At 44.6% G+C, this 105,207-nt stretch overlaps 1 protein-coding gene across 1 annotated transcript; it reads left to right on the forward strand.

The window, feature by feature from the left end:
* The first annotated feature begins 3,975 nt into the window (after window positions 1–3,975).
* On the forward strand, window positions 3,976–80,329 carry LOC132817317 (indian hedgehog protein-like). Its single transcript, XM_060827727.1, has 3 exons — window positions 3,976–4,284; window positions 70,804–71,065; window positions 79,668–80,329. The coding sequence occupies exons 1-3, from the start codon at window positions 3,976–3,978 to the stop codon at window positions 80,327–80,329; spliced, it is 1,233 nt and encodes a 410-aa protein (XP_060683710.1).
* The last annotated feature ends 24,878 nt before the right edge of the window (window positions 80,330–105,207 follow it).

The following is a 105,207-nucleotide window of genomic DNA, read 5'->3' on the forward strand; positions in this document are numbered from 1 at the left end:
CTTCTCTCAAAGGGTTTTTTGAATTCACTACCCCAGAGTGTGATGGATGCTGGGATATTGAGTAAATTTAAGGAAGAGGTAGACAGGTTTTTAATTAGTAATGGGTCGAAGGTTTATAGAGAGCGAGTGGAACTTGGAGTTGAGGCCACGATGAGATCAGCCAGGAATGGTGGAACATGCAGAGGAGCTGAATGGTCTACTCTTGCTGCTAGCTCTTATGTTCTAGAAACCAGAGACAATTAAAGGGAAAATTAATAGGGACATTTCAAAATTCTGAAGGATTTGTTAGAGTGAATAAGGAGAAACTATTTCCATTAGTAAATGAGCTGTTAAGCAGAGAACAAAGATTCAAGAAATTTGGCAATAGAATTAGAGGTGAGTTGAGGAAAAAGTTTTTCTGGGGTAATGAGGTTTTATGATCTGGAATCACTCTTGGAAGCCGTTTCAAGTCTAATTCATTCAAATTAAATGTTTGGAAAGGGGAAAAAGTGCAGGGCTGCAGGAGAGAGAGAGTGTAAGCGAATGGGACTAATTAGATGGCACTTGCAGAAGATGCAGGTACCTTGCTGACTGGGACATACTGTTTCTTCAATGTCACTGTTCAGGGACTCCGTCTCTAACAGCATTGTGCTGAACCAAGAATTGCTACAGTTCAAGAGTGCTGCAGCCCATCACTTTCTCCAGGGCAACAAGTGATACACAATGAATGCTGGACTAATAGCTACCTGCACATCCCACCTATGAATTTTAACAAAAGGCAGCTCGGGCAAGACAGAGTGAATGATTCCCACCTGCGTTTAAAGTTTCCACAAATCTGAAAAGAACTATTTGGGGAAATGAGCATCTTCTGATCATTTGCTTTTGGAGATTATCCTCCAAATTTAATAGTGTTCCAGCACCCAACCAATCAGAGAGACTTTATGTTAGATCCAACCAATCAGATAGCTCGATCTGTAACGTTCAACCAATCAGAGAGGTCTCCAAATCGGACCCAACCAATCAGCAATTCGTCCAGTTGCCCTCAACCAAACAAACGTCTTCCAACAATACCCCAAGTGCAGAATGTTAAGAGTTGTGCTGTCACTCTCTATGAGTCTCAAACAGAGAATTAGGTTATTGGGATATTTAGACAAATCAATAAGGGTATGCTAAGGATTTTGCAATACACTCCGCAGACGACCTACTTTAGACACTACATATCTCGAATAGACCTTGTGTTTGTAAAAGTCAGCTCTGCTGTCGATGCTCGCTCTAAAACATAGTGAATTAGGACAGTTTTCGAATTCATCAAAATGATAAATCAGCTAAATCGGAACAGACATTCATAACAGCACTGAAAGATGCCATTCCGCCGACTTGGAAGGTAATTTGGTTTATCGCTTGAAAGCAATCGATGAAACAGCTATAATTTCAAAGGATTGGGACCTATCCACCTCCCAGGGTGGGAGATGCGTCAACCATTGGGCATAATCCTGGTCCCCAAATTGAGGGTTTTTTCTGATACCCAGTACTGTGGTGCCCACACTGAGGGACTGTACCTGATAATCCAGTACTGTACAGTTCCTAGACTGAGGGATTGTGTCTAATAGCCCAGTACTGTCCAGTTCAGAGACTGAGGGACTGTGTCTGATAGCCCAGTACTGTCCAGTTCCCAGACTCAGGGATTGTGCCTGATAATCCAGTACTTTACAGTTACCAGACTCAGGGACTGTGTCTGATAGCCCAGTACTGTACCATTCCCAGACTAAGGGAATGTGTCTGATAGCCCAGTACGGTACAGCTCCCAGACTCAGGGATTGTGTCAGGTAGCCAGTATAGTACAATTCCCAGACTGAGGGACTGTGTCTGATAGCCCAGTACTGCACAGTTCCCAGACTGAGCGACTGTATCTGATAGCCCAGTATGGTACAGTTCCCTGACTCAGAGACTGTGTCTGATAGCCCAGTACTGTATAATTCCCTGACTGTGGGACTGCGTCTGATAGCCTGCTATCATACAGTCCGCATTCTTTGGCACCCTGCGTGATACATTCAGTAATCCCCAGTCTGAGGGACCCTACCTCATACCCCCAGTACGGTACAATCCCCGGGGACAATATTTGACAGACCAGTAATGTACAGTCCTCCAGTCCGAGGCGCTCTGGTCTGACACTCCAGTTCCGCACTGTGCTAACACTCAGTGCCTCTCGGTCTTTCTCTCTCTCTCTCCCCCCAGTACTGGACAATATCTGACAGCACAGAAATTCAAGTTCTCACCTCAGCACTAGACAGGCGGAGGACAGAAATGACTGATAGCTCAGCACCGGTCAGGCTGTCTCCGGAATAAAGAGGCTGGAAGCCACAGCCCAGTCTGAAAACAAAAACTATTTGATTCGAAGCGTGTTCACTTTCCCTGGAAAATATATGTGGACACTGACGAATCAAAGCAGAGGAACAGAGCCCGGCAGGATTCTTGCGGGGAGATAAACAAACTGGACATGAGGTATAGGAAACCCGGGACTGATCTGAAAAGCTGGTGGTGATTTGAATTGTAAGGAGTCCGATGCAAGGAGTCACTGACTCTCTCTCTCTCTCCACCTGTGACACAAGGCTCCAGAAGGGGCTGGATCTGGGACAGCGCGGGGGGGCAGGTGTGGTTTTAGCTGGGAGGAGGAGGGAGTGGGAATGTTTGGCTGTTGTGGGATGGATGTGTGAGAGAGGTCTAGTGTCCTTCTCCCCTGTGTGTGTGTCTGTGTGTGTACACGGGGGGAGTGAGTGGTCAGGGGCGCGGTTGGCAGAGGGAGAGGGTGCGGTCTCCGCAGAGTCGGATCTGAGGGAACTCTCAGCGACTGTGACTGGCTGCCGGAGCCATTGAAGAGGTTCAGACCGGAGGTCCCACTCCGACTCTCTCTCTCTCTCTCTCCGCCCGGAGCTCAGGGGAGGGTGGGAAGACTGATCAGCTATAGAGCGCTGTCCCAGAGGGACTCTATCTCTCAAGCTCCCTCACTGATCCCTCTCTCTCTCTCACCTTCCTGCCTCACTTGCTGTTCCTTTTCCGATTACAGTCACTTTCTTGTCCCTTTCTGCTTCTCTGTCACTCTCTCACCTGCTCTGAGATTTTCTCTCTCTCTCTCTCTGTGGATCTTTCACTTGCTGTGTTGGTGAGTGAGCAGACATCACCTCTCTCTGTCAGCCTCTGCCTTTGTCAGGGCTCCCCCTTCTCCAACCACCAGTGCACGTTCCTGAGCCATTCCACCCGCTCAATTTCCACCTCCCCTGGTTCTCCCTCGCTCTCCCCTGTTTCTGTGACCCCTCACTTTCCTCATCTCTTCATCTCTCTATTCTTCTTCCCTCTCCAAATCCTCTTTATTAATCTTCCTCTCTCACCGCTCCTCTAACATCACTCTCTTTCTATCCTTTTAATATCATTCTCCTTTCTATCCCTCTATACCATCCCTTTCTCTTTCTACCCCTCTATTATCCCCCTTTCCACCCCTCTGTATTACCATTCTCTTTTCCACCTGTCTAATATCCCTCTCTCTCTCCGTCTGCGCCAAAAACCCCCTCTTTTTCTCTTGTGTCCCTATCTCTCCATCCTGCACACCCGACCCTTCCTTGGAACCCTTGCCAATCGGAATATTCCCGCTGTCTTATTTCTTTTGCCTGTGTTTCCAGCTCCAACCACGAGGGTAAATCCCTCCCTTGCCCCTCTGCGGGGTTTCCCCCACCCTACCTTTATGCTGTGACAGAGTCAGAGAGAGAGAGAGAGAGCAGGCGGCTGGACCCGCTGCGCTCCCCGGGCAACACGGCTCCCCTGAATGGGGCAGAGTCGGGGCTCCTGCTGCAGGGGGTTAACTGAGGTCCCCTTGCGTTGCTTTTAGGAGGTGTTGCCAATATCATCCCCCCTCCAACCCTGGATCAAGGGGTAGGGGAGTTAGAAGGAGGAGGATTGTAATTGATAGTGCTGATCTGACAGAGAGAGAGAGACCCGTGTACCATGAGAGTTCACTGGAGCGTGTCCTTGGTCCTGGTTAGCGGCTGCTCTCTGCTGCTCTGGCCCGCCGTGATGTCTTGCGGGCCGGGTCGGGGCTACGGGAGCAGGAGGAGACAGAACCGCAAACTCACGCCGCTCTCCTACAAACAATTCATCCCCAGCGTGCCGGAGAAGACGCTGGGAGCCAGCGGCAAGTCCGAGAGCAAGATCACCAGGAACGCGTCCCGTTTCAAGGAGCTCATTCCCAACTACAACCCGGACATCATCTTCAAAGACGAAGAGAAATCCGGTGCGGACAGACTGATGACTCAGGTAAAAGACGGAAACACAGAGAGAGAGAGACAGAGGTCAATATCGGAGGGGCTGCATTTTCAGGATGGGACATCATCTCAGAATAAGAGTTGACACATTTGAAGCAGAGATGAGGAGAATTCCTCCTCTCAGGCGGTAGTGTGGAATTGTTCATCACAGACGGCTGGGCGAATAAATATAGTCAAGGGTGAGGTAGACATTCCTGACCAATAAGGGGATCTAAGGGAAAGTAGAATTGAGGATTATTAGATCAGCCATGATTTGTTGAGTAGGCACTCGTTGGGCTAAATGCTTGGCTCTGCTTGTGCGACTTTATAGAATCAGAACATGCCGTTGGGCCCCTCCAACCCCAGCCTCGTGCTGGCCCTTCAGATCTCTCTACAATCTCCCCTCTCTTTGTCCTTGCAGTTCCCCCCATTCTGAAATCTATTACTGAATGTGTTCCCAGCCCCACCTCCCTCAGAGCCACAATCCCCCCACCCCCTCGCTTCCAGCCCAGCAGAATAAAATCGAGCTGAACAATTTTACAGAAGCCATGCCCGAGCTGGCCAGGTTTTCTCTGGAGCCGTCCGTGAGCAAAAAACACGGAACACACAAAAAAGGGTTCGCACTTTTCCACCGCCTCCTTTCCAACTGAACTGCGGAAATGCTGAACAATTCGGCCCATCGTGTTTCATACTTTCCCTCTGGCCCTTCACACCTCTGTCCCCCGCCTCTCCAGCTCAGCCTTCAGAGAACCTATACACCTCTGGCCACATCTATTGCAAGTGGTTCCACATTCCGGGTGTAAAGAAACTGTTTATTTTGTTTTCAGTTTTAAAAAAAAACAAAATTGTTTTTTTAATATACGGAAAGCACCAATCAGTTCTCCTCGGGGTCATTGTTTTAAGGGGCAGCGGGATTGTTTACCTTATTCCTTACAAATAGCGTTTGTCCTTTGCTCTTTGCCTATCTCTCTGAACTAGGTGAATATTTAGTGATAAGTTAAAGTTCCCCTGCCTCTGCGTTTAAATTAAGAAAGATCTCAGTTATATATAAATCCAATTGCTTTCAGAGTCTCCTAAAGCAGGCCAGTAAAAATGATCCCAATTATTCAATATTTCCACTCCAGAGCGGTGTGTATTTTTTTAAGAAAAAATATTATTTATATAACAGGAGATTTGTTTAAGCGTGCTTTGGGTTATTTCAAAACAAGAACGCGCTGTCTTTATTTTATTTTCCCTGAAGTGAAGCGGAAACGTTGGGTCTGTGTGCTGTTTTTAAAGGCAGGGTTTATTTCCACTCCTCACTCTGATAAATCGACAATAACCTTTGTACAATGAACCAGGAGCCTGTTGTCGGGCCATCGGGCCGGAGTTCAGGGTTAAGAGTTTCAGTTCAGGGCAGGATCAAGGCTGGGGGCGCCAGGGCTGGAGGTCCCTCCTTGGGCCGGAGCATCACATTTTAGAAAGGCGGGGAGGGGCAAAGAAGGGGTTCGGTTTTCTCTCAAAAAATTCAGACATAACCAAGCTTGAAAGTTAAATATGTAAATATGCGTGTCTGTGTGTATGTGTTCAGGGAAATATTTGTGCATGTGCCTGTAAATATGTGTGTCTGTGTGTATGTGTCTATTAGTGTCCGGAAATTGTGAATGCATAGGTGCATTAATGTTTGTGTGTGTGCATTAGTCCTGTTTCTGTGAGTTCGTGTGTCCTGTGAGTGTGTGCATATGTATTAATGTCCTGTTTTTGTGAGTGCATGTTAAAAGTTATTTCTGTGTGCGAGTGCATGTGTACATTAGTCCCTGATTTGTTTGTGTGTATGTGTGTATAAATGTCCTGTCTCTGTGTGAACATGTCTTAGTGCCATATCTCTCTGTGTGTAAATGTTTATGTGCATTCGTGTGTGTGTCTGTTAGTGTATTTGTCTTATTAGTGTGTGTCTATTAGTGTGTGTCTATCAGTGTGTCTATCAGTGTGTGTCCGTTAGTGTGTCTGTTAGTGTGTGTCTGTTAGTGTATCTGTTAGTGTATGTGTCTATCGGTGTGTGTCTGTTAGTGTGTGTCTATTAGTGTGTCTGTTAGTGTGTGTGTCTATCAGTGTGTGTCTGTTAGTATATCTGTTAGTGTGTGTCTATTAGTGTGTCTGTTAGTGTATTTGTCTTATTAGTGTGTCTCTGTTAGTGTGTGTCTATTAGTGTGTGTCTGTTAGTGTGTGTCTGTTAGTGTGTGTGTCTGTTAGTGTATCTGTTAGTGTGTGTCTATCAGTGTGTGTCTGTTAGTGTACTGTTAGTGTGTGTGTCTATTAGTGTGTCTGTTAGTGTATTTGTCTTATTAGTGTGTGTCTATTAGTGTGTGTCTATCAGTGTGTCTATCAGTGTGTGTCCGTTAGTGTGTCTGTTAGTGTGTGTCTGTTAGTGTATCTGTTAGTGTATGTGTCTATCGGTGTGTGTCTGTTAGTGTGTGTCTATTAGTGTGTCTGTTAGTGTGTGTGTCTATCAGTGTGTGTCTGTTAGTATATCTGTTAGTGTGTGTCTATTAGTGTGTCTGTTAGTGTATTTGTCTTATTAGTGTGTCTCTGTTAGTGTGTGTCTATTAATGTGTGTCTGTTAGTGTGTGTCTGTTAGTGTGTGTGTCTGTTAGTGTATCTGTTAGTGTGTGTCTATCAGTGTGTGTCTGTTAGTGTACTGTTAGTGTGTGTGTCTATTAGTGTGTCTGTTAGTGTATTTGTCTTATTAGTGTGTCTCTGTTAGTGTGTCTCTGTTAGTGTGTCTGTTATTGTGTGTGTCTGTTAGCGTGTGTGTCTGTTAGTGTCCTGTTTGTATGAATGTCTCTGTCTATTAATATTGAGTTTGATTGTTACCTCTGAATCTGTGCGAGTAGTTGTTTTTCATGTAGGAAATATTGGTGTACACTGCATAAGGTTGTCCTTCAATAGAAATCATTACTGGCTCCGATTTCATGCAAGGTTATTGTTCATTTCAAGATTTCAGTTACACTTCAGAGTGCTATTATCAATTACACTCTGTAGCTTTCAATCCAATCCTGCACCCTTCAGTTCACCCTGAACAATCCAAGGCACACTCACTGGTGATTAAAAAAGAGAATTCTCTGAATATGAGGATACTGGCTGGGCCAATGTTTATTGCTTATTCCTAATTGCCCCGGAGAAGGGGATGGCGAGCTGCCTTCTTGAACTGCTGCAGGAACAGTGTTGTAAAGCCAAGGAGTTCCAGAATTTTAACCCAATGACAGTGAAGGAACAGTAATATATTTCCAAGTCAGGATGATGTGTGGCTTGGAGGGGAACCTGCAGGTGGTGGTGTTCCTAATCACCTGCTGTCCTTTTCTTTCTAAGTGTTGCATTTCAAGGTTTTGATCCTCCATTAAAAGTTTTCTTGGTGAGTAGCTGCAGTATATACAACAGCACTGGAAGGAGTAGGTGTATAATACTGAAGCATGCACCTATGGATTGTGGGGGTTGCTTAAATCTTATGCAGGACAGCTGGAGGTTTTGTAAATCTGAGTTAACATTGTGTTAACTAATTGATATCATTAGGTATAATAATATCTGCCCATACCCCCTCAACTCACTGATTGTAACTACTAAAGGAAATGTATGTTCATTGATTTCAGATACCCACCCATACCCCTCAAAGCAACATTGTAAACTGATGAAGTACTATCATTCTGATGTTGAGTACTTGTCTATCTCTATTCTCAACATCATTCAGTCAGATTTCAGTCAGCCAGAATTCCCATACCACAGACTTAGAGTCATAGAGCCATAGAGATATACAACATAGAAACAGACCCTTCAGTCCAACTCATCCATGCTGACCAGACATCCTAATTAACCTAGTTCCATTTGCCAGCATTTGTCACAAATCCCTCTGAACTCTTCCTATTTGTGTACCCATCCAGATGCCTTAACGCACAGAATATAGAACATATACCGCATAGAACAGTTCAGCACAGGACCAGACCCTTCAGTCCATGGTGTTATGCAAATTAAACTAATCCCTTCTGCCTGCCCTTGGTCCATATCCCTCTGTACTTTGCATATTCATGTGCTTATCTAAAAGTCTCTTAAACTATTGTATCTGCCTCCACCACCACTGCTGACAGTTCGTTCCGTACATCTACCACTCTCTATGTAAAAAGACATGCCCCTCACATCTCCTTTGAGCTTACTCTCTCATCGTAAATACATGGCCCCTAACATTAGACATTTCAAATGAGCTTTTAAGTGTTGTAATTGTACCAGCCTCCACCACTTCCTCATTCCATGCACACACCACCCTCTGCATGAAAAAGCTGCCCTTAGCTCACTGTAAACCTATGCCCTCTAGTTTTGGACTCCCCCACCCTGGGAAAAAGACCTTGGCTATTTATCCTATCCATGCCCCTGATGATTTTATAAACCTCTGTAAGGTCACCCCTCAGCCTCCGACATTCCAGGGAAAACAGACCCAGCCTATTTAGTCTCTCGCTATAGTTCAAATTCTCCAAACCCAGCAACATCCTTGTAAATCTTTCCTGCACCACTTCACATTTCTAAGCTGATGCTCCCAATGCAGTACTGGGGTCCTGCTGGACATACTGTCTTTTGTACAAAGTGTTTAGCCAGGACCATGTCTGACCTCTCAGGTGGACACAGAGGATTCTGTGAGTGAGGGAGTTATCCCCACAGTCCAGGGCCAATATCTATTCCTCAGACACTGTCTTCATCACACCCACCATTTGTTCAGTCTTTCAGTGCTGGGATTGATGGATACAATTCCCACATTACAACAGAAGCTACACTTTTAAAGTATCCAATTAGCTGCAAAGCACTTTGAGGGGGGAGTCTGTGAAAGTTACTGCATACATACAATTCTTTTCTCATTAGGATGAGTTGCACATTCGGATTAATTTAATGGATTAACAGCTCCAAACAATTATCAGATCGTTGAATTCAAAGCCAGCTTTAATGTAGAAAAGACAGCAGCCCATTTATACACAAGCCATCAGTTCAGATACAGTCGGGTGGTATTCTATTTAAAATTCAGATGGCAATGTGCACTTATATAGCATCCCACCACAGTAAAATATATTCTCAAAACCCTCCGCGCTGTTGTACGCATAAACACCCAGTGACCAAATGGTAAGATTTAAGAAGAGGGACATGGAGGCTCAAAGAGGTTTAAGGAGGGAATTCCAGAGTTTGGAACTGGGAGAGCTGAGGGTGCATCCGCCAATGATATTGCACAGTATAATTTGCTGGAATTTCTGAGGCAGTGTAAATGGCAGTAAGCATGATGGAACTGTCCTTGCCAGGACCTCAGCCTGGCCTAAATCATCGGTTTGCTTTAAAACTTGATTATGACTCTAGCGTGTTTGTTTATTTTTGCAAACGTTATTTCTCCTCTGCCTCTCCCCATCGGCCCAGCCGTGGAGATCTGCAGCAGGATCAATCGATTGAATCACCTTCCGCTTCTCTTTAGCAATGGAAATGTGAAGACTTCAAAGCAACAATGCAGCTTCATTTATGTAGCACCATTCACGATATCCCCAAAACATGTTGGAGCCAATGAAATGTTTTGTTGAAGCAAAATTGATGGACTCAGGAAATGTGGCAACCAAATTAAAAATAAATATACGTGGAGATTTGAAAATGCAAAGAGAAATACGTCAAAGTAAGCAAAATTGCCCATGAGGAATTTATGAAAAGAAGTAGGCCATTGGCCCCCTTGAACCTGCTCCACTATTCAGTAAGATTGTCACTGATTTGACTATTCCATACTCCTGTCTACCCACCATGAAATCAACTCTCTCGCTAATGAGATATCTATCTTCCTCTGTCTTACATATATTTATGATGTGGAGGTGCCGGTGTTGGACTGGGCTGGAGAAGGTCAGAAGTCACACGACACCAGGTTATAGTCCAACAGGTTTATTTGCAATCACAAGTTTTCGGAGCGCTGCCCCTTTGTCAGGTGATGAATGAGCAGTGCTCTGAAAGCTTGTGATTTCAAATAAACCTGTTGGACTATAAACTGGTGTTGTGTGACTTCTAACATAAGATTTGAAAATTGAGATAATTTTGCTCACTCAATCTTGTTTTGACTTTTAGTTTAGAAAGATGTGCTGTGTCGGTGTAGTCTTGAAGGGCCTGTTCCTGTGCAGTACTATTCTTTGTTCTTTGCTCTTTTAACTAAAGCTTTGTAGCCTCCTAATGTCCCCTTCACACATTACTTTTGTGTTCATCTTGGTGTCATTAACAAATTTAGCAATTGTGCCTTTTGTTCCCTGATCCAAGTCATTTGTATAAATTGTTGATATCCCAGCACTGTCCCCTTTGGCACACCACTCATTGCATCTTGCCAGCCATAAAATGACCAGTTTGTGCCTACTGTCTGCTTCCTGTTCCTAGCCAAGTTTCTATCCTGACCATTATGTGACTCCACACACCACAAGTCTTTATTTCTTCCAGTAACCTTTGATGTGGCACCATATCAAATGCCAACTGAAAATCTAAATACAATGCATACACTGGTTTCCCCTTTATCCATAGATCATGTGAAACCTGAAAGGGTTCAGAAAAGACTTACAAGGATGTTGCTAGAGCTGGAGGGTTTAAGCTATAAGGAGAGGCTGATTAGGCTGGGGCTATTTTCCCTGGAGCATCAGAGGCTGAGGGGTGACCTTATAGAGGTTTATAAAATCATTAGGGGTGTGGATAGGGTAAATAGACAATGTCCTTTCCCTGGCATGGGAGAGTTTAGGTATAGGATGAGAGGGAAAAGATATAAAAGGGATATAAGGGGCAACTTATTCATGCAGAGGGTAGTGAGTGTGTAGAATGAGCTGCCAGAGGAAGTGTTGGAGGCTGGTATAATTACAACATTTAAAAGGCATCTGGATGGGTATACGAATGGGAAGAGTTTAGAGGGATATAGGCCAAATGCTGGCAAATGGGACAAGATTAGTTTAGGATTTCTGATCGGCATGGACAAGTTGGATCAGAGGGTCTGTTTGTGATGTACGTCTCTATGACTCTAGAGGGCAAAGATTTAAGGTGAGAGGAGAAAGATTTTAAAAAGACCTGAGGAGTAATGTTTTCACACAGAGAGTGAGGACAAATGCTGGCAAGTGGGATTAGGTCAGACTGGGATGTCTTGCCAGCACGACTGAGTTGGACCGATGGGTCTGGTAAAGTTGCCCCTCTGGTCCCTTTTAAATCCTTCTCCTCGCACCTTAAAAGTATGCCTTCTAGTTTCGAACTCTTCTATCCTGGGGAAAACACCTTTCCCATTCATCTTATCTATGCCCTCCATGATTTTATAAACCTCCATATGGTCACCCCTCAACCTCCTATGGCCCAGCGAAAAAAATTCCCAGACCTCACCTTACAACTCATAATCATCCAGTCCCGTCCAGTCCAGACAGCATCCTGGTAAATCCTTTTTGAACCCTTTTCAATTTGACAATATCCTTCTTGTAATTCTATCAGTACTTCTGATGGGATTTGAGCACATTTTGTCAGAGTATCAATCTGGGCCTGTCAAATTGCTAGCCTGGTGACATTACCTCGACACAACCATTTCCCATTTTATTTAGTTCAGATGAAGGTCTCCCAAATAACAAGGTGACAGTTGTCAGATAATCTATAAACACTGTTGCTGAGGACACAGGGGAGATCTCCCTTCTTCTTGCTGAAATTGGTGCCATGCGAGGTTTCAAATCTGTGCGAGAAGGGCAAGTTTATTTTGATTTATTATTGTATCTAAGTACAGTGAAAAGTTTTGTCTTGCATGCAGTACAGACAGATCATAACATACAAAGTGCACTAGGGCAATAGGACAGGGTAAGGAATACAACGTCACAGCTGCAAAGAAGGTGCACAGAGAGCGAAACCAACATTAAATTTAAAATTTGTGAGATTCATTCAGAAGTCTGATAGCATTGGGAAGACGTGTTCCTGAATTTGTTGGTACATGTGTTTCCTCCCACACTCCAAAGATATGCAGGTCACGTGAATTGGCCATGCTAAATTGCCCTTAGTATTAGCTGCATTAATCTGTGGGAAATGGGTCTGGGTGGGTTTCTTTTCAGAGGGTCAGTGGGGCAAAGGGCCTGTTTTCACACTGTAGGGAATCTAATCTAATCTAAAAGAAGTACCTTCCACCCGAGGTTGGAAGGGCTTATAGCCGGGGTGTGGGGCGATCTTTGATGAGGTTGACTGCCTTCCCAAAGCAATGAGGTGAATAGATGGAGTCAATGGACGGAAGGTTGGCTTGTGTGATGGAGTATGCTTGGGTTCACAGCCCTCTGTAGTTTCTTATGGTCCTGGGCAGAGCAGTTGCCGTACCCAAGCCGTGCTGCATCCGGATAGAATATTTTCTATCTATAAAAATTGGTAAGAGTCCACACTGTAGGGAATCAAATCTGATCTTTACGGACATGCTAAATTTCCTTAGTCCCTCGAGGCAGTAGAGAGATTGTTGTGCTTTATGACCTCGTCTGAAAGGCAGTCTTTCTGACAGTGCAGCACAAGGATCAGCTTAATTTCTGTGCTTAAGGGATACGTTTCTGATAGAGACCAGAGAGCTGACTGGGTTAGAGTGCTGCTGGAAAAGCACAGCAGGTCAGGCAGCATCTGAGGAGCAGGAGAATCAATGTTTCGGGCAAAAGCCTTTCAGGCTGCCTTACCTGTTGTGCTTTTCCAGCACTACTCTAATTTAGACTCTGATCTCCAGCATCTGCAGTCCTCACTCTCGACCAGAGAGCTGGCTGCTGAGCCGGGATTGGCATTGCTTCTCTGCTGTTGCTTCATTTATTTTCCTAAGCTCTGCAGGTGATCCTGTGGAATTCTCTGCCACACCAATTGGTTGAGGACAAAGCATTGAATGTATTTAAGAAAGAGTTAGGTATAGTCCATAGAGCTAGAGGTATCAAAAGATTTGGGAAGAAAGCAGTTACAGGGGACTGAATTGGATGATCAGCCACCGTGGCGGCATGGTGGCACAGTGGTTAGCACTGCTGCCTCACAGCACCAGGGACCTGGGTTCAATTCCTGCCTCAGGCGACTGACTGTGTGGAGTTTGCACATTCTCCCCGTGTCTGCGTGGGTTTCCTCCGGGTGCTCCGGTTTCCTCCCACAGTCCAAAGATGTGCGGGTCAGGTGAATTGGCCATGCTAAATTGCCCGTAGTGTTAGGTAAGGGGTATGGGTGGGTTGCGCTTCGGCAGGTCGGTGTGGACTTGTTGGGCCGAAGGGCCTGTTTCCACACTGTAAGTAATCTAATCTAATCTAGAGTAGGCTTGAAGGGCTGAATGGCCTATTCCTGCTCCTATTTTCTGTATGATAGTTTTAACATGTGCTGGTTTGATATCTGTGAGTTGTAGTACAAAATATGGAGCCTGATAGGCTGAAAACACACTCTTCTCAATTGCTCAGTTTGTACCTATATTGCATGGACCTCTACTGTGCAGATAATTGTCCCCATCTCCATCAAAGTGAAATATCATGGATACTTGAAATGTGAAAAAAATCACAGAGATTACTGGAGAAGGGGAGCTCAGAAGGAGAGTTGCAATAGACTGGAAACACTGACTCTATTTCTCTCTCTACAGATGTTGTCAGAACTGCTGAGTTTCTCCAGCTTTCTCTGTGTTTGATCAGTTTTAATCCATGAGCTTTTTACTGGAGATACTCGTCTCAGCAGAAGTAGTATGAGCGTTCGACCACTGGGAGAAAAATAAAATGTCGCCAGTGACAGAGTGAGATAAATATTGGCTAGGACAGTGGGTAGAACTCAACTATACATTCTTTAGAAAAGCTCAGTAGATCTGGCAGCATCAGTGAAGAGAAATCAGAGTTAACATTTTGGGTCCAGTGACCCTTCCTCAGAACCCTTCATGTTGCCCCCAGACCTGCTGAGCTTTTTCAGCAATTTCTGTTTCTGCTTCTGATTTACAACATCTCCAGTTCTTTTAGCTTTTATACCTTTCTTAGTCTTTGTTCATAGGATAGGCGCTTTGCTCAAGAGGCAAGCATTCTCTAATCGTTCTGGAGACGCTGGTGGTGAGCTGTTACCTTGTATCATTTTAGTCCACGTGGTGTTAAGAAGGGAGTTTATGGATCTTAGCCCAACCACAGTGAAGGAACAGTGATATATTTCCGAGTCAGGATGGTGAGCGACTCGGAGAGGATCTTTTGGGGGGTGGTGTTCCCATGTATCTGCTACCCTCGTCCTTCTAGATGGAAGTGGCTATGCTTTGAAACAGACCATAGAATATTCCAGTTACCAGTGGAACCTTCAACGGTGCAGCCCACCCTCAGTCCTACACCAGAGTGTTTGCTTCAATTTTATGTACTTGTAAATCATAACTTTTGAGCACATTCTTGTGGAGAGGACATCGACCATAATTTCAGTCAAATTGTAAGATTGTGAGTCAAGTAGAAAAGGTTTGAAAGGACATTTCAGAGTTGCTAAAAATTATGAGACTTTTTTTAACAGTAAATGGTAGAAATTATGCTCACTGGCAACAATGTTCATGGATATAAAGTAATTGATTAAAAAAAAAGAGGTAGGATAAAATTGCTGTTACAGCCAATTGTTATTGGCTGGGATGTACTGCCTGAAAATTTCAATTGGAAAATTCAGAAGGGATAAATACTTGGAAGAGTCAAGTCATACAGGGCTATGGGGATAGAATAGGATTGGGAATAACTGGAGGAGAAAGTGAGGTTTGCAGATGCTGGAGATCAGAGCTGAAAATGTGTTGCTGGAAAAGTGCAGCAGGTCAGGCAGCATCCAAGGAACAAGAAATGTTCCTGATGAAGGGCTTGTGCCCGAAACGTCGAATTTCCTGTTCCTTGGATGCTGCCTGACCTGCTGCGCTTTTCCAGCAACACATTTTCAGCTTGGGAATAACTGGGCCTGATTAGATCCCTGATTATAGCCCTCCTGGAACTCTGCGAGCAGATATGGGCACCGCACCTTCAGGAGGATAGATTGGCCTTGGAGGGACTACAATGTAGGTTTACAAGAATGATACCTGGAGACTGGGGGCTCAGTTATGAGGGGAAATTATACCAATTAGGCCTGCTTTCTCTAGGATTTAGAAAGTTAAGGAATATCTGATCGAACACTTCAGGATATTAACAGGAAAAGACAGCGCAGATAAAAATAAACTATTTCCACTGGTTTGAGATTGGTCTAAAATTAATGGCTAGACCATTCAAGAAGGCTGTTGAGAAGCATTTCTACACGCAGTGGTGGTAGACATTTGGGACTCTCTTCTACAAATGATAATGGATGCTGTATCAGTTGTTAATTTTAGATCAGAGATAGACACATTTTAGGTAAGGAAAGGTACTAAAGAATATGAGCCAAAGGGAGGTACACAGAGTTAGGCCACAGATCAGCCCTGATCTCATGGAATAGTGGAACAGATGCAAGGGGCTGAATAGCCTACTCCTGTTTCCAAGTTTCTGGATTCATCTTCCAATGACACTGACACAGGCACAATGGGTTGAATGGCTTTTTTCTGTGCTGTAATATTCAAATGTTTTATGTGGACCTTGAGTTTATGAAGTGGAAGGGACAATTTACAAAAAAACAGCTAGTGCTGTTGACGTACTACATGACAGCAATGCAGAAAATCTCCCTGTTTATTCCCGTCTCAGAAAAGGCCTTCCTTTAGAAAAAAACAAAATAACAAAATTATTATCTTGAACTTTCTACTTTTCCTGCTGATTTTTGTTGCAGTTTTCTTTCACTGTTGAACCGAGCAGCGTCAGAGAGAGATGTCAAGCCATTCCAACAGACACCCTCCCTTGCTTGCAATTTCTATAATCAGACCCCTCCACGTTTCCAAAGAACATGTTTTGTATCACTTGATAGGAAACAGAAACAATCGATGTTCTTCAGCTGTTAAGTTGTTCTCGAAGTCACCCCTTCAAGGCCACACATTTGGACTCGTTTTTCACTGGAGTATTGCAGTGATCAATAGTGGAATTATCAATAGATAAAGGAATTGTGTAATTCAACACTGGATCTCCACCGTGTTGAGTTTTCGGATGACAAGGCTGTTTCTCATTTCACTTGCTTTATTTGAATTGTTAGATCAATAGAAGTAATAATGTTTCTGTTTGAACCTTATTGTGAAATTCTTGTTTGGATAGCAGAGCTTTGGAAGTAGTCTTTGTTTGGTCTGGCAAACTCATAACACCCTTGATAAGCGGTCTAAGTCACTGGAAATTGGTTATATCATTGAGAGGGAATTGGCAAATGAGAGGTTAGCGAACTTCTGAATCTGATTCAGATGAATAGATTGCGGATGTGGATTAATTTGCACACACTTTTCATCAGGTCAGACTTGCAACATTCTGGTCCCCATTCCCCCATGGAATCTGTGCTCTTCCAGCCTCAGTGGCATGGTATCTTTCTGCCAGAATTCCCAACTCCCAAGTGTTGCATTGTGCAGCTCTCTCTACTTTGAACAGATGAACCTTACTTGAGAGTCTACAGCTCCCAATCAATCATATTGACTCTTCCCCCAAGCTGACCATTTGCAGATTAATTGGAGGTATCACTCTGAGACATGCCCACTCCCAAACCCACATCCACCAACATGAGGGTGATTGATTGATTAACTAATTTATTGTCATTTGTACTGAAGTACAGTGAAAAACTTTGTTTATGACCAGTACAGGCAGATCATAGTAAGCAAGGGTGTACAGATCAAAAATTTTAGACAGAGGCTTGCAGATTACATTGCATAGGGTGTGAGCTGGGCAAGCTCAGTCTTAGCAAGGTCAGCATTATTTGAGGGTAGAGAGTCCATTCATCAATCTGATAACATCTGAGAAGAAACTGTTCCTGAACCTGTGTGTGTGTGTGTGTGTGTTTGTTTGTGTGTGTGTGTGTGTCTGTGTGTGTGTGTATACGTGTATGTTCAAGCTTCTGCATCTTCTGCCTAAAGGAAGAGGAGAGCATTACCGGGTGCGATGGTTCTTTGATGATGTTGGCAGCCTTTCTGCAGCCGTGAGCCATGTAAATGAAGTCTGTGGATGGCAGGTTGGTTTTCGTGATGGTTTGGCTGTGTCTACCATCTTCTGTAATTCCTTATGGTCCTGAGCAGAGTAGTTGCTATTCCAGGCCGTTATGCACCCAGACCATATGCTTTCAATGATTCATCTGTAGAAGTGATGAGGGCCACTTTCCTGGTGAAATTAACAGTTCCATGGATTATGAAATAGCCACCCACTTTTTCAGCCCATCCATTTTCTTTTTTTAGCAATGGGCTGTTGAATTTTGATATTTTCAATGGAGTTTCATCTGCAGAAGCTTCTGACAGGAAGCAATTCCAGATTTCTGCTACATATTTACAAAACAATCTCCTAATATTCTATTTATAAGATCTCCATAGTGAAACTCCCTGTCTTACAAAGACTGCATTAGCCTGACTCCTTCTCAGAGAGGTTGGGGGGTTGTGGTTGGGATCTGGCTGACGAGATGTTTTAAGGTGAGTCGCTCAGTTTAAAGGAGAAACGCCCTCTTTCAAATCAGTCAGGGACAATGACAGGTGCATCTGATGCAGCACAGTGGCTCAGTGATTAGCGCTGTTGTCTCATTGTACCAGGGACCCTGGGTTAGATTCCACTCTTGGGGGACTGTGTGGAGTTTGCACATTCTCCCTGTGTCTGCGTGGGTTTCTTCTGGGTGCTCTGGTTTGCTCCCACAGTCCAAAGATGTGCAGGTTAGAGTGGATTGACCATGCTAAATTGGCCGTAGTGTCCAGGGATGTGCAAGCCATGGGAAATGCAGGGTTACAGGGATTATCTTTCGAGGGTCAGTGTAGACTTGATGGACTGAATGGCATGCTTCCACACTGTAAGGATTCTATGCTGGGATTCACTGTTGATAATCATATGGTGTTGAGCTGGTTCCCTCCTCTGTCTTTATATATTTGCAGGGCTACCATTGACAATTAGTTAGGCTTGGGCAACTGCGTCTTTAAAAAAAATAATGTGGTTCAGAGTGCATGTGTCGTATGGTGGTAACATGATGACACTGCAGGGAGAAGCTACATGTATGTATGATTCAGAACTCTTACCTTCCTGTGAGAGGTAATTGGAGGGGATCTCAGTTTGGGATTTCAAAATACTTTTTTCATGGGGTGAGTGTTGCTGGCAGGACTCGTATTTGTTGTCCATCCCTCATTGTCCTTGAACTGATGGCCTTGCTTGGCTCCAACAGAGGATAGTTAAAAGTCAACCACATTGCTGTGAGTCTGGAATCACAGACCAGGGAAGGATGGCAGATTTGCTTCCTGTTATATAAAGGATGTAGTACCTGAAAGGGTTAAGAGTTAACTGACATGACAAGATAAATTCTAATAATAAAATAAAATAACTGCTGCCTGTCAGGATATAAAGGATTGTCCTTGGTAGGAACTGGGAGTGTTGGTTGTTCTTAAGTTCTTAAGAAAATGTGCTACAAGTCCTCTTGTGCTCAAATTGTATGTATAGTCTGGAAGTAACCATTCCTAATATCAATAGCATATTGCTAAAGTAAAACTGTATTTATCCTGAGCCTGATAGTCTCCCAAGAGACAATACATATCTCATGGTTAACATAATTAGTTACGTAGTAAGCTGGACAAACCCATTTACTGTGTACCAAGACTGAGATAACTTTCAATTTAAGACATTGTGTGGCCACATAATATTAGCAGCCCAGTCTAAAACCTGCAAGAAGGATTGATGGCAGTGAATCTATCCAAACAGCCAGAGTGCAAGGTGCAAAAGATTATAACATTTCTTTAGATTAGATTAGATTCTCTACAGTGTGGAAACAGGCCCTTCGGCCCAACAAGTCCACACCGACCCTCCAAAGAGCAACCCACCCACACCCACCTTCCTCTGACTAATGCATCTAATACTATGGGCAATTTAGCATGGCCATTTGACCTAATCTGCACATCTTTGGACTGTGGGAGGAAGCCGGAGCACCTGCAGGAAACCATTTCCTTCAGGAACATTGTTGAATCAGATGGGACATTGCCATCTCTTCAGACTAGATTCTGAATCATTGAAAAGTAAAGGAGAAATGTTTGCATTTCAATAGCAACTTTTTTTTGTTGGTCAACAGAGGATTTAAATATTTTGGTGGGCTGGTAGGAAATGGGGGTTCAGATTACAATCAAATGGTCCATGATCTTATCATTCCTGATGAAGGGCTTATGCCCGAAAAGTCGATTCTCCTGCTTCTTGGATACAGCCTTTTCCAGCACCACACTCTCAACATTAAGTATAGGAGTTGAGATGTCATGTTGCAATTGTACAGGATGTTGCTGAGGCCACTCGTGGAGTCCTGTGTACAGTTCTTGTCGCCCTACTATAAGAAGATTATGATTAAATTGAAAAGATTGCAGAAAAGATTTGTAAGCATGTTACCAGGACTGGAGGGTCTGAGTTATAAGGAAAAGCTGGATCAACTATGTGGATTGGCCATGCTAAATTACTCAGAGTGTTCAGGGATATGCAGGTTAGGCACGTTACAATCGAGACAGTGGTTCTGGAAAAGGACATCAGACCAGGCAGCATCCGAGGAGCTGGGAAATCGATGTTTTGGGCAAGAGCCGTTCATTGGGAACATCGATTTTTCTGCTCCTCGGACGCTGCCTGACCTGCTGGGCTTTTCCAGCACCACACTCTCGACTTCAATCTCCAGCATCTGCAGTCCTCACTTTCACCAGGTTAGGCACGTTAGCCATGGGAAGTGCAGAGTTACGGGGATGGGATGGGTGGTTCTGGGTGGGATGCTTTTCGGTGGATTGGTGCGGACCTGTTGGGCTGAATGGCCTGTTTCCACATTTTAGGGGTCCTGTGGATTCTGTGGAAAGGCTTAGACATTTCTCACTGGAGCATAAGAAGTTGAGTGGTGACCTTATTGAGATTTATAAAATCGTGAGGGACATAGATAAGGTGAAGAGCAAAGATCTTTTCCCTTGGGTTGGGGAAGTCAAAACTTGAGGGCATAACTGTGGGCGGCACGGTGGCACAGTGGTTAGCACTGCTGCCTCACAGCGCCTGAGACCCGGGTTCAATTCCCGTCTCAGGCGACTGACTGTGTGGAGTTTGCACGTTCTCCCCGTGTCTGCGTGGGTTTCCTCCGGGTGCTCCGGTTTCCTCCCACAGTCCAAAGATGTGCAGGTCAGGTGAATTGGCCATGCTAAATTGTCCGTAGTGTTAGGTAAGGGGTAAATGTAAGGGTATGGGTGGGTTGCGCTTCGGCGGGTCGGTGTGGACTTGTTGGGCCGAAGGGCCTGTTTCCACACTGTAAGTAATCTAATCTAATCAAAAAAAACTTTAAGTTGAGAGGAGAAAGATTTAAAGGGGACCTGAGGGCAACATTTTCATACAGAGGGTGGTTTATATGTGGAATGAACTGCCAGAGGAAGGGGTAGATGCAGGTACAGTTACAACATTTAACAGGTATTTGGACAGGCACATGGATAGGAAAGGTTTAGAGGGATATGGGACAAATATAGGCAAATGGGACTAGTTCAGTTTGAGAAACCTGGTCAGCACGGACTGGTCAGACTGAAGGGTCTGTCTATGTGCTGTATGGCACTATGATTCTGTAACAGAACAACCGCCTCCAGATTCTCCTGTTCTTGTGTTTCACTAATGCAGGACATCCAAAGCACTTTACAGTTAATGAAGTACTTTTGGAAGTTTAATCACTGCTGTCTTGTAGATAATTCAGCAGCCAATCTGTTGACAGTATGGTCCATGAACAACAAATGACTAGATAATTGTATGAGTGATTCTGGTTTGAGCTTAAGTATTGGCCAGGACACCGGGATGAGGTTCACTGCTCTACTTTGAAATAGTTGCATGGAATCTTCTACATCCACCTGAGAGAGCAGCATGATATGGAGGTACCAGTGTTGGACTGGGGTGGACAGAGTCAGAAGTCACACGACACCAGGTTATGGTCTAACAGGTTCATCTGAAATTATGAGTTTTCGGAGCGTTGCCCCTTCATCAGGTAAAGGAACAGCACTCTGAAAGTTTGTCATAGACTCATAGAGTCATAGAGATGTACAGCACGGAAACAAACCCTTTGGTCCAACTCATCCATGCCGACCAGATATCCCAACCCAAACTAGCCCCACCTGCCAGCACCCGGCCCATTTCCCTCCAAACCCTTCCTACTCATATACCCACCCAAATGCCTTTCAAATGTTGTAATTATACTAGCCTCCACCATTTCCTTTGGCAGCCTATTCCACACACGCACCATCCTCTGCGTTGTAAGTCCCTTTTATATCTTTTCCCTCTCACCCTTAACCTATGTCCTCTAGTTCTGGACTCTCCCATCCCAAGGAAAAGACCTTGTCTATTTGCCCAATCCATGCCCCTCAAGATTTTATAAACTGTGATTTCAAATAAAACTGTTGACTATAACCTGATGTCATGTGGCTTCAGACATTGAGAGAGCAGCAACTTTGGCACCTTTGTCAATGTTGCACTTCCATATTTTTTATTCACTCATGGTATGTGGGCATCGCTGGCTGGGTCAGCATTTACTGCTCATCACTGGTTGCCCTTGAGAAGGTAGTGGTATGCTTCCTTTTTGAGCCACTGCACCCCATGTTCTCTAAGTAGACCCACAATGTTGTTCCAGGATATTGACCCAAGTGTCAGTGAAAGAACAATGATATATTTCCAAGTGAGGATGTTGAGTTGCTTGGAGGGGAACTTGGAGGGAATGGTGTTCCTATGTATCTGTTGCCCTTATCCTTCTAAGTGGAAGTAGTCATAGGTTTGGAAGGTGCCGTCTAAGGAGCCTTGGTGAATTTCTACAGTGCATCTTGAAGATGGTTTGCACTGCTGCTACTAAGCGTCAATGGTGGAGGAAGTAGATTTGTGTGGATGCGGTGCCAATCAGTTAGGTTGCTTTGTCCTGGATGGTGTCAAGCTTCTTGAATGTTGTTGGAGCTGCCCCCATCCAGGGCAAGTGGGGAGTGTTCCATCACACTCCTGACTGGTGCACTGGGAGTGTCAACCTGAGATGTAACATTGAAGTATCCGGAAAAGAACTGAAATCCACAATTGTCTAACTCAGACAGATTTCCTACAAGTTGGCAAAGACAGTGGACAGGTTCTTAATGAGAGTGACATTGTGTACCAGGCTGCTTCTATTTAATTAACCCATGTTCTACTGAAGCAACGTGTTAAATTATTCCTTTACATCTACTTTCAGGAGACCCTACATTCTCCTTTGAAACTGAGTACATTTTCCACACACCTCTTGCTTGCGGAAGATTCACTAAAGTAGATTCTGTTTTATATCATTGCTTGTTCCCCTGTAGGACGCTGTGTACGAACGCTATCAGGTGGCAGAATTACCAGAAATAAACAAGAATTCACTTTTTAATTCTGCCTTTTTAACCTAGCAAAACATTCAGAGCTTTATTAAATTTGACCACGATCACATAAAAAGAAACAAGTTCAAGTGGCTGAAAATTTGGCCAATGATATTGGTTTTATGGTGTATCTCAAACCATGAGAAAGTGTGGTAGAGAGATAGGGAGATTTAGGGAGGCCTTATTGAAACAGAACTGCACAATAGAACCATTGTTCTTGTGGTTTCCATTTGGCATGGTTAAAAATTCCATAGAGATAAATAACATTTACCCTTGTCCACAGGACATTGACAGGTGGTTAGTGAATTTGAATGTCTTCATCTTAAAATTCTCATCCTCATGTTTGAAGGCCTCATGCACCACTACCAATGGCTCTGACTGAGGATTCTGTCTTCCTATCACTTTGGCCTCTTGATCTTTTCAAAGTTATAACTGTATCTGCATTTCCCACTTCCCCCGGCTGTTCATTTCACATATGAACCATCCTTTGTGTGAAAAAGTTGCCCCTTTTAATTCTTTCTCCCCTAACCTTAAAAATACGCCCTTAGTTTTGAATTTACCCTAGGGAAGAGGTGTTTGCTATTCACCTTATCTATGCCCCTCATGATTTTATAAACCTCTATAAGGTCACCCCTCAACCTCCTCCACTTCAGTGAAAAATTTCCCAGCCTATCCAGCCTCTCTCTATAACTCAAACATTCCATGCCCGGTAACATCCTGGTAAATCTTTTCTGAGCCCTCTCCAATTTAATAATATCTTTTCTATAGTAGGGCAACCGGAACTGTGCATGGTACTCCAGAAGATGCCTCACCAATGTCCTGTACGACCTCAACACGATGCCCCAACTCCTACACCCAGTGGTTTGAACAATGAAGGGAAGCACATGAAATGCCTACTTAACCATCCTGTCTACCTCTGATGCAACTTTCAAAGAATTATATCCTGAACCTGTAAATCTCTCTGTCTGACAACACTACCCAGGGAGCTATCATTAACTGTATAAGTCCTACCCTTGTTTGCATTACCAAAGTGCAATACTTAGTATTTATTCAAATTAAAATCCATCTGCCACTCTGCAGCCCCTTAGCCCAATTGGTCAAGATCCCTTTGTAATCTTAGATAACCTTCTTCACTATCAACTATATCACTAATTCTGGTGTCATCTGCAAACTACTAACCTTGCCTCCTAGATTCTCATCCAAATCGTTTGTATCAAGTATATTCAAGAGTGGACCCAGCACTGTTCCCTGTGGAACACTGCTGTTCACAGTCTGAAAAACAACCTTCCACCACCACCCTCTGTCTCCTACCATCAAACCAATTGAAAAGCTCCCCCTGAATCCCATGTGATCGAACTTAATAATCAGTCTACCATGCGGAACCTTGTCAACGGCTTTACTAAAGTCCATCTCTTTCTTTGTTTCTGTGGCAATCTTTGTCTGATTTATGTAGCTGTGAAACAGCTTGGGATGGTTCACAAAGGTTGCTATGTAAATGCACCTTGTCTGGACATATTCTGAAAGTAGAGAATTGTAAATTAGTTCCCCTCCACGACTTCAGATTATCTCAACATTAATTGGGGTCTATTCTAAGTGTGACAGACTCTAGTATTAAAAGAGAAAGTTCTGGAGAAACTCAGAAATTCTAGCAGCATTTGTGGAGAGGAATTAAACAGTTTTTAATTGGCAATAGGTTGAAGGGTTATGGAGAGATGGCAGGAAAATGGGGGTATGGGGCATATCAGCTATGACTGAATGGTGGAGCATCTCGCTGGGCCGAATGGCCTAATTTTGTTCCGATATCTGACGAAAGGGGAACAGCACTAAAATTCTGAATCCAATATGAAGTTCCAGAAGTTCCAAAATAACCCAAAATATTGCCTCTGCTTCTATTTTACATAAATTTTCTATAAATTTCTGCTTTTATTTCAGATCTCCAGCACTTACAGTGCTCTGGATCCTGGTGTGGGGGCACAAATTTGAACAATTTTCTGGGGGAAGGGGTCAAGGTCCATAGCCCCAAGGCTGAATGGAGGAGGAGAGAGGGCAATATAAGTCAGGAACTAGTGGAAAGGTGAGATTGGGTTTAGTTTCAGAAGTCCTTGTAGACTGCAGGAGATAAGGGATTCCACTGTGCTGGCATTGTGAAAACAAGTGGGTTAAGGGTAGCAGATAAAGCAAAGAGTTACAATTTCGACAGAATAGAGAGCAGCAAGAGGGGTTGGTGAGAGGGGGGAGGGTGGTGGGAAGCCTGTGATGGGTGGTGTTTTTGCAGTTTAAGCAGGAGAGGGAAGTTCAAATAACAATCAATTCAGATTCAGATCGAGGGAGGAAGGCTAGGCCGCCTTATCGCGGGGACTATATTGCAGGCCAAGAGTGAGAGGAGGATGTCTTGTAGGGTGACAGGCCCTTTGCTGGTGTGCAGCCCGAGAGTGTGTGAGAGAGGGAGAGGGTCTCAAGGTGAACCGTCGAGAATATCGCAGAAGGCGCTCTTGGGGGGGGGGGGGGAGGGGTCGAATATCTGCTTTCTCAGACCTCATTGGAAATCTCGTGCTGTTTACAAAGAAAAGGTTGAAGGAAGTGCAAGAGGATGTTGTGTTGATGAAAAGCTTTCTGTGCGAATTTATATATAGAATGGGAGATGGTTGGTGGAAGCTAGAAGCTAGTAATTTCAGCGGGAGTCCTAATGACTTCATGCACCGCAAAAACTAAGCTCACAACCGGCTTTCAAACATCAGCAGGGCCATCAAGATCCAATTACCAGCCTGGGCTCGCTGGCAGATATTTATTATTTTTGATAGAATGCTATGCAGAGTCATAGAATCATACAGTTTTACAGTCCAGAAAGTGGCCATTTGATCCATCATGTCTGTACTGGCTCCTGAAAGAGCTACCCATCCAGTCCCACTCTTCAGTTGACATCTAAATTCACCCCTTTCAAATATATCTCCAGCTCTCTTTTGAAACCTCCCATGGAATTCACCTCCACCACTCTCCCAGGCAGCGCATTCTAAATCAGAACAACTCTCTGAGTAAAGACATTTTTTTTCTTCCTCTTACTCCTAGCTCTTTTGCTGACAATCTTGAAATTGTGACCCTTAGTCACTGACAAACTGACTAGTGGAAACAAAACGTCCTTTTCAAAGTTGTTCATAATTTTGAACGTCTCAATAATATCGTGGGCGGCACGGTGGCACGGTGGTTAGCACTGCTGCCTCACAGCACCAGCGACCCGGGTTCAACTCCCGACTCAGGCGACTGACTGTGTGGAGTTTGCACGTTCTCCCCGTGACTGCGTGGGTTTCCTCCGGGTGTTCCGGTTTCCTCCCACAGTCCAAAGATGTGCGGGTCAGGTGAATTGACCATGCTAAATTGCCCGTAGTGTTAGGTAAGGGGTAAATGTAGGGGTAGGGATATGGGTGGGATGTGCTTCGGCGGGTCGGTGTGGACTTGTTGGGCCGAAGGGCCTGTTTCCATACTGTAAGTAATCTGATCTAATCACCTCTTAATCTTCTCTGCTCGATGGGGAATAGAAGGAGAAAGTGAGGACTGCAGATGCTGGAGATCAGAGCTGAAAATGTGTCGCTGGAAAAGCGCAGCAGGTCAGGCAGCATCCAAGGAACAGGAGATTCGACGTTTCGGGCATAAGCCCTTCTTCAGGAATCCTGAAGAAGGACTTATGCCCGAAACATCGAATCTCAATGGGGAATAGACCCAATCTTTCTATTCTTACCTTGTATGCAAAATCCCTAATTCCTGGCACCATTCTGGTAAATTTCCTTTGCACTCTCTCCAGGACTTTAACATCCTCCTTAAATAAGGTGCCCAGAACTGAACACAATACTCCAAATGTATATCGAATTATTTCCGGAAATATAGCCTCCCACAAGAATTATACTGAGAGTTAGCAATACCAAAGGTGTAGCATAGGTAAATAGATTTTTAAAAAAATGCAAGATGCTAAATATCATTCAATCATTTTTAATCAGGTGTCAACTGTGTTTTAGTGGTTAACACTCCTGAGTCTGAGGGCTCCTGGCATGCAGTGGTAGTGTCCTTACCTCAGAGTTGGGATGACTTGAGTTCAAGGCTCACCTGCTCCAGAGATGTGCAATAAAATCACTGGGTAGGTTGATTAGAAAATATCCTTTCAGTCTGGATGCTGTAGGTTCAAATCCCTCAGCTCTTGCTTCCAATGCCAAAGGGATTGAAACAAAAGCAGAAGTTGCTGGGGAATCTCAGCAGGTCAAGCAGCATCTGTGGAGAGAAAGGAAAATTAATGTTTCAAGTCCACTGTGGTTTTTGTTTGTAATTGGAAGGAATGTTGCCCTGTCTAAAGCAATATTGTTTGATAAGATGCTAAAAAATGGACTCTGTCATTCCTCTGAGGTCACCATTTAAATCAGTACTGGGGAGGCGATGGCCTACTGGTATTTTTGCTAGACGATTAATCTAGAGACCCAAATCATTATCTAGGGACTTTGTTCAAATCCCACCACAACAGATAGTGCAGTTTCAGTTCAATGAAAGCCTGGAATTAAAACTCTGATGAAGATGATGTAATCATTGCTGATTGCCAGGAAAAAAATACGATCACCAACGTCCTTTTGGAAAGAAAGCTGCCACCCTTACCTGGTCTGGCCCACATGTGACTCCAGACCCATAGCAATTTGGTCGACTCTCAACTGTTCTCTGGGCAATAAATGTTGGCCTGGCCCAGCGATGCCCTCCTCCTATGAGTGAATAAAAATAATCCATGCCAAGGTTCTGATGAAGTGGAGGGAAGTTCTTGTGAATGAATTGACTGGTATTTATCCTTGTGTCAACTGTGGCACCTTTCAAGATTTAGCAATAGATACTGTCCCAGGCAATGATGACCACATCCTGAGAAATAATTTTAAAACATACTATACAAATCCAAAGATGTGCAGGTTAGGTGAATTGGCTATGCTAAATGCCCATAGTGTAGGTTATTAGTCAGGGGTAAAGATAGGGTAGGGGAATGGGTTTGGGTGGGTTGTTCTTCGGAAGAACAGTATTGACTTGTTGGGCCATAGGGCCTGTTTCCTTACTGTAGGGATTCTAATTCTAAAAAAAATGGAAGTCTTTTCTCTTTTCAGGTAACACAAAAACAGATGATTTGATTGTCTTGTTGTTTGCTGCATAAATGTTCGTTGCCAGATTTCACAATACCGTACTGTGTACCATATTGGGGCAGAATGGTGGCTCAGTGGTTAGCATTGCTGCCTCGCTGCGCCAGGGACCCAGCTGCGATTCCAGCCTTGGGCGACTGTCTATGTGGAGTTTGCGCATTCTCCCCATGTCTGCGTGGGTTTCCTCCGGGTGCTCCGGTTTCATCCCACAGTCCAAACTTTGGCAGATTATAAGACCATAAGACCATAAGACATAGGAGTGGAAGTAAGGCCATTCAGCCCAAAATTAGATGAATTGGCTATGCTAAATTGCCCATAGTGTAGGTTATTAGGGGTAAATATAGGGTAGGGGAATGTGTCTGGGTGGGTTACTCTTCGGAGGGTCCGTGTGGACTTGTTGGGCCAAAGGGCCTTTTACAGGTTAGTGAGCCTTTGGAAACCAGAATTGGAGATGCCGGTGTTGGACTGGGGTGTACAAAGCTAAAAACCACACAATACCAGGTTATAGTCCAACAGGTTTAATTGGAAGGACTAGTTTTTGGAGCGCTGCTCCTTCATCAGGTGGTTGTGCTGAAGAAGCAATGCTCCAAAAGCTAGTGCTTCCAATTAAACCTGTTGGACTATAAACTGGTGTTGTGTGATTTTTAACTTTGGGAACCAGCTCCTTATAAGATATTGGCAACAGAGTCTTTGAATCATTTTTAAGGCAGAGGCTGATGGATTCTTGTTAAGCAAGTGAGTAAAAGGTTATCAGGGGATAGGTGGGAATGTGGAATAATCAGATCAGCCACAATCTGATCTTCAAGTCTCATATGTTTGTTTTTTTGAATTACCTAGGAGCTTGGGGAGCCTATAGTTAGAGTCGTCGAGTCGTAGAGCTGTATGGCATGGAAACAGACCCTTTGGACCAACTCGAGCATGCTGACCAGATATCCTAAATTAATCCAGTCCCATTTGCCAGCATTTGGTCCACATCCCTCTAAACCCTTCCTGCTCATATACCCACCCAGATGACCAGCTTCCACCACTTCTGGCAGGTGATTCCATACAATCACCACCCTCTGTGTGGAGAAGTGCCCTTACATCCTTTTATATCTTTCCCATCTCACTTTAAACCTATGCCCTCTAGTTTTGGACACTCTATTTACCCTGTCCATGTCCCTCATGATCTTATAAACCCCATTGCTTTCTTCATTATAACACTTCAGCCAATCAGCCTACTTACCAATCAATCAGCACCCTTTTCTCTTGTAGTATACATTATTGCGATCATTTGGAATTTGTCATTCTTGCATTTGTCCTGACGAGTGCGAGAGGAAAGATCCAGCAATGTCAAGAGTCAAAAGTAGCTTTATTTGTCATTTCTACCAGATAAAACTGATATAGTAAAAACAAGACAGTGTTCCTCCAGGACCAAGGGTGCTACATGGACAGCACAAGCTACACAATCGTACACAGAGCAGCAGAAAGTACATATGAAGTGCAAAACACACAAGATAGCACAGTAATTCCTGACACATCAAGACAATAGGCACAGTGGTGGACAAATTATATTGAATGATAATTAATAAACATTGTTCCAACAGCAATTCAAAGTCGTGCAAAGAGTTTCAGATGGAGTAGAATCTGATCATACTGTGATAAGGGGCCTAGTAGCTCAGGGGGAGAAACTGTTGCACAATCTGGCCTTGAGGGACCGAATGCTCCATTATCTTCTGCCAGATGGTAGGAGGGAGAAGAGTTTGAGTGAGGGGTGTGTGCTGTCTTTCACAATGTTCTTAGCCTTTCGGGTGCAGCATGTGGTGTAAATGTCTGTAATGGAGGGAAGCAGGATTCAAGTACTATGTCATGTTAGTACAGCCTCAGGGCTCTCACGTAGAAGAGTGGTTGTTGGCAGGTCTCTGCTCCCTCACTCAGCGATTGTTCTGATGAGTCGGGCGGATAGGGAATGCTGGTAGCACACAGAGTGGAGCAATGGATGGAAATTCTTTAGCAACCTCATGGAGACTAAAATTGGAAAAGAAAATCAGACTCCCCAATTGTGAGCCAGTGTTGGAAGAGAGATCAGAGAAGAGCAGATCTAGAACTGAATTGAGACGGAGCTTTTTCACCCAGAGGGTTGTTAATCCCTATCCAGTGAAGTAGTTGATGCTACTTCAGTAAATGTTCTTAAAGCTAACAGATTTTTTTTGACAATACAGGAATTAAAGGTGATGGTGAGGAGGTGGGTAAGTGGAGCTGAGGCCACGAATTATTGAATGGCAGAGCGGACTCAAAGGGCTAATTGGCCTACTGCTGCTCCTAGTTCTTATGTACTTATGATTCAAAGCACCAGAAAGGAACCCCTCAGAATCAGTGAATGGTCAGACATGGACCACAACCAGGTTTTGTGATTGCCTTCTACTAGAGCAATTCTACTAACCTGCTCCACCCTGCCACACCTCAACCCAGGCTTTTTCCATTAGCCCTGAAATGTGATTCCCCCGTCTGGTTTCTTACTCTTTTACAAAAGCTATGGTGAATCTCAGATAGTGCATTCCACAATCTGACCAACCACTGTGTTAAAAAATACTTCTTTTTCCCTCATTGGCTGTTTTGCCAATCACCCTACAATCCTTGTCATCACATTGTTGTTCATTTAGATCAGGGAGCAATCTGCCTCTTGCTCGCTTTCTCTCTCTACTGTATCCAAACCACGCCATCAAATCTCCCCTGAATTTTAATTTTGCCGAGGAGATCCAGACTACTGTGGGCAGTTTTGGTGATCTTATTTAAAGACGAATAACAGTACATTACAGCCAGTTTAGAAAAGGTTCAGGAAGATGATCCTTGGTATGAAGGGACTGTCATATGGGCAATGATTAAACAAGTTAAGACTCTGCTCACTAGAATTTTGAATAAAGACAGGTGCTCGCATTCAAACGTAATAGGATTCTGATTGGAGTAGACAGAGAGAATACTGAAAGGATGTTTCCTCCTCATTGGGAGAGACTCGGACCAGAGGGCTTAGTCTCAGAATTAAGGGGTGTCAATTTGATGAGGAGGACTTTCTTTTATCCAAGGGCATGTGTCTTTGGAACTCCTTGCCACAAAGAGCTGTGGGGACACAGTCCTCATGTATATTTCAGACTGAGATAGATAGATTCTTGATCAGTCAGGGTATCAAAGGCTACAGGGAAACAGCAGGAATGTGGACATGAGGAGTGTCGGATCATCCATGATCCTAATGAATGGTGGAGAAGGCTCGAGGGGCCAAATGGCCTACTCCTGTTCCTATTTCTTATGATCTTATGGAGATCAGCCCCATATTCTCCAAGCTATCTTCGTAAGATAACATCCCTGCCACCATTCTTCTCAGGATTTTTGAATCCCCTTGCTTAAGCATTCACACCCTTGTGAGATGCAACGGACAGAGAGATAGCAGCTCACACATTTCTGTGATGCTGTATGACCCGTTTGCAGAGTTGTGGCCACATGCTGCTTTAGAGTGAGAGGGAGATCAGGCGTGATTGGCTGTGAATTCATAAGGAATTCACTGACAGGAGACTGACAGGATAGTGTGGATGAAGGAAATGTTACAGCCCAAAGGAATGATAATTAAATGTTTGAAAAATAGTCACAATGTTAGAGAGGTCCACAGCAGAGAAAAAAAAGCCCTTCAGCCCCCATTGAGTTGATCCCCGGTATGAAGCTGGTTAAAAACAAACTACCTAACTACTGCATGCAGTTCTGGTCGCCTTACTATAGAAAGGATATTAATAACCTCGAAGAAGTGCAGAAAAGATTTACCAGGATGATACTGGACTGGAAGGTTTGTGTTGTAAGGAGATATTGGAGACTGAGGAGTGACCTTACAGAGGTTTATAAAATCATGAGAGGCATAGGTGAGGTAGATAGCAGAGAGCTCGTTCCCATGGTAGGGGAGTCTAAAACTAGAGGGAATAAAGTGAGAGGGGAGAGATACAAAAGTGTCCAGAGGGCAATGTTTTCACACAGAGGGTGGTGAGTGTCTGGCTGCCAGAGGTAATGGTGGAAGTGAGTATAATTTTGTCATTTAAGGAACATTTGAATAGGTAAATGGATGGGATAGGCATGGAGTGCTATGGACCAAATGCAGGCAAATGGGACCAGTTGAAATTGTGAAAACTGCGTGGCATGGGCAAGATGGGCTGAAGGGCCTGTTTTTGTGCCGTAGAGTCTAAATGACTCTTAACTATTCTAATCCCATTTCCCAACATTTGGCCTGTAGCCTTGTATTCCTTGGCATCGCAAATGCACATCTAAATACTCCTTAAATGTTCAAAGGCAGTGAAGTCCAGATTTCCACTGCCCTCTGGGTTGGAAAGCTTTCCCCATGTCCCCTCTAAACCTTCTTCCCCTTATCTTGAAAGTACTTGCACCGGCTGGGAGTTGATTACAGGCTGCAGTCTAAGCGAGGGGTTTGGGTGGTTTACCTAAGTATGAGCTACAGCCTGGAATCTAATCGAGACGTCCATCTGTTTTATTTATAGAATAACGGATACCTGTGAGTGAATTACAGGCAGGAATCTAATTGATGGGTTCTGATGGTCTCTGTGGTGCATGGTTCAGTTGGTTACTGAGGGCAGTCTGAAAAGAAATATTTGACGCTGTGTTTTGCTCATGTTTTGCTCTCAGATTTCCATCCCCGTAGTTTTGTGCCTGGTGATTTCCACCTTGCACATTTCCTCACACAAGATCAGGCTAAAGATGTGCTGTCGAACAATGCCGTGACCCCCGTAGGTCCCTCAGCCCTGCTTGGGGATGTGAAAAGTGCCATACAAATGCAAGCCTGGCTTTCTTTTGCAGTGGCTGCAGGCAATCTGCGCAAAGGCCCCAGTGTAAGTGATAGGATTTTACCACGGACCTGCAGAATAACATTTCCAAAGAGCAGTGGGTGGGATGGTTGGTGGGGCAAGAGGTAGGTAGGGCGATAGGGGATTGCGTGTCGGTGGGGAAGGTAGTGAGGGCAGTTGTTACACAGCACAGAAGACAAACCAGACAGGAGGCAGAGAGAGAAATACGGAAATGTTGCCCAAAGATTCATAGTTTGAACAAAGGGACCTCAAAAAAAGTTGTTTGTAAGTCACAGAATCCCAGGATTATTATGGTACAGGTGGAGGCCACACCAGGTCTATTACCCAGTGCCGATCTTCTGCCTTTTACCCAAATCTCTGCACAAATGACCACCTACTGCCCTCTCAAACGCCCTTTACACTGACGGGGCAACATTGACTTGTTCTGAGTATCTCGGTGCTACTCAGTAGTGTCAGCCTGGGTTGCATGTTTCAGACCCAGTGGCAAGAATTCTGCCATCTGAGCCATGGCTGACAATTGGAAAGTGACATCTCGGAGGAACAGCCTGAAGTAGCAACAGCCAACGATGCATTGACTGAACGTGCCATAGAGTAAAGCAACCAGCAAAGTAGCATTCTGGGTGAACAAAACACTGCAGCAGTCGGCTGTTCATTGAGAAAGAGGCACCTTAATTTGATTTCAATGTTGGCAAGAGATCCCATCGTGGTGCTCCTGAATTCCAACACACATTTGCAAGAAACATACCACCCGTGTTAGGAACCCGAATTAAAGATAGTCAGTTTGTGAAAAAAAACCCTTTGTGCTGCTGTTCTGTTTAATCATCAATTTTGTCACCTCAGCCTAAACAAAAACAAATGCGGCATATTTTAGCAAAGACATGCATTTAATGTTGCAAGCGATTAGACTCGGAGACAATACTGATGTCCCAAGGAGACATTGGTGAGAGGGATGTTAACCATTAAGGTACCACAGGCTCATTTACTGATCCAAGTCTCTAGTTCCTTTCCTGGCCAGCCTGGACTGTAATAAAAGCAAGATATTGCAGATGCTGGAATCTTTACTTTTTAATTATGCATTCACAGGCATCAATGGTTGGGCCAGCATTTATTGCCCTTTAGAAGGTGGTGGTTGCTGTTTTCATGAAACACTGCAGTCCATTTGGTGCAGGTGAAAAAACTGAAGATGCTGGAGAAATTTTAGCTGAAAACTGTGTTGCTGGAAAAGCGCAGCAGGTCAGGCAGCATCCAAGGAGCAGGAGAATCGACATTTCGGGCATAAGCCTTTCTTCGGGGCTTATGCCCGAAACATCGACTCTCCTGCTCCTTGGATGCTGCCTGACCTGCTGCGCTTTTCCAGCAACACATTTTTCAGATCTGATCTCCAGTCCTCACTTTCTCCTAGCTGAAGAAACTTTGGCAGTATCTGTGGAGACAGAAACAGATTTTGAATCCAATATGGCTCTGCTTCAGAACTGAAGGGGAGCTTCCCTCTTTTGGAAGCAAGTGATTTTGTTTTATGTTATCCATTTGTGGAACATGTGAATTACTAGCATTTATTGCCAGTTCTAGTTGCTGAACACACGTTCTTATATTTTAAATGGGGGCAAAGCAAGTCTTCGGGGGCTAATTTTAACCAGTTAAACCCCTACTTTATTTTAGAAAGTTATGATACCTCTAACATGATCATGGAAGGAGAAAGGCAATTAAAGAACTTGAAAACATTTTTTTTGTCATAAGTCAGGTACAAAGGTAAGGAGTCAAGATGAGTAATAGAAAATAACAACCTGGTGGGTCAGGAGACAGAACAGTGCAATTGAAGTAGCAATGTGTGTCACAAGAATTTAGGTCAGAAGGCACACAACACCAGGTTCCGAAAGCTTGTGATTTCAAATAACCTGTTGGATTTTAACCTGGTGTCTTGTGACTTCTGACCTTGTCTGCCCCAGTCCAACACCAGCACCTCTACATTATGGCAAATGGTTAAGCACAAGAGCCGAAACTGTAGGAGCCGCCATTCAATAAGATCATGGTAATCCTCAACTCCACTTTCCTGCCTTTTCCCCTTGACTTCCTTCCTGATTAAGAATCCACCTTTCTCAGCTCAAAAGTCAAAGGGTATGGGAAGAAATGGGAAACAGGCCACTGAGTAGGTTTTTTTGGGCTGATTCACGGGATGAGGGCATTGCTGGCCAAGCCAGCATTTATTGCCCGTCCCTAATTGCCCAGACAGTCAGCCGCATTGCTGTGGCTCTGAAGTCACATGTAGTCGGATTGGGTAAGGATGGCAGATTCCTTCCATAAAGGATGATCAGCCATGATTATACAGGATGATAGAACAGATCTGAAGGGCTGTATGGACTACTCCTATTTTCTATATTTTCTAAGTTAACCTATTATTCCTAATCAACCTGTTCAGAGATATTATTACACACCTCTGGAGCAGGTGTGGTTTGAACCCACAGTCTCCTTGTTCAGGGCAAGAGACATTACCACTGTACCACAGAGGGCCCATTATTCTATATTTCCATGTTTATTTATGTGTTTCATGTCAATCTCCACTCATCTTTCTAAACCCCAGGGAATTTAGGCTTGTTCTATAAAAAGGACAATCTTCTCACAACTGAGTGAACCTTCCGTCAGGAACAAGTCTCTGATATCAGTCCTTTGCTGCTCTGTTAAATGGTTCCCTCTGATGATGGTGCTGTTTGACTGCAAAGTTGTAGCGCTGTTCAGACTGTCACAAGGCCTGAGTTTAAAGAACTGACTAACCCAATCAATCTTTGCTCCTGCACCAGACTGACCAACAAACAGAAGACAGAGTTGGGATAAGGGGGAATTTTCAGGATGGCAACCTGTAACTAGAGGAATGCTACAGGGCTCAGTGTGTGTTTGATTCATTTTGTGGGATGTGGGTGTCGCTGGCTGGGCCACCATTTATTGCCCATCCCTAGTTGCCCCTTGAGAAGACGGAGGTGAGCTGCCTTCATGAACAGCTGCAGTCCACCAGCTGTGGGTAGACTCACAATGCCCTTAGGGAGGGATTTCCAGGTCTTTGACCCAGTGACACTGAAGGAACAGGGATATATTTCCAAGTCAGGATGGTTGGAGGGAAACTTGAAGATGGGGGTGTTCCCATGTATCTGTAGGGCTTGTCCATCCAGATGGGTTTGGAAGGTGCTGTCTAAGGACCTTTGGTGAATTTCTGCAGTGCATCTTGCAAATAATGTGTGCTGTTGCTACTGAGTGTCAGTGGTGGAAGGAGTGGATGCTTGTGGATGTGGTGCCAATCAAACAAGCTGCTTTGTCCTGGATGGTTGCAAGTTTCTTGAGTGTTGTTGGGGCTGCACTCATAGAGTCATAGAGTCATAGAGATGTACAGCATGGAAACAGACCCTTCGGTCCAACCCGTCCATGCCGACCAGATATCCCAACCCAATCTAGTCCCACTGCCAGCACCCGGCCCATATCCTCCAAACCCTTTCTATTCATATACCCATCCAAATGCCTCTTAAATGTTGCAATTGTACCAGCCTCCACCACTTCCTCTGGCAGCTCATTCCATACATGTACCACCCTCTGTGTGAAAGCGTTGCCCCTTAGGCCTCTTATATATCTTTCCCCTCTCACCCTAAACCTGTGCCTTCTAGTTCTGGACTTCCCGATCCCAGGGAAAATACTTTGCCTATTCACCCTATCCATCCTCCCCATGATTTTATAAACCTCTATAAGGTCACCCCTCAGCCTCCGACGCGTGAGGGAAATCAGCCCCAGCCTGTTTAGCCTCTCCCTATAGCTCAGATCCTTCAACCCTGGCAACATCCTTGTAAATCTTTTCTGAACCCTTTCGCGTTTCACAACATCTTTCCAACAGGAAGGGGACCGCAATTGACTTCCCAATTCCTGTACTCAATACTCTGACCAATAAAGGAAAGCATACCAAAAGCCTTCTTCACTATCCTATCTACCTGCGACTCCACTTTCAAGGAGCTATGAACCTGCACTTTGTCTCTTTGTTTAGCAACACTCCCTAGGACCTTACCATAAAGTGTATAAGTCCTGCTAAGATTTGCTTTCCCAAAATGCAGCGCCTCGCATTTTTCTGAATTAAATTCCATCTGCCACTTCTCAGCCCAATGGCCCATCTCATCACAATCCTGTTGTAATCTGAGGTAATCCTTTTCACTGTCCACTACACCTCCAATTTTGGTGTCATCTGCAAACTTACTAACTGTACCTCGTGTGCTCGCATCCAAATCATTTATGCAAATGACAAAAAGTAGAGGACCCAGCACTGATCCTTGTGGCACTCCCTGGTCACAGGCCTCCAGTCTGAAAAACAACCCTTCACCACCAGCCTTTGTCTTCTACCTTTGAGCCAGTTCTGTATCCAAATGGCTAGTTCACCCTGTATTCAGTGAGATCTAACCTTGCTAAGCAGTCTCCCATGGGAAACCTTGTCGAACGCCTTACTGAAATCCATATAGATCACATCTACTGCTCTGCCCTCATCAATCCTCTTTGTTATTTCCTCAAAAAACTCAATCAAGTTTGTGAAACATGATTTCCCATGCACAAAACCATGTTGACTATCTCTAATCAGTCCTTGCCTTTCCAAATACATGTACATCCTGTCCCTCAGGATTCCCTGCAACAACTTGCCCACCACCGAGGTCAGGCTCACTGGTCGATAGTTCCCTGGCTTGTCTTTACCACCTTTCTTAAACAGTGGCACCACGTTGGCCAACCTCCAGTCTTCTGGCACCTCACCTGTGACTATCGATGGTACAAATATCTCAGTAAGGGGCCCAGCAACCATTTCTCTAGCTTCCCACTCATGACACTTCTATCACACTCCTAACTTAGAACATAGAACATAGAACATAGAACATTACAGCACAGAACAGGCCCTTCGGCCCACGATGTTGTGCCGAACATCTATCCTAGATTAAGCACCCATCCATGTACCTATCCAATTGCCGCTTAAAGGTCGCCAATGATTCTGACTCTACCACTCCCACGGGCAGTGCATTCCATGCCCCCACCACTCTCTGGGTAAAGAACCCACCCCTGACATCTCCCCTATACCTTCCACCCTTCACCTTAAATTTATGTCCTCTTGTAACACTCTGTTGTACCCGGGGAAAAAGTTTCTGACTGTCTACGCTATCTATTCCTCTGATCATCTTATAAACCTCTATCAAGTCACCCCTCATCCTTCGCCGTTCCAACGAGAAAAGGCCGAGAACTCTCAACCTATACTCGTACGACCTATTCTCCATTCCAGGCAACATCCTGGTAAATCTTCTCTGCACCCTCTCCAAAGCTTCCACATCTTTCCTAAAGTGAGGCGACCAGAACTGCACACAGTACTCCAAATGTGGCCTAACCAAAGTCCTGTACAGCTGCAACATCACTTCACGACTCTTGAATTCAATCCCTCTGCTAATGAACGCTAATACACCATAGGCCTTCTTACAAGCTCTATCCACCTGAGTGGCAACTTTCAAAGATCTATGTACATAGACCCCAAGATCCCTCTGTTCCTCCACCTGACTAAGAACCCTACCGTTAACCCTGTATTCCGCATTCTTATTTGTTCTTCCAAAATGGACAACCTCACACTTGACAGGGTTGAACTCCATCTGCCACTCCTCAGCCCAGCTCTGCATCATATCTAAGTCCCTTTGCAGCCAACAACAGCCCTCCTCACTGTCCACGACTCCACCAATCTTCGTATCATCTGCAAATTTACTGACCCACCCTTCGACTCCCTCATCCAAGTCATTAATAAAAATTACAAACAGCAGAGGACCCAGAACTGATCCCTGCGGAACTCGACTTGTAACTGGGCTCCAGGCTGAATATTTACCATCTACCACCACTCTCTGACTTCGACCGGTTAGCCAGTTTTCTATCCAATTGGCCAAATTTCCCTCTATCCCATCCCTCCTGACTTTCCGCATAAGCCTACCATGGGGAACCTTATCAAATGCTTTACTAAAATCCATGTACACTACATCCACTGCTCTACCCTCATCCACATGCTTGGTCACCTCCTCAAAGAATTCAATAAGACTTGTAAGGCAAGACCTATCCTTCACAAATCCGTGCTGGCTTGTTCCTTGTCGATGGTGGACAGGCTATGGGGAGTCAAGGGGTGCTTTACTCACTGCAATATTTCTAGCTTCTGTCCTGTTTTCGTAGCTATGGTTATTTATATGATGCGTCCCATTGAGTTTTTGGTTGATGCTAATTTCCAGGATGTTGATAGTGGGGGACTCAATAATGGTAACACCATAGAATGTCACGGGTGGGTGGTTAGATTGTCTCTCACTGGTGATGGTCACTGCCTGGTATTTGTCTGGTGTGAATATTACTTGCCATTTGTCAACCTGAGTTTGGATATTATCTAGATCTTGTTGCATTTGAAATGGACTGCTTCAGTATCTGAGGTGTCGTGAAAGGTGCTGAACATTGCGCAACCATCAACAGATATCTGGGTCACAATTAGTTACAACATTCGGTCCTAGGGCTGTTGATGTCAATGACACTGGCTTGCTATTCAAGTGCATTAACAGGGTACACTCTGTAATAGAAACTACATTTATATAACACCTTTCACAACCTCAGATCATTCCCTTTCCAGGCAATTAAGTAATTTTGAAGTATAATTTTAATATTGTAGGAAGCCAGACTCCTGAGACAGTAATGATCATTTCATGTTGATTGAGAGGGGTATATGTCTAAGCATAGCTTTTAGAAACTAGAAATTTGCATTGGAGCAAATTCTTGAAACAGCACATTGAATAGGAAGTATCAGATCGAAAAAGCCTCTAGCAAAGATAAAGTCACCATTGTCTTACCAGACCATAGGGCTTTTTGTGCATTAGAAATAGCTGGTTGTAGTTTTACCTGAAGGTTACCATGCCTCAGGCAAGGGGAGAAGGTGAGAAGGAGAGACCTTCATGGTAATCTCAGGCAGTGCTAGAATTGGCCCCATGTCATTATTGTTACTCCATATTGTAACCCAGCTGTTCAGTAGGGTACATGGAGCCTAAGTGCACACATTACAGTACGCGTATAGATGGAGTATGTGGTACCTGAGGTAGCAAAGGACTTGTATAGCTCACCTTGAAAGATCTTGTGAAAAGCTTTGACCCGAATGGATTTTGTTCCTCGATCAATGTTGTTGGAATGCACTCCACGTCAGTCCTGGCTAAAGTACAAGAGACAGAATAGCCATTCACAGCCTTTATTGGTCCCTCCCTTAAATAGGTTTGTGCTGGCATATACATCAAAAAGCCAAGTGTAAATGACTTCACTATCAGTAACACCATCAAGGAATATTTTTAACACGTCTAATCAGAAAGGTTATATTGTGACGATTGCAGACTTTGTTAATCCTCTTGCAACCACGTCATATTTTTTATGGTTGCCTCTGCTCATACACATTGTTTACCACATATTCCATTTGATTTGATTTATTATTGCCACATGTGGGCGGCACGGTGGCACAGTGGTTAGCACTGCTGCCTCACAGCGCCTGAGACCCGGGTTCAATTCCCGACTCAGGCGACTGACTGTGTGGAGTTTGCACCTTCTCCCCGTGTCTGCGTGGGTTTCCTCCGGGTGCTCCGGTTTCCTCCCACAGTCCAAAGATGTGCGGGTCAGGTGAATTGGCCATACTAAATTGCCCGTAGTGTTAGGTAAGGGGTAAATGTAGGGGTATGGGTGGGTTACGCTTCGGCGGGTCGGTGTGGACTTGTTGGGCCGAAGGGCCTGTTTCCACATTGTAAGTAATCTATGTACTGAGATACAGTGAAAAGTATTGTTTTGCGTGCTATTCAGGAAAATCATACCTTAGAAAGGTACATCAGGATAATAGAACAGAATGCAGCATACAGTGTCACAGCTACAGAGAAGGTGCAGAGAAAGATCAACCCTAATATATGAGAGATCCATTCATTAGTCTGATAACAGCAGGGAAGAAGCTGTTCTTGAATCTGTTGGGACGTGTTTTCAAACTATTGTATCTTCTGCCCGATGGAAGAGGGTGGAGGAGAGTATAACTGGTGTGGGAGGGGTCTTCAATGAAGTTGGCTGCTTTCCCAAGGCAGTGGGAAGTGTAAGCATAGTCAATGAAAGGAAGGCTGGTTTTCATGATGCTCTGTATGGAATGAGCTATCAGAGGAAGTGGGTAGAGGCTGATACATTTACAACATTTAAAAGGCCTCTGGATGGGCCCAGGAGTAGAAGGGTTTAGAGGGATAAATGCTGGCAAATGGGAGTGGATTAATTCAGGATATCTAGTCAGCATGGGCAAGTGGACCAAAGGGTCTGTTTCCGTGCCATACATCTCTGTGACTTTATGACTCTGACCGGAGAAGGTTGACAGGAGGCAATAAGATGTTCAAAATCATGGAGAGCTCTAGGTAGAGTAGGTAAACAAGGTTGTTTCCAGGGATGGGAAGCATGGGAGACTGCGATTGAAGACTGCGCATGGGTGCTGCCAGGGAATGTTCTAGAGGCAGCAGGAGGAGATTGGAGGAAGCAACGCCAGCAGCAATGATAGCATCAGGGCCCAAGTCAGGAAGAGCGAGCAGTGAAGGACCTCCTCCCGGTATCTGCGCAGGGCGTTGAGAACAGGCAGCTGAGATCTCCTGGAGAGTGAGCTAAACAAAGGAGTTTGAGGCCTGAGCAAATACTTATCAAAGATTGTAGAACCTTTAACTTTATTTCTTTATTTTTCTAGCTTATATTAATAAGGACTTTAATGTTAGCTATTACCTTATTTCTTTATTTTTGTACTTATTCTAAGAAGGTCTGTAATGCTTAACTTTTTAACTTTGCTTCTTTTACTACATTGTACCTAAGATTTTTGTACCTGGGTACCTTTGTACCTAAAATGGTACTGTAGACACTTTTCACTGTACTCCTGTACTTCTGTACCAGAGTACATGTGACAATAAAATCAAATCTAAATCTAAAGCATTGACAATAAGAGAGCACAGAGCTAAAATAATTGGTTTTATTACTCCATGAGATGTGTGTGTCACTGGCAAAAATAGAATTTGTTGCTGATCCCTAATTGTTCCTGAACTGAGTGCTTGCTTGGCCATTTCAGAGAATGGTTAAGCAGTGACTGTGTTGGGGAGGTGATATTATTGTCAGACTTAAAATCACACAACACCAGGTTATAGTCCAACAGGTTTAATTGGAAGCACTAGCTTTCCAAGCACTGCTCCTTCATCAGGTGGTTGTGATGAAGGAGCGCCACTCCAAAGCTAGTGCTTCCAATTAAACCTGTTGGACTATAACCTGGTGTTGTGTGATTTTTAGCTTTGTACACCCCAGTCCAACACCGGCATCTCCAAATCATTGTCAGACTATTTATCTAAGTTCGAAGTCACATGATACCAGGTTAGAATTCAACAGATTTATATGAAATCACACACTTTTTGAGCGCTGCCCCTTCACCAGGTGACTTCTGGGATCTCCACATTATAGTTCTTTGTGCAGCTGGGGATGAGTACTGGTCTAGCAAGTGACATCTGCGTCCTGTGAATGGATGGGAATACGAACATTGCTGTGGGTCTGGAGTCACATGTGGACATGGCAAGGATCAGCAGATTTCCTTCCCTAAAAGACACTAGTGAACCAGACGAGTTTTTACAACAGGCAGCGGTAACATGATAGTCACACTCTCGTTTTCAATTTATTCATCGATTTAAATTTACATTTAAATTCCATCAGATACCATGGTGGGCATCGAACCCTGACCCCAGACATTAGCTGGTCTTCTCGATGACTAGTCCAGCAGAAATACCGCTATGAAATGAAAGGTTAGGATTGGGAATGCTTCACCTGAGAATGTGCAAAAGTTAATTGAGACATTTAGGAGGAAATTAGATGATTATCTGTAAAGGAAGAAAGCTCCGTGCTTCAGGAGGAATTTGGAGAGTGAGGTAAATTGTTCCGACAAAAAGTCAGCATGGACATGATGGGCTGAATGGTCTCCTTCTGTGCTGGAACAGTTTTGTCATTCTATGAACAATAGGAGGTGCGGCATTGAGTAACGATTGCCAGTCCGTGACTTCCTCACAATATCTTCACTTTACCTTCCCTGAGTTGAGGCTGCCTTATCTCTTATCACGGTGATCCAAATCAATAGCTTGTCCAACAAAACTACATTGTGAAATGAAACATAAAACTTTGGAAATACACAATCGATGACTCAGCAGAAAGGGTACGTCAACAGTTTGCGCATAGACCATTAGCCTGAACTCAGTTCTGATGAGGAATATCAGTTTGGAACATTAATCTGCCTTTGTATCAGATGTTCCTAGAAAGACAGAAATAGCATGTAGTTATTCCATTTTCACAACCTCAGCTTATTCCAAGTCACTTCCGAGCCAGTGTTAACGATGATCGCTGCAACAAGGCAGTCAGTGTGTGCACAGCAAGGTCCCACAAATACCAGCACATGTTTTGACCAGTTATTTTAGTTATAGGATCAAAATATTGCCCAGGGCCCAAAAGAAACCCACTCCTTCCTTCTTCAAAATATTATGATGTGGACGTGCCCCTAGACATTAGCTGGTCTTCTCGATTACTAGTCCAATGGAAATGCCACTATGAAACAAGAGGTTAGGATCGGGAATGCCTCACCTGAGAATGTGGAAAAGTTAATTGAGACATTTAGGAGGAGATTGGATTATTATCTGTAAAGGAAGAAAACTCCGTGCTTCAGGAGGAAGCTGGAGAGTGAGGTAAATTGGACTGGAGTTGACAAAGTTAGAAGTCGCACAATGCCAGGTTATAGCCCAACAGGTTTATTTAAAATCACAAGCTTTTGAAGTGTTACCTCATCATCGGGTGAAGTGCAGGGAGGTGCACAGGCACAGACTGCGGTAAAACTCACACTATTTGCACCTATCTGTTGGCACACTTAATTACGTGGAATTCCTCTCTCCTCTTCACCTGATGAAGGAGCAGTCCTCCGAAAGCTTGTGATTTTAAAGAAACCTCTTAGACTGTACCTGGTGTCGTGTGACTTCAGATTTCTAAGTATTACTGTGGGAACATTCGTTTCTTTCTCAGAGGGCCTTGGTTTACTATTCTATCTGAGAGATAGCACCTTCAACAATCCAGCACTCCCTCAATGTTGCTGGAGGAATGCTAGCCCTGGCCTAAGTCTCTGGAATGGGAAGACTAGTACTAACTTCAAACTGATGGGGCAGCATTTGATTCTGAATAGACTTATGGAAAATATCAATAAATAGGACAACAATCTGCAGTAGGAAGCAACTTAGCTATGAGCATTCCATCAAAGCACTATCCAACTAAGCACCACCGGTCCACTGAAAGGTCATTTCAAATGCTGTAAATATCAGGAAAGATTTGAAGAAAAAAGTTCCATTGTTTGGTGAGGAATGCTTGGGGACACCCACTCATCATTTTCTTCGCAATAAACAAGTTAGTTACAATGTGCTGCAACATGATTTATACCAGAGACAGGAAACATTTGCTAAGCAGTATTTGAAAAAAAACTGAGGTCTTTATAAGTCTTTATGGATTTGGGGTGACACAGTGGTTGAGTGGTTAGCACTGGTTCCTCACAGCACCAGGGACGCAGGTTCAATTCCAATCTCGGGCAATTGTGTGGAGTTTACACATTCTCCCTGTGTCTGTGTGGGTTTGCTCCGGTTTCCTCCCACAATCCAAAGATGTGCAGATTGGGTGAATTGGCCATGCTAAATTGTCCATAGTGTTCAGGGTTATGTAGGTTAGGTGCATTAGCCAGAGGTCAGTGTGGACTTGTTGGGCCCAAATGGCCTGATTCCACGCTGTGGGGATTCAATGATGGTGATAGAATCACCTTCGAAGTTTCGCCCTTCGAAGATACCCAATATGTGGACTGCAACGGTTCAAGAAGGCAGTGCTCAAGGGGCAACTAGGGATAGGCAATCAATGCTGGCCTAGCCAGAGGCTCCATGTCCCATGAACAAATGGGGAAAAAAAACTCTCTATATGTCAAGGACTTGCATTTAAATAGCACCATTAACACAATAAGATGTCTCAAAGTGCTTCATGGGAGTAATTATCAATTTGACACTGAGGCATGAAAGAAGCTATTAAGGCAGATGATGAGAAACCTGGTAAAAGTGGTAGTTTTAAGAAGTGGCTTAAAGGAGGAGAATTAGACAGATAATGAAGCAGAGCATTGTTAAAGTAAGGCATAATGCTGATGCTGGAGATTAGAGTCAAGAGTGTGGTGTTGGAAAAGCACAGCACAATAGAGAAAAAGACATTTAAACCTGCAAGGGAATCTGAAAATAACTGAAGCTGAGGAATTTACTGAATTTAATGGAGAATATAATGGGATACAATACAGACTGAAATCTCCACATCCATTGGTTGTCACCCTCAGGAATCAAAAACAAAATAAATTACAGATGCAACATTCAAGGGTTTCTTATAAACAAAAATTAAGCCTCTAGACTGAAAATGCCAATCCATCATTTAACACAGGAAGGAAGGCGGGAGAATCCAGGAAACGACTGATCTGTCAGTCAGTTTCATTTTAGATGTATGGAACTTATCCATAGGAAACATTATTGATCAGTGTATTGAGTACAGGAGTTGAGAGGTCACGTTGCAGCTGTACAGGGCATGGTTAGGCCATGTTTGGAATATTGCGTTCAATTCTGGTCTCCTTCCTATTGGAAGGATGTTATGATACATGAAAGGATTCAGAAAAGATTTACAAGGATGTTGCCAGGGTTGGAGGATTTGAGCTATAGAGAGAGGTTGAATTGGCTAGGGCTGTTTTCCCTGCAGTGCTGGAAGCTGAGGGGTGACCTTATAAAAGTTTATAAAATCATGTGAGCATGGATAGGATAAATAAGCAAGGTCTTTTCCCCAGCATGATTTAGGGTGAGAAGGGAAATATATAAAAGGGACCTAAGGGGCATCTTTTCACACAGAGGGTGGTATGTGTATGGAATGAGCTGCCAGAGGAGGTAGTGGAGGCTGGTACAATTGCAGCGTTAAAAGGCATTTGGATGGGTATATGACTAGGAAAGGTTTGGAGGGATATGGGCTGGGTGCTGGCAGGTGGGACTAGATTGGGTTGGGATATCTGGTCGGCATGGACGAGTTGGGCTGAAGGGTCTGTTTCTGTGCTGTACATCTCTATGACTCTATGAGGTCAGACAGCATCTGAGGAGCAGGAAAATTGATGTTTTGGGCAAAAACCCTTCATCAGGAATCAGGATGTGAATATTTTCAAAGATATTACCAGAGCTCCTACCAATGAAGGCACAACTCCTAATGATGGAATGAAGGAAATCTGGGATTTACAAGCAATATAGTTCACATGAGATATAGGGAGAACTAGCCATTCGGATACAAAATTGGCTCAAGGCAAGGAGCAGAGGGTGGTGGTAGAGGGTTACTTTTCAGACTGGAGGCCTGTGACCAGCAGTGTGCCGCAAGGATTGGTGCTGGGTCCACTGCTTTTCATCATTTATATAAATGATTTGGATGTGAATATAGGAGATATGGTTAGTAAATTTGCAGATGACGCCAAAATTGGAGATGTAGTGGACAGCAAAGAAGACTACTTCAGAGTCCAACGGTACCTTGATCAGATGGGCCAATAGACTGAGGAATGGCAAATGGAGTTTAATTTAGATAAATATGAGGTATCACATTTCAGTAGGACAGATCAAGGCAACACTTAAATACTTAATGATAGGTTTTGGGAATGTTGCCGAACGAAGAGAACTTGGAGTGCAGTTTCACAGTTTCTTGAAAGTGGAGTTCCAGGTGGACATTGTAGTGAAGAAGGTGTTTGGTATGCTTGCCTTTATTGGTCAGTGCACTGAGTATAGGAGTTGGGAGGGGGGGTCATGTTGAGGCTGGGACTAGACTTATTTAGTTTATCTGGTCGGCATGGACAAGTTGGATTGTTTTCATGCTGTAGATCTCTATGACTCACTAACTCTAAGCACACATTAAAGGTGTTCAGAGATCTCAGAGCACTGCAGAGATAGAGAGGGCCAAAAGCCACTGATGGCATTTGAAAACGAGGGTGTGAATGTTACGATAAGTAAACTAGAGCCGCAGAAAGAGAGGCGACCAATATTAAATGGTTCCCCAAAGAATCCAATAGAGAATTCAGATGAAACTTTACCAGAGAGTGGTGAAAATGTAGAGCTTGCTCTCACAGAGGGTGGTTGAGGTAAACAGTACAGACACATTTAAGGGGAAATTGGATACACATGAGAGAAAGAGAGATAGGAATTGAGGCTGAAATGAGAAAGAATGGGAAGAGACTCAAACTCAGCATGATTCCTGGCCTGGACTGGTTTGCTTGATGAATAGTTTGTGAAATAACTCCACAGAAGCTGGTATCCCATGACCAAGTCACCCTCTTTATTTACAAAGGCATGGTGCAAAACACTGACCCAGCTAGTTCAGAGCAAGCTCCTAGACTGAACAGAACCCTTGAAGCTAGGCCCCAAACCCTACCGTTCAACCAGTTTACAGGAAAATGAGGACAAACCTCAAATCCCAGTTTCAAATAAGACAGTGACAATGACATTTGTACATGAGACAATCCTGTTACATACAAAAGTGCAGACAATATAGACTCAGCAAGCCCCCATCCCTCCCACCTTCCGGTCACTCTAAGGCAGCCCGTCCCTACACACCTTTCAGTTCTCGGTCCGCCCTGACACACCTTTCGACAGCCCACCCCGGTATCCGCCCGGGGTGACAATGCTGAGGACGGCTACCCACCTTCCTGCTCTCAGTCTGCCCCTACGTAACATTGGGCTCTCACCCACCCCAATGCGCTGTCCGACCAGTGGGTTACCCTGACATACCTACGCTCTGTTTATATCTGTCAGCCAGGGCTCCATGATTGGACCAGATTAACAGCCCCAATTAAGGAACTCATATTCCAGGCGGTCCATCTGGCTGACCTCATTCCAATCACAACATCGTGCATGGTAAGTTCTAAACAATTGTGTAACACTAGCCACAATTTGTTCAGGGCAAGGGAAACCGTAAGAGACTTTGGGCTCTGCCCTCAGCAAGACAAACTGAACACACAATCTGACCCCTCATCATTAGCTCCAGACTATGATAGTTGCATTTGAAAGAAAACTCAATAAGTGTGTTGGTTCCTAATTCTTCAGTGAAGTGCCCATGAACATTGTGGGCAAGGGTACCGAGGGTTACAGGTTAAAGGCAGGAAGGTGGAGTTGAGGATTATCAGATCAACCACGATCTCATTGAATGGTGGAGCAGATTCAATGGGCTGAATGGCTTACATCTGTTCCTACATTTGTTCCTCTATTTTATGGTAATCATCTTAATCTTAATTACTATCCCTCTATGGGGTTTTTTTCTGTACTAGAATTTAATTCGTTTTGTCCAATTGGACACATGCGTAGATTCTGAAGATATTGATTCTGAGTACCTTTTTCCTTTGAATAAGAGTTGATCTTTGTCAAAATGGTTCAAGTGCTCTTCTCTGCCGGCCAGTCTTCGGGTCAAATTCCAGATCGATGTTCCAAGTCCCACTGTAATCCTAATAAATGGCAGTCAGCAGCAAAGGCAAAACTGGGATATCATCACTGCATTCAGCTGAATCTTTCATTCAGCATGAATCTTCCTCTAACTAACAGATAAGCTGATATCTTGTGCAGTTTGATTTTATTACCTACATTGATTTGATTTGATTTGATTTGATTTATTGTAGTCACATGTGCCTAAGTACAGTGAAAAGTTTTGTTTTGCGAGCAGTGCAGGCAGATCATAGCAAACAATGATCATAGAGATCATAGGGTGCTTTGACAGAGTGAGGCATACAAGGTGAATTTTTACAGACTTAGAATTAAGGTTTAAAAGTGTGGAGCGGTTGTAAGAAATGTGAGAATAAGATCTGCTGTAGAGAGCTTGCCAAGAGTCGCCCAGTGTCAGCGCCATCTTGAATCAGACTGCGAGTGAGTTAATAACAGCGCAGCGAGAGGTAAGGGAATATTTGAGACAGCAGAATGCATAGGGGCAATACGTATGGCTCCTTAAATAGTGAGATCAAAGGATTGAGAAAGCAGGTGAGGGAGTTCAGAAATGGAAGCCAGGTTGCAGTGGGTGAAGGCGAACATCAAATCAAGAGTAGAAAGTGAAATTAATAGGTGGAGAGAGCTAGGATTCAGAAACAGAACAAAAAGAGAGAGAAAGGAAAATTAAGCAACAAGTGATGGAACAGAGAACCTAGGCTCCATGTTTAGAAGAACAAGGGCAGCAGGTGTATGGGAACACCATTACTTACAAGTGGATGTTGCTGGCTGGGCAACTATTTGTTGCCATTGAGAAGTAGGTGGTGAGCTGCCTTCTTGAACCACTGCAGTCTGTGTGCTGTGGGTAATCTCATCGTGTTATTTGGGAGAGACTTGCAGGATCTTGACTCAGAGATCGTGAAGGAATGGCGATATATTTCCAAGTCAGGATGGTGAGTAGCTTGGAGTAAAAATGCGGTCGGTGGTGTTCCCATATATCTGCTGCTCTTGTCCTTCTGGATGGAAATGAATGTGGATTTGAAACAGGACTGGTGGAATACTGTAGTCCATCTTGTGGATGGTACACACTGCTGTCACTCAGCAACAGTGATGGAGTGAGTGGATAGTTGTGGATGGGGTGACAATCAAGTGGGCTGCTTTGTCCTGAATAGTGTTAACTTTCTTGAGTGTTGTTGGAGCTGCACCCATCCAGGCAAGTGGGGAGTATTCCATCACACTCCTGACTTGTGCCTTGTAGATGGTGGTCAGGAACTGGGCAGTCAGGAGAAAAGTTATTCGCTACAGTATTCCCAGTCTTTGACCTGTTCATATAACCACAGTATTTATATGGCAAATCCAGTTCAGTTTCTGATCAATGGTAACCTCTTATGGGCAAATGTTACTTACCACATTTTTGCCCAAGCCTGCCTATTGTCCAGGTCTTGCTACATTTAGACATGAACTGCTTCCATGTCTGAGATGCTGAACATTGTGCAATCATCAGCAAACATCCCCACTTCTGACCTTATGCTGGAGGGAAGGTCATTGAGGAAGCAGCTGAAGGTGGTTGTGCCTAGGACACTACCCTGAGGAGCTCCTGCAGAGATGTCCTGGGGCTGAGAAGACTGTCCTTCAGAAACCACAACCATCTTCCAATGTGCCAGATATGACCCAACCACTGGAGAGTTTTCCTCCCTATACCCATTGATTCCAGTTTTGCTAGGGCCTCCTGATGCCACACTCATTCAAAGGCAGCCTTGATGTCAAGGGCCGTCACACTCACCTCACCTCTAGAATTCAGCTCTTTTGTCCATATGTCAACCAATACTTTAATGAAGTCAGGAGCTGAGTGGCCCTGGTGGAACCCAAACTGGGCGTCACTGAGCTGATTATTGCTGAGCAGGTGCTGCTTGATAACACTGTTGATGACACATTCCATCATTTTACTGATGATCGAGAGCTGTCTGATTGGGCGGTAACGGGCTGAGTTGTATTTGTCCTGTTTTTCTGTGGACAGGACATACCTAGTCAATTTTCCACATTGTCGGGTAGATGTCAGTGTTGGAACTTGGTTGGGGGAGCATCAGGTTCTGGAGCACGAGTCTTCAGCTCTTTTGTCAGAATGCTGTCAAGACCTGTGGCTGTTGCAAATCCAGTGTCGCCAACTGTTTCTCAGGATATCACGTGGAGTGATTTGAATTGGCTGAAAAACTGATAGCTGTGATGCTGGGGACCTCCTGAGGTTGTGTATGGCGTTATGTAAATGCAACCTCTTCCCGTGGTATTCCTTCTCCTGGGCAGTGACACCTTTGATCAAATAGGACCAACAGGATGTCAGGGGAACATTCCAGGGTACCCTTCCACACGAGAAATTCTGGATTACAAGCATCTTTCATTCTATGAAACTAATTTTGTTCCAGAAATGCAACATGAAGTCATCCGGCAGAAAACATCTTGTACTTTTCAAATCAAATATTTATAACATTATACATATTTTATAAGAACAGTAAATTACAGGTCAGCACAGGTCCTGCTGTGGATGTTGCAAACTGTAATAGGTTTTTCTCTAAACCCTGACCAGCTTCCATTGGTTTCTACCAGGATGTGTCTGTATTTAAATTCTCAGCAGCGTTAAAGAAGGAGGGAAAATGGGATTAGATTAGGCTGGGATATCTGGTCGGCATGGACGAGTTGGACCGAAGGGTCTGTTTCCGTGCTGTACATCTCTATGACTCTATGACTGCAGATACTAACCGATGAGGAACTGTCAATATATGCTAGCTGATTCTTAGCTCATTGGCTAGGCTCTTCCCTCAACCTAAGGCTCAATAATGGGCTGAATATGTCTTTAAAAATTGCCCCTTTTCTGTCCCAAAGAGGAGTTACTTCCAATGTCCCAACCATCATGTCTTTTCTAACCAACGTCATTGAAAATTATGGGGAGGCAGTGGCTTAGATTTATTATTGCTAGACCAGTAATCCAGGGACCCGCTGAGCTTTTCCAGCAATTTCTGTTTTTGTTTTGGACTTAGATAATGGTCTGGGGACCTGGGTTCCAATCCTGCTACAGCAAATGGTGAATATTGAATTCAATAAAGAGTCTAATGATAATAAAACCATTGCCAGTTGCCATGGGGAGAGAAGAAGACATTTTGATTTGATTTAAGCTTTATTGTCATGTGTACTCAAGTACAAGAGTACAGTGGAACGTGTACAATGTCCTGTCACGTATGGCGCCATTTTAGGTACAAAGGTACCTAGGTACAAAACGTAAATGCAAAGTAGTAAGATAGAGAAACAATGTTAAAAATAAAGCATTAACATTGTTCTTAGTATAAACAGAAAAATAAAGAAATAAAGCTGAAAGTTGCCTTTTAGGGAAGGAAACTGTCATTCTTCCCCAGTCAGGTCTACATGTGACTCCAGACCCACAGTCATGTGGGTAACTCTTATCCACACTCTGGCCGAGCCAGTGACATCCACTTGAATGAATAAAAAAGACAATTATCTGGTTGTCATCATCATATTGATGTGTCTGAGGAAGCTTGCTGTCTCCAAATTGGGTGCACGACTCCCTTATATGGGCTGGCATGGTGGCTCAGTTGTTAGCACCACTACCTTACAGTGCCAGGGACCCAGGTTCAATTCCAACCTCAGGTGACTGCATGTGTGGAGTTTACACATTCTCCCCAATCTGCATGGGTTTCCTCCCATACTCTAAAGACTAGGGAGGATTGGCTATGCTGAATTGCCCCATAATGTCGAGGGATGTGCAGACTAACTGGGTTAACCATGGGTAATGCAAGAGTATAGGGTAGGGGAGTGGGTGTTGGTGGGATTCTCTTCAGAAGTTTGGTGTGGACGTGATGAGCTGAATGGCTTGCTTCCACACTGTAGAGATTCTATGATATTTCAACAGCAATTGACTGTAATACTCTTTGAAATTGTGAAAGGCTATATATAGATACAAATCTAGGGCAGTTGTAGTATTGTCCCTACCTCTGGGTCAGAATGTCTGTGTTCACGCTCCACCTGTATCAGGCTCATATGTGCTGATTCTAAATATTTACAAATGGAAGTCGTTATTGTTGTTAGTTAATAATATGGTTTCAAGGTATGGCTGTTTCTTTCAGCTATAATGAGAATGACGTGGTAAATTCGGAAAAGGACGTTTTGTAAAATCCAGATCTGATGAATGGTATTAATCTCATACAAATCTTAGATCAATACAGAACAACAGGAGGTTATTCATTCCATTGCTCACTTGTCTCATTCCTTGGGTGAGGGTGTTATCTATGTAGGTTGAGCCTGCCCCCATTGGAGTTTAGAAGAATGAGAGACAACATTATTGAAATGTGTGAGACCCCAAGGAGATTTTATTCAGGGTGAACACTGGGAGGATGCTTCCTCCGATGGGTACAATTAGTGCTGGGGGAGGGGGTCACAATTTAAAAAGAAGGGCTATCCATTTTAATGACAGAAATGTTTGAAATTTTGACCCTCAACGAGTTGTCAGACTGTTCACTTCTGCAGTGAGGGTTGGGCCATTGAATTAATTCAAGATGTGGAGGCGCCAGTTTCGGACTGGGGTGGATAAGGTCAGAAATCACACGACACCAGGTTATGGTCCAACACATTTATTTGGAATCACAAGCTTTCGTTGCGCTGCTCCTTAATTCAAGGCTGAGTTGGATTGATTTTCAGTAAACAAAGCCACAAGGTGAGCAGAGGAAAAGAGTTGAGATGAAACACCACCCAGACCAGCCATGATTTTACTGAATGGTCAAACTGCTTGAAGGGTTGAACGACCTAATGCTGTTCTGAAGTCTCTCATATCTCCCCAACTCTTCTGAGAAAAAATTCAGCTGGTCTTAATCCCCAGCCGCGCCTCCATGTGCTTGAAGGGTTTTCTCCATTGAATATGATTTGTTTGGTGAAGCCAACTTGCCAACAGTAATTGCTCCTTGATGTTGTGTGCATGTTCCTTGATGATTACTGTCAAAGACTGCTTAACATAAAATCAATTTTCAAAAAAGTTCTACTTTGTTTAACACTTATTTCTCTAAAGACGTACAGTCAGTTCTTCAGTAACGTGATGGTTGAGTTCTTGTACAACTCCACATTGTAGAAAAAAAACATGCCTTAGAAACAGCACTTTAAGGGTTGGCGATGTAATTGTGTTACAGCCAACAGACAAGTTAATAGATCATGTTCCCAATTCGTCAATCACGTTATGCTGAATTCACATTGATGAAACGTGCGTTACAGCAGAATGGCCTGTGTCCTCTTTCTTTAAAATTGGAACATTGTTATTTGTTGCTCTGAGTTTCTGCATTGATACTCCTGGCTGTCAGCTAGCTCAACCTAATCTAGTTCCCTTTTGAATGCACCCACCATTCTATCAGGCAATGCATTCTAAATCCTACATGTAAATATAGAGAGGATGTTTCCCCCTGTGGGGTAATCTAGGATAAAATCATGAATCGCATGGATAGGATAAATAGACAAAGTCTTTTCCCTGGGGTGGGTGAGTTCAGAATTAGAGGGCGTAGGTTAGGGTGAGAAGGGAAAGATTTGAAAGGGATGTAAGGGACAACTTTTTCACGCAGAGGGGTGGTGCATGTATGGAGAAAGCTGCTAGACGAAGTGATGGAGGCTGGTACAATTACAGCATTTCAAAGGCATCTGGATGGTTATATGACTAGGAAGGGTTTAGAGGGATTTGGGCCAAATGCTGGGAAATGGGACTAGATTAATTTAGGATATCTGGTCGGCATGGGCAAGTTGGACCGAAGGGGCTGTTTCCGTGCTGTACATCTCTATGATCTAGTCATGGTTTTAGGATAAGGGGTAGCAGCTTTAAAACTGTACTGAGGAGGAATTACTCCTCTCAAAGCGTCGTGAAAATGTTGAATTCACTGCCCCAAAGTGAGGTAGATGCCAGGATACAGAATAAATTTGAGGAGATAAACAGAATTTTAAATAGTAATGAATTAAAGTGTTTTAGGGGAGCAGGCAGAAGAGTGGAGTTGAGGTTGAGATAGTGAGATCAGCCATGATCGTATTAAATGGCAGAGCAGACTTAGAGTCATAGAGATGTACAGCACGGAAACAGACCCTTCGGTCCAACCCGTCCATGCCAACCAGATATTCCAACCCAATCTAGTCCCACCTGCCAGCACCCGGTCCATATCCCTCCGAAACCTTCCTATTCATATACCCATCCAAATGTAATTTAAATGTTGCAATTGTATTAGCCTTCACCACTTCCTCTGGCAGCTCATTCCATACACGTACCACCCTCTGCGTGAATAAGTTGCCCCTTAGGTCTCTTTTATATCTTTCTCCACTCACCCTAAACCTATAGCCTCTAGCTCTGGACTCCCCAACCCCAGCAAAGAGACCAATCCTATCCATGCCCCTCATAATTTTGTAAACCTCTATAAGATCACCCCTCAGCCTCTGACACTCCAGCTTAAATCCTCCAACCCTGGCAACATCCTTATAAATCTTTTCTGAACCCTTTTAAGTTTCACAACATCCTTCCGATAGGAAGGAGACCAGATTTGCACGCAATATTCCAACAGTGGCCTAACCAATGTTCTGTACCGCCGCAACATGACCTCCCAACTCCTGTACTCAATAGTCTGACCAATAAAGGAAAGCATACCAAACGTATTACGTCCTTGTGCTAAACACACATTGCATGAAAGTGTGTTGCCTCAGATTCTTTCACCAATATCTTGAGATGCATGTCTTGTCATTGTAGCCCCTTTGCTCACTAGAAGTAAGTTCTCTCTGTATTATTCGTATATATTTGGTCTCAAATGGTCCATGTGTAATGAGTCTCAAAACTGTCACCTGGGAGACAAGCCAAAGTGGAAAACTGCCCATGACTTATCACTAATTTACTTAACCCTGAGAGATGACACAACTTTCCTGGGTTGCGTAAATTGGAAAGATGTTACTCTGATGTGGGAAGGGGGTCATGTTCTGAGGCTGGGTAAGGCACACCGCTGGGGTAGAATTGAGGGACCATTTATGGTGTAAGACCTGGCTTTTTGACATCCTGTACTTGGATTTGGAATTTAATTGACTCCTTCCCTCCCCTAATGACAATAAAGTCTTGCCTTTTTACAGCTCCTTTCATAGGACATCCCAAAATGGTTTGCACCCAATGAAAGCAATTTTTGAAATGTTGCCATTTTTGTCATATAGCCAATTTGCTCACAGTGTGGTCCCACAATAAGAGTCACATGTTGGTAATGGGCATTACAGAGAGATTGCAGCAGCATTAGATGTGTCACACTTAGAAATAAGAGACCCACGAAGAGATCTGATGGAGGATAATCATGAACAGGATAGATAGAGTTGTGTTAAGGACCAGGCTAGACCCCCTCAAAACATTTCAAGAAAGTAGCCCGGACATTAACTTTGCTGGTTGTTTTAAGCAGGTGTATAGTGGATATTCCAGGAGTGATGCAGCTGGCCTAACCACTCAGTTTTAAACAAAACAGAATTTATCTACAAGATTACCAAATGAAATACCAACAGAAGAGAACAGAATACTGAATAACTTAACCTATCCAAAAATCCAACAGATTATCCCAACTTTAATGATGCTGTACCCAATACTCGCAACAATCCCCATGAACACTCCTTGATACAAAAGGTAAAATCAAACACAGGGTCTTACAGGAGAGAGGTCAGAGCGAGGGAGGATCAGCATGGATCTGCTTCTTTGGCTTCAGCAACTTTTTCAACACTACTGCTAAAACCAAACCAAACCAGAGAAAAGCTGAGCTGGGAGAACTGGCCACTCCCCTTTCATTGTACAAGTGTTTTTTAAAAACTTTTGAAAGCCTTTTTTTCTGAGGCAGTACCTGTTAGCTATATTCAAATTGGCCCTAAAATCCTTCAAGCCTAGACCTCCTGGAGTCTCTGGGAACCCTCTGAAAAAAATACCAAGGGCAACATAACTTTGTTAAGAAGCAGCAGCATCACACTAAATAGGGAGAAAGTGTTCCTGCTCATTTAGGAACAAGAACAAGAGGGGCATGGATTTATACTGATCAGAAAAGAAACAAGGGTGAAATGAAGGAGAATCTTTTTCACTCAGTGGGCAGATAGAGTATGGAATGTACTACCTGGGAATGTTGAGGAGTCAGGTTCAATTGAGGCATTCAAGAGGGCAATGGGCAGTTATCTGGATAAAAATAATGTTCAAGGGTATGAAAGGAAAATCTGCAGATTTGGCACTGTGCAACTGTGCCTATTTAATGAACTGGCATAAATACAATGGGCTAACTGGCTTCCTTCTATACCAGAATGAATCTGTAATTCTTGAATGAATTGTTAAATCAAGACTCCCATCTGAATTTCTAATTTAGTGATGTTGATTGAAGGATGAAAAGACTTGTACAATTCATAGTTAAAAATCACACAACACCAGGTTATAGTCCAACAGGTTTAATTGGAAGCACACTAGCTTTCAGAGGGACACTCCTTCATCAGGTGATGGGATCAGGTGACACAATCACCTGATGAAGGAGCGTCACTCCTAAAGCTAGTGTGCTTCCAATTAAACCTGTTGGACTATAACCTGGTGTTGTGTGATTTTTAACTGTGTACACCCCAGTCCAACACCGGCATCTCCAAATCATGTACACTTCATGGTAGGGCTCTGGGTAGTGTTGAAGAACAGAGAGACCTAAAAGTTCAGGTACATAATTCTTTGAAATTTGTATCACAAGTAAACAGGGTGTTTAAGGTGTTTAGCACGCTTGCCTTCATTGCTCAGTCCTTTGATTAGAGAAGTTGGGATGTCATGTTGAGATTGTACAGGACGTTTGTTGAGGCGTCTTCTGGAATACAGTGCGCAGTTCCGGTTGCCCAGTTATAGGAGGGATATTATTAAACTGGAGAGGGCTCAGAAAGGATTTACCAGGATGTTGCCAGGAATGGAGGGTTTGTGATATAAAAATACACTGGAAAGGCTGTGACTTATACAGCTTTATAAAATCATGAGGGGTTTAGATAAGGTGAATGGCAAGGGTCTTTTCCCTAGGTTGGAGGAGTTCAAAATTAGGGGGAGTATCTTTAAGATGACAGGAGAAAGATTTAAAAGTACACGAGAGCAAACATTTTTACACAGAGCGTGGTTAGTGTGTGGAATGAACTGTCAGAGGAAGTGGTGGGCAAGGTACAATTACAATGTTTAAAAGACATTTGGCTAAGTTTATGACTGGGAAAGGTTGGAGGGAAATGGGCCGAGCACTGGCAGGTGGGATTAGTTTAGTCTGGGAATGTGGTCAGCATGGAATGGTTGGACCGAAGGGTCAGTTTCTGTGCTGTATGACTCCATACATCAGGATAATCTCTCTTGGCTGTCCATCTAAGTAGCGCCACAGGACCGTTTACTTCCACCTGAAAGATGCCACATCTGAGAATGAAGTATTCCCACCACAGAGTTTCCCTTTATTTCTGTGCAGAAGCCTCTAGAGTGTACTTGGAATACACATTCTTTTGAGATTGCTATCTTCTAGATAGCAGCTGATGCAAGTATTATGATCCTTTATTTACGAAAATTCATTAAATGATCCTTTAGATTGCTATATTGAGAGCTAAAGATTGAATTTGACTTGCTATTAATAGACATCAGGCAGCATGGTACATTCAAATCCTTCATCAAGTCAATCTTTCAAAAATACCAATGACCATGAATCACTGAAGACAGACGCCACAACTTTGAGAGTGTGGAGACTGCGGTTGTGTTTATATTTTTTCGTGCAAAACCTCTGTGAGTTTCGTTTGTTGAGGTTATCATCAGAATGGAGAAGATTATGACCAGAAATATGAGAGGTTACAGATGGAGATTTGAGTTTTCAGACTCTTATTGATTGGAAAAGTAGTAGCAGAACAGAAGAGCCAGGTTTGGAGATATTGGGTAAGGAAGAGCTTTGAATACAAGAATCTTGACCTGAGCACAATGTGAGGAACACAAAGAGTGGCTAGTGGACCAGTTTTCTGCCAGTCAGCCAGAAAATTCTGGATTCAAGCCATTCTTTAGGACTTTGCACACAGATTCAAACTGAAACTTGGGCGCAGTAAAGAAGGAATGCTGCATTGTCATGGGTGGCATTGATTGGGTTATGCTTTAAACTGAAGCTTTATCTCTTTGTTCATGCACATACAATAAAAGAATAAGGTGTTCTTCCATTATCACATTCCCATCATATGTTAAAAATGTAAGGTTAGTTGCAACAGGTAAAGCAGCAGCCATAGTAATTCGAAGTTTGTGAGAAGATTTGTAGCTCGGGTGCTCGTCGTTGTGGTTCTGTTCGCCGAGCTGGGAGTTTTTGTTGCTCCTGTGAAGCGGGATGCTCCCAAGCACTGAGGATGTCACCTAGAAAGGGGACGAAACGTTTGCAACAAAAACTCCCAGCTCGGCTAACAGAACCACAACAGCCATAATACTATTGAAGAAAGAGAGGGAAAGGGGTGGAAAGAAAAGTTGGAGTTTAGAGAGGTTGGTCAGTTAAAGGATGAGTCTAGGGTTGGTAGTGAGCGATAAGTGTTAGGCTTTTATGCATTTAAATAATACCCTGCTCCTCCATTCCTTCTACCAAAACACGGCCCGGCATCAAATTGTGTTTGACAATGCTCCTGTGAAGTGTCTTGGGATGTTTTATCATGCAAAAGGCTCTATATAAATGCATGCTGTTGTTGATACAGCGTTGGTAGGGGGAAAGGTCAAATATTTGTTGTCCTGCTGATAGTGTCTTGATTTGAGAATGACATCTCAGGGACAAGATCTCTGCTATGTGGACCTGGTAAAAGCCTTTTTATTTAATGTATTTACAGGATGAGGGCACCGCTGGCCAGGCAGCATTTATTGCCCATCTCTAATTGGCCAGAGGGAAGTTATGAGTTAACCACATTGCTGTGGATCTGGCGTCATTTATAGGTCTGATCAGGTGAGGGTGGCAATTTCCTTCCCTAAAGGACATTAGTAAACCAGATGGGTTCCCCACAGTCAGTGACAATGGTTCGTGGTCAACATTAGACTCTCATTTATTGAATTCAAATTCCACTATCTACCATGACTGAATTTCAACCCGAGTTACCTGGGTCTCTGGATTAACACCTAGTGATCATACTATTAGGCATTGCCTGCCACATGATTTTGCTTAACATGGGGTCATTGTGGTGTCATGAAGCCCATTAGGAGATTGGACAGAAATTTCCAGAATCATAAGATGGCTAGACAACATGGTTCGGGAGAAACTGTCTCCATTTCGAAACAGATTGAGAACTAGAGGGCACGGTTTGAAACTGTTTTGCAAAACAAGCAAACACAAAGTGAAAAAGAAACATTTCTCACACAGTAAATGAAGAGTGGGGAGTTGATGACTTGTTGGCATTAACATTAGCTTGTTAATCTAGTGACCAATGAAAGGTTTTGCAATCTTAGCTTCAAATCCCAATTTGAATTCAATTTTTAAATAATCTGGAATTTAGAATTGAATGCAACCATTGTTGTTGTAAAAACCCATCTGGTTCACTAATGCCCATTAGGGAAGGAAACTGCTCTCTTTGCCCAGTCTGGCTGACATGTGACCCCGGACCCACAGTCCTGTGCGGAAAGTAAGGATGATGCCACATCCAATTGAATAAATTAACAAAAATATAGCAGCTAGGTTCTGTACTGGACTGCTGATAGAGATTGACACTCAGTGAATAATAACAATGTCCAAGTTAGGGGAAAAGGCAAGAGTTTGGCAGTAAGTGAAAATACTCAGAGTTGGTGTGGCTCAGTGGTTAGCACCACTGCCTTACAATGCCAGGAATCTGGGTGCAATTTCTGCATTTAGGTAACTCTGTATGGAGTGTGTACGTTCTTTCTTGTGCGTGCATGGGTTTCCTCCGGGTGCTCCGGTTTCCTCCCAAAGCCCAAAGGTGTGCAGGTCAGGTGCTTTGGTCATGCTAAATTGTGTGTAGTGTCTAGGAATGTGCAGGGTAGATGGATAAAATGTAGGGATAGAGTGGACTGTGGGTATAGGTCGGATGCTCTTTGGAGGGGTGGTGCTGACTGAATGGCCTCTTTTCAAATTGTCGGAATTCCATCCTTATGAGCCAAGTGGCTTGCTCTGCCATTAAGGGACTTGGAGGGCTCAACCCCTTGTGCCCTCTGTGCTGGGAAATCCTAGCAGGAGTGAGGATCTCTTGATGCTGCTAGTTCTATAAGCCTCTCTATCATGTCATAGTAGTAACCCACAGAGTGGTCAGACATTAACACAGAGGTGAAGGCGTTCATATAATTCACATCTCTTTCCACCCCCTGCTCTGTCAGCATCGATGGTGCACTGTCAAAGTCTGACTGATTTCTTTGGACACTGTCAACCTACATTCCATTCCCAAATGCGTTGGGCAGATATGACCTCCTTCCTGTTTGCACAGACGCTAGGCTTGTGGAGTTTCAAAGACTGACTGTAATATTTAGATGTTACGTGACCGAGGGTGTGATCTCATATTAAATCACAAGGTGACAACAATAAAACTGAAGTGTGGTGGTTCACATTTTAGGTGGTAAACACAAGGCTATTGAGTTCAATAAGGTGTCAGTGACTCAGTCTGTATTGTTCAAGGTTTAATAGAAGTGTAATAAATTGTGGAACATATTTTTACAACGTTTATTACATCTGTGTTATGTGGAATTACGGTGATAATGGATGCAGGTGTTCAAGTGAGCTCGCAAAGTTGGGAAACGTTTACATGACACAGGCGGATAAATCTGCTACTTGCTTGAGAGCAGACACAAAATCCCATTGTCACTCGCTTACATCCTTATCCAATTCAGTATCACACTGTCAAAGATAAGCACAATAGGAAAGTCAAGAGCACTGTTCCTTCTATCACATCAGTGACTGCATTCCATTGTACACATTCATACATTTTTAGAATGTTGCATCGTCTCTGAAATGGAAGAAAGCTCAGTAGATTTATACCTTCCATCGTATTGCCCCTATCACACTCCCTGCAGGACTAATATGGCTGTTCAGCAGAATATAAATGGAAACGTTGGCTGCTGTCATCAGATCTGGCAGTGTTGGTAGAGAGAGATGCAATTGTTAAGGTTTCAGCTTAGTGACATTTGGTCAGAATTGGAAGAGGGGAGAGATGTCAAAGATCAGGAATGTGATGACAAATTCTCCACTTGTCTGGACAAGTGCAACTCCAATAACACTCAAGAAGCACAACCACAATTTCTAAATAACTTTTAACATAATGAAATATCCCAAGGCATTTCACTGGAGAAACATGTTCCATTGTACAATAGATACTTTCAGAATCAACTGATAATCAATAAAAGGAAGTAACTATGTCACTGAGCAACAGAGGAGATATTAGGTCAGGTGACCACCAGGTTGGAATATGAAATTGGTTCTCCAGGACATTATAAAGGAAAGAAGGGGGCTCAGGTAGAGGCCCAAAAAATTACGACAGACATAGATTGGGTGAATAGTCAGAGGCTTTTTCCCAGGGTAGAAAGGTTAACTACAATCGGCAGCATGGTGGCTCAGTGATTAGCACTGCCACATCACAGCACCAGAGACCCGGGTTCAATTCCAGCCTCGGGTGACTGTCTGTATGGAGTCTGCATATTCTCTCTGTGCCTGAGTGGGTTTTCTCCAGGTGCTTTGGTTTCCTTCCACAATGCAAAGATGTGCAGGTTAGGTGACTTGGTCATGCTAAATTGCCCATAGTGTTCAGGGATGTGTAGGCTATGTACATTAGTCAGGGGTAAACGTAGGGGAATAGGTCTGGGTGAGTTACTCTTCGGAGGGTTGGTGTGAACTTGTTGGCTGAAGGATCTGTTTCCACACTGTAAGGATTCTATGACAAGAGGACACAAGTTCAAGGTGGGGGAGGGGGAGAAGTGTGGGGAAAATGTTTCACATAGAGGGAGGTGGTTCCCTGGAACACACTGCCAGTGGAGGTGGTGGAAGCACTCACATTAGCAATGCTTAAGGCTTATCTTGATAGACACATGTTTGGAAGGTGAACAGAGGGATACAAACTGTGAATGGCCAATAAGTAGCAGGTCTAAATAAGGACTAGGAATAAGCACAGGCTTGTGCAGGCTGAAGGCCTGTTCCTGTGCTGAATTGAGTTGTAATTGTTTAGGAAGAGAGGTAGAGAGATTTAAGGAGGGAATTCTAGGTTTTAAAGCCCTGAATGCTTTTTTTTTAGATTAGACTTACAGTGTGGAAACAGGCCCTTCGGCCCAACAAGTCCACACCGACCCGCCGAAGCGCAACCCACCCATACCCCTACATTTACCCCTTACCTAACACTACGGGCAATTTAGCTTGGCCAATTCACCTGACCCACACATCTTTGGACTGTGGGAGGAAACCGGAGCACCCGGAGGAAACCCATGCAGACACGGGGAGAACGTGCAAACTCCACACAGTCAGTCGCCTGAGTCGGGAATTGAACCCGGGTCTACAGGCGCTGTGAGGCAGCAGTGCTAACCACTGTGCCACCGTGCCGCCCTCAAATGCTGAAGCAAATAAACTCAGGAATAGTTGAGGCCAGAGTTAGGCAAGTACAGAGACTCATAACATTGTAGAGTTCAAGGGGATGACAGAGATTGCCAGAGGTAAAACCATAGTAGCATTTGAAATGAAGGATTGGATAACTTTTTTTAAGAAATCGAAAATGAAACAAAAATACTGCACATGTTGGACATCTGAAATTAAAGCAGAAAGTGTTGGAGAAACTTAGCAGGTCAATGAAGCCATAAAACCACAACGTGTAGGAACAGATAAAGGCCATTCAGCCCATCACGTCTGCTCTACCTTTCAATCAGATGGTGGTTGATCTGATAATCCTCAACTCCACTTCCCTGCCTTTGTGAATTGTCCATGCTAAATTGCCCGTAGTGTTAGGTAAGGGGTATATGTTGGGGTATGGGTGGGTTGCTCTTCGGCGGGTCGGTGTGGACTTGTTGGGCCGAAGGGCCTGTTTCCACACTGTAAGTAATCTAAAAAAAACCCTTGATTTTCCTGACTGATTAAAAATCTCTCAGTCTTAATAGTTTCAAGAGCCCTCTGTTATAAAGAATTCTATGGATTCACTATCTTCTGAGTGAAAAATATGTTCTTCATCTCTGTTCTAACTGGGTGACCCTTTATTCTGAGGTGATGTTCCCTGGTCCTAAACTGTCCCACAACAACCCCACTTGTACTTATCCTGTCAAACCCCATTAGAATCTGATATGTTTCAGTCTGGTCACCTCTCCTTCTTTGAAACTTTAATGAGTACAAGCTCAAGTTACGCAATCCCCTACTCATAAAAAAATCTCTCTGTACAGGGGTCAGCCGAGTGAACATTCTCTGAAATGTCTCCAGAGCTAGTCTATCTTTCCTTAGATGTGGGACCCAAAACTGTTTGCAGTATTCCAGCTGTAGTCTGACTGGTGTCCTATATGATTTTAACAAAGCCTTGCCATTTATATACCCCATTCCCTTTGGAACCTGGTCTGGTAACATCTGTGGAGAGAGAAATAAAGTTAACTTTTCAAGTCTGATACGGCACTTCTTTGGAGTTGAGTTACTGACTCCACTCTGGACACCTTATTATAGGAAGGATAAAAGTGCTGTGAAGAAAGTCCAGGGGAGATTTACAAGACACAAAAAACAGAAATTGCTGGAAAAGCTCAGCAGGTCTGGCAGTGTCTGTGGAGAGAAATCAGAGTGAGCATTTCGGGTCAAGTGACCCTTTCTCAGAATTGATGGTAGGTCGGATTATATGGTTTATATGCAGGAGATAGGGTGGGGAGAGGGGTAAGGAATAAACGATAGAGCCCAAAGAGAGAGAAAAGAACAGTTAGACAAAGGAGTGGATAATGATCTGGCTTGGAGGTTGAATAGCTATTCATGGGTGAAAATGTGTTGCTGGAAAAGCACAGCAAGTCAGGCAGCATCCAAGGAACAGGAGATTCGACGTTTCGGGCATAAGCCCTTCATCATTCCTGACCTGGTGCGCTTTTCCAGCAACACATTTTCAGCTCTGATCTCCAGCATCTGCAGACTTCACTTTCTCCTCGTAGCTATTCATGGGGACTGTTAGTGGCTAATAATGGTGTGTGTGCAATAACAGACAGTGATAACAAGGCCTGGTCTGTGGGAGACGGGGCCTAAAGTTTTTGAACTCAATATTGAGTCCAGAAGGCTGTGGAATTCCCAAGCGGAAAATGAGGTGCTGTACTTCCAGCCTGTGCTGAGCTTCGCTGGAGCACTGCAGCAAACCTGAGACCGGGATGTTGGCCAAGGGAACAGGGTGGGGTGTTAAAGTGACAGGCAACTGGAAGCTCAGGGTCTTTGTGGTGGGCAGAACGTAGGTACTAGATTAGATTAGATTACTTACAGTGTGGAAACAGGCCCTTCGGCCCAACAAGTCCACACCAACCCGCAACCCACCCATACCCCTACATATACCCCTTACCTAACACTACGGGCAATTTAGCATGGCCAATTCACCTGACCCGCACATCTTTGGACTGTGGGAGGAAACCAGAGCACCCGGAGGAAACCCACGCAGACACGGGGAGAACGCGCAAACTCCACACAGTCAGTCGCCTGAGGCGGGAATTGAACCCAGGTCCCTGGCGCTGTGAGGCAGCAGTGCTAACCACCGTGCCACCGTGCCGCCCCGTGCCGTAGGTGTTCTGCGAGCTGTTCCCCCAGCCTACCCTTTGTCTCCCCAGTGTAGAGGATTCCACATTGTGAGCAGCGAATGCCGTAGCGATTTACAAGACTGTTGCCAGGGCTCAGAAGCTGCAACTATGACGAAAGATTGGATAGGCTCGAGTTGTTTTTCTTAGAACACAGGAGGCTAACGGTTGACTTAATTGAGATGGACAAAACAATGAGGGGCCAAGAGAGAGTGGATGTTGGGTGAGGGGGGGAGTTACTAGTTTCTTCTAGCAGAGGGGTCGATTACAAGGAGGCGGGGGGGGCACAGATTTAAGGTGATTGGTAGAAGGGGTAGAGGGCACTTGAGGACAGTCTTTTTCACCCAGAGAGTGTTGGTGCCTGGTTTGGCAATGGAGGAACCCTCAATTATTCAAAACGATCCCTGTGTCCGAATCATGGTTACTTGCAAAACTGGAATGTGGGATTGGAATGGCGGCTCGATTTCTTTTATCTCGGCTGGCACAGACACGATGGGCTGAATGGTCTCTTTCTGCACTGCGATTTTTCTGCAGTCAAATGCCTCAGGAACTCTGCTCAATCCAGGATCTGAACTTTTGATATTCCCTCACCTCCTCCCACCCTGCAAATCCTTGTTTCAAATTTGTGTGACATTTCAAAATCAAAAATCACGACGCTCCAAGCGCTTGTGGTTTAACATAAACCTGTTGGACTACAACCTCGTGTCGTGTGATTTCAGACTTTGTCATTCCCAGTCCAACACGGGGACCTCCACATCAGTGTTACATCTCAGACATTCTTGCTACAATCAAAGGTTCCTGACCTGAAATGTTAACTCTGTTTCTATTTCCCTGCCAGTGCTGCTCAACCCACTGACCATTTCCAACAGTTTCCATTTTGATTTGTGATTTCCAGCACCCACAGTGTATGTGCAGAATGGCCGGAGGCTTCTCTCCCCTCGCTTTGCTCCCATCCTATGGGTCTCCCATAGGTTACCTATTGAAGAAACCTATATCCCAGCATTGACCCTGATCCTCGTCAGGTCTCTGACTGAGTGGTAGCCAGTGATTAAGCACAGCCGGTCAGGCAGCATCCGAGCAATAGGAAAGTCGACATTTCGAGAATAAGCCCTTCATCAGAAATGAGGAGCTGATGCCCGAAATGTCGACTCTCCTGCTCCTCAGATGCTGCCTGACCAGCTGTGCTTTTCCAGCACCACACTTTTCAACTCCGATCTCTAGCATCTGCAGTTCTCACTTCCTCCTGGCAGTCAAAGATTAGTCTGGTACCACAGTAATCAGTGCCTGAACCCCAACGATTGACGATTTTTTTTTAGTGATTTAGAAGGAAAGATACAGAGGCTTTGGAGAGGGTGCAAAGAAGGTTTACCAGGATGCTGCCTGGACTGGAGGGCTTGCCTTATGAAGAAAGGTTGAATAAGCTCGGACTTTTCTCTCTGGAGGGAAGGAGGAAGAGAAGAGACCTGATAGAGGTGTACAAAATAATGAGAGGAACAGATAGAGTCAATAGCCAGAGACTTTTCCCCAGGGCAGGATTGACTGGTACGAGAAGTCATAGTTTGAAGATATTAGGAGGAAGGTATAAAGGAGACATCAGAGGTAGGTTCTTTACACAGAGAGTTGTGAATGCATGGAATGTGTTGCCAGTTGAGGTGGTGGCAGCGAAGTCATTGGGGAAATTTAAGCGACTGCTGGACATACACATGGATAGCAGTGAGTTGAGGGGTGCGTAGGTTAAGTTGCTATATTTTACATTAGGATTAAGTCTTGGCACAACATTATGGGCCTAAGGGCCTATTCTGTGCTGTGCTTTTCTATATTCTATGTTCTAGAAGATGGAACTCAACGTAATATCTCCAACTTTGTAGACGCCATCATTCTGGCTGGGATAATGAGCTATGAGAAGAGAGCAGGGAAGCTTCAATGTGATTTGAACAAGTTGAGTGAGTGGGCAATCCACTTTGATCGGAAACACAGGAAGGGAGATTATGATCTGAATGGTAATAGGTTGAGAAAGGGGAGATGCAATTTGACCTGGGTGTCCTTGGACACCAGTTACTGACAATAAGCACAAAAGGTGCAGCAGGCAGTGAAGAAGGCAAATGGTATGTTGGTCTTCATAGCGAGAGGATTCGAGTACAGGAGCAGGGGTGTCTTGCTACAATTGTACAAGGCCTTAGTGAGACCACACCTGGAGTATTGCGTGCAGATTTGGTCTCCTTATCTGAGGGGGGATGCTCTGGTGATGGAGGGAGTGCACCGAAGGTTTACCAGACTGATCCCTGGGATGGCAGGGCTGGATTGGTTAGGATTATATCCATTGGAGTTTAGATGAATGAGGTGAGATCTCATAGAAACCTCTATAATTCTGACAAGACTGGACAGTGTAAACACAGGACAAGTGCTCCTATTGATTGGAGACAATTATGCACTAAAAATGGCCTAGAATGATCCAATTCTGCTCCCATTTCTTACGGTTTTATGGTCTGATGGAGAAAATAGGCAGAGGGTACTGATTGGATGATTAGCCATGATCATATTGAATGGTGGAACATGCATTGGAGGGCTGAATGGCCTACGCCTGTTCCTATTTTCTATGTGTCCATGTTTAGTTTCTTCGTCCTTCCATCTCTGATCTTTCGAGGCATTTAACTTTACATTTAGCATTTCTTTCAAAGTGTTAAATTACTTTGGTATTGTGTCATTTCCATTTGATTCAATTTGATGCAATCATTTATCAAACTCACAGCCCAGAGCAGACCATCAGCCCCATTAGTCAATGCTGGTGATCCACACAAACTTACTGCCATCTACTCCAACTCACTCATTAATAAATCCTTTCACTTTCACATGCTTCCCTGACTCAACAATTCCCTGCAGTTGTGAGTTCTATGTTCTAATCCCTCTCTGGGTAAAGATACTCCTTTTGAATCCTCAATCAGATTTATTTGTAACACAGGATGGACTCAGTGGTTGTCATCAACCTCCCTGAGGCATTTCTGCTATCCCTTACCCTACGTATAACAACATCAGGCCACGGGTGGAACGGTGACTCAGCCAGAGACCCGGGTTCGATTCCAGCCTTGGGCGACTGTCTGTGTGGAGTTTGCACATTCTCCCGTGGGTATCCTCCGCGTGCTTCGGGTTTACTCCCACAGTCCAAAGATGTGCAGGTTAAGGTGGATTGGCCATGCTAAATTGCCTATCATGTCCAGGGATGTGCAGGCTAGGGGGGTTAGCCATGGGGTGGGATGATTTTTGGAGGTGTGATGTGGACTCAATGGGCCGAATGGCCTGCTTCCACACTGCAAGGATCCTATGAAATAAACACAGCACCCAAATCTTAGTGAACAACCAGCCACTGACTGCCTTGGAGTAAATTATTTCAGAATGTGCCGAATAGATGCATTCCTATAAGGAAGGAAAATCCCAAATGGAGGATCCACGGTTTGTGGTTAATGAAAAAAGTCAGAGATGGTATCAAAAATAAAGAAAAGGCGTGAGACTATATACAAGGATGGGTGACACATCAGAAGAATAGACGAATACAGTCAACAAGCCAAGTTTCTGTTCTTTGCGGCCCTTTGATCAGCTAATCTGTGAGAACTGGAATTATCAGAACAATCTTATGTGGAAAATTAGATTGAGGGTATTCAGGTGGGATGGGCCTAGCTGGCTAAATGCGGTGCTCAGATCATAAGCACATATTTGCTCTTCAAAATGTAACTGCTCTGGTGACCTATTAGCAATGGTAAACTGAAAAGGTATGCGGCTTTATCTGGGAATTGGCACAGCTTGTTCATTACTGCACAATTAAATAACCCATTTGGCAGTACGATCGGAAAGACAGGCTATGGGTGAGTAAGGGAATGCAAGACCCCTTTTCCTGCTAATTGGCGCTTTTGTTTAATTGCTGCTTTCCAGGCACAATGTGACCTTGTCAGGAAAACCGTGTCCCTGGCATGATTCACGTGTGTGCGCCAGGGCGTGTCTGCATTAACCGCTCCCCTCTCTTCCCATCCCTTCCCTGTCACTGTGGTTCCACCTGGTTCCTTCCCAAATATCATTCTTTAGGATCCAGCCCCAAGACTCCCTAGGAGATCCAGTCTTTGTTCAGCCCCAATACCTTTACACATTACACTGTCCGGTCAGGTACTGGCTGAAGTGAACTTCTGCCCAGACTAAATCACAAAAGGCTTCTCTGTGGACCGTGACAGTGCTGCTACCATCAGTGGGGCTGACGTTCAGATAAAACATTAAGCTATAACCTATAGGTTGCATGGCACTACTTTGAAGACAAGCCTAACACTTCTTCCTGCTACCCTGGTTAATATTTATCTCACAATATTGTCTGCTTGTGGGATCTTGCTGTGTGTGCATTGGCTCTTCACATTTCGACAGTTGCTGACACTTCAGAAATTCACTTTGAGATACTCCACAGTTGTGAAACACAAAGAACAAAGAGCAGTACAGCACAGGAACAGGCCCTTCGGCCCACCAGCGCTGAGCTGACACACGATGCCATCCTAAACTAAAAGCCTTTTTCCTCTAACGTGCTCCATACCCCTCCATTCCCTGTCTATTGATATATCTGTCGACATTTATATGGATATCTGAGAACTGTAGCCACTTTTATCTTAAGCAAAAATAGCAGTCTTTGTGTATATTATGTAAAATAATTGCTGGCCATGTGTGTAATTTGTGGAATAGCAGATCCTCTGTGTATTATAGGGAATAGCAGACCCTTGTGTGTAGCACGCCAGCCCTTGTGTATATTATAGAACATTGCCATCCCTGTGTATATTATAGAGTATAGCAAACTCTGTGTATATTATATGAATAGCAGTCCTTGCGTATATTATATAAAATTGCTGTCCCTGTGTAATGTATAGAGAATAGCAATCTCTGTGTATATTACAGAGAATAACAGACCCTCTGTATATTACAGAGAATATCAGTCCCTGTGTATATTATATAGAGTAGCAGTCCCTGGGTGTATATTACAGAGAATATCAGTCCCTGTGTATATTATCGAGAATATCAGTCCCTGTGCATATTATAGAGAATAGCAGCCCCTGTGTTTATTACAGAGAATAGCAGACCCTGTGTATATTACAGAGAATATCAGTCCCTGCGTATATTACAGAGAATAGCAATCCCTGTGTATATTACAGAGAATAGCAAACTCTCTGTATATTACAGAGAAAAGCAGTCCCTAGGTATATTATGGAGAATATCAGTTCCTGTGTAGATTATAGAGAATAGCAGTCCCTGTGTATAGTATAGAGAACAGCAGGCCCTGTGTATATTGTGGTGAATAGCAGTTCCTGTATATATTATAGAGAACAGCAGTCCTTGTGTATATTTTACAGAATAACAGACCCTGTATATATTTCAGAGGTTGGTAGCCCCAGTGGATACTACAGAGAATAGCAGCCTCTGTGTACATTTTTGAGATTGATAGCCCCTATGGACAACACAGAGAAGAGCAGTTCTTGTGTATATTGACCCCGATTTTATTATGGAGAATATCAAACCAGGTGTTTAATACAGTGAGCTGCAATCTTTGTGTTTTGGCGTCACTGTGAATTTGTCACCTGTTAGTGATCATGTCACTGGGACCTGCCCATTGTGTCTCTGATGTATGTGTGTGTGTGTCTCCCTAAAACAGCTACATGTTCACTACTGAGCAGCCTGCCCAGACTGAGTGGGTGCAGGTGGGAGGATGGGTAGTTAGGCGGGGAATGTGGTGGTTGGATATAAGCTATATCGGACCGTGCATTAATAACTCTCGCCTTTGTCCTTTGCAGCGGTGTAAAGACAAGCTGAATGCTCTGGCGATCTCTGTCATGAACCAATGGCCAGGGGTGAGGCTGAGAGTAACAGAAGGCTGGGATGAAGACGGTCACCACTCTGTGGAATCCTTGCATTATGAGGGTCGAGCTGTGGATATCACCACCTCGGATCGAGATCGCTCCAAGTACGGGATGCTAGCCCGTCTGGCAGTGGAAGCAGGATTTGACTGGGTCTATTATGAATCCAAGGCTCATATCCACTGTTCTGTCAAATCAGGTAAAGGCTTTTGCAACAATTTTGTACCTATGTCATCAGGCTTTTAAATATCACAGCCGATAATTTCACTCAGGGTTACAGTGCTTCAAATGGTGGGCAGCACGGTGGCACAGTGGTTAGCACTGCTGCCTCACAGCGCCAGAGACCCGGGTTCAATTCCCGACTCAGGCGACTGACTGTGTGGAGTTTGCACGTTCTCCCCATGTCTGCATGGGTTTCCTCCGGGTGCTCCGGTTATCTCCCACAGTCCAAAGATGTGCAGGTCAGGTGAATTGGCCATGCTAAATTGCCCGTAGTGTTAGGTAAAGGGGTAAATGTAGGGGTATGGGTGGGTTGCACTTCGGCGGGTCGGTGTGGACTTGTTGGGCCGAAGGGCCTGTTTCCACACTGTAAGTAATCTAATCTAAACTAATCAAATAGCCTGGGGTATGAGGCGAGGCAATAGCTTTGTGGTACTATCGCTGAGTAATCCAGGGACTCAGGTAGTGTTCTGGGGACCTGGGTTCAAATCCCATCACAGCAGATGGTGGAATTTGAATCCAATTAAGATCTGGAATTAAGGGTCTAATGATGACCATGAATCCATTCTTGGGGGCAACACCCATCAGGTTCATCAATGCTCCTTAGGGAAGGAAACTGCCATCCTTACCTGGTCTGGTTTACATGTGACTCCAGACCCATAGCAAAAACTTGGGGACAGCATGGTGGCTCAGTGGCTAGCACTGCTGCCTGACAGGTCCAGGGCCCCGGGTTCGATGCCAGCCTCGGGTGATTGTCTGTGTGGAATTTGCACATTCTCTCTGTGTCTGCGGGTGTTTCCTCCCACAGTCCAAAGATGTGCAGGTTAAGGTGAATTGGCCATGTTAAATTGCCTGTAATGTTCAGGGACGTGTAGGTTAGGTGCATTAGACAAGGGTAAATGTGGAGTAACAGGGTGGGGGAATGAGTCTGGGTGGGTAACCCTTTGCAAGGTTGGTGTGGAATTGTTGGGCCGAAGGGCCTGTTTCCACACTTTAGGGATTCTATGACTGTCGGGATTCCAAGTCCAACTGGTCTCATAGCATCTGTGGGGAGAGGAACAGAGTTAACGCTCTGAGTCCGATATGATTCTTGTTCAGAACTCTTGAGTCACACCTTTGGCTTGGAGACAGTGAGACAGGCTAAAGGAGAAACTTAAAAAAAAACAACTGTGGATGCTAGAAATCAGAAACCAAACCAGAAATTGCTGGAAACACCCAACAGGTCTGGCAACAACCGTGGAGAAAAAGCAGAATTAACGTTTCAGGTCCAGTGACTCTTGTTCAGGATTGTTCTTCAGAATGTTCTGAAGGAGTCACCGGACCTCTAAATGTTAACCCTGCTTTCTCTCCACAGATGCTGCTAGACCTACTGAGTGTTTCCAGTGATTTCTGACTTTGTGAAAGGAGAAATTGTTGAAAGTGAGGACTAGCTCAGTCAGGCGGAGTAGGGTGGTGGTGATTGGGGGATCGTTCAGGCATCTTTCCAAGAAGAATGGGAGAGCTCTCAGAAAATCCTGATGGGGAATGGAGGTGTAGAGGGATTGTCCATCCACTGGGAAGAGAAGGTAGCTAAAGCAAGAAAACTAGGAAACTATGGAATTGATGTAAAACATCAGAAGAATCATAAATGTAAGTTGGAAGAGACTAAACAAAGGGGGGACATATAGAGTCAAGATAGAAACAGAGAAAATAGGAACAGGAGCAGGCCATTCGGCCCTTTGAGTCTGCACCACCATTCAATATGATCATGGCTGATCATGCAACCTCAGTTTCCCATTCCTGCTTTTCCTTCATACGCCTTGATCCCAAGGGCCCTGTCCAGCTCTCTTGCATATATGTAATAAACTGGCCCCAACAGCTTCCTGTGGGAGAGAATTCCACAGATTCACAACTCTCTGAGGGAAGACACTCTTCCTCACTTCAGTCCTGAATGGCTTATTCCTTAGTCTTAGACTGTGACCCCCTAGTTCGGGACTGCCCCAACATCGGGAACATCCTTCCCTCATCTAGCTTGTCCAGCCCCATCAGGACTTTGCTATGAGATGGCCCCACACATTCCTCTAAATCCTCTTCGAAAGAAAATCAGAAGAAGTAAGTTTGGTGGAGCAGGAGCTGAAATGACAGGTCCATCAGGGCAGCCCTCTTTGTGGATTTTGGAAAGGACGTATTAGTGGGCTGTGCAGGATTGGAAGAATATGAGGTAGGAAGCTCCGGAGATGCAGTCAGTGATGATCCTAAAGTATTGAGTGGTGAGGAAAAGATCCAGGGGGTGATAGGAGGAAGCATCTTGAGAGTTGCAAGGTCCTGTACGGTCAGCATTGGCTACATTGACAACAACAGCCTGAACTGCTGTGCTCTTCCAGCATCACTAATCCAGAATCTGGTTTCCAGCATCTGCAGTCATTGCTTTTAACTCAACAATAGCTATCCTGCTCTTCCCGGCAGACTGCTACAAAAAAGCCAGGGTTAGCCCTGAGAGAACGGAATGCAGCAGGTTTCGAGGGAGACAGGTAAGAGTGAGTGAGTGGAGTAGAGAAATTAAGCTGGCTGGTGTCACATCAACATTTCTCAATGAGAAACAGATAAGAGGCCAGAGGGAGGAGTCCAGGCCGAGAGGGAGTATCGAAGATGGGTGAAAGGATCTGTGTGGCAAGGACAGAGGGCCTCTCCAAAGGAATGGACATGGAGGTGAAGATGACAGAGGAAGAATTTCATGCCTGAAATTCATTGGGATTGGAGCATAAAGGGATAAAAGAAAGTCCTTTCCCTGGGTCAAACTGTTCAACATCAGAGGGTATAGTGAAGACATGATAAGAGGCAGGTTAAATATAATACTGGAGTCATACGGATGTTCAGGAGAGAATGGATTCAGAGGGACCTGTGAAATGTTGGAGCTCTACGTTACTTCATTCTGACCTATTTCAAGTATGTCCAAACGAGCATGGTTCAGTTGGTAGCATTCTTGCTTCTTGAGTCAGACAATCAAGATGAAACCTCAAAGATTTGAGCAACAACGCAGAACTGAGGCAGTGCTACGCTGTCAGAGGTGTCATACATTAGATCCTGAGACTCTGTAATCTCAGGTGGGAAGAAATGGAAATATTGGAAAAGGAACAATGCTGTTATCCCATGACCTGACGACATATTCATCCTTCAGACAGTATACTGATTATCTGCTCATTCTCATGTTGCTATTTGAGGGAACTTGCCGTCTGGAAATTGGCTGCTGCTGTTTATTTCTATAGAGACTAGACTTCAAAGAAGGAGAGGGTGGCATGGTGGCTCAGTGGTTAGCCCTGCTGCTTCACAGACCCAGGTTCAATTCCAGCCTCAGGCAACTGGCTGTGTGGCGCTTGCATTTTCTCTATGTGTCTGTGTGTGTTTCCTCCGGGTGCTCCAGTTTCCTCACTCAGTCTGAAGGGGGCCGTGCTAAATTGCCTGTAGTGTGCAGGCTAGGTGGGTTGGCTATGGGAAATGCAGGGTGATAGGGTAGGGGGGTTGGGTCTGGGTGGAACGCTCTTTGATGGTTTGGTGTGGACTCGATGGGCCAAATGGTCTGCTTCCATACAATAGGAATTCTATGAAGTATTTCAGGGATGTCCTAGGATTGTAAAAAGAGCAAAATAAACACATTCTTTCTAACTGGGGAGACCAATGCCTGTTAGCTGCTGTTACACAAGGGAGAGCAGGCCAGAGGAAATCACACTTGGAGGTCTGAAAAATCCTGGATACCATATTATAAGTCGGAGAAGGGAAAGGAAATAAGCTGGATAAAGAAACGACGAGGAGGAAAAAAGGAATCGATGAATCAATTGATCAGATCCTGTAGAACAAAGAACTGTGGAAACAAATAAAAATAGAAAATGCTGGAAAAACTCTGCAGGTCTGGCCATATTTTCTAATAAAAGTTTCAGTCCAGTGACCCTTCCAGTGATGGGGCTTGATGGAATAGTATGCAAAGAGGCTCATATTGAGTATAAACAGCAGCATGGATCCTTTGAGTTGAATCAGCTGTTTCTGTGGACATTCTGTGTTTGTTGTTTCATTCACTCCTGGGATGTAGGTGTTGCTGTCTGAGCCAACATTTATTGCCCATCCCCAATTGCCCAGAAGGCATTTAAGAGTCGACCACATTGCTGTGGGTCTGGAGTCACCCGTAGGCCAGGATGGCAGTTTCCTTCCCTAAAGGACATTCCTGAACCCAATGGGTTTTTCTGACAATGGATTCATGGTCATCATCAGACTCTTAATTCCAGATTTTTAAAATTGAATTCAAATTCCATCATCTGCCATGGCAAGTTCTGAACCTGCGTCCACAGAAAAGTACCTGGATCTCTGGAATAACAGCCCAGCGATAATATCACTAGGCCATCGCCTCCCTGCAATGATGTGCAGTGATGCTGCCTATCCCTAGTTGCCCCTTGAGAAGGTGGCAGGAGCTGCCATTTTGAACCGCTGCGGTGTATTTGGTGTGTGCACACCCACAGTGCTGTTAGGGAAGGAGGACTTTGACAAATGTGAAGTATTTCATCCCATACTGCCGATAAGCCTCTCTGATGAGCTGGCAGGTAGAAGCAAGCTCAATTCAAGATACTTTCCCGTTTGTGAATGTAAATCATCGAGGCCTTATATCCAATTTCAGCCATTGCCATGAGTATCAGTATTACACATTCCCTGGCTGGTTCATTTCAATGGGTTAGTTTTGCCAGACCCACCAATGACACAGAAGGAAGTCTTAGAAAATGTTGTCAAGCCTGACTGCATTACCTTGCAGAACAGCAGGGCCTGAAAGTAGGATGGAGAACAAAAGTCAACTCTTCTCCCATATCCATTCAGAATCTGGGGCCTTAAGGTACTAAAGCTGAGAATGAATGGATGTGGAGGAAGTTTCAGCCAGAAGCCATATATGAATTCAAAACAACAGCGTAGGAAGATTACGTTTATTGATTTAAGGAGTGTGTTTTTGGTTCCAAGTATCAGCTTAAAACAATTGATCATTAACTGGGACATATTTATACTGAGTCATTATCAGTTAATGCTACACAGGGCTGCTATTCTCTGTAATATGCACGGGGCTACTCTCTATGCACTGAAACACTGTAACCTATAATGTACACAGGGCTGTTGTTCTCTTCAACATGCAGAGAGCATACTATTCTCTAAAATTGCACAGGGCTGCTATTCTCTATAATATCCACAGAGCTATTATTCACTACAAAGGTATAGGGGTTGCTATTCCCTGTGTGATACACATGGGCACATTCCCTACAACATACTTGAGAGCTGCTATTCTCAGTAAGAGGGGAGCAGCTATTCCCATTAATATGCACTAAGACTTTATTCTGCGTAGTGTATACTGTTATTCTCAAAGTATACAGAGGCAGCTGTTATATATAACAAGCCAGCAGGCTGCTATTCCCTGTAATGTAGACTGAGCATTATTCCTACAGTATACACAGGGACTGATTTTCTCTAAAAATACATACAGTAAGGCACTGTTCCCTATAATATGCACAAGACCTTTATCCTCTATTTCACACTGGGGCACTATTCTTTATAAAGTATGTCAGGACATCATTCCCTATAAGACACAGTAGGACACTAGACCCTATAATATATGCAGCAGCTGCTATTCCTTATAACACAGAATAGGACACTAATCCTGACAACATACACAGGTATGAGAGTGTGGTGCTGGAAAAGCACCACACTTTCAACTCTGATCTCCAGCATTTGCAGTCCTCATTTTCTCCATCATACACAGGTACTGTTATTCTCTATAATACTTTGTTCACTGCACTGGAGCACTTTATAATATACACAAGAATTACTATTCTCTATACCATACACCAAGACACTAGTCCCTGGAATTACACGTGTCTTCTGTTCCTGGTGAAATATAGGGGGGTTGCTACTCATTTTCCTTTATACAGAAGCTGATACTCTCTATTACATGCACAGGATCTGCTATTCTCAATAATACACTGGGTCTGATTTTTATTGTGCACATGGAGTTGTTCCTTTCTACAATGCCCACTATTCCTTATGGTATACATTTAGTTTCCTGTTCTCTTTAACATGCGCAGGAGTTTCTATTCTCAATATGAAAGGTGTATTGGAGTGAGGTGGTAATGGCCTGGACTTGTTGCTGGAGGCTGCTGTAGATTTGTTGCTTTCCATTCAGAATGTACTGGGGCTGTGTTTGGGAGTGGCCATAGGATCACCTGTCGTCATGGTTTCACTGTTTGCACTTAACTTGAACAAACAGAGTATCTGGGAATTATTCATTCTTAATACTTAATACTTAATTTTTTTATATTTCCTTCAGGAGTAATAAATAAAATAATTGAGAAATAGCAAGAAATATGTGAGACAGGCATTGAAGGAAGGAGAACACGAGAGATGGTGAGGGAAAGAGAGACAGAGACAGTGAAGGGAAGAGAGAGAGAGAGAAAGACATACAGTGAGGAAAAGAAATAGGAGAATGAGCAAGAGAAAGGGAGAGGAGGATGAATGAATGAAGCAGAAGAGCAAGATGGAAATAGAGGGGGGAGATAGTGAGAGACACCATGAGAGAAGTAGAGAGGATGATGAGACAGTGAAGGAGAAGAGGAAAGAGAGGGAAATAGAGAGTAGAGAGAGGCAATGAGAGATTTAGGGAGCAGAAAGAGTGTGATGCAATGAGGAAAAATGACAGAGAATGAGAGAATAAAAAGCAGATGCAGATAAGAAGGGAAAGTTAGAGATAGTGAGCTAAAGGAAAAGAGACTGCAAACAACAGAAGCAAAGGTGTAGATTTGGAGTGGGCGAGAGATAAACAGCATGAAATGAGAGACAGAAGAAGGAGATACAAGGATGAGGGGAGGAAGGTTGGAGAGGCAGTGATGGAGAGCGATTAACTGAGCTAATACTAAAAAGGAAGAGCAGAGAGAAGGTGTTTCTTCACCTTATGGGCTGTTGTCTCTATCTCTCATTAACTCTTCCCTCATCTGTAATCAGTCTCACTCTTTCAGACTTTCCAATCTATTACAAGTTTTTGAAGATGGCTAGAGAAATTGCAAAGTTTATTAAAATGACATGTGTGATCCTTGGCCTTATATGTTTGGAATCATAGTGTATGGAAGCTAAACCTTTTGGAATCAGTGATTTGGCCTCACCTGGAGTATTGCTTCCAATTCAGGGCACATTTTCGGAAGCATTGGTCAGGGCAAGAAGCAGACTTACCAGAATAATTCCAGGAAGGAGGAACTTTGTTAATGTAGAGAAATTACAGACACCAATCGTTCTTCTTTGAGCAGGGAAGGTTAAGGGGAAATTTAATCGAGGTGTTCAAAAACCATACAAGGTTTTGACAGAACAGACAGGGAAAAGCTGACAGCAAATGATATAATTAATGGTCTGAGATTTAAAAGAATTGGCAATAGAATCAGGAAAGGTGCAGAAAATGTTAGTCACGAGTTTATGTCTGGAATTGCTTCTCTCAAAGGGTCGTGAATCTGTGGAATTCACTACCCTAGAGTGCAATGGACGCTGGGACATTGAATAAATTTGGAGGAGATAGATTTTTTAATTAGTAATGGGTTGAAGGATTCTGGAGAATGGTTTAGAGTGGTGCTGGAAAAGCACAGCAGTTCAGACAGCATCTGAGGAGCAGGAAAACCGACGTTTCGGGCAAAAGCCCTTCATCTGGAGAATGGGCAGGAAGGTGAAGTTGAGATCGAGATGAGATCAGCCATGGTTGTATTAGATGGGAGAGCAGGCCCATGGGGTTGAGTTGCTAATTCCTGTTCCTAGTTCATACATTCTTGAAGAATGAGCTGCCCAAACATCTGGTAGAAGCAAATTCAGTAATAACTTTCAATGCAAACTGGATAAGTATTTGACAATTGAAAGTTTTGAAGGCTACAGGGCAAAAAAAAATGTGAGAGTGGTAACAATAATGTTTTTTGCTCCATCAAGCTAGGATTGGTTTGCTGGGTGGAAAAGGGGTTGGTTTTAAGAGAAAGGAAGGACTGCAGATGCTGGAGGTCAGAGTCAAATAGTGTGGTGCTGGAAAAGCACAGCCAGTCAGGTAGCATCCGAGCTCCTCATCAGGAATGAAGCTCATTTGGCTGGATGGTTGGTGTGTGATGCTAACAGCATAAGTTCAATTCCTGCACTGGATGCCATTACTGGGAAGGATTCTCCTTCTCAATCTCTCCCCTTGCCTGAGGTGTAGTAACCCTCACATTAAGGCGTCACCCATCGTCTATTTCTAATGAGGAAGCAGCCCTATGGTCTGGGAAGAAAGACGATGGTGATTTGACTGAAGGATGGAATGGCCTCCTTCCTTGCTGCAGGATTCCACCATGCCTCCTGCGTAGTTCTTGTTTATCTGTTTCCCTCTTGCATCCTCTTTGCCCCTCTCATTCAGTTTCTTCCTTGTGTTCTCACTGTCCCACACTCTCTTTCTCTTTGCCTCTGTACCTCATTATGCAGACTTCCTTTTCTACAAACGTGTTCCATTTTGTCTCACGGTTACAAGCACGAAACTGAGGAATGGCACATATTTATTGACTAACATCTGACGTATCTCTTTCCAGATCATTCCATGGCGGCAAAGACTGGTGGCTGCTTCCCTGGAAACGCCAGCGTCCTGATGGAAGATGGCAGGAGGAAGAGAGTGTCTGACCTCCAGCCTGGAGACCGTGTACAGACTGTGGATCACGGAGGGAATGTTGTTTTCAGCAGCTTCGTGACCTTCCTGGACCGGGACCCCAGGGCGGTGAAGGTATTTCACCAGCTAGAGACCCTGGAGCCACCTCGCAGGCTGCTCCTGACAGCCGCCCACCTGGTGTTTGTGGCCGACAACTTCACATCGGACCTGGGCAAGTTCAGAGCCACCTTCGCCAGCAATGTGAAGGTTGGCCAGTACTTGTACGTGGTGGGCCATTCGGGCCATCGGCCGGCGAGGGTGACTGGCATCACGATGCGCGAACTCGAGGGCGCCTATGCCCCTTTGACCCAGCACGGCACCCTGGTGGTGAACGGCGTCTTGGCATCCTGTTTCGCTGCCATTGATGGGCATGGACTGGCGCATCTGGCCTTCGCCCCCCTTCGCCTCTGCTACCAGTTGACCTCCATCTTTGGTGGGGGCGCATCGCGGCAGGAGGGCGTGCACTGGTACTCCTGGCTCCTGTACCGACTGGGCAGGTTCCTCCTCAGCGCTGAGTACTTTCACCCGTGGGGCATGGCACAGAGCTGAGGGGCAGGCGGGGGAATTGAGTCTTTACGGAGAGTAAACTTGGGAGGGTGCAAGCTTAACGCTGGTCGTGCCTCCCCCATCCCCTACCAGTGATGGGTGCCTAGGAGTGAATCACGCGGGTGAAAGGTTGGGGAGTCCTCTGCTTCAATGGCCCCAAGGATCTAAATCATCACAAAGGACGAGGGATTTCTGGATGTCGCTTAACCTCCGTGGAGCCACCCCCACCCCCACCCCGATCGTCATTTAAAACAGGACGCACAGCAGTTCAGTGTTGGAATTTGCATCAATGGGCACTAACCCCAATCTTGCTTGTCTCACCTCTGACTGAATTACACTGGACCCTCCTTTGCTTCGTAGCCAGAGGATTCGAAACCTCAGTGCTGTCTACAACCGCGCAACGTACGAAACAGCCAGAGATCATTGCACGAAGATGTGCAGGCATAATCTCAGACTCTGTTTCAAAGCCATGCATCCTGCCCATGTTCATGTATCATTTTTACCATACCTCTGTTACAAATCGCTACATCTCCATTTCGAATGAGAATTGCCTATGTAAACATGTCACACTGCAGTTGCATCCCCTGGCCACTGGTGGTGCTACAGGCAGTTTTGCTTAATAGTGTGGACCTGGGAATTTATAATTGGATAAAAATGTGTGTGCAGATGTAATTAATAATATAGATGTATGTATATCAGAAAATTACTGTTGTCGCAGGGAGAAGGCTTTAACCATACTGTCAAATCCAAGTGGATAGAGGTGCATGGCTTGAGTCCTAATATTTACTTTGCTGCTGAAACAAGTGAATTAACATTTTCCTTATCAGTGCCTCCACATCATCAGATACTGAACTAAACAAATCAGATAGAAGCCTAGTGCTTAGCTTATGAGTTTCTGTTCACAGATATAAAAGCTCCAGTGCCACAAAATCTAAAGTTGCTAATTCTGGTTGGGTTTATTTCCAGAGATTTCACAAACAAAGAAACTAGGAGCAGACCATTCAGCCCTTTGAGTCTGTTTTGTCTTTCAATATAGTCATGGCTAATCATTTAAATCAATACTATTCCCTCTTTCTCCCCAAAGCTTTTGATCCCTTTACCCCGAAGAACTATATTTAACTCTTTCTTGAAAACATTCAATGTTTTGGCTCAACCACTTTCTCTGGCATAGAATTCACAGGCTTGCTATTCTCTGGCTGAAAAAAAACTTCTCACGTGACTTCCTGTGGTTTTATCATGTGACTTCCCTGTCTCTAATAGGTCCATACCTCAACCCAATTCTTTCACAGCTAATAACTCAAAGTTTTCAGAAAAAAATGATAATTTTGTTTTAAATGGCACTATGAAGTGGCCTGGTGGCTCAGTGGTTAGCATTGCTACGTCATAGCGCCAGGGATCCGGGTTTGGGTCCACACTCAGGCGACTGTCTGTGTGGAGTTTGCACTTTCTCCCGTGGGTTTCCTCCAGGTGCTGTGGTATCCACCTCCCCCCCTCCCCCCCTCCCCCCAGTTCAAAGATGTGTAGGTTAGGTGGATTGGCCATGCTAAATTGTTCTGTAGCGTCCAGGGATGTGCAGGCTGGGTGGTTTGGCCAGGGGAAAGGCAGGGTTACAGGGATGGGTGAGTCTGGATGGGATGCTCTTCAGACAGTCAGTGTGATTTGACGGGCTGACTGGCCTGCTTCCACAATGTAGTGATTCTATGATCCCAATGTCGGATCTTGTTGTGCATTGATTTTCAACAGAGTAAGTGAGCTTCGATATCAAAGCAGAAAGTGCCAGAAACACTCAGATAGCCTGGTAACACCTATGGAGGGAGAAGCAGTGTTAATATGTCAGGTCAATGACCCTTCAGGTTCCTGATGAAACATTAATTTGGCTTCTCTGTCTCTCTCTATAAATGTACTGCCAGATTTGCTGTGCGTTTTCAGATTGTCATTTTTATAGGCTTCCATCATCACCTTTTGCATTTGGCCTTCTGGGTATCTTGCAATTAGTGGGGTATTTATTAGTTCTGGTAAATATTTAAGTGCTGCCATCGGGCTGTACATCAGGTACATCTCAATCAGTTACAAATGGCCAGGAGATAATCCTCAGGTTGGACCTATCTGTTAAATTATAGTGATTTCCAACACTGTACTGATGCCTGAGTCAGTAATTGTAAACTTAATCCCCACTCCAGGATACCATAGAGACTAACATTTCAGTGCTGCAAATGTGTTGCTGGTCAAAGCACAGCAGGCCAGGCAGCATCTCAGGAATAGAGAATTCGACGTTTCGAGCATAAGCCCTTCATCAGGAATAAGAGAGAGAGAGCCAAGCAGGCCAGTGCCCTACTTAGGGAGTGCAGCACTATCCGAGTTAGGTGCCATTTTTTGACTAAAAAGTGAGGTCTGCAGATGCTGGAGATCAGAGCTGAAAATGTGTTGCTGGTTAAAGCACAGCAGGTTAGGCAGCATCCAAGGAACAGGAAATTCGACGTTTCGGGCCAGAGCCCTTCATCAGGAAACAGAGCCCTTCATCAGGAAATCAGTTTCATCCTGATGAAGGGCTCTGGCCCGAAACGTCGAATTTCCTGTTCCTTGGATGCTGCCTAACCTGCTGTGCTTTAACCAGCAACACATTTTCAGCCCATTTTTTGACTGGCATTGCTGAAGTTATAGTGGGCTGAGCCTTCCACAGTACTGTTCAAAATTTGTCCTCAGCTGTCCACAGAGTAATCATATGTATCTGCAGAGGTAGCAGACACCTTAAACATGAAGATGTGTCTACCCTTGCCCATGAGTAATGTCTAAGTATAACGGATTGGCCAATTAGCACAGAGATGAAGAAAAATGTGCTCCTCAAAAGACCATGGATTTTAAAACGTACCCCCACATTGGAGTATCATGGACAATAAATTGTCAAGTATCATGAGCAAGTTAGAGACAGGATGCGCAGCTATTTGGGAAGTAGACAATTGGCTGCCATCTTGTTGATTGGTGGGGAGCAGGTTCTGAGGGATTGAATGGCCAACTGCAACTCCTAAGACCTGAGGACACAGCCTCAGGATGACCCTTTAGAACAGAGATGAGGAGGAATTTCTTCAGCCGGAGGATGGTGAATCTATGGAACTCATTGCCACGGAGGACTGTGGAGGCCAAGTCATTGAGTGTATTTAAGACAGAGATATTTTCTTGATTAATAACGGGACCAAGAGTAAAAGGGAGAAGGCAGGAGAATGGGATTGAGAAACATATCCGCTCTGATCGAATGGTGGAGCAGACTCAATGGGCCGAATTGTAAAATTCAGATCCTATAACATATAGTCTTATTTCTTATGTTAAGCTTCAGGACAATCTTGCTTGGAAGCACCTATTTTGTGTCAGATTTCTCCATCACTGACAGGGAAAACAGGAGATTGTGAGTAGTTTTATGATGTCCCAGGTGGAAACGTTGCACCACACATGGCTGCCTCCAGTCAGCAGGAAACAAAATGGGAGATGGTGACAAGGAGACAGTGCCCAAGTGTCTTCCTCTGTGACACTGAGGGTCGTGGAACAGATCACTGGGCAAGTTCAGTGAACAGTGGAAGGTGCTGAGAAACGGTAATTTCACCATTTTGTTTCCTCGCTGACTATTGACCATGTGTGATTCTGCCCTGTACCTCTCCCCATCCACTGGCAGTGCTATTCTGAGCCAACGACATGAAGTCACACCTCGATACACCCTCCCATCTGTGCTCACTCCACCAAGTGAGATGCTTCCATTCCCTTTTGCCAACTTCAAGGGAAAGATTGCCGTGTGGGATTGAGCATGTGCCTGAACGTGGGACTGAATGTGTGACTGAATGGAAGACTTGAATGCAGGATTCAACATGTAACTAAATGCAGGACTAAACGTGTGACTGAACATATGATAAATATGGGACTGAGCATGTGACATTGAACACAGGACTGAATGTGTGGCTGAATGCAGACCTAAGGGTATGACTAAACGCAAGACTGAGCATGTGACCAAATGCAGGTTTGAAGGTAAGATTAAACGCATGACGGAATGCGTAACTGAACGCAGGACACAGCCGCCTCACGCACCTTATCAAAATTAAAACTATATATAATTCTCTATTTGCAGATTAATGGCTCTTCCATGCTAAAGCTAATCTATTGCTCCCCAAAGACTTAATGATTTTATTTGATCTTAGAGAGAATATATATTTCCCTCGATTGCAATAGTTGAATCTAGTGTGTGAATTTACACACCAGCCGTTGTGCGTTACTCATAAGATTTATTTTTGTACCTGTGAATTGTAATATAGAATTGTAAAAGTTGACTGTTGATATGAATTTTATTATATTATATATAGAACTACTATCAGTCTGTAAAGTTTTAATTTAAAAGATTTTCAAGAACAAAGATATTTTTATCCTGCAATGTTATTCTGGAATCTCCTGTGACTTTTATCTTAATCTTCCCATTGTACTTTGTTTGTTCTATTTAATTAATTAAAACTAATAATTGATCAGTGACAAGACTGGACTCATTCTCAAAGTTGAAACCTGGATCAGGATCGACAATTGTGAAGTCCTAAGATGCAGAGGTGTCTTTTCAGAACCATATGAGCTAACAGAATGTCATTCTTCATTTGTGAGGGGAATTGAATACAAAAGTAGAGAGGTTATGTTTTAGTTTTACAGGGAGCTGGTGAGGCCACATGTGAAGTACTGTGTGTACAGTATTGGTCTCCTTGTTTCAGAAAGGTTATGAAAGCATCAGAGGCAGTTCAGAGATTAATCCTTGCAATGAGTAGGTTGACCATGATAAAAAGTTGAAAATGTGTTGCTGGAAAAGCGCAGCAGGTCAGGCAGCATCCAAGGAACAGGAGATTTGACGTTTCGGGCATAAGCCCTTCTTCAGGAAACTCCACTTTCCTGAACCCCTTCTTCTTTCCTGAAGAAGGGCTTCTGCCCAAAACGTCGAATCTCCTGTTCCTTGGATGCTGCCTGACCTGCTGCGCTTTTCCAGTAACACATTTTCAGCTCTGATCTCCAGCATCTGCAGACCTCACTTTCTTCATGAGAAGAAGTTGGACACGCTAGGCTTGGAGTTGAGAAGATTGTGAGGCAACTGGATTGAAACCTTTTAAGATTCTGCGGGTTCTTGACAGGATTTATGTGGAGAAGATGTAACATCTTATGGAAGATTGTACAACTAGAGGTCACTGTTTAAAATGAAGCGTTGCCCATTTAAGACAGAGAATCACGAGAATTATTTTTCTCCCAGAGGGTGAGTCTTTGGAACTCTCTTGAACAGTGATGAATGAAGAGCCCTTTGAATATTTTAAATTCAGAAGTCACATGACACCAGGCTATAGTCCAACAGGTTTATTTGAAATCACACAAGCCTTCAGAGTGCAGCTCCTATGATTTCAAATAAACCTATCGGACTATAACCTGGTGTTGTGGGGCTGCAGACTTAGTGCACCCCAGTCCAACACTGGCACTTCCACGTCGTGGATATTTATAAGGCAGAGGTGCATAGTGATTGATAGGGCAGGGTTAGGAGGGTGGGACATTCAGACCAGTTTATTGAATAATAGAGTAGACTCGATGGGCTGAATGGTCAATACCTGCTCCTAATTCTTAGTATGTTAGAAGAAAAGGGAAGGAGAGAAGGTGCAAGGTGGGTAGCCTTTCGATGCATCCTGCTGTGTTGTCCTCATTGCAGCATCCAACCAGCCCACCAGTGACTCCAGAATTGCACCATCCACTGCCCTATTCCAGCGACTGACCAATCTATGGGAGGATGGGTTCCCCACATGGTCCTTATTTTGAGGTTTCAGCGCAGACACAGATTATCCTGAATGAGCCCATGTGGTGATTATGCTCCACATGAACTTCCTCCAGCTCTCCTTTATGCCAGACTGGCCACTTCCTTCTTCTCTCACCCACTCCCTCAGCTTGGCTTGTGCCATACCTTCTCATATTCTCTCCCCGCCCTGCTCTTGTGCAACACATCCGCGTGATCAGGGGGAGGAGGGGTATGCTTGTGGGGCAGTGAGGAAATGGGCTCTGATCACAAATTCTGTATCAGCTGGCATGTCCAAGAGCAGGCTGTGATGTCAACCCAGCTCAAACAGCCCGTGACATAAAGTAAGTGGCAGAACCCTAAGAAGCATTAGCAAGCAGAGGGATCTAGGCACACAAACCCATGTTTCCCTGAAAGTGGCAACACAAAGGGGTAAGATGGTCAAGAAGGTACATGACATGTTTGGTTTCATCAGCCAGGACATGGAGTATAAAAATTGGTCACGTTGCAGCTGTACAGAACTTTGGTTTGTCCACATTTGGAATATGGCATACAGTTCTGGTTATTAGAGAGCTGTGATAAATGTAGAGAGGCTCACATTCTGTGAATGAATAAGAGAAAAAAACAACACATGTTGCATGCAATTCTGGTCTCCTTCTTATTGGAAGGATGTTGTGAAACTTGAAAGGGTTCAGAAAAGATTTACAAGGATGTTGCCAGGGTTAGAGGATTTGAGCCAAAGGGAGAGACTGAATAGGCTGGGGCTATTTTCCCTGGAGCATCGGAGGCTGAAGGGTGATCTTATAGAGGTTTATAAAATCATGAGGGGCATGGATAGGATAAACAGACAAGGTATTTTCCCTGGGGTGGGGGAGTCCTGAACTAGAGGGCATAGGTTTAAGATGAGAGGGAAAGATATAGAAGGGACTTATGGGGCAATGTTTCCACGCACAGAGTGGTTCGTGTATGGAATGAGCTACCAGAGGAAGTAGTGGAGGCTGGTACAATTACAGCATATAAACAGCATCAGGATGGGTATATGAATAAGAAAGGTTTAGAGAGGGACATGAGCCAAATGCTGGCAAATGGGACTAGACTTGGATAAGATATCTGGTTGGCATGGATGAGTTGGACCGAAGGGTCAGTTTCCATGCCGCACATCTCTATGATTCAATGACACTATGACATGGAATGCTTGTTTAATCAAGGTCGTTCCTTGTGGAATGCAATGCAGTGGGTTGGATGGTAAGTGGAAGGGAGTGGGGTGTGGGGATAGTGTGAGCTGAAAAGGAGAATTTGTCACAGCAACTTTAGAACGAGAGGTTACAGTCTAAGGATGTGGGGTTGGCCAATTAGTACTGAAATGAAGAGAAATGTCTTCACCCAGAGAGTGATGAGTTTGTGGAATTCTCTGCCACAGAAAGCAGTTGAGGCTAAAACATTGAATGCTTACAAGAAGGACTGAGATATAGTTCTTAGGGATAATGGGATTGAAGGGCATGGGAAGGGCATCACAGACACTAACCATCCAATAGCCACTGACCTTCACCATACGAACCTGGATGATCAACCATGATGGTTGAGTGGGCTGGAGAGGTGAGTCCACACCTCTCCCTATTCTCTGTGTTGCTGGAACTAAACTCCATTCCTTTGCCACTCCATTGATTCCCTAAGCCATGCGCTGGCCATGTGAAAAGCTGCAAGATAATTCTTCCCATTCAAGATCCCCACCTGGAGAGTTGGACCAGTGAAGTATGTCTGAAGCACAGTTCGGGGTTGGGGGTGTGATTGATGACCAATTCAAAATCCTACTTGTCCTGCCTGTCTGGATTCCTCTGTTCCACATCCTACGCACAGTTCAATCCTAATTCATCCTGTTCCAAGGATTTCATGTCCGTTAAGGTTGCTATCTCTGGTTGGGAATAATCCTGGAGGTGTCTGCCATCACAGAGTATCCTCCCACTACTTCCATCTAAGCATCACCGTCGCAGCAAATCACCATCACTGTCACTGCCAATCTCCCAATGACCATCACTGTCACAGCCACTGACCATCCAATCTCCCACTGACCCTCACCATCACAGCCACTGACCATCCACTCTCCCACAGACCTTCACCATCACAGCCACTGACCATCCAATCTCCCACTGACCATCATCATCACAGATACTGACCATTCAATGTCCAACTGACCTTCACCTTCATAGCCATTGACTATCCCATATCCAACTGACCTTCACCTTCATAGCCACTGACCATCCAATCTTCCACTGACCTTCACCATCACAGCCACTGACCATCCACTATCCCACTGACCTTCACCAGCACAGACACTGACCATCCAATCTCCTACTGACCATCACTGTCACAGCCACTGACCATCCAATCTCCTACTGACCTTCACCATCACGGCCAATGCCCATCCAATCTCCCACTGACCTTCACCATCACAGCCACTGACCATCCAAACTCCCACTGACCCTCACCATCACAGCCATTGACCATTCAATCCCCCACTCACCTACACCATCACCACCACTGACCATCCAATCTTCCACTGACCATCACCATCACAGTCACTGACCATCCAATCTCCTACTGACCATCACTGTCACAGCCACTGACCATCCAATCTCCTACTGACCTTCACCATCACAGTCACTGACCATCCAATCTTCTACTGACCATCACTGTCATAGCCACCGACCATCCAATCTCCTACTGACCTTCACCATCACAGACACTGACCATCCAATCTCCGACTGACCTTCACCATCACAGACACTGACCATCCAATCTCCTCCTGACCATCACTGTCACAGCCGCTGATAATCCAATCTCCCACTGACCATCACTGTCACAGCCACTGACCATCGAATCTCCCACTGACCCTCACCATCACAGACACTGACCATCCAATCTTCCACTGACCTTCACCTTCACAGCCATTGACCATCCAATGTCCAACTGACCTTCACCATCATAGCCACTGACCATACAATCCCCAACTGACCCTCATCATCACAGACATTGACCATCCAATCTTCTACTGACCATCACTGTCATAGCCACTGACCATCCAATCTCCTACTGACCTTCACCATCACAGCCACTGACCATCCAATCTTCCACTGACCTTCACCATCACAGCCACTGACCATCCACTATCCCACTGACCTTCACCAGCACAGACACTGACCATCCAATCTCCGACTGACCTTCACCATCACAGACACTGACCATCCAATCTCCTACTGACCATCACTGTCACAGCCACTGACCATCCAATCTCCTACTGACCTTCACCATCACGGCCAATGCCCATCCAATCTCCCACTGACCTTCACCATCACAGCCACTGACCATCCAAACTCCCACTGACCCTCACCATCACAGCCATTGACCATTCAATCCCCCACTCACCTACACCATCACCACCACTGACCATCCAATCTTCCACTGACCATCACCATCACAGTCACTGACCATCCAATCTCCTACTGACATCACTGTCACAGCCACTGACCATCCAATCTCCTACTGACCTTCACCATCACAGCCACTGACCATCCACTATCCCACTGACCTTCACCAGCACAGACACTGACCATCCAATCTTCAACTGACCTTCACCATCACAGACACTGACCATCCAATCTCCTACTGACCATCATTGTCACAGCCACTGACCATTGAATCTCCCACTGACCCTCACCATCACGGCCAATGCCCATCCAATCTCCCACTGATCCTCATCATTACAGACACTGACCATCCAATCTCCCACTGACCCTCACCATCACAGCCACTGACCGTCCAATCTCCCACTGACCTGCACTCTTATAGCCAATGACCATCCAATCTCTGACTGACCATCGCCATCACAGCCACTGGCCGTCCAATCTCCACTGACCTGCACTCTTATAGCCATTGACCATCCAATCTCTGACTGACCTTCCCCATCACAGCCACTGACCATTCAATCCCCCATTGACCTTCACTGTCATAGCCACTGATCATCCAAGCTTCCAGCCCAGTCTCCTCACAGTGGAGTACACAGCAAATGGCTTCCTGGATAACATGATTCAGTGATACTTAACCATAAAAGTCAACATATCCACCTTTCACCTAACACTTCCCACAAAGGTAGACAATAGAGACTGAAAGTAAACAAATTTCTTTCTTCCGTGGGAGTAGTGTCCAGGAGGATTAATTGTCAATTGTTGGGCCAGACCTGGACAGTTGGAATCCCCTGAATCACTTTGAAATTACTGCCTCTGATTGGCACCATTGTTGGACGGCATATCACCTGACCTCCCATTTTACACACCCCACCCAGTCAAATAGCCCCATCCCCACAGGTTAGATGTCACATTGTGGTAATATTGCTGGAAGAGTAATCCTGACACCTAAGCCAATGCTTTGGAGACACAAGGCCAACAAACACAATTAATGAATGGGGAATTGTAGGGCCCTTGTGGCAGAGTGGTAATGTCCCTACCTCTTCCTCATTTCCCCTCCCCCCACCTTGTCTCAGTCGAATCCCTCAAACTCAGCGCCGCCTTCCTAACCTGCAATCTTCTTCCTGACCTCTCCACCCCCACCCCACTCCGGCCTATCACCCTCACCTTGACCTCCTTCCACCTATCACATCTCCATCGCCCCTCCCCCAAGTCCCTCCTCCCTACCTTTTATCTTAGCCTGCTAGACACACTTTCCTCATTCCTGATGAAGGGCTTATGCCCGAAACGTCGAATTTCCTGTTCCTTGGATGCTGCCTGACCTGCTGCGCTTTTCCAGCAACACATTTTCAGCTCTGTCCCTACCTCTTGGCCAGTATATCTGGGTTCAAGTCCCACCTTCTCGAAGGTTGAACAGAAAATGTCTACTAGCTCATTGCAAAACAATAGGTTGTATACCTGATTGCACCTGGCTTTTCTTAGAGGACAAAAGAAGTATTGAAAGTTAGTCTCATCTCGGTGATCCTGAACCCACTATTGCCCATCTGTTTTGCTAATGCCCTGTTTTAGGGAAGGAAACTGCCATCCTTACTTGGTCTGCCCGACATGTGACTCCAGACCCACAGCAATGTGATTGATTCTAAAATGGCCAACAAGCCACTTAATTCAAGGGCAATTAGGGACAAGCAACAAATGTTGCTGACACCCGCATCCCATGAACTAATAAAGCAAACAATTGGGGGCAGGTTAGCTCAGTTGGCTGGACAGCTGACTTGTAACAGCGTGGGTTCAATTCCCACACCAGCTGTGGTCACCATGAACAGCCCTCTTTCTCAACCTCACCTGAGGCATGTGGACCCTCAGGTTAAACCACCATCAATTGTCTGTCTCTCTCCATATGGATAGGCATATGGAGGAAAGTGGGCTAGTGTAGGTTAGGTGGGCTTGGATCGGCGCAACATCGAGGGCCGAAGGCTCTGTACTGCGCTGTATTTTTCTATGTTCTATGTTCTAAAACAATGTTCTGGTCTTACTAATCTATGGTCTGGTATGACTATGATGACTTTCGTTAAAAGGAAACAGTGGATCAATTGTTTTTTTTATAACTAATGTACAAAAATGTGCAAAGAAATGAAAGTTAAAAAAAAGTTTTGCTTTAATGATGTTATGGGTTAGTTTCTCTCCTGGAGTTTTATTCTCAACAGTGTCGGTCTTCGGTTTCTGAAAGGACCACCCCTAATCTGGAGGAGTCGACAGCCCCTACCTCCCCTCCGCTTGCGAGAACCTCAGGAGTTGGGAGTAAGTTCTTAATCTCCTGTCTCTCTGCTACACATTCCTCTGTCGGTTCTGAGCTGGGGCATAGGTTGCAAAGAGGAAAGGACTTCACCCACAGGTACCTCTGGAGGGCAGGCGGAAGCTGATAAACCTTGATTACATCTTTCGGCTTAGGTTTGAAACTAGGGAAGCGAGTCACCAAACCCCGCTCCTCCAAGGTTCCTGAAATAAAACACACACAACACTTTTTCAGTACATTGATTAACACCAACAACCCACAAGGCCTGTCTGTATTTACTCAGCACCTAGACTATACACAGACAGTGAATGCATCCCAACAAGATTAAATTCCTGCTCTTCTGAAGCGAGGAAATGTTTTTCCTCAGAATCACCCCCAGGCTCAGGCCTGAATCGCCCTGAGGCCTCTCTCCACCTCATTTTCTCTGGGAACGAGTGAGAAAAACCCAAACCTCTGAAGGTTGCAAAGGGACATTGATAAAGAAGTAAGCAGCCAAAACTGAGGTTGGATAGTACCCAATGGATGTGTGCATTCAGCTGCATGTACGGGTGTAAATGTACATCATTGAAAGTGGCAGGACAGGTGGGTTAATAACATAGAAACATAGAAGGTGGGGACTGCAATAGGCCATTCAGCCCTTCAAGCCTGCTCTGTCATTCAATAGACTCATGGCTGATCATTCAACTCAGTCCCCCTGTTCTCACTTTCTTTCTTGGATCCCTTTAACTCCTTCTTGAAAACATTCAACGTTTGGCCTCAGTTGCTTTCTGTGGCAGAGAATTCCACAGGCTCCCCACTCTCTGGGTGAAGACATTTCTCTTCATCTCAATTCTAAATGGTCTATCCAGTATTCTTAGAGTGTCACCCCCTGGTTCTGGATTGCCTCATCATCAGGAACATTCTTGCTGCATTTATCCTGTCTTGTCCTGTTAGAATTTTATTGATTTCTATGGGATCCTCTCATTCTTCTGAACTCCAGTCAATAAAGTCATGACTGATCCAATTTCTCTTCATATGTCAGTACTGCCATCCCAGGGATCAGTCTGGTAACCCTTCAGAGCACTCCCTCCATTGCCAGAACATCCTTCCTCAGATATGGAGAGCAAAAACTACACACAATATACTGGGTATGGTCTCATTAAGCATGACATTTAGTTTTGCTCACTTTGCTATGCAAAGAATGCTATTAAACTGTAAAGAGTGCAGAAGACATTTGCAAGAATGTTGCTAGGACTCAACAGACTGAGCTTTAGGGAGAAGCTTGACAAGCCAGGACTGTTTTCTTTAGGGGACTGACAAGGGACCTTATAGGAGTGTATAAGATCGTAAGAGGCATGGATAGGGTGAATGCACTCAGTCTTTTTTCCTGGGGTTGGAAATCAAGGACTAGAGGGCATCAGTTTAGGGTGAGAGAGGAAAGAATAAAAGGAAACCTGGGGAGCAACGTTTTTACCCAGAAGGTGGTACGTATATGGAATGAGCTGCCAGCGGAAGTGGTTGAGGTGGTACATTAACAACATTTAAAAGGCATTTGGATGAATACATGGATAGGAAAGGATTAGAATGATAAGGGAAGTGGGGTTACTAGTGGTGGACATTTTGATCAGCACGTACCAGTTTGGGCCAAAGAGCCTGTCTCTGTGCTGTAGAACTCTATCCCTGTTTTTAACCCTCTTGTTATGAAGGCCAACATACCTTCATAACAAGAAGGCCTTATCTGCTACACTTGCAATAAAGCAGACAGAATGCTTGAGGGCTCTTGTGGCATTGTGGTCATGTCCTCACCTCAGAGCAAGAAGACCAAACTTCAAGTCCTACTTTCTCTAGTGGTATATCATACTATGTCTGAGCAAGTTAATTAAAAATGGCCTTGGTTCTATTAATAGAAGCATGGGTTACAAGAGCAGCAAGGCTACCAGTTCGGCCTGAGCAATGATAATGTGTCCAGTTTTACGAAGGATGTGAAGGCATTGGAGAGAGTGCAGCAAGGATGGATCCAGAGATGGAGAACTTCAGTTAGGAAGGTTAAGACTGCTCTTCTTGGCGTTAAGAAGGCTAATGGGAGATCTCATAAAGATATTCAAAGTCATGAGGAGGTTGGACAGAATGGATAGAGAGAAACTGTAACAAATATGGAAATTGTTTGGGAAAGCTCAGTCAGTCTGGCAGCATCTGTGAAGAGAAATTAGAGTTAACGTTTCAGGCTGAACGACCCTTCCTCAGAATGGAATGAGAGGGCGCAGATTTAAAGTAACTGTCAAAAGAAGTATGAGTGTTATGAGAAAGTTGTTTTTCAGGCAGTGCACTGTTTGGATGGAATGCACTGCCAAAGGGTGCAATGAGGGTATATTCAATGGAGACATTCTAAAGAGAATTGGACTTTTACTAGAAAAGGAAGAATGTGCTGGGTTATGAGAAGAAGGAAGAAGAAGGGCACTAAGTAAATCGGAGAGCCAGTACAGACATGATGGGCTGAATGACCTCCTTCTGTGCTATTATAATTCTGTGATTCTGCGATTTTGGCCCAAATGGCCAAATTGGTGAAAAGCCAAGAACTGTGGAGGAGCAGAGAGAGATTCTGGAGGAAATTTCCAGGATTTTGAGCCAGCAGCAGTGAAGGAATAGTGATATATTTCCAAGTTGGGATGGTGAGTGGCTTGGGGGGACCTTACTGGGGGTGGTGTTTCCATATATCTGCCCCCCTTGTCCTTCTAGATGGAAGTGGTTGTGGTTTGGAAGATGTGTCTAATGAACCACAGTGAAATTTTGGAGTGCATCTTGTAGATGGTATACACTGCTGCTACTGAGCGTCTGTGGTGGAGGGAATGGATGATTGTGGAGGTGGCACTAATCAAATTTTCTGCTTTGTCCAGGATAGTGCTGAGCTTCTTGAGTTTTGTTGGAGCTGAAGTCATCCAGGCAACTGGGCAAGTGTTGCATCACACTCCTGACTTGTGCCTTGCAGATGGTTGACAGGCTTTGGGAAGTCAGGAGGTGAGTTACTCACTGCAGGATTCCTAGCCTCTGACCTGGTCTTTGTATCCATCATTATTTATATGCTGAGTTCAGTTGAATTTCTGGTCAATGGTAACCCCCAGGATGTTAATAATGAGGTTTTAATGATGTTGATGCTATTGAATTGATGGCACGCTGGCTCAGTGGTTAGCATTGCTGCCTCATGCACCAGGAACCTGGGTTCAATTCCATCCACAGGTAACTGTGTTTGCACAGTTACATATTCTCCCAGTGTCTGCATGGGTTTCTTCCGAGTGCTCCAGTTTCCTCCTGAAGTCCAAAGATGTGCTGGTTAGGTGAATTGGCCATGCTAAATTGCCCATAGTGTTCAGGGATGTGTAGGCTAGGTGCATTAGTCATGTAAAAAAGTAATAGGGTAGAGGAGTGGGTCTGGGTAGGATACTGTTCGGAGGGTCGGTGTGGACTTGTTGGACCAAATGGCCTGTTTTCACACTGTAAGGATCCTATTTCTAGGGATGATGGTTAAGTTTGCTTTTGTTGGAACTGATCATTGCCTGGCACTATTGGGAGCAAATGTTATGTACCTTTAGTCAGCTCAAGACTGGTCCAGGTCTTGCTGTACTTGCTGTAGTTTCTGTGGAGTCGTGAATGATGCTGAACATTGTGCAATTATTGGCAAAAATTCCTACTTCTGACCATATGATGGAGGGAAGGTCATTGATGAAGCAGCTGAAAATGGTTGAGGCCAAGAGTGCTGCCCCGAGGGAGTCCTGCAGAGATTGATTCATTGATAGATTTATTGTCACGTGTACCTACGTGTGATGAAAAGCTTTGTTTATGAGCAGTCCAAGCAGATCATAGTAATCAAGGATGTACAGACCAGAGGCTGTTAACAAATATTAGACAGAGGCATGTGGGCTACATTGCACAGGGTGATGGCTCGGTAAGCTGAAGGTTAGCAAGATCAGCATTTTTCTTTTGAAGTTAGAGAGTCCATTCATCAGTCTAAGTACGATAAGAAAGAAGCTGTTCCTGAACCTATGGTGCGTGTGTTCAGGCTTCTGTATCCTCTGTCCATTGGAAGAGGCTGTAGGAGATCATTATCGGGATGGGATGGGTCTTTGATGATGTTTGCAGCCTTTCCGCGGCACTGAGCCATGACAATGGAGTCCATGGATGGGAGGTTGGCTTCCATGATGGTCTAGGCTGTGCACACCACCTTCTGTAGTTCCTTACATTCCTGGGCAGAGCAGTTGCCGTACCAGGCCGTTATGCACCCAGACAGTATGCTTTCAGTGGTGCATCAGTAAAAGTTGGTGAGCATCCTTATGAACATGCTGAATTTCTTGAGCTGCCTGAGGAAGAAGAGGGATCGCTGTGCCTTCTTGACCGTTGCTTCTACGTGGGAAGTCCAGGACAGGTTGCCAGCTATCGTCACTCTGAGGAACTTAATGTTCTCCATCCTCTCCACCTCCGTTCCATTGATGGAGATTTCCTGGAGCTGAGATAACATTGAATAACCACTACCATGCCAGGTATGACTCAAATCAATGGAGAGTAATGCCTCTGATTTCTACTGAGATTAGTTTTGCTCGGGCTCCTTGATGCCACACTTGGTCGAATACTGCCTTGATGTCCAGAGCTGTCACTCTCAGGTCCCCTCTGGAATTCAGCTTTCTTGTCAGCTTTGAAGATGGGGAGGGAAATTGTATGTGGGATCTTGCAGCCCAGATTGCCTGTTGGGTTCCCTTGTCCATGTTTGAACCAAGGTTGTAATGAGGTCAGGAGCTGAGTGGCCCTGGTGGAATGAGCCTGGAAAGCCACTCAGATAAGGAGCAATTAGGGACAGGCAACAAATGAATAAAAAAATTCTGGAGTCCTGATAGGTGCTGTGTCAATGCAGATTGTTCTTTCTTGACTTTTATTAATTCAGTGCATTCCTCCTTGTGTTTGCAATCACAAGTTATTCCTCAGCCCTCTTTGCTCCCAGATATCAGTTTCATAAATACTCTCATTTTTGTCCCATCCTTAGCTTTTGCTTCTTACACACCTCCTCCCTCATCCCTCACTCCACTCCATGATCCTGAACCCAGATTTTGTTGTTGGATGTGAATTGTGGTTGTGAATTCACTCACTGTGAGTTGGAGGAAGGTTTTGCCTAGAGTTGCCATGCGAGGATTAACTTTTAACTTTCAAAAGTTGTTTCCAACACAGATTAGTGCCCGGAGTGACTCAAGCAGAGGTCATTCCAGGTGCTGAGGCTGATAACGATCGGAGCCTCTCCTGTTTACACTGGAGTCTGACAGGGACATGGTTCCAGTGAGAGATTAGAGGCAAGAATTGCACATAACACTTTGAAAACTAACTGAGGTCCGTGAGGCATGTAACCTCCTAACACATATCCACCGAGACCAGCAGCATCCAGTATCTGAGGTCTGGTTCACAACCATAAAACACACCCCTGGGATGTTGCGTTTCTTCTGATAGTTCACAATCTATAGTGTATTTGTTTGTATGTGTATGTGTATCTGTCTGTCTGTCTTGTGAGTGCATATATGTGTTGTGAGTGTGGGTGAGAGAGTTAATCTGCCTGTGAGAGTGTCTGTAAGTAAGTGTGTAAATGTGTGTGAGAATGTGTGTGAGAGAGTGTGTATGTGTGAGTGAGAGCATGTGTGAGTGATAGAGTCTGTGTGTGTGTGAGAATGTAAATATGTAAGAGAGAGTCGGTGTGAATGAGAGGGTGTGTTGATGAGAGTGTGTAAGAGAGTCTGTGTGATATTGTAAGTGAATATGTAAATGTGTGTAAGAGAGAGTGTGTGTGTGCATGAGAGAGTCTGTGTAAGAGCATGTGTGTATATGAAAGAGTATGTTTGTGAGTGAGAGTGTAAATGCATGTGAGAATGTGTGTGAGTGTGAGAGTGTAAATGTGTGCGTGAGTGAGAGTGTAAAGGTGTGTGAGAGTGTGTGTTTGTGTGAGCAAATGAGACACCTGAAGTAAAACCAGAAAGTGCTGGTAAAACCAGGTAGGTCTGGCAGCTTTGGCATTGAGTTAACAGATGAAAATGTGTTGCTGGTTAAAGCACAGCAGGTCAGGCAGCATCCAAGGAACAGGAAATTCGACGTTTCGGGCATAAGCCCTTCATCAGGAATAAGGAGAGGGTGCCAGGTAGGCTAAGATAAAAGGTAGGGAGGAGGGACTTGGGGGAGGGGCGATGGAGATGTGATAGGTGGAAGGAGGTCAAGGTGAGGGTGATAGGCCGGAGTGGGGTGGGGGCGGAGAGGTTAGGAAAAAGATTGCAGGTTAGGAGGGCGGTGCTGAGTTGAGGGAACCGACTGAGACAAGGTGGGGGGAGGGGAAATGAGGAAACTGGAGAAATCTGAGTTCATCCCTTGTGGTTGGAGGGTTCCCAGGCGGAAGATGAGGCGTTCTTCCTCCAACCGTCGTGTTGTTATGTTTTGCCGGTGGAGGAGTCCAAGGACCTGCATGTCCTCGGTGGAGTGGGAGGGAGAGTTAAAGTGTTGAGCCACGGGGTGGTTGGGTTGGTTGGTCCGGGCGGCCCTGAGGTGTTCTCTGAAGCGTTCCGCAAGTAAGCGGCCCGTCTCCCCAATGTAGAGGAGGCCACATCGGGTGCAGCGGATGCAATAGATGATGTGTGTGGAGGTACAGGTGAACTTGTGGCGGATATGGAAGGATCCCTTGGGGCCTTGGAGGGAAGTGAGGGAGGAGGTGTGTGCGCAAGTTTTACATTTCCTGCGGTTGCAGGGGAAGGTGCCGGGAGTGGAGGTTGGGTTGGTGGGGGGTGTGGACCTGACGAGGGAGTCACGAAGGGAGTGGTCTTTGCGGAACGCTGATAGGGGAGGGGAGGGAAATATATCCCTGGTGGTGGGGTCCGTTTGGAGGTGGCAGAAATGACGGCGGATGATACGTTGTATACGGAGGTTGGTGGGGTGGAGGTGAGAACCAGTGGGGTTCTGTCTTGGTGGCGGTTGGAGGAGCGGGGCTCAAGGGCGGAGGAGCGGGAAGTGGAGGGGATGCGGTGGAGGGCATCGTCGATCACGTTTGGGGGGAATCTGCGGTTCTTGAAGAAGGAGGCCATCTGGGCTGTGCGGTGTTGGAACTGGTCCTCCTGGGAGCAGATGCGGCGGAGACGAAGGAATTGGGAATATGGGATGGAGTTTTTACAGGGGGCAGGGTGGGAGGAGGTGTAGTCCAGATAGCTGTGGGAGTCAGTCGGTTTATAGTAGATGTCTGTGTTGAGTCGGTCGCCTGAGATAGAAATGGAAAGGTCTAGGAAGGGGAGGGAGGAGTCTGAGACAGTCCAGGTGAATTTGAGGTCGGGATGGAAGGTGTTAGTAAAGTTGATGAACTGTTCAACCTCCTCGTGGGAGCACGAGGCAGCGCCGATACAGTCATCGATGTAGCGGAGGAAAAGGTGGGGGGTGGTGCCAGTGTAGTTGCGGAAGATGGACTGTTCCACATATCCTACGAAGAGACAGGCATAGCTGGGGCCCATGTGGGTGCCCATGGCAACTCCTTTAGTTTGGAGGAAGTGGGAGGATTGAAAAGAGAAGTTATTCAGGGTGAGGACCAGTTCAGTCAGTCGAAGGAGGGTGTCAGTGGAAGGGTACCGGTCGGTACCCATTGAGTTAACAGAGCCTACCCTGGTAAGGTTAAAGTGTCAGGTCAGCTTGCCTCCTGATGGTAGGATAACTTCTTTTTAATTCATTTGTAGCATGTGGCACATTGCTGACTGGGTCAGCGTTCATTGCTAACCTGCTATGGTGGGATTGGAACCCATGTCCAGAGAATACTAGCCTGGACCACAGAATTAAGAGGTCCAGACACATTACCATCATGCCATCATCTCTTAGAAGATTTAGCAATTTATCACCAGAAATGTGGATGTTGGAAGAGAGAGAAAATAAAGGAAGGGAAAGGAACTGAAAGCTTGAGTGTTCTTTGGAGCCCAGTGGGGTCAGAACAGTGGAATCTCGTCTTATACTGATTTGGATCAACTGAACACAAGTGGATTCCACAGCCACTGAGTGCTGTAAAACCATCTGAATAAGGGTCACCAGTCCTGAAATGTTAACTTTAATTTCTCTTCACAATTCCTGCCAGACCTGCTGAGCTTTTCCAGTGATTTCTGTTTTTGTTTTGTGTTTATCATGTAACTTTAACAAGGTTAGAATGTCCCAAGATACTTTACAGAAGTGTTTGCCAAACTTAAATTAACTCTTAGCTTTGTAATGTTAAAGTTTTTTTTCCCCATCACCGTCATTCTTACACTTGGTCCCTAATATGTGGACTGAGGGAATGGTGTAGCTTACCACCTTGAACTGACTCTAGTTAATTGAGGTGGCACCATCATGGTCATGCCATTTGAAGAAGAAATCCAAAATCCACAGCCTGTGATGTGGTTTCAAATCCCACCACAGCAGACGGTGAAATTCAAATAAAATTCTCAAATTAAAGGCTAGCCAAATGGTGATGGTGATTGTTGTAAAGATTCACCTGGATCACTCCTGTCCTTCAAGGGAAATCTGCCATATCCTTCCCTGATTTGGATTACAGGTGATTCCAGACTCACAGCAATGTAACTCACTGTTAACTGTGTGCTGAGCAATAAATTATGCCTTAGACAGTAACACGCACATCCTGCAAATGAAAAAAAAATGCTGCCTTTGCGCGGGTTACTTGCTTGTTGTGAATTTAATACAAAATGAAATATTGTATTAAACACAATCTGTGTTTATATTATGGCATCATCTCTTTCTTGTCAAACTTTGAATGTTTGATATTTGTAGCTTAGTCATTGTCCATCACAGAGTCATACAGATGGACAACACAGAAACAGACCCTTTGGTCTAACTTGTCCATACTAACCAGATATCCTAATTTAATCTTGTCCCATTTACCAGCACTTGGCCCATATCCTTATAATCCTTCCTATTCATGTACCCACTCAGATGCCTTTTAAACATTGTAGTTGTACCAGCCGCCACCACTTCCTCTGGCAGCTCATTCCATCCACACACCACCTTCTGAGTGAAAAAGTTGCCCGTTTGGACATTTTTATATCTTTCCTCTCTCATCCCTTCTAGTTCTGGACTCGCCTAAAAGGAAAAATGACCTTGGCTATTTACATGATTTTATGAACCTCTATAAGCTCACCCCTCAGCCTCTCCCTATAGCTCAAACTCTCCACCCCAGGCAACATCCTTGTAAATCTTATCTGCATCTTTCAGGTTTAACAACATCCTTCTTATAGCGGGGAGACCAGAATCGTACACAGTATTCCTATACTCAATGCACTGTCCAATCGAAGGCAAGTGTACTCTTTGCCTTCTCCACTATCCTGTTCACCTGTGACTCCTTTGAACTCAGTCCATTTTACTCCCTCCCTAACAGTAGTGTGGGTGTCCCTACACCAAATGAACATCAGTGGTTCAAGAAAGCAACTGCCTATCACCTTCTCAAACCCAACTAGGAATGGGCAGTAAATAAACAATGCCTACAACCCACGAAAAGAAATCAACAAATTTACTACTCAACAGAGATTCTGAGTGGACATTGCTGGTGTAGTTGGCACGTATTGCCTATCCATAGTTGCCCAGGAATTCAGTCAATGTTTACTTACCAGAATGTGGAACACTCTCCCACAAGAGGGTGTTGAGGTGAATTCAGTGTAAAAACATTTAAGGGAAAGGACAAACTCTTCAAGGAGAAGAGAATTAGGGGTTAAGAATTAGGTATGGATGAGGAATCTTGACAATAAATGCTGACAGGGACTAGTTGGGCCTAATGGCCTACTCCTGCGCTGCAGACCCGACATAATAGGATCTGACAGTCAATTTGCACAAACCAATCCCCTCCAAACAGCATCTGTTTTTCGACATGGTAGACAAGAAACAAATACACCTGGGACAATAGCTTTGCTCCTTTTTGGAATTGTATCGAATTTCAGTAAAGAAGGCAAAGAAGCTGTTGATAAAATACCTCATCCAAAAGGTGGCACCACAGACAGTGCGGCATTCCCTCAGTGAGGGAGCTGCTGCAGAGTATCCCGGCCTGACCACCTGATGCGCAGCCACAGGGGCGGAATCAAGACAATTGAAGATGTGCGAGAGGCCCAGAGTTCAGAGGAGAGCGGAGATTTCGGGAGGTGCTCTGAAGCAGGGTCACTTTAAGTTGCCAAGGTTAAATGACCCATTGACCGCCCTCACCTTAATTTGGTCTCCTTGGTGAGATGGTTGCTGAGATATGGCCATTGTCACATGCTAACAATTGCGGAGACATGCAAGGCTATGGGCCAAGTGCTGGGAAATGGGATTAGCTGGTTGTTTTTGACTGGCACAGACTCAATGCACCAAAGGACTTTTTTCTGTGCAGTAGACCTCTAGGACTCTATGGCCCAGATTATTGAATCCACAGATGAATGACAAGGATGTTGCCAGGGTTGGAGGGCTTGAGCTATAAGGAGAGGCTGAATAGGCTGGGTCTGTTTTCCCTGGAGTGTCAGATGCTGAGGGATGACCTTATAGAAGTCTATAACATCATGAGGGGGTGAATAGGGTAAATATACAAGGTCTTTTCCCCAGGGTAGGGGAGTCCAAAACTAGAGAATATAGGTTTAAGGTGAGAGGGGAAAGATTTAAAAGGGACCTAAGGGACAACTTTTTCATGCAGAGAGGGTGGTACGTGTATGGAATGAGCTACCTGAGGAAGTGGTGGAGGCTGGTACAATTACAACATTTAAAAGGCATCTGGATAGGTCTATGAATCGGAAGGGTTTAGAGAGATATGGGCCAAATGTTGGCAAATAGGATTAGATTATTTTAGGATATCTGGTTGGCATGGATGAGTCAGACTGAAAGGGTTGTTTTTGTGCTGTACATATCTATGACTCTATGCTGTCAGATTTGCTGAGTTTCTGAATTTCAGCATCCGCAGTTCTCTTCTTTTATTTCAAGACGTTGCTAGGGCTGGAGAATTACAGAGATGGGGAGGAGGTCAGGTTATGGTGTGTGTGGGGATGCTGCTGAAAGCAAGAATGAGAGTATTGAAATCTAAGGCATGAGCAGATGGAAGGCCAGTATTGATCAGAGAGTACACAGCATATTGCTGTACAAGAATGTAGAACTTCCAGCATCAGTGAAAAGATAAATGACTGCTGTTACCTTATTCAGGATTTTCATGGCACCCCCTCAATACACCCAGACCCCACTGCTCACCCAGCAAGCACACCCTTCTCCCCTGAACAACCTCCCCACATTTTCCAGTTCCCACACAAATCTCCCTTGCTGACTCAGGTCAGTCAATTGTCAGCTGGGTAAGTATTTTTCTCATGCAATTAGGGACGTTAATTTTTATTACCTTGTACAAACATGAGGTTGTCAGCAATCATAAAAGATTGTTCTGGTTCACAGGGCCCTTGGTTTTACAGCACCCTTCCCTCAGCATTTAATCAGCCTGTAACTGAGTGTGCATCTTACTACACAGTCTCTCTCTCTCTCTCTCTCTCTCTCTCACACACACTCACACACATTCACAGTCTCTCTCTCTCTCTCTCACACACACACACTCAATCACACACACACATTCACAGTCTCTCTCTCTCACACACACACACACACACACACTCACTCACACACACATTCACAGTCTCTCTCTCTCACACACACACACTCACACACACACATTCACAGTCTCTCACACACACACACACACTCACTCACACACACACATTCACAGTCTCTCTCTCTCTCTCTCTCACACACACACACTCACACACACACATTCACAGTCTCTCTCTCGCTCACACACACACATTCACAGTCTCTCTCTCTCTCACACACACACACTCACTCACTCACACACACACATTTACAGTCTCTCTCTCTCTCACACACACACAGTCCCTGTCTCTCTCAGTCTCGCAGACACACAAACACACACACATTCCCAATCAGCTGGAACAACTTCTCTTTCTCCTTTCTTTTATTATGATCGTTCAGAGCCTTGGGGGTTGTGAGGGAGCGATAAAAACCAAGAGCGCTAATCACATCGGAGTGATTCTGCTAAAGCGCCAGGAGTTTCAGATAGAGAACCAAGAGGCATGGTGAACTTTACGCACTTCAGAGTTTCCCAACATCCCCCACCCGCTGTGGCCGCAGTCAAAGAGGCGCGGAAGTCCCTTCCTGCCTGAACCTGGCTGAGGCAGATGGACAGCTGTGCAGACAGATTTAACTTATTCCAGCAACTGCTACACAAAGAAAACATCACACTCACTTCTCCCCTGTCCTTCTTATATGATCGGGATTTTGCAGAAGAGTGAGACCTGTCGTTGAAGATTTTTGTCGTGGCCTGATCAGGACTAAATGCAAGAATGCCAAATTTCAAACAATCACAGCAATTTATAGGCCAAGAGGAAAGAGTGCTGTTTGGTTGGGAAGTCGACTCTGATTGGCTGAGGCATTGCCATGGAGAAAGCTATGGACTATCGTGGGCTCCTGGTTAATTTGAGAGCGTTGTGAAGCTTAAACTTGTCCCTTTTGTGGTGACTGGAATGAGGGCCAGGTGGATCTCATAGAATATGAGTTCCCTGATTGGGGCTGTTAACCTGGTCCAATCAGGGAGCTCTGGCTGACAGACATAAACAGGAATCTGAGATGCCCCTCACTCTAGGGACAGGCTCCTCATGAAGTGCTTATGCCCAAAACATTGATTTTCCTGCTCCTAGGTTGCTGTCTGATCTGCTGTGCTTTTCCAGCACCGTATCCCGACTCTGATCTCCAGCATCTGCAGTCTTCACTTTCTCCTGGTCCTGAGCTGCCTGGTCAGAGTCCACATACTGTGCATGTGTAAGTAAAGGGTGAGGTAGTGATGGGACACCGGCCCCCAAAGAGTTATTTCACATTTGTCTTCAGAGAATGTGTTCCTACACATGAACCCCCCCATCCTTTCTAGAGAGTGTGAATGTACCACGCTATGAGCTTACGAATTTCTGTCCTGGCTTGATGCTAGCTAGATTGGCAGAGCGAATCAAACAATCTGTTTCTGTACTCAACCAGCCTGCTTTGCAAAACTGCAAACAGAACATCAGCTGCTAGCTGGGATTCCACTGTTAGGCAGCATTGCAGAATAATTTGAAATGTGCCAGTAGCTATACTAACAGCCAATTCAAGATCACCAGATGAGCTCTTAATGTGGCTCACTTAAGCTTGCCAGAAGAAATTCATTCATCCTCAGTCTCAGTCTCTGCATCAAAAGGGAAGGTGTTCAAGCCTTATGTCTTTTTAGAAGTACCCAGGAGCAATAATTCCTCACTTTTATTTTCATGGCAACACTGTGGCCAATCAACTT

This window comes from Hemiscyllium ocellatum, chromosome 7, assembly GCF_020745735.1.
Source record: "Hemiscyllium ocellatum isolate sHemOce1 chromosome 7, sHemOce1.pat.X.cur, whole genome shotgun sequence".
NCBI classification, from domain to species: domain Eukaryota; kingdom Metazoa; phylum Chordata; class Chondrichthyes; order Orectolobiformes; family Hemiscylliidae; genus Hemiscyllium; species Hemiscyllium ocellatum.

Coding starts and splice junctions, on each gene's coding strand:
- LOC132817317 (XM_060827727.1), top strand. CDS start 3,976: ATGAGAGTTCACTGGAGCGTGTCCTTGGTCCTGGTTAGCGGCTGCTCT. Junction 4,285..70,803: donor CGGACAGACTGATGACTCAG/GTAAAAGACGGA, acceptor TGTCCTTTGCAG/CGGTGTAAAGACAAGCTGAA. Junction 71,066..79,667: donor CCACTGTTCTGTCAAATCAG/GTAAAGGCTTTT, acceptor ATCTCTTTCCAG/ATCATTCCATGGCGGCAAAG.